Here is a 120,453-nt window from a genome sequence, read left to right as displayed (position 1 = left end):
AAATAAAATAAAATAAAATCCAGGCAAATCCCAATATTGGGGTACCGTACAAAATACCTGACCAGACCTCATAGAAACTCTCAAGGGCATCAAAAGAGGGAAAGTCTGAGAAGCTGCTACAGGAGCATAAAGAGACCTGACAACTAATGTCACGTGGGAGCCTGGAACAGAAAAAAAGAACATTAGGTAAAGATTAAGAAAATCAAAATGAATTATGAACTTTTGATAATAAGGTATCGATATTAGTTACATTAGTATGTACCATACTAACGTAAGAGGTTAGTAATAGGGGAAGCTGGATGAGGTATATAGGAACTCTCTGTACTAACTTCCCAATTTTTCTGACAGTCTACAATGGTTCTAAAAGTAAAGTCTATGAAAGGGAAAATTTTAAATGAACAGACTACCTCTATGCATAAAACATAGATGAACCTCTCGAATATAAAGTTGAGCAAGAGAAGTCAGACACAAGTCTACAAACTCTGATTCCTCCATACAGAGTTCTTAAACTGGCAACTATGGCGTGAGAAGTTAGGAAAATGTTTTCTCTGGGGTAGTGGAGCAGATGATGGCCAGGTGATGTCACGTGAGGGCTTCTGGTGTGTAATTAATATTCAATATCTTAATCCAGTTTGTGGTCACATGGAATATATTCACTTTATGAAAATTGATCGAGCTGATGCTCATTATTTGTCTACTTTTCTGTACAACTCAATAAACCTCAGTGATGGAAAGAAAACAAGGATGCATGAAGAATGAATCAGAATATGTTTCCACCTGGGTAAACATAAAAAGCAATGTTGAATTTTAAAAGTAATTTGCCAAGCCTGGAGGGGTGGGATAGGGAGGGTGGGAGGGAGGGAGACGCAAGAGGGAAGAGATATGGGAACATATGTATATGTATAACTGATTCACTTTGTTATAAAGCAGAAACTAACACACCATTGTAAAGCAATTATACCCCAATAAAGATGTTAAAAAAAAAAGTAATTTGCCAAATAATGCCTAAAATATACCAATTTAAAAAACATACCATCAGTAAAACAAACTATATCTTACTTACAGACTTATAAAATTTAGTCTAAGTACAAAAACACACATGAGATTATAAATAGTAAACTCATGATAGCAGTTGCCTCTGCAGAGGGAAGAACGGAAATAGAATGAGGGAGTGGGGTGTGGAGGGTCTTTATAATGTTTTATAAATATGAAATATCTGGAATACATGTTACAAGATGTCAAGTTGTGATATAGTTGGGTTCAGCTACCTGGGTAATCATGATTTTAACCTCTGTTCTTTTTCCTAGTACACTTGCATATATTTGTACATATGTATACAGAGAGAGAGAGAGAGAGAAAGGGGTATAAGAACATGCAACCAATACCATATAGAACAATAATAACCTAGGAGAATTAATAAGGATTTTGTGATCAATACTTGGCCTCAGTGTTTCTGAGGATGAATGGATACGTAAATCTTTTGCAATATGGAAACTTCTGGCTTTTTTTTTATGAAGAGCCTAACTCAAAGATTAATTACCTTTACACTTCACCACCCCCTTGTTAATAACATATCTTTCATGAAATGTAATTCAAATTTTCCTGGAAGATAAATTACATCTGCTGACAAGGCTCTTTAGAACCACTGGGAACAGTCAGATATTGGAGGTTGATGAGAAAGCAACCCAGCTGCTTGTTCATTCACTCTGCAGCATGGACCATGTGAGATATGATGGGGTCTGAACTCGGCTGGTAGCAGAGGAGTGGGGGAGGGGAGAACAACAAACAAATAGAAACGTTTTGAGGCTGAGCTCTCAGAAGTCGCTGAATGGCTCTGAATAATGTGGCAGAGCCCAGGACTCCAACAGATGAGAAGAGGAATCTAGGACGTTGACAGCAAAGTTTGAGTGGCTGCATGGAGGTTGGTGTCATGAACTGAGATGGTGAAGATGAGGGAGAAATTTAGGAAGTTTGTCTTTTGAACATGGGAAATTTGGGTTGCCTTTCAAAGTCCAGGTCTAGAAGTGGGCGCTTGTATATTGAATTTGAAGCTCAGAGAGGAATCAGGGAGGAGATATACACTTGGTTTTCATCAGTATACTGATGGTACTTCATGCCAGGGGACTTGATGAGACCCCCGTGGAGAAAGGGTAGCTAGGGAAGAGAGGTCTGAGGTTCAAGTCTGGAAACGCTCCAGGGATTCGAGCTTCACAGAGGAATGTGGAACCAAATGAGAAAAAACAATGGCTATTCCAGAGCTTTCTGCAGCAAGGGAGTTGGCCACCATCACTTGCATTTTGGCAGAGACTCAAAGGCAGGCAGAAGAGCGGGAAAACCTCGTAGTGGAAGAAGGGGACGGCTTCAGTGTCCCTGATTCGAGGCTGTGGGCCTGGGGAAGCCGGAGGTGGGGTAATTAGAGCGGGGCATCCTATGTGAAGGCTTAGGGTGCATATCTGGCTTTCTCTGTTGGCCTTAAGTTGGAAGCGGGGACAAAAACTGGGAAGCTGTCAGTTATTAAGTCCTGGCCATTTGGGGTCAGTTGTTGCAGAAGTTATTGATGAACTTCCTGTATTGTTACTGGAGATGGCAGTCTAGCTGCCTACACGTCGGACTGACAGCAGGCTGGCTTTCTGGGCTGGTTACTGTAGTCAAGGGGTTGCTTTCCTGGACAGGTTGCTGCAGATTGTCGGTCAGAGTTCTCTTTTTATATATGATCTGACTATTGTCCATTTGTATATTCAGTCTCTCCGGAGAGGAAAGCAGAAGAGGAGACTATGAGGGAACAGCACGAGGTAGGAGGAAGAGCAAAGAAAAACCTCATCCTGGGAGTCAGGAAAATAAAGCGCCTCCAGAAGGAGGGAGTAGTTAACTGGCAAGCGTCGCCGAAATGTCTGATAAGAGGAAGATGCAAAAGTAGATCGAGGTTTTCCAGATGAAAAAGAGATGCAACCATCATTCTTGCTGAATTCTCACACAGGAGAAACATTTTCCTGTGGCAATGGTTGGAAACAGGAACAAACAGGATGAATTAGGAAGAGAAGATACCAGTCAGTCCCTGCAGGTGGCACCTTACATCATTGTGGAGGACTGAGCTGCAAACACTGCCCCCTACTGGGAAGAAATACTGGCTGATTAGATCACACCTGAGATTCCCGTGAACCTCAGCCGGCTCCCAGGACTTAAGCTCCACACTAAAGGCTCTATTATTCCATTTTAGGGAATTCTACTGCCAAGTAGATTGGGAACCTGGTCATTCTCCTTCACAGACTGTTAGAAACAAGGCAAAGAAAACTGAAGACAGCAGTCCCGGGTTTAATCTCCAGCATTCCATCCCAGGAACTTCAAATCTGCCACAAGAATGTTAACCACGAGAAGAAATTGTTTAATGATGCTTTTCACTATCATGAATTTGGTTTTCCTATACCTACGTAATGTAACCATGTTACAAAAACACGTACAATTGAGAACAGATAAAATTATCCAGAATCTCTCTCCCTTATCATTGCTCTGTTAGAATTACCTTACACTTGAATTTGATGGGTGACATAAGCAGATGTTTCTGCCCCTTCATGAGAGGACATTTGCCTCACTTCTAGATGTGAACGCTAACTCCTGTTCTTCTGGAAACTGACTTAGAGGCTGCGGAAACCTAAGAGCAGAGAGGCAGGGAAAGGACGACCTTGAGGGTCTTCTTCTTTGTCCTGCTGCCTCCACTCCAGCCCAGGCTCTCACCTGGATCACCCAGCAGTCTCCTACCTGGTTCCCTGGGCTTGTTCCTCTCCTGTGCACCCTTCACATGGCTGCCAGAGCATCTTTCAAAATCCCCAATCTATCAGTACTATCCTTCTCCTTACAAAAATTCAAAGGTCTTCCCTTTCTCAAAAGGCTCCAGTCTGGACTCCCTAATAATACACAGAAGATCCCTCCACGTTCTGACCCTGCCAGCAGTTTTCAACCTTGGCTACACTTTAGAATCCTTTAAAGATTTGGGAGCTTTAAAACCTGCCCAGTTGGGACTTCCCTCCTGGTCCAGTGGTTAAGACTCTGCACTCCCAATGCAGGGGGCCTGGGTTCGATCCCTGGTCAGGGAACTAGATCCCACATCCCTCAACTAAGACCTGGCACAGCCAAATAAATAAATATTTTTTAAAAACCAAGAAAAAAATCTGCCCAGTGGTTCTGGTTTAATCAGTCTGGGGAGGGTCCCAGGTATCCAGAGTTTTAGTTCACTTCCCCAAGACCTGGTGACACCTTCTTGAACTATTTGCAGATTCCAGCGGCTCAAAGAGAAGAAAACTTGTTGTGTTTCCAAGGTCACTCCATGCAGCATATGGTAGGTTTCAGACAGAGAAATGGAGATGGGGATGCGGAAGGGAAATGTGGGAACCCGGACCTGGGAGGGTGCTTGTGAGACCTTGATAGACAGCAGCCCCAGGACTGACCAGTGGCCTGAGAAGTGAAGCAGCCAGCGAACAGGAAAAGGAAGGCCAGTCCTCCTGGACTACAGGGGCACTTCCACTGGGGGGGCCATCCTCCCAGGCAGCTCGGCCCCTCAGCAGATCTTCACCTGCTCCTTTTTCCCTAGGCAGTGTAAGGGTAACTACAAATGGAAAGAAAAGATTTTCCCTGGTGCCAGAAGGGAAAGAGAACTCCCTCCCTCCCTTTCTTAGGGTGTTTCCTTTACAATCCTTTCTCTGTCTCTTTGAGATATGTGTAAGCCTTTCAATAAAACCTAATAACCCTTTACCAGTTTGACTCCCCAGAGACGTCTTTCTTGGGGACCTTGGAGCCGTCTCTTTGAAATGTGAACATCAAGGAGGATGGTACCCTGACTCCCTGTCTCTCTGGCTCCAAGTTGTAACTTCATGCTTTGACAAAGGCATGAGAATTTTAATTTTTCTTAACATTAGGTGTTGCCTGCCAAATTCTTCTTGGGAGTGGATGAGGGAGGTGGGACTTTTGGGGGCATCACTCCAGACTCAGGCACCCTCGACCCAAAGCTACAGGACTGGTTCTGGTTTGCCACTGCTGTCTCCTGCTCTAGCGAAGTGGAATAAGCATGTGTAAATGCCAGGTAGGAGCTGCACTGCCATGGAAGTTGGATTGCCCAATAAGCACACATGAGCTGACCAGTGGAGGCCATCCCAAATCTCATGGAAGGGGGATCAGGAACTCATATACATATCACAGCAGAGAGTAAGACCAGGCAAGTCAGGGTTACCCACTATAGTAAGTTACTGCCCAAAGAAAAAGCGATGGAAAAAGGTCCCCCACATTCTTAAACACAAAAGTCGTCTGCTCCAGAAGAAGATGAGAGCAACTTCCCAGGTAGAACTTGAGGATTGCTGCTCACAGCTCTACTGGGAATGGGAAAGGGGTTTCTTATCATGGAAGTGTGGACAGGCACCCACTGGTCTGGGAGGAAATGCCCATCTCCTGGACTCCACTCTTGCTATTGTCCTAGAGGTTGATACTTAACTGTCTGAGAAAGAAGATGAGATCATGAGATCTTGCAGGTTTCAGGGCCTGAAAAATAGGTTTCAGGACCCCGAGGGTCGGGTGGAGGTGGATGAGAAGGGTTACAGTCTTTGGGTCCAAGAGGTGTGGTTGGTGAGAACAGGGGAGTCTTAAAGAGCCATTAGAGCCTGGGACCATACAGGTGGGCACACAGAAGAAAGCTCTAGGTCCATGGGCTCCATGCTAGTGCGCCAGGATCAAGCCCAGACAGAGAACCCACCCCTGAACTATAACCTCATTCCCACAGGCCCCCACTCTGCAGTTGGAGTGTCCATGACTTCTGCAAGCTAATGATGGGCAGCATCTGTTACTCTCCAGTCAAGGTACACCTCAGCTACACTCTGGACTCCAGGAGGAGTGAGTTCAATAATAATCTGGAACCTCTGTAAGCCTTGGGTAGCACTAGATCCCAAGATGGGCTTTGAGCTTGGTGTTATCACCAACCAGTGGGTGTGGACCTGAAGTCCCATACCTTGGTGAGAGTGGGAATGTTGATGCCCTGGGAACTGGGGACAGACGAGATAAGCACTCCATTTCTATGAGTTTGCTTTTGTGCCAACCATCTAAAACACCTTTCCTTTTCTGATCCATGTGGCAGAGTCCTTCCTGTCTGCCAAGAGTCAACATTAGCATCACGTTGCTGAAGGAACCTTTCTTGGGTCCCCTTAGGTCGAATGGCCCAATCCTTCCTCTTGCATTCAGTCCTTGTTGATGAACCCAAGTTTGTGTGTCTGATGCACAGTGAGGCCAAACAAACCCAAACATTAGAGTTTGGAGCTGAGAAAAGTTTACTGGAAGTCCAAGCAAGGAGCACAGGCAGCTCATGTTAAAGAAGCCTAAAGTCCCCAACGATCTGGGGGGAAGAGCTTTCTTTTGTTTTGTTTTGTTTTTGCAGTATGCGGGCCTCTCACTGTTGTGGCCTCTCCTGTTGTGGAGCACAGGCTCCGGATGCACAGGCTCAGCGGTCATGGCTCACGGGCCTAGCCACTCCGCAACATGCGGGATTGTCCTGGACCGGGGCACGAACCAATGTCCCCTGCATCGGCAGGCGGACTCTCAACAACTGCATCACCAGGGAACCCCGGGGGGGAAGAGTTTTTAATGGCAAAATTTGGGGGTGGGCTGCAGCGTATGTGACCTTCCTCTGATTGGCTGGTGGTGAGGTAACAGGCTGGTGTTCAGCCTTCTGTTTCCAACCAGTCTGGGGTCCTCATGGGCGGGGGCCTTGGTTCCAATAGAAGAACCCAGAGGCATATTGCCATGTATATCCCCCAGGAGGAAGCAGGATCCTGCCCCATCCCTGCACTATTGTTTCTTGACTGCCTTTCCTTTGTTTCTGCATTGCCTCATTCCTCTAATTAGTGACTGTTTGAATCTGCCCTTTGGAACTCAGGGAAGGTCTAAGAGGCTGAAACCATTTTCCCCCACACAAGAAATGGGGGACACAGAAAGGCTTTTGTACTCGGGAGGGTCCCACAGGGTCCTGCTTGGTTTCATTCTGTCTGGATTATAAGGACTTTGACTCATCTCTAGCTCCATCATTTTGCCCTGTATTGGGCACCTAGCAGGTACTCAATAACTGTTCAGAGATGAATGAATGAATGAATTCAGGTGCAGAAACTAGTCTGAGGGTGGTTTGCCCATTTGACAAAGTCATCCAGCTTGTTAGTTTCTCATCTCTTTGAACCAACCAGGAATAAAGACCAAAACTCAGATTGGCTTTTTCATTTCAGGGCATGTCCTGTCCTTCATACAGGTGTAGACTTACCATGGAGTTTTTGTTGTTGGTCACACCTAATAATCCCTAGTGGCTACCTGGGTGGAGCTCACATTGTGCGACAATGAGGAAAACCCATGCCCCACCCAACCCCATCCCCTGTACTCACTCACCTGACCCCACCCGAAGACTTGGTCCCTCCATCAATCAACAAGAGTACATTGAGGACATACTGTCAATTATTCTTGACCGAGACAAGTGAAGTGCAAAGAGTTGTTAAGGGCACTGGCCTGAGACTGGAACTCAGCCAGGGCTGGTCAGATGACCACATGATCAGAGGTCACAATACTCCTTATTAAGCCAGGCAGTTTGCCTTAAGAAAGGTGGCTCTAGAATTTCTGAGTTTTCCATACAATCTCACCATGGCTACTGTCAGGCATGGGTGAGGTTCTCATCTTCCAAAATCTCCTCCTTTAGAAAACCACCTGCTTTACTTTAAGGGAAGTACATCCTTACAAAAAGTGAGCTCTTTGGGCATCCAGAATTTCAACATATGCCGCCAAACTCTTTCCTTCGCTCTGAAATTTTGGAGTAGCTCTTCCACTTGTGAATTTGTAACACTCCAAAGCAGGAAACGCCCACATTCAAACACATGTAAATACCAAGAGTTATTTCCTAGTAAGCCCCTCCCATATTCCAGTTACACAGATGCAACAAGATAGAGAAATTTTCATCTAAGCAGCTGGTGTCAGAAGCCCAGCCTTTATCAGGTGAGCCCACGTGTGGCAGACCCTGAGCCCTGGACCTTGTGTTGACTGGTGCAGGGCCTTCAGAGGAAGAGGAAGCCACTCCATGTAGTTTGGACCTAGGTGAGCGTTTGTGGGTGGGTGGGATTCAGGAGGATACAGGGTGAGGAAGAGGGGGAGGGAGATGGAGATGGTAGAATGTTCTGCAAGGTGAGACCCGCTTCTCTCAAATCAAAATGAATGGTCAATTAAGTACAGGAAAAGATGCTCAACATCATTAGCCATCAGGGAAATGCAAACACACACCACGATGAGTTGCCACTTCTGCCGCTAGGACAACCAGCATGAAAAAATCAGATAACAATAAACAATAAGTTTTGGCAAGGATGTGGAGAAATCAGAACCTTCATACACTCCCGGTGGGTGTATAAAAGGGTTCAACTGCTTTGGAAAACAGAAAGGCAGTTTCTCAAATGCTTAAACATAGAGTTACCATATGACCCAGCCATTCTACTCTTGGTATCTACCCAAGGGAAACAAAACTTCAATTGTCCACAAAGAAACTGCACATAAACGTTTGTAGCAGCATTATTCATAAAAGCCAAAACATGGAAACAGCCCAAATGTCCGTCAGCTGATGAATGCACACACAGAATGCTATATATCTATACAATGAAATATTATTCAACCATAAAAAGGAATGGAGTACTGATACATGTTACAATGTGGATGAACCTAACAAATGCTATGCTAAGTGAAAGAAGCCAGTCAGAAAAGATCACATATTATAGGATTCTGCCTGTATGAAGTTCCTGAATAGGGAAATCTACAGGAAGTAGATTGCTGGTTGCTTAGGGCTGGGCTGGAGGCGGGGGCAGGGGAAGGACCAGGAGATAAGGGAGGTGATAATAAAGGGTTTAGGGCTTCTTTCTGAGGTGATGAAAGTGTTCTAAAATTGACTGTGGTGATGGTTGCCCATATCTGTGAATATGTCAAAAACCATTGAATCGTACACATTAAAGGGGTGAATTGTATGTCTGTGAATTATATCTCAATAAAGACGTTTAAAACAAACAAATGAAATCAAAGACCTTCTTTCTGTCCTTTTGATTTCTTGTGGCAGCTGGTGACTGAGGCACACTTTGTGACCTGGGAGGTGTGGGTCCCAATAGAGGCAGAGGCAGGTGGGGAGGGAGTGAGGTGGGGAGCAGCAGGCACCACACAAGGCTCAGGGCTTCCTAAGCTGTGGACTTGGGGTTTGAACTCACCCAGGTCTTAGAGACCCGAGCAGTACCGGTTGACATCAGGGTGCAAACATGTCCTCTAATCCACACTGCAATCCCTAGGAGCTGGGAATGTGCTGGTTTCTCTGTACTCACTTTGTCAATGTGTCCTGAGTACCACTGAGTATCATCTTGCAGATTTCTCCTTCTCCCCTCTTGTCTGAGAAAAAGTGAAATAAAGTGCATGCAAAGACTCCACTGGTTACTCCAGCTCAAAAGAGGCGAGACTACACCCCTGAAAACACCTTGGCTTGGGGTGTCTCCTAGTTACTCCCACCCCCAAGACACCTAGCTTCCACCTCGAAGTTGGTAAAAATTCCCGTGTGTTGAGCTTAGTGAGACAAGACAGAAGTTTCTGGGGAAAAAAACAAAAACAAAAACTTTTTAATAGCAGTTTTCTTTTTTTTTTTAAGGAACATTGTTTAAAAGTAATTTCAACATATACTCTTTGTCAGTAGAGTTGTATAGCACTTGTATGTTAAATGCCTCACATTCAGAGATTATTTTGTTTTCAGACCCAACAGGGAATTCCTCAGGAACGGATCACTATTGTGCATTCAGAATTATGTGGCTGCATTGTTTTTATCTTTACAAATACACATCTTCACAACCTGTTTATTCCATTCTATTTAGAAGGCGACAATAACAAGATTCTTAATGCATATCCCCCGCAACCTGTACTCTTTCCCTATGCTACCGTTCTGACACTTACAAAAGAACACCTCAATTCAGCAACCAAGTTTTACAACTATTATTCCTACCCATCAAATGGTGATGCAGAAGGTCGTACTTCTCATGAGTTTTTAATATATTAAGAGTACATTATTTACCTAGGACCGAAGGACTGTGCCTTACTTTATAAGAAGCAAAGATAGCCACATCAGTTGAATTCCATATATGTGATGCTACATATTCAATGTATTAAAAATTGAAATAAACATCATAATCAAACTAAGACTCCAAACTCATGCTCTTCACGTGGAAGACAGTGCAAGAGCAGACACAATAGAGACTGCCTTGCAACAAGAAAAATGGGAAGGTGTTTGGGTCCCCTGTTGACTTTTGAACCACTGTGTCAGATCTGATCTGCCAATCTTTGGGCTTCTGCATATATGTGAACAAATAAACCCTTATCTATTTAAAATAAATACATAAATAGTTGCTTCCTAAAAAAAAAAAAAAGAATTCTGTGGCTGCAGTGGTTCCATGTTGCAGGTCCAGGTCAAAAGCTCAGGAATGTCCCTTCTGTCCCAGCTCCTTAAGGCGGGCCCTGCAGATCCCAAGGGGACAACCTTTCAGAAAACTGCTAGGTGTCTAGACTGATCATATCTTTGAAATGTTTTCTCATCACTGTTTTCTCATGCGTGCGTGTCATGCTTCCATGTGAGAAATCAAATGTTTTCTCATCAGTGATTTCTTGCTGTAGCTTAACTCCGCCGGTTGGATAGATCGGGCAGATCACAGTGTGAACACAGCTGGGGGCGTGGAGGTAAGAACCAGCCTCTCTTGGACGCATCTGGGGAAAGCCAGGCCCGCGTTTCCATGTTGGTGCACAGAGTCTGCACCCAGAAAACACCCCGGTGAAATGTTCGTGTGCATCACCTGCCTTAGGTTCTAGCCTCCCACACAGACACGGCCCGCTCAATAGTGCTTGAGGGAACTACATCCATACAGAGTTAAAGAAAAAGGGATCGAGCTGGGTTGTAAGCAATTCATTCAACAAGTAGCTATTGAGTGATGATTTCATTCCAAGCCTCTGCTAGGTGCTGAGAAACCAGAGACAAATAAATCAGCTGGTGAACTGGCTGGGGGCTGGAAGGGAGGCCAACCACTGGGGTCTAGATCAGTGGGGTGAGGGCTGTGCTGGGAACTCAATGGGTTTGCAGGAGCCGGGGCAGGGACACGTAGTACCCCGACCAGGGATCAAACCCACGCCCCCTGCAGTGGGAGCTCGGAGTCTTAACCACTGGACCGCCAGGTAAGTCCCAGGGACACACAGCTCCGTTTGATGGGACAGGCAAGTGGCAGGCAAGTCATCCCAAAGGACGTGATGCCTGAGAAGTTCCCTGAGAACAACTAGAAGCTGGAAAGTCAGAGAAAGACATCGCAGGTGAAGACAGAGGTGGAAGTGTGGCACGTACGTCCAGAGAAGCGCAGATGCCCACTGTGCTTGCTGTCTCTGCGGGAGGGGAGAAAGAATTCCCAGTGTAAGTGGGTGCACCTTAGGAGACCGAGTTTGGACTTTAGGATGAAGATGAAGGAGGCATGAAGATCAGACCTACGTGTTAGAAAGCTCACTCGAGCTGTTGTGTGGAGAGTGGATGGGCGAGGCTTTGCCTATAATACAGTGAGAAAGGGTGAGGGTCTGATGGGGTGGGAACACAGGGGGCACATCCTAAAGATAGAACAGAGAGGGACCGGGACTTGCAAAAGTGACTGAAGTCGGGGATAAGGAGGCCACCTTCCATGGCCCTAGCTTGAGTCACTGGGTGGACAGGGCTGAGATCTGGAGATGTGGATGGGAAATCAATGAGCCCTGCCGGATAGGCAATTCTGGAGTTCCTGAGAGAGGGCTGGGTGGAAAAGTGTGCAGGGAACAAGGGCCTGACCCACACAAGCATGTCAAGACTTCTTTCTGAAAGAAGGAAAGCACACCTCCGATGGTGTGAGACATAAACACACATCAGCGGGTCAGCCCTGAATATCTTTCTTGGGGGGATTAAATGGTGGGGCAGGGGTAGCGTATCCCAGGCTCTCCCTTGCCCATGAGAGGACCTGAGTCGGTGATGAGATGAAACTGAGCAGGTCCTATTCAGTTTAATACAATGCTCGGCCTTAAAACTCCACTGCATCGCAAACCGTGTAAGAGGTGAGAGGACCACTGATGACCAGCGGATTTAGCATCTGAAAAAATTTAGAGACACTTACTCTGGCTTTTAGAATGTTTTTAGACCAGGGACTGCACAATGACAGCACCATCTAGAACCACAGACCATCGTTCTTCGGAGGCATACAAAGAGCCTAACTCATCGCCTCAGGTCCAGGTTAGCTAATTGGTTTAACTCACGATTTGGTGTTTTCTGGAAGGACATCTATGAGGTAACTCTCTCTAGAAAGTCTTCAGAATAATCAAACATTAGGACAGAATGTATTTTTTAAAACATGGGAAATATGCAAAGAGTGAGCAAGCAGTCACTGGACACCTTTATAAAAATATCCATAGAAGTGAATATATATGATAAAAAATGCAATACAGCCAGAGGTCCTTCTTCACCCTTTTTTTGTTTTGTTTTGTTTTGTTTTTTGTTTTTGCGGTACGTGGGCCTCTCACTGCTGTGGCCTCTCCCGTTGCGGAGCACAGGCTTCGGACGCACAGGCTCAGCGGCCATGGTTCACAGGCCCAGCCGCTCCGCGGCATGTGGGACCTTCCCGGACCGGGGCACGAACCTGTGTCCCCTGCATCGGCAGGCGGACTCTCAACCACTGCACTGCCAGGGAAGCCCTCTTCACCCTTTTTTATTGATATATGAGTATATTCACCCAAGTGTTCTTCTCACACAGAGAGAATCAGGTCATATTCCTTACTACAGCACTGGTCTGAAGTATTTATGCTTCACTAATGGTACTGATATAAAGTTAGCTAAGAGAAGATATAAACTGGGATTTTAATTATGTAGAAGTAAAAAATCACCCCAAAACTTAGTGACTTAAAACAGCCACCACTGTATTCTCTCACACTGGGCTGTGGATTGGCTGGTGTGAGCTGGCAGCTCTTCTGCTCCATGAGGTTGGCTAGCAGTACAGTCTCCGAGGGCTCTATTTTGCTAGAACATTCCAAGATGACGTCTCGGCCATCTTGGTGCTCCTCCCTGTGGCCTTTGTCTCCACGGAGGGGTCTTACCCTCTAAGGTCTCTCTGTGTGGCCTCTCTCCACAAGAGGTAGTTGGACTTCTTACACAGCAGCTGGCTGCCAGGAGGGCAGAAGCAGAGGCTGTCAAGCCCTCTTAGGATCAGAACAGGCACAGTGTCACTTCCAGCATGTTCTGTTGGTTTACTCAAGTCTTAGAGGCAATGCAGACTCAGTGTGGGAGCAGACGTCCCCAGGGCACTGATGCTGGCAGGTGTGGCTCCTTAGGGGCCATCTTTGCACACTGGCTGCCACGGTTCACAGTGCAAGAGGGATGAGCAGTGAAGTGGTTAGAACCACAGATCTGGCATCAGACTAATACAGGTTGAAATTTTGACTCAACCACTTCCTGACAATAGATGTGACCACGTGGTGTAAGACCTAAAATGAGACTCAAGATTATGTGGTCTTGACATCTGGTGAAATTGGAGGCCCTCTTATGGCCCAACAGCAAGTTTCCCTCCCCACTCTGTTCCTGTGAATAAGGTCCCCCAGCTAAACACCCAGCCCCCCCCACCCCTTATCAAACAGATCAGGCCCAGTTCCTGCTTACCCCTGAGTAGTGGGTTTCCGTTCCCTCCCGGCTGGTAGAATTACTCAGACAAGCCGGTCACATTCTCCCGTGGGAACCAGGGGCCATCCCACCCTCTTGTTACTACAGAGCCTGCCTTCCACCGCCCTGCTTGTTCACTCTGTTCTGAGTGTAACCCCCATGTGCCCCTGCATGGTATGCAGTATCCCCCTCTCCCGGGCTGTGAGTGTGTGTGACTAATAAGCTGCTTTTTATCTCATCTGTCCTGTGTTGGGTGTTGCGTGTTTATCCATCCCCATAACCCTGCGGTAGGAATCCCTCCTTCATGAAGAGGGTGAAGGGGAGGTGATTAAAACAGATGACAGGGCTGCCCTGGTGGCGCAGTGGTTGGGAGTCCGCCTGCCGATGCAGGGGGTGCGGGTTTGTGCCCTGGTCTGGGGGGATCCCGCAGGCTGCGGAGCGGCTGGGCCCGTGGGCTATGGCCGCTGGGCCTGCGCATCCGGAGCCTGTGCTCCGCGGTGGTGAGGGGCCCGCATACCGCAAAAAAAAAAAAAAAAAAAAAAAACAAAAAACAGATGACAGAAGCAAAGGCCTGGTGTGCAAGGAAGGGGTCATGAGCCAGGGAACACAGGTGGCTTCTGAAAGCTAAAAGAGGCGAGGATTCTCCCCTAGAGCCTCCGGAATGAATGCAGTCCTGAGGACACCTTGATTTTAGAAATCTGATTTCTAGAACTGTAAGATAATAAATTTATGTGGTTTCAAGGCCCTGCATTGTGGTAATTTGCTACCAGCAGCCATAGGAAATGAACACATCTTCTTTATCTTCTTCATGGCGTCTCTCACTATCTGAAGTTATTTATTTATTTGCATGTTGATTGTCTAGTTCCTCTTACTAAGCTCTGTGAGAGTGGGCTCTGTGTTGGTCTCCATCACCTCATCTCCAGCTGTGCCAACAGTGCCTGGCACATCTGGTTGCTGAATAAATACTTACTGAGTGAGCCTTGAGTGAAACATGACAATAGTGCAGTGGCCTATGTGTGGCACTATCTGGGCTTCTACTCTTCCACTGGTTCTGATAATCATGGGAAGCCTGATTTTTAAAATCATAGTAACCTTACTTTGCACATTTTATTATTTATTTATTTATTTTGCGGTATGCGGGCCTCTCACTGTTGTGGCGTCTCCCGTTGCGGAGCACAGGCTCCGGACGCGCAGCCTCAACGGCCATGGCTCACGGGCTCAGCCGCTCCGCGGCATGTGGGATCTTCCCGGACCGGGGCACGAACCCGTGTCCCCTGCATTGGCAGGCGGACTCTCAGCCACTGCGCCACCAGGGAAGCCCTGCACATTTTATAACAATGCTTTGTACTAAGAGTATTGTATCCTTGAATAAAACCCCAAAAACCCACCCAAATTCAAAGCTGTATTTTGTTGCAAAATTGCTTAGGAAAGAGCTTAATGTAACTATTAAAATATGTTTATAAACGCCGCATTAAAGGGGAGAGGAGAGATCAGCGTTTGAGTCCACATGGCCTGCAGCGTGCAACAAAGGGATGGCCTGCAGCGTGCAACAAAGGGATGGCCTGAGGAGATATCAGGTTCATTGGGGGCTGACAGTTCACGGGGCCACACAGGCTGCCCCAGAGGAGCTGGCCTTGGACAGGTCACGCGGCACTGTGAGTCTGGCCCGATGAAGATGCCACACCTCCCTTCTGAGTTTACACCTTACACCTCTGTATTAGTTTTCTATCGCTGCTCAATGAATTACCACCAACTTGGAAGTTTCAGAGAACACATTTATCATCTCACAGTTTCGGTGGGTCAGGATCCAGGTCTGTGACGGCTGCGTCCTCTGCTCAGGGTCTCTCCCCAGGTGAGACCCCCTTGGAGTCAAGGTGTTAGCCAGGGCTGCGATCTCACCTGAGGCTCGGAGTCCTCTTTCAAACTCACGCAGTTGTTAGCAGAAGTCATTTCCTTGCAGCTGTAGAACTGACATCCCCTTTTCTAGCTGGCTGTTGGCCAGGGACTGCTCTCGGCTTCTAGAAGCTGCCCCAGGTGCCTGGCACACGGCCCTCCTCTCACAGCTTGCCTCTTCCCGGCCAGCAGGAAAACCCTGCTACGGCTCTGCTCTCCTTTGAGGACTCCCCTGATTAGGTCAGGCCCACCCGGGAGCATCTTCCTTTGGATTAACTCAAAGTCAACTGAGTCGGGTACTGCGTTCTAACTGTGAAATCCCTTTTCCCATATAAGGTGATATCATCATGGGGGTGATAGCCCGTCACAGTCACAGGGCCTGCCCACACTCAAGGGAGGGGCTTGTTCCCCAGGGATGGCGGTGGGAATCTTGGGGGTCAACCTCGTCAGTCCACCAACCACAACCCCTCGACCCCAAGTCACAACTGCATTCTCACCAATCCCATCCTTTCTAACCCCAGGGAGTGCGGCCTCAGCCGGACTTCTGCTAAGCTCTGGGAACTCTCTTACGACTGGGGACAACGGGACTGTCTCATCAGACCAGGGATGGCCTCCTGCTGAGCCCCCTTGCCTGCCCATGTCACCTGTCTGCCTCACCTCCCGTCCTCCAGAATGTCAGCCTCCACCCCAGAACTTCCGCTCCCTGCTCGCTGCTGCACGTCTCTCCTCCGTACTCCCTGAGTGTGTACAGCTCAATACGGACAGCAGGGGCCGCTGCCGGCCTTGGCTGGCGGGCGGTCCCAGAAGGCGGGAGCTCAGCCGCATCCCAAGGCCGTGCGCCTCTTCCTGGATTCCCGGCTCTCTCCCAGGAGAAGGCGGGCCGCGCCTAGGTCTGAGGTCTCCTCCCTCTCAGTCTGCGTCTCTGCAGGGGAGTTAGCCCTGCCGCAGGGGAGTGGCAGTGCAAGGGTAGGGGGCTTCCATGGCCAGGTCCCTGCTGGCGGATGAGCACGCCTCCGCCTCTGCCCGTGGTCTGGCGGTGGCGGCGAGGATGGAGAGTGAAGCGAATGGTCCCTGATTGAAGAGGGGCTTGCGCTGCCTCCTTCTCCCGTCCCTTTTGTGTGTCTGGAGGCCCCCTCCCAGCCACACTGCAGTGTTCGCATCATCAGCGGTAGGTTCTTCTCATTGGGGCCGTCTCAGGCACTCTTTCTAGTCCCTTCTTCCTGAGCACAGCTCCACTGGGTGAGCTCCAGGTCACAATTTTCTGGGTCCTTCACGACAGGCCGAGCGGCTTGTCTTTTTGGTGGTAGAAGAGGATCCCCGGCCCCTGGCCGCCAGCTTCCACAGGCCTGCAGGTAAGGCCCTGAGATCTGCGGGCCAGCAATGCGCCGCTGCACGCAGGCCTTGCCTGGCGCCATGACCGTCCTGTATTCTACCTCACCTTGCCCTTCCCTTTCCCTCCTCCAGGTCTCCATCAGCTTCTGCAGTTGGAAGAGGCTGTGAGTGGGGCTCAGGCTCACTTGGGCGAACAAAGCACGTCCCTCAGGGTGCCCTTGCCACGTGGCCTGAGTCTAGGACCCTCGGGATCGGGGGGCGGGGGGCAGCCCATCACCATATATGGCCTTGTACAGCTCCTGTTCTTGGCCGCCCAAACCCTTACTTTGGAGACCTTGAGATCTTTGCTGCAGTCACCCAAGACTGGGCATTAGGACCGGGAATGTCCCCATTAACGTCCCCTTTAGCCTGAGTCCTTAAGGACATCTGTCGGTCAGCACCTTCCTGCGACCACCATCCGTGGAGCGTGCCAATAGCGTATCCCAGTCAAGATCCAAACACCTTGCTTCCTGGGGAGGAAACTTCATTTCCAGAAAGTACTCTGAACTTTTGGTAATTCGTGATTTCCATTGCTGGCTCGGGGGCCCACCTGCTGCCTAGCCCATGTGGCACAACCAGGCGGGGGCCAGTATGGGTCATCTCCTGCCCTGGGTGTCCGGCAACATTGGTCTAGGGTGTAACTTTCTTCCGGACAGGAAATCCAGTAGTTGCTGGTATTTGGGGCCCAAGGCAAAGGCCTGAGAATCGCCATCCACACTCCTTTCAGTCCTGTCCTGGGAACTTCATGGTAATTAGTATCTTTGGCAAACTTGAATACAGGGGAGTGTGTTTAGCATGTTGGTGTAACTAGCCAGTGCTGAGCCAGGGAGAGAGTGTAGACAGGGAGGTCGGAGAGAAAGGACAAAGGCCTGGAGGAAGAGGGCCTCAAAGCCCGGTAAGGATTTTAAATTCTAAGTTGGGGAGCGGGGGTAGGTATTAGCTTCCGACTCCTGCTATAACCAATTACCACACACACTGTAGCTTAATATAGCATTTACTCTCCTTAAGTTCTGCGGGCTGAGATCAAAAGTCAGTTTCAGGGCTTCCCTGGTGGCGCAGCGGTTGAGAGTCCACCGGCTGATGCAGGGGACGCAGGTTCGTGCCCCGGTCCGGGAAGATCCCACATGCCGCGGAGCGGCTGGGCCTGTGAGCCATGGCTGCTGAGCCTGCGCGTCCAGAGCCTGTGCTCCGCAACGGGAGAGGCCGCAACAGTGAGAGGCCCGTGTACCGCAAAAAAACAAAAACAAAACAAAACAAACAAAAACAAACAAACAAACAAAATCAGTTTCACTGGGCTGAAGTCAAGGTGTGGGCAGAGCCACGTGCACCCGGAGGCTCTGGGGGAGAATCCTTTTTCTTGCCTATTCCAGCTTCAAGAGCTGTATTTCTTGCATCCCTTGGTTCATGATCTCTTCCTCCATCTTCAAAGCCAACAGTGTAGCATCTTCAAATCTCTTCTCTGTCATCACATCTGTCTCTGCTTCTCTCTTATCAGGACTCTTGTGATTACACGTGGGGCCCACCAGGATAATCTCCCCGTCTCTAAATCTTTATCTTAATCACACCTGCAAAGTTCCCGTTGCCCTGTAAGGTCACATCCACAGGTCCCAGGGATTAGAACCTGGATATCTTTGGGGTCCACCATCCAGCCCATCACACAGAAAGTCCTGGTGCGGGGGGCGGGGGTGGCAGTGAGCAAGGGTGTGGCGGGATCTGATGTACCGTAACAAGGGTTCCTCTGGTTCTGTGGACAAGTGACTGGAAGAGGCGGGGGCAGAGCAGGTGACCACACAGGAAGCGCTGCAGTGCCCCAGGGCAGAGACCTCGGAGGGCCAGGTGACCTGAAGGAGGGGGATTCTGGATGTATTTTGAAGACAGAGGGGAGAACATTTGCTAATGGGTTGGAGAGGAGAGTGAGACAAAGGGTTTCTTGGCTAAGCTGGGTGAATTGTGTTGCCACTGATGGGAACATGGGAGGACGGACAGGCCTAAGGGTCCTGCGTGGAAATTAAGATAAAAAAGAAATTTTGGACTTGGGCACATTTTGTCTAAATGAAAAACAAAATAAAAACAAACAAAAAACCAAACATCCCAAGCACAGGGTAAAATGAAATTTGCTCAGAAGCTCGCCTCCTGAGATTGGCCGGCAGTTCAGTGGAGGTCAATGTAGGGGGCTCTTTCTATGAACACAGGGAGCCCGGGGCTGTGCCTCCTGAGCCCCCCACCATGGAGGGCCTGGTCCTTGATTGACGGGGGCCGCCTCTGGTCCTTGCTCAGGCCTGCAAGACCCAGGCCAAGAAGAGGATCCTTAGTGGGAGATGCCAGTGACTCGAGCCATGCCAAGTTTGGCTTCACACTTTGTCCTGAAACCCTCACAAGGATGAGTCAACCTCTTCCAAGGTCAGCTCTCTCCTTTTATAGCCCCGCCTTCTGTTTCTCCCACCCCAACCCGAACCTCCCAGCTCTGAGCACAGATTCTTCACTCTGTCTCTTTTCTTAGACATTGGAAGCTGGACTACCCACCAGGAAGACCTTGACCTTTCAGAGAGGGGAGCCCCAGACACCAGGATCCAAGGAGATCTTGCTGACCTCATCTGGAGGCTAATGAAGCCCAGTCTTAGAAGTACAGTATCCTGGTTCAACACTTTGGAAGGGGAAACTCTTCCCATTGTTTTCCTGATGAGCCTACAGGGGTAGAAAGAGGAAAAAAGAAAAGAAAAACATCGGTGCAGAGGATAACCTCTCAATAGGTTATGACAGTAGACTCGGTCAGAGATACTGAGTAACTTCAGGGAGAAGAGTGACACCTGTTTTGGTGAAGCCCCAAGCACTGTGAGGGTTAAATCCATGAAGAATCTGGAACAGAGCAGCTCTCAACAAAACAGGAAGACAAATCATTTATGAAATTCAGCAGAGAAAACTTGAAGTAACTGATTTGAAGTGGAAGCAGCTCGGGGGCTTAACACTGCACAGTTAGGTTTAGGGAAACAGTAGACTGGCAGCCAGATACCAAATGAAAACAGGTCACATCTTCTTGTGCCTCTCCCGTTGCGGAGCACAGGCTCCGGACGCGCAGGCTCAGCGGCCATGGCTCACGGGCCCAGCCACTCCGCGGCATGTGGGATCTTCCCGGACCAGGGATTGAACCTGTGTCCCCTGCATTGGCAGGCGGATTCTTAACCACTGCGCCCCCAGCAAAGTCCCATGGATGAATATATTCTTGAAGTAGTAATTGGTTGGTTCTGAACATATGAAAAATTAGTCATATATTAAACTTTAGGGAAAGAACTATGACCCAGGTTACTTTTTAAAGTTAACAGATTGTCATGGACATATCAAGGTCTTCTAGAAGAGATTAATCAGAATGCTCACACTCTAATCTGGGAAGCTGCTTTGCCTCGCTGTATAATACTGTGTTCTAAGAATGTTATGAAAGCATTATACACTTGAAAAATGTTTTTACAAGGATAGAGTGAGAATTAAGACCTTCCCCCAACTTTTGTCCATTTTCTAAGATTTAAATATTTTCCTTTATCCTGATTTTAAAAATAAATCAACTTTATTGAGGCATACTTTACATAAAACAAAATGCACACATTTTAAGTATGCAGATTGATCCATTTTGGACAAATGTATAAACTTGTTTTACTACTACTGTGTTGTTGTTACTGCTGTTATTACTGTGTTCCTCCATCAAGATATAGAACATTTCCATCATTCTGAAAAATTCCATGATGCTCCTTTCTAGTCACTCATCCTCTAGCCAATCAATCTGTTCTGAAAAGAAAATTTAAAAGCAAAGTTTCTTCTTTTCTCATCTATTGCTTTACTCCAACACAATTATGTCTCCTTTTCTTTCTCTTTCATTCTTTTTTCTTTTTTCTTATTTTTTTTGCAGTACGCGGGCCTCTCACTGTTGTGGCCTCTCCCGTTGCGGAGCACAGGCTCCGGACGTGCAGGCTCAGCGGCCATGGCTCACGGGCCCAGCCGCTCCGTGGCATATGGGATCCTCCTGGACCGGGGCATGAAGCCATGTCCCCTGCATCGGCAGGCGGACTCTCAACCACTGCGCCACCAGGGAAGCCCTTCTTTCATTCTTGTTGCTCTAGCAGCCTGGCATTTTGTTGAATTAAAGCACTGAGCTGATTATTGGCTCTACTGACTAAGGAGAGAGAAACATGCCTTATTATTTTTCTTTCTTAGTGACCTTTTCACTCTTCATCCTCTGAAATCTGCATCCATCCATCCATCCCCCCCACCCACCTATCCATCCATCCATCCATCTATCCATCCATCCATCCATTCATCACCCACCTATTCATCCATCCTTCCATCCATCCATCCATTCGTCCATTCCATTCATCTACCAATTCACCCACCCACCTGTCCATCCATCCAACTTTTTTTGAATGTCTGCTCTGAGCCAAAGGCCACCGGGAATCCCATCTCCACTTGATTTATGTTCTAACAGCGAAGACAGACAATTTAACAATTATGCTAAAAAGGCAATACATACTACAACAGGGAAGTATGGGACACAATGGGTGACATAGCAGGAGTAGCTGGGAGGGATTCTCAGGGGAAGTGACATTAATGGTGGAGACGTAGGACAAATATCAATGAGTCGGCTAATTATTTCAGGAACATTTATTGAGCATTGCCGGCTGGGCACAGTGGTAGCTGCTAGTGATTCAGACAGAGGTGAGTAGGGCAGACACGGGACGTTTCTCATGGTATATACATCATCGTGGAGTTAGCCCAGGCGGGGCTGGGGCAGTGGGATGTTTTAGGGAACATCTCAGTGGAGCACAGGGAAGACAGAACAGAGTGAGTTAGAAACACTGCAAATTCCACATGACCAGAATAGGAATGTCAGCCAGGAGGGGCGTTCTCGATAGCCTTGCAAGATACAGCTGTGAACAGGGGCTACAGTAAGCTGTGAGCGGCTTGGCTGTCAGTCGCTGTATAGAATGGTCATCGGATCCCTAATCAGAATCTTGAAAGGAGGAGAAACGGTGCACGTAGGGACCGCATCTCAGTCACTTCCAAATAATCTTCTCTGGCTTTCATAAACGTAGTCATGATTAAACTGACCTTTCACGAACAGCGAGAGGGAGTGCTTGCTGAAGAAAGTGAGATATGTGAGAATAAAATCCATCTACCTGATTGCCGTGTAACTTTTGGTGAGTCACGAGAGTGAGAATTTCAGATGTGAATTAAAGATTGCCAAGCGTGGCGGCATACTTGAAAAAAAAGTTCCCTACATGTCCTACTTTAGAATCAGAAGACACGAGAATTGGAGAAGAAAAAAATGTATTTCTTATTATATCCTAACTTCTTCTCAGATAATTTTGAGGTAAATTCTTTATGTAATTTCCATCTGAATTGTTGACCTTTAGATGAACTTTACTTGATAGGCACTTAATGCAAATATTCCACAGGATTCTTTAAATGCTGTAAAATATGACGTACCCCAACTGCCGATGCACTTTTGGTCATAACATGCCTGTATAGTATATTTAATCCTTTGCAATGAACATTTGAGAAAATCTATTTAGTTGGTAGTGAGTTCTGTACAATTTCACCTAAAATTAAAGCTCTCCAAAAACCCACATCTCCTGCGGGCACTAATTCTCACAAGATTCTGGACATGAAAAAAATCCTAAATGCTTGCTGACTGCATGCAAGTCAATGTTTATAGCCCGAGTATTAATAGCCGCACGAAATGTATACTTCTCTCATCATTTACCTCCCTTTGCTTGGACGTAGCATACATTGAGGGGCTGATTTTTTTTCCTTGGATGGATGGCTCCAAGCTACTTATCATCAGATGAGAAATATAGTCTATGAAAATCTCCTTAAGGAACACAACCAATCAATGGCAAAGGATGCGTCCCGTGTGATTCTGCCTGTCTGTGTCTGTCGTTTTGCATTTTACTGAGCCCTCTCGCTAGCAGGGCTAGTGAGATGCTTGAGTCCCGGGCACTCAAGCATGCGTGATTTGGGGCCCTTCATAATCATCGGCCAGGTAACCAGACTGTGAGCATGATTGGCTTTGGAATTTCAGGTGAGGCTGTACCTGCCACAGAACCACTCATCAGACATCGTCCATCAGGAGTGAGGCTGTTTGTTGACTTGTGATTTCTACTCTAGGGTCTGACGGCTTCCCGGGCAGTGGGACCAGCCACCTGTATTTCCCCAGTGGTGTAAGGGGAACTGTTGGAAATCTGCATTAACTGACAACACAATTCGACTTTATTCCAGGGTTATTAATAGTATGTTTTGTTTTGCCACATCGCGTGGCTTGTGGGATCTCAGTTGCCCCACCAGGGATTGAACCTGGGCCCCGGCAGTGAAAGCCCGGAATCCTAACCACTAGGCCGCCAGGGAACTCCCTCCAGGGTTATTTATGAAACAGGATCCTGGACCAGCACACTTCCCAATTCAGTTCTGCTCTGCAGGGGCTCCTAGTTATTCAACATGTTGACAAATAACAGCCCTTCCCCCCACCCCCGTGGTTAATTAGTGAATCTCCTCGACAATCAGATTGTTGGAAATGTGGTGGAAATGTGGATTTTCCAACATGTTTAAACCTCAAACGTATATGAATTTAAAATATGCAAATGCTGTTGGGGAATGACAGAATGAGGCTGCTTGTACAAGGAAAACAGAGGAGCAAGTGAATTTTCATGGAAAAATGCCTGATGCCTATCTCGATGAAGATTAACACCATTTGCTCTAGTTCGGCAAATAAACATGGGGTTGTTTAGGCCTTTGGGGGCTGGCCAGGAGTTCACCACCATTTGTCATAAGAGTTCCAGGTGAGATTCAAAGAGGAGGCTTACAGACAGATTTTTCTGAACATAACTGGCCTTTGTAACTTAGAATCTTCCATGGGCATCTTTTCTAACAGGAAAGAAAACCCCTTAAATGAACAATCAGAGAGATTGTCGTTGAGTGGGTCTGCTGGCGAAAAGGGTTTTCATCAGAGTATCCTCTCCCTGGACAAAGGAAAGACTCAGACTTCTGATTTCAGTTTTCTCCATTTTCCCCTTTCCTAGGTGATGCAGCATTAGTGTGGTTGACCCTCTGTGAATCACAGCAAGGATCTGGGAGTTTCCAAACTCAAACTGATGAAGGGATGCGTCCTTCTGAGACTGCAGAATTCAAAGGGTGCACAGGTTGACAATTAGAAATAAAATGACAAACCAGGTAACTTTTCCGTAAAGAGCATATTGTGTTGATTTATTATAGAATGCAGTTAAAAAAAATATCTTGAGGTTAGCCTCTCCAGTTTAAAAGCACTTAACTAGGGACACTTGAACAGCTATGCAATGGTCTCTCCCTCATCTGCCCCGACCCCCCACCAAGTACTGTAAACAGGGTTTTGAGAACATTCAGTCAATGTCTTGATAGGAACAGCCACATACCTTTGCTTCTTAAAGAAAACCATCTTCCACATTTCCAAAGCATGCATTGTTACTTGGCATTAGGTATTTCAAAAGGACAAACCTTGTTATGGTATTGTAAGGCCAAAATAGAATACCTATTGACCAGACACACACATGACAACTAGAAAAAAATTACAAACATTTAACCTAGTGTGACAATTCCGTCAGGAATGAATGGGGAAAGGCACTGCATCCTTCTCATACCACCACGCATCTACTGTCCACTTCACATGCTTTGAATTCAGGTCCTGTCAAATAGCTGAAAGGCATTTTCTATAACATACGATTCACAGGGAGGTTAATACATCTTACACTAGTCTTCCACGGCCGTATTTCTCACCCAAGGGCACAACAGGTATGAATATATGCTATCAGCTTTATTTACAAGTTTATCTTGATGTTTCAGTGGGGTTAAAAAAAAAATCAATGATCTCAACTGAAAGTTCCCCCCAAAAAAGGGTTTTGGCTGTGATTCATATATATAAACCACCATGTAAAAGAAAGAAATGAAACCCATTTATTGTCTGACCTAAAAACATCTACACTAAAGTTTCTCACCCACTAAAAGTTGGCAGTGAAACTGCTCTTTTCTGAGTTTTATAAGCGAAACGCTACGTAGGAATTTCAGATCGACTTCTTTTGCAAAAGCACAAGCTCTAGGTCGCATCAAATAGGATGCTGAGTGGGTGTATTACCGGCAGAATCCCCCAGTGTGTGCTGTTGCAAAGACAGTCATTGAATCTGGAAAGGTGACAGATTTTGCAAACGCTTTCCTATCTTCCCCAAAGATGTAAAACAACAATGGCATAACTCTATATACGACCAAAGGTTAGTTCTGAAAATCAGTAATACACATGCACAAACATTAGAACGTGAGGGGGAAAAATGAGACACTACAATTTCCACATTGCGTTGCTGTCTTCACGACCTTTCTGCACCAGACACCTTATGGCTTCACGTGGTGCCTTTTCCTACCGGGAGAGAGAGTCTACCTTGTAGGCTGGTTAGAAACAGAGGGCTCTCCCTGGACCCACTGATCAATCTACCCCTGGCAAAAACAGAACCTACCAGAAAAGAACAAGTACAAAACACTATCGTTATTGGTTTTCTCGAGACGTTCCCAGAAGTCCTTGTGCGATCACCCCAAACGCAGTGATTGGCTCAGGACATTCCCAGGAGCCATGAACATTGACTGATGCGCAGCGTTAGAACCAGAAGACAAAGCCTCGATTCTCTTCTGAGCAACATGGAATTTCTGCCACAGCGATCACAGGCTGCCGTCTCCAAAGGTGTGACTGGGCCGCTTCCACAGTAAAAGATTCCTTCTCGTGAGTATGATTCAGAACACTTCGTCCGGGTGCCAGTTCAGCTTAAGTGGACGGGCGAGTACTCCGGCCTCCTGGTCTGGATAATTTTGGGTTTGGGTCTCTTCATTCTTTCCACCTCGTCTTCTTCCTCGTTCTCCTGGTCGCTCTCACACACGTGGACCACCACACTGGGAGTGGTGTCGGTTGCTGCGTGCAATTCATACTTTTCCCCTAGGGAAAGAAAATAATTGCAGGGTAACTCAGGCAAGGACCCGAGGGTCAAAGAGCAAAAGAGCAAACGGATGCGCACGTAGGGGTCAGCTCGGCCAGGCTTCCGTGGGCATCCGATGGGGACTGAGGGCCACAGGCAGCCACACTCTGGATTGGTGTTTCTTTACTGGTTCATTCTATATCTCACCACCTTAAATGACTCAGCTTTCAATCAAACACTCTGAGTCCAGGCATATGGAAGGTATGGAAGGGGTGTATTTTTAAATTATACTTAGCATGTTCACCAGGCCCTCTGAGCTACCCAGAGGACTTCCCCGGTGTGGCGCAAGGAGCACCCGTTCAGGAAAAGACGGTGCATGAATAAAGGCATTAGGAAAGGACCTCTTGAGCCCACGATGGGGCCAGGAAGCGCGGGGAGGCCCCGCACAGCCCTGCACAGGTGTGCTGGTTGAAACAGGTGCTCTGGAAACATTTTTGACCACACCATATCCTTTTTCACACAACTATCAACCCCTTGAACCAGGAGTGTCCTGCTGTTCTCTGTCAGCCTGAATTTTATCAGGTTCAGTCAAGACGCTTTTACTCATAAAAAAGGCGTTGCCTCTTCCCTACCCCACGCGTGAGACTGGGATGCTATTGTAACTGCGGCTGAAAGAGCCTCAGCGTTCTCGGGGTGGGGGGGAGCTAAGGTGGAGGGCCAGGGAGATCGCTCAACATGTGGGTCACGATCCGCTTTACAAATCCCTGTCTACCCGCTGAGGAGTCGCAATCCAGAAAGCACGGGGACAGGATCATATTTGCAAAACCTTTGCAATCTTCCAACTGTTGAAAGAAAGACTATTCAAGGTCATAAGCCCTAAGTAAACGAAGGGCAAATTGATCTTATGGCTATTTTCCAGAAGGGTTTCTCAAACAAGCCGTCTGTAAAGAAGTGGTAGGTTCTAGAGTGTGAAGAATGCTCGCTAGCATCACTTCCTGCCTCTGGAGCAGTTTGACGCCTCTCCCCAGGTGGACGTCCCCTTCCTCCCTTCTCTAACATCCCAGGAGGTTTCAGCCCTCTGCTACCTAATACACCTTGACCTGGAGCTGCCAGGAGGAGCGCTGGCCACTTCCGTCTTGACCTTCATGCCACGATGAGCAGTAAGTAATGTGATTCTTGCTTTCTACCACAGGGGGATTTTCCGTCAGAGCGATGTTTACGGAGATGTCACCTTTTCCATGTGAAACGGCTAAGGTCCAAGAAAATAAAACCGTCCCCTCAGAGGAACACCAGATTGCTGGTCAAGGGGAACGCCGATGGCCTCAGCATTTACTGCATTTGCTCCACGAATAAGGCAGAAGGGGGGCTCAAACCTCTTTACCCCCAAGAACGCCGATTGCACCTGCCAGCTCACCCAAACCCTATCAGGTAGGACAGGGACCTCCAACATTGTACTGTTTCCAGAAAACATGTTTTGAGCGCTGCCCATAAGCTAGGCACTATATGAAGTGCTTTTCACACGATGATCTCGTTTACTACTCCACCCAGTAATACCCATTTTCTGGATGAGAAGCCTGAGGCCAGAGTACCTTTCTTCCTAAATGCTCACACCTTTGTTCCTTCTGAGGACCGGAACCTCTTCTTTCCCTGGCAAGCTCACTCGGGGAGCACCCCTCCCTATTGGGCTTCGTGACTGGGGCTCTTTCTCCACTATGATCTATGGGTCCCTGTTCCCTCACACATTCAAAAGGTCAGGGAAGAAGCAGATCAATAGACGAAATTACCTTGCCTAAAAATGAAATGTCTAAAAGTGGGGAAAGCCTGTTTTCCCTTTCCAAAATCCAATCACTCATCCCCACCTGGAGCAACAGGACATGAGGCCGGGTCTTGAGTCCCTCACACCGGATGTGCTCAGTGGGTGAGCGGATGGATTCACGTGATGCGGCCCAGAGGGGTCATGGTACTTGGTCCCCTGGACCAGCGTGCATGCTTTCCTAATGGATGAAGTAAGAGGCAGGCGTGCACGCTCCCACCCCGGGGCATGGGTTACTTCGATTCAGAAGAAAGCAAATAGAGACAGTTCACAACACACACTGGCACTGATCACGTGAGAAGTGTAAAGAGCAATGGGGTCATGGCCACTCCTGCTGCAGGCGTGTCTCTGCCTTGACCACAATCTCTCCACGTCTCCTTGCCCCCTCTCCACCCGAGGACACTGCTTACCTGGCCCCAGCTTGGAGATAGCATATAAAAGGTCATAATTTATGACGGGAGTAGCGTCTTCCACTTGTTTCCAACCGACCGGCGGCGAGGCAGGAGGAGAGATCAGAAACTGCTTGTCTGGGTTTGGTGGAGCCAGGTGTGAACTTCCTATGTGTAAAGTCTGAGGAGAGAGATAAATGCAGGTGGGTGTTCCTCGGGGTAAGAACTGAAGCAGCAATCGCACTTAATAGCAGCCTACGGAAGACAGGTGTGAAGGACAAACCCATGTCCAGGCAGCTGAACGGGTGCAGCCCAAGGGTGAATCGCAATACGGTTTCTAAGGGCGGGGAAGGGAACTTGGATTATGGTGCAAACATGATTAGAGGCCCCTCTCAGGACAGGGACTCACAGGCACTGGGACTGCAAGTAATTATGCTTGAATTAGACCGATAGAAAATATACAGAGATAATTTTAGTAAACATGGGAAAAGTAAAGCACTGTCCCTGAGGTCAAGAGGGATCTCAGCATCAATTGCTTCCAGCTCCTCCTATTACGGTGGCATCACATCATATCACAGAAGCTCCAAAGGCTAAGCGACATCTCTAAGATGACCCAGGACTCCTGCCCACCACGCTCTCAGGCTTCCCTCCCTCTGGGGCTCTGAATCAGATGCCAAAAGTGAGGAAGGAAAAATACATCTACCTTCCAGGATACATATTTAAAACAATAATGATAAGGAACAATGACCAAGATCCTAGTTTGGGCTTAAAAATTATACCAGTGCTTAGAGGGCTGTTTGGAGACATCTTACAGCAAAATGTTACCAGTTGGGATTTTCTTTGTTCTTTAGTATCCTCCCCCCTCCCAGAAAAATCACAATGAACATGCATTTACTTTAATAAACCAGAAAAAGTCGTGGAGAGACCAAGTAATTACTTATATAGAAGGGAATTTGCCCCTAAGGATCCAAGGTTGAAGCCTGCGCCTCGCACCTACCACCAGGGGGCAGGGCATCCCGGCTCTCATTTACCCTGGAAGGGCAAGTTCACCTTCGCGCAAGGTCAGGAAGCCCCTCTACAGGATCTGCTCCCGTACTGGCAAGGGGAACTCAGGGCCCCAATGGGGGTCTCTTTTACCAGGGAGAAGCGTCCGAAGAGCCCCTGCCCCGCCCCCTGCCAAGCTGTTAGACTCCGGTAACATCATCAAATGGAACTTTGTGAGCTACCTAGAAGGCAGTTGCTGGGGGAGGCAGGAAGGGTGATGCAGGAGAAACAGCAAACCTGCCGCACAGCTCCCGGGAATGCCCTGGGGCCGGGACCCCCGCTTACCAGAAGTATTTCTTAGCATTTGCTACCTGCCTGGTGAACCCATTTTTTTCCTTGCAGGCCGGGTCTGGCAGCCCCGTGCTGATGCGCAGGGCCGGCTTGCAGATACCAGCTCTCCAGGAGTGAGCGGGCTGCGGGGACCCAGCGCAGAGCCGAACCGCTCTGGCCCGGGGGCGGGGGGGTCAAGGGTAGCCACGCCCACGACCCTGCGGTCCTCCACCTTCCTGAGTCAGGAAAGGCTCTCTTTCTCCCCTCATCACTCAACCCAAGAAGGTCATCTCTGAGGGCACTTTCAAATACACCCGGTGTCTTCTTAAAATAGGTGACATGAAAAATTTCGAGTATGAATCTTGTCCTTCTCAAGATGATTTCTTGGAGTTTTAAATCAACCTATACGTAATGGATGTCTAAGCTACTTTTAAGGGTGGGAGGGTGGAGGGAGAAGGATGGGTATCAAGGAACTCGATTCACCTGAGCAAAATATAATTTCATTTCCTTTCCAAGAAATTCCGTCTTATGTAGCTGGAGTCTGGCATCTGCTGCAGATAATGGGTTGCTGAAGTTTATTCTGACGCGTTTGAAGCTCTTAAAATACTGAAAGGTGATATCTTTGTCATATGTCCTAAAGAGGGATTCAAATTTGGCCTGAAAAGTAAAAATAAAAGGAGTTGAAAATTACCTGCATATGACCTTTGACTGGATGACTTCATTACATTTCTTATGGAGGAACCAAATTATTAATCATGTCAAGAACTTCCAACTTTTTTCTTAGAGAAGAAAGAGAACCCGCCTTTCCCCTCTGGGGAGATTCTGCCCTTTTAATTTAATATACGTGATTTTATACAAAAGTAAGAATGTACGATTTACTGAATTCATTTAATCAGCTGAACAATTACCAATACTTCAACACTTCTTACAGTCACGGAAACATTCTTTTTAAAAGTAGAAGGAACATTTTCATTTGGTCATTTGTCACCCTTCTGGCCTGCCAGACCCTATTGTCCTGTGACCTCCCCCAATCTAGTGAGCTCCAATCCCACCACACAGCTCAGGGCATTGCTTTGTCCATCAGATATTGCTTTTGGACTTAAAAGCACTGGAGATAATTTCAAAAAAAAAAAAACACATTATTATTGAATTGGTAACTAATGAAGTTAATGAAAAGGCTTGCATTTCTTAATGTAAAGGAAGCAGTTTTTAAAAAATTCCCATTATTATTTTCCCATTCAATCTGTTACGTTTTAACTCTCTAAAATAGTAGTGGTTTCAAAAATTAACATTCTGCCAATGAACCCATTTCTGCACTCTGGCTTTAATATATGTACAGATCTAGCTCTAGTGTTGAAAGAGCTAGTGAACACTATGAAACAGCATGAGCTCTTAGAATTGAAATGCCCAAGTTCAAGGACTAAAAGCCTAGATTCACGAGAGCGTTCATCAGCTCCTGGGAATAGCTCTAGGGAGCGACCCCCGGCGGGGTCCTGGGTGCGGGTGCCCTTGGGGGAACCTGGGAGGCCACTGAAACCTTTCTGACCAGAGAGGGAGGTGATGGACAGTCTTGAAACTTCCAGGAAGATTATGCAGGGACTTTTAGTCACCGAACTTTCTGAATCTTTTTTCAGACTAAACTGTGAGGATGGTGAGAGGCAGACGGTGAGAGCCCAGATGGGGCAGCATGCCCTCCACCCAGGTGACTGGTGAGAAGGGGAGGCCCTGGAGCCCACAAGTACCCTGGAGACCTATGCAGAGCACGGTGCTTCTGCAGAGGGGAGAGAGGATTCCCAACAAGAAGGGAGAACATCTTCGAGGATATTCATGGCTAGAAAGCGGGGGAGGGGAGGGGCCCTCCTGTCGGTCAGTGCCTGGTCCCCAGGGCAGGGCTGTAGGCAGGTCCTGCATTCCCTGCTGGCTGGTGTCTCCACCAGGCAGGTGGCTCAGGGGGAGTGGGAACAGCTCACAACCGTTCTCTCTTCGAATTTGCCGGCTTCTCTTTAGTTGATGGAAATGTCTGTGACTTTCCCACGAGGGGTGTTGCAGAGGCAAAGAATGAGAAAGAATGCACAGCAGATGTTTCAGCTGCGATTTCATCTGGCTGCACGTGGCTTGTTCTCCACCCCTCCCGAGCACGGGGCAAGTCTGGGGCGTAAGGGTGTCTGCGCAGATCTGGAATTTCACACGACCTCATCCATAGGCACTGTGACCAACTGCTTAGTTTTAAAGTTATCATTCATAATTTAAGAGAGATGACTTTGCTGAATATTTTTAGAATACAAGTCAGGGCTTAGGACCAGAACCCAAGAGAACCCACACTATCTTGTTAATTTCATATTGCTATTATGTTATTAGTATTCTCTTATAAAATAATCTTATTTGTTCCAATAACCAATACCTAGTAATTATAGTTATTGGATGGCATCTCTACTTAATTAAGTAAATCAGTGATTTCACTCATATAAGGCTAACATTAAATACATAGACTTTGTAGTACTTTTACACGTAGAACATGCTCTAATATCTAGTCCAAAAACTAGTCCCGGCTTGCAAGCATTGTACACAGTTATGGAGTTAAATTTGATTAGAAAAAAAAAAAGAAACCTTCTGATGTCTCAGTAGGGCTTTGGGTATAAAGGTATAACGTGATCACCGCCCCCCAAACAGAACATACAGAAGTCATTCATATATAATATTGTTAGAGATCAATTAGATAGCTTCGTAGCTACTGATGAAAATCTTACATTTTAATCAAATGAAGAAGAAAAGCATAGTAATTAAAATTACTAATTATATTAATAACCATCAATGAGAGCTGCTTCCCAGGAGGTATACTCATCCCACACTTAAGTTATGTATCCAGTTTTATTATTTATTTGCTATGGCTGCATTTTCTCCAGCTAGAGAAATCTGGAAACTTGAAGACAGGCCCTTGTAATTCCTGCAAACATTCAAATATCTTTCCAGTATTGATTTCCTGAGATAAAAATCAATGTATCCTGAACTCTACATGTCAAAGTGAAACATTCTGTTCACTGTCAGAAAAGTCCTCCCTCCAAAAGTTTACTTATTGATACAACCCACACAGAATGAAAAAACACCACGCCAAACCCTCCCTTACTAACTGGTCAAGGGACACAGATGCTTTTAAATATTGAGAGCTTTAAAAATTCCTTCACAGTTAATTCCTCAGGCAACACCTTTTGAGTTTTAAGGCTCAAAGCATTCTGGATGTATTTCAAAACCCCCAAACCCACAAGACAGCCACATACCCCACCAAGTATTTCAGCTAATAGTCCCAATTAACATAATAGTTTGAAAACTCTCAAAAATCACATTATATCAGAAGCCTTACCCTGGTTTCACTTTCGCTGAAGATCTCACTGTTTGCCACACAGGCAATCAGGGAGCTAAAACTGTAGTTAAAGTTTCTAAAGTGCATCTTGCTTCCTTACAGAGAAAGCTGCAATTCCCGCGGTCAAGCCCCAAGTAAGGTTCCTTTACCAGAGGCTGTAGGTTCTTTCTCGAGCCCTCACTTATAAAGCGCCGAGGTCCAGCCCCCACCGGGAAAAAAAGCACCGCTTCCAGAGCATCCTGTTTGGACACCAAATTCCTGAGTCAAGTCCTACTTGCTCGCAGGCAGGCAGAGACAGAGTGTAAGTTTCTACTGGAAAGAGGTGACGTCAACACCTTAGTCATTTTCCCTATGCTAATTAACTTTGCTTGGGGAGGATGGAAAAAACTGCCGAGGTTTGCTGTGCAGCTGCTTTATCTACCCCTCTTGCAGCATAGTTTCCACTGGTAGTAATTCCATTCAGCCACTCGGTCACCAGGCTCCTCGGCTGAATGGGACGACCCTTCTTAAGATGGAAAATGTGACAGAGGAACAGGAGGAAGGTCTACAGCAGTAAACAGTAATTAGCCTCCAGGGAACTCTCAAGGCTTGGAGAAACCTGGAAACCGAAGTCTTGGCAAGTTGTTTGATCCCTGTAATTTCCTGAACACTGAAATCAAAGTTTCAGATGCTGGGGTATTAGAGAAAACATTTTGAAATCAGTCTTGGTCAATGAACCCTACTTTTAAAGAAAAAGTGGACTTCATTTTGAAATGAAGTCTTTTTTTTTTTTTCTAATTAAACTTTATTGGAGGAATGTCCTAATTCCCACTTGTATTTCACAGTGAGAATGGGAGAAGAGATCCTAGGATTTTCATTGGAAAACTTTATTATTGTAATTTGAGAACCAGGAATATGCAGCACGTTGATCATTTTCTAATAGCTGCTAAATTCGGGAAAAGATACAAAAATATTTTAGAGGATCTAGCCTCTGAAGCTGAGAAAAGAAACATTCAGAGGTCGTCTGCTTAGAGACTCATAGACGGAAGGTTTTTGTTTTTGCTTTAATTAGGAAAGGAAGAAGAAATAGAAAGAATGTACACTACAATTGAAAAGTTAGTTCAGTTGGCCTTTTTTCAGGTAAGGTGTCTGGTCTTGGAGAAGCACACTGGGTGTCAGGATGCCAGTTCTTTGAAAAGGCTGCAACTCTTTTTTTGCAACTTTTTACTTTATTACTTTTTAAATTGAAGTATAGTTGATTTACAATGTTGTGTTAGTTTCAGGTGTACAGCAAAGTGATTTAGTTATACATATCTATATCTATTCTTTTTCAGATTCCTTTCCCTTATTGGTTATTACAAGATATTGAGTGTAGTTCCCTGTGCTAAACAGTAGGTCCTTGTTGGTTCTCTCTTATATATAGTCGTATGTATTTGTTAATCCCATTAAAAGGCTGCAAGTCTTTGAACTTCCAAGTACTTTGCTAGTTTAGGTCCCTATGGCAGTGTGAGTCCTAGGTCCTTCCTACTCAGTATCACCTAAATGCAGTCTCATTATTTATAAAAACTTTCTCTAGTCTAGAGGCGGACACCTCTTAAGCTTCCAAAAATTAAGTGGAATCCTGCTATTCACATTTAAAAATTAACTACAAAGAAGCATTAAAGTCAGCCAATAATAAAAAGAATATATGCAATGGGAAAGAACAAACCAGAGCATTTATCCCTCCATAAAAGGAAATGCGAAGTCTTCTTGCATGAGCGAGCAATGCTTAATCTCCATGGATGGTGCCCTGCTGCCAGCTGTAGGGTTATGCAAGAGACCAGTTATGGTGTTTGCTTTGCCAAATTACCCGTAACTGCCAACCCAAGAGATCTAAGTGCATGTGTTCTAGAAGAGTTTCGAACGCTGTGAGATAGTATGGCATGCATCAAACGCCAAGAGGAAGTGGTCCATTGGGTGGTGCTTGGTTCCGGGAACTGTGCCCTGGGATTGGCTGCATTTCGGTGCACAGCCTGCAGCGTACCCTGGAGGCACATGCAGGCTTTGGTGGTGGCCTGGGGGTGGCAGTGGGGGTATGGGAGGCCAAGGGGAAAGGCACGGGAGGTAGAAGGCACAGAAGTGCATTCCACTCCTCCGGAGCAGCTGTCCCTCCTTTTCTCTTTCTCCTGGAGTCCACCTTGGCGAATAAGGGTTAAAAGGAGATCAGAGGAGGAAGAGGAGGTTAATTTCACCATCTCCTCATCCTATTAAAACTCATGACATGAAGCTCCAACTCAGTCGTGTGGGCAAATCTGGAACATTTCTGTTCATCTGAGACAACAGCACTGAACTCACCCAAATTTACAGTTGTGGTTTCATTAATACGGATGGGATAAAAAAAAAAAAGGAATAGTGAGGTATTTGAAGATGGTTCAACTGTCTTTGCTCCTAGAAATAAATGATAAATGACAGATCTTTCATTAGGCTGTCCAGAAAGCCTCCCAAAACATGCAATTCTGTACGTGCCTTTGAATTGATGGTAAACTCTATCTGAATCATATTTAGGGAACTTGAGTGCTTCCATTTCTAGATCAGAGAAAGGGGCTCAAAGTTGTGGCCGACTGTAGGGAGGCTGGATTGGAGGCTGGCAAAAACCACCGGGTCACAAAGTGTACCTGAGAGAGATGGCACCTAGGGTCCAATAACACAGGCTACCCGCAGCGTGAGAGGTACGGAGCATGGACCCTTCGTGGTGCTCCAAAGCCCCGGCTGGCCAAGGGGACAGACACCTGTCCCTGAACCCAGAGGGCCTTCCTTTTATCGGCTCACCTGACAGTTCTTGCTAGGAATGTCCACTCTTCGACTGCACGTCTATTAGACATGAACTTGCACTTCTAAACGTCCTATGGTATTTGTCTATCCCTTGTGGTTTGAAAGGCAAGTACTTTTTTGATTCTTGTTTGCAAGTTGGTTGTGAGTGATTTGAAGAAAGCAGGGCCCACAGCAACGTCTCATTAGAACTCTTGAAAAACATACTAAAAATTGCACTTAAAATAGTAAAACAGGGGCTTCCCTGGTGGCGCGGTGGTTGGGAGTCCGCCTGCCGATGCAGGGGACGCGGGTTCGTGCCCCGGTCCCGGAGGATCCCACATGCCGCGGAGCGGCTGGGCCCGTGAGCCATGGCCGCTGAGCCTGCGCGTCCGGAGCCTGTGCTCCGCAACGGGAGAGGCCACAACAGTGAGAGGCTTCGCGCCACTAAAAATCTTAAATGAATCTCTTCAACCTGCATTTACTTCCTGTGGTTGCAAGCAGTGAGAGCATATTTTCATTAAGAAGTTTCTATTCTCAGTGAGGAACAATTGAGGTTTACGTCGAAATCCATCATTCCCATCACAGCACTCTTAAAGCATAGTGAGGATGACCTCAGCACGCCCATTATAAACCCCAAGGAGTTTACAGCTACGCCAAGAACGTGCCACCAGTGAAGCCTTCTACAGAATGACCACAGAGAGAAACCGAGTTCTGACTTTGCTGTGCAAATCAAAGCTGAGCGAAGAAGAAATCTGCAGATCTCCTGGGAGGGAAAATGGCACACCCGACTGAGATCAAAGGTATCAGAGAGTTTATCTTGAATGCCAATTAAGCTTGTGTTTTGACGGAGCTTTTAGCTTCTGAGATAATGGGATAGCTTTACTGTTATTTAATATTCGTAACCCTTCCCTTTATAAGGTGGAGCACTGTTCCCCCAACCTAAGTTACTGTACACAGGGGCCTCTGAGTCATCTTTATCACTTCCCAGTCTAAAAGGTGTTATTAACTGAGGGGACACTTCTTGTTCTCACTTGGAAACCAGGTTAATATCAACTTCCCAGTTGCAGTGAAGATTGAACAATCTGACATAGGCAGAGTGCCCAGTATAGTGCTTGAAACACAATCAGTGGTTGATGCATGTTAGTTGTGTTTCTAGTTCCCATTTCGTCGGTAAGGATACTGAGGTTCAGAGGGCCTCGCTGTGTTGAGGAGTCAGGACTCACCCCGATCCTTTGACTGCAGATTCCATGGAACTATGCTTGCCTCGCAGCAGTGCCCTTTGGTACTTCCCCATCTCCATTCTCTCAGTCCCTCTGGCATCCTGGATGGCTTCCTCTCCTACGTGCCCCACTGGTCAATAGAGGGGTCTCTAGGTTCTCTGTAGCATCCTCCACCTGGCACTCCTGCACACCATTTCAGGCAGCTGTGGCCAATTTCTTACTGCTCCAAAATAGTGCGTAATTCCCACAACATAAAACTTCCCGAAGCTGAGCTTGATCACGTTCCTCTCCTACTGTAAAGATTTCAGTGACTTCCCATCGCTCTGTAGGTTAAAGGGGAAGATTTTCACTTGGTATTCATCCATGTGTCGATCCATGCATCTATCTACCCATTTGTTCTTTCACCCAAGCACAGTTCCAGGTGTTGGGGGTTCAGAGATGAAGACAGACAAAACCTCTGCCCTCATGGAGCTTACATTCTAGATGGGAAAAAGGAAAAAGAAATGAGATAAGTGGGTAAAACATATAGTGTGTTTAGATAGTGGTAAGTGCTGGGAATAAGGCAGAGATGAGGGATAGGAAAAGCTGGGAAAAGGAGAAAGAGAGAAAGAAAGACAGAGAGAGAGAGAGAGAAGAAAAAGGAAGGAAGGAAGGAAGACTAGCCAGGGAAGGCGTCCCTGAGAAGATGACAGGTGGGTACATCAAGACCCGAAGGAAGTGGCGGAGTGAACCGTGAGATGCTCGGAACAGCATCTCAGGCCAGGGATCAGAAGGCACAAAGGCCCCTGGCATGTCCAGGCCCAGCAGGAGGCTCAGAATGGCTGTAGAGGAAGGACGTGGAGAAAGTGGTTGGGAGCAGGGCCACGCGAGACCTTGAGCCATTGGAAGGTCTCTGGCTTGCATGCTGGTATCAGAGGGTTTTGAGCAGAGGAGAGGCATGAACTAACTTCCATGCAACAGAACCACTCCAGTGTCTGGGTTCAGAAAAGAGGGAAGGGACAGGCTGGGGGCAAGGCACCCCTAAGGCATGAGACCTTCTCTGACTACGGAGCCCATGACTCCTCCAGGCAGCCCTCAGCTCTGCCTGCTTTCCTCAGTTGTCAGCCAGCTCCTCCCTAGTCTCTACCCGCCAAACTTCTATTCATCCTTCAAAGCCCATCACCAAACATTCGTTCTCCAGGAGGCACCCCTCCGGACTTTATGTTCTCTCCCTCCTTTAACCCCTGTGACCTCCCCCCACCCCCCCACCCCCCAGCTCTCAGTGCAGTCTGCCTGGCATCCTAGTTATATTCTTGCCTGGCAATCTCCCTACTACAGTGAGAGCTGCTTGAGGGCACCACTGCCACTCCCTGGAGATGCGGATAAATGCTTGTGCAGTTCAGGGACTACACCAGGGAGGGTCCATCTGAGACGGGCCAAGAGCCAGCATCCACCAGCCATCAAAGGGTCAAGGCCATCTGTGTTCCTAACTGGCGGGTTTCCAGTGCCTCTGGTTTGAACAAAGACCTCCTTTTCATTGCAGGGGGCGGTAAAGGTACAAGTTTGCTCAGCGGGTGCTGGTCCCATTCCAGGGTGTACTTCCTCTGTCCTTGCTGCATGGTGGCTCGCAGGATGTCCAGGCATGGACTGCACCACCAGCTCCAGACTCTGAGGCCTCACCCCCCCAGACACTCCCAGAGGCCTTGTGACTCTCCTTAGGGGTCTACGGCCGGGGTCTCGACAGCCCTTTGTCGTTTGGGCAGAACGTGTTTAATTTAATATATGTTCACTTGTCTTTTTTAAATGCCTATTTTTTAGGGTGTGTTTTATAAGGTGCACAGTAGGGAGTAGAATTTGTATAGAAGTTACAAATAAAATGCTTTTATTGGCAGATGTACCAAAAATCTTTCATCCATGAGGTTCATGATCAAAAATGTTTGAAGGCCTATTGTCTCCGCAGTAGGGTGATTAAATTCCCAATTTTCTGCTTTTTTGTGACGATCATGTGTAAGAAAGAGAACAGGAAGATATTCTTCTTTCTGATTTCTAAAGGCGTTTCCATTTTTGTTCTCTCTGAAGGGTAATCAGGGAATGGGCTGGGGAGTGGGGCAGAGCCAGATGTGGGCTCGGGAATTTACTGCTCATAGAATTGCTTTATTACTGGTAAGATCTGCTCGGCCACAGGGAGGGGCCTTGTAGGAAAGAAAATGTAAAACAAAGCTGATAACCTTTTTCTGTGGGACGTGGAAGGTTCTAACCAGAACTCCTTAGACAAGAGAGTGCCCTTGTCTCCCACGACAGAAGGTGATGCCTATGAATTCTAAATCTGAGCTGAGAAAACCATCTTTAATGAAAATCACCTTTATGTTTAATAACCATTAATCTTCTGAATCTGTAGGATAACACAAAAGAAGTGATATTAATACTAAACTTCAGCCTGGGTCATTTTTGATACTTTGGGGAAAAAAAATGGAAAAGCCTGAAATATCATTTGATACTTTACACAGAATAGTACAAGATAGTATACAAATAATTTCTATTTCTGAGATAATGTGGAACTTCCTATTACTTAATTTTTTTTTTTAAGTGGCTTATTGGGCTTCCCTGGTGGCGCAGTGGTTGAGAGTCCGCCTGCCGATGCCGGGGACACAGGTTCGTGCCCCGGTCCGGGGAGATCCCACATGCTGCGTAGCGGCTGGGCCCGTGAGCCATGGCCGCTGAGCCTGCGCGTCCGGAGCCTGCGCTCCGCAACGGGAGAGGCCACAACAGTGAGAGGCCCGCGTACCGCTAAAAAAAAAAAAAAAAAGTGGCTTATTGACACCAGTGCCACAAATGATGGAAGCAGTGGTGAAAATGCTAAACGCGTTTTAGTAGAATGGCAATCATGCTCTGTTAAAGCTTGTGGTGGAAATGAAGGAAAACTGCAATCACCCTCAAAAAAAAAAAAAAAGAAAGAAAGAAATGACATAAAGTAAAATAAAACAACCAACTGATTGGGGAAAAGTAGGGAGGAAAGCATGTTCAAATCGATACCTTAGAAGAGAGGTCACAGTTCATCCAAGATTTCATCTTGTTTGTTAAATTCCGTGTGCACTTGAAATCCCATTAACTCTTTTTTTTAAATTTATTTTTATTTATTTATTTTTTAACTTTTTTATTTATTTATTTTTTTTACATCTTTATTGGAGTATAATTGCTTTACAATGGTGTGTTAGTTTCTGCTTTATAACAAAGTGAATCTGTTCTACAAATACATATGTTCCCATATCTCTTCCCTCTTGTGTCTCCCTCCCTCGCACCCTCCCCATCCCAGCCCTTTCCTTATTATCTCAATCTTTCCCTAGTACATGAAGGTTAACCGCCCCCTCTGTCACTTCTTGGAAATGCACTATTTGCAATGCTTAAGATGGAGAAATAGCCATAGGCAAATCAAAACTATACTTCATGACTTGAAGACCAGCAGCCCCGGATTAAGGGAGGTAACATTTATTTAAAGCCAGCTGGGGCCAAAGCCCCCCTAATAATCCACCCTCAATTGTTCTCTTTATTCCTTTCCAGACCCACTTGGCTTTAATGATTGATTTTCACTTCTGCTTTGAAGCTGTTCTGAAGCCAGGGCCCAATCCTGCAGTGACAAAAACGTGGACAAGAACACTGGTGCAGGGGCTTGGCTTCCCTGGTGGCGCAATGGTTAAGAATCCGCCTGCCAATGCAGGGGACACGGGTTTGAGCCCTGATCCGGGAAGATCCCACATGCCGCGGAGCAACCGAGCCCGCGTGCCACAACTACTGAGCCTGCGAGCCACAACTACTGAAGCCCGTGTGCCACAGCTGCTGAAGCCCACACGCCTAGAGCTTGTGCTCCGCAACAAGAGAAGCCCCTGCAATGAGAGGCCCGCTCACACCAACAAAGAGTAGCCCCCGGTCGCCACAACTAGAGAAAGCCCGCATGCGGCAACGAAGACCCAACGCAATCAAAAATAAATAAGTAAAATAAATAAATTTATTAAAAAAAGAAAAAGAAAATAAAACACAGTAATGCTAAAGAAACAGAATGTTGGGGGAGACTATGGTCTAATAAAACTCAACTTTAAATAAAAAAAAAGAACACTCGCGCAGGGGTGGGCTGGTGACAGGCTGCTCTTGTGTTCCTCAATCACCAGGACCTGGTTATCTTCCATTCCAGCTACAAACAGCTTTCACAACCCCAGACCGATTCATTCCCACCCAGTAAATCCCTTTACATTCAAAGGATGAGTTCGACACTGTTGTGTGAACGCTGACAGAAAAGTCCTGTTCCTCTCATTCTATGTTCCATACTCATCTCAGAAGAACGGACACAACTAAAACCCTGGGGGGCATATGTGCTGCCTTGAGGCAGGCCCAGATCCCGTTCCGGTTCTGGTAGGTTCTCCCAGGGAACCTGGCACAGCGCTGGGGGCACGCAGACACCCCCTCAATACCAGGTGAGTGACTGGCCAGACCAGAGTCGAAGGTCAAAAAAGAGGAAGGGGAAAAGAATGGGGTCAAACCGAACTCTGTAAATCTTTAGCACCAGGTGTGAAACCCAGTTTTCAATAACTTGGCTACGAAGAGTTTGTATCCACACCCAGTTTTCAATCTCATGATCTCAGCTCAGAAATCGTTGTTTTGCCAAGTTTGGGAGAAGAGAAAAGTATTACGTGTTCTTACCTACTCTTTCCATTACCACCCCCAGGCCCCATTTCCGTGTCTGTTGTTGGGAAGTTACCGACAGCACCACTGCATATGCTGTCTTTCCACACTGACATTGCCTTCATTGAGGATTATTTAAAAGTCTGATAAGTCGCCTGAGGAACTATCTCCTGTCACCTCCATGCGGGTAACACAGTGATTTAAAACATACTTAACAAACAATAAACTCTAAACACAGGACAAACAAGGTATCACCACAACTTGGATATCATGCTTTTCACCATGAAAAGCAAGAACAATCATGCCAACTTTGTTCATTAGGAAAATTGGGGTGTTTATGGCAAGTGACTTAAAATTTGCACACCCATCTTTGCACCAGAGCATCTGAGAAGTGAGAGCTGCCTCTTTCCCATCAAGTCTAGAATGGCCAGGTTAGTTTACTGGTTGTGAACTGGCAGCCCCCCTCCCCCCAAATAAAAATATTAGTTTTCAACATTTAAACATTGGGAGGTTTCACATAGAAATAGAATTTCTGGTTTCTTTGGGATTAAAAAAAAAAAAAGGAAGATGTGGCAATAATGGGCCCAGAGGTCTGTTGGGCAACGGCTGAACCCTTGGCTAAGCCCCTGCTTTTCGAATACCAGTGGCCCTGTCGCTCCCGACCCCAAAAGCATCTGAGTTTTTGGCCACTAGCTTAATTTAGTAAGTCATCAAAAATAGATTAGTCACCTGCTTTGAGCCAAATACTGAGAGGTAGGGGTACGCACAAAGCAGCTTACCCATCCATATCCCCGGGGCTCAAAATGTTCTGTGTCACATAATCTACTCCAAATAATACATTGAGAGAGTGTGTCCCTCGCTCCTCACACAGCAATTCTTTATTTTTTTTCTGGCTCAACACATTTCTACGGGTGACTACCCGGGCATTTGCAGGACGTTCTCTCTACTCCTGAAATTATACTCATGCAAGTGAATGGTGGGGACGTTATTATAGGGCTGACCTAGATTCCACTCAAACCACAGTTGGTTTCTTTAGCAATCATTAGGGCGACATGACTGGGCCACACCAGGGAGGCACACAGCACGACTGAGAATCAGAACTTAACGTATTTCTATAAAACTGGCTTACGATGAATGAAGACAGAAGGGTTTTGTTACGACCAATATTCAATGACACGGTTGGAAAGATGATCTAAAAGTAGACTGAGATACAGGTATTCTCAAGGTGTGCCTTTTAAGATAGTTTTTCAAAAGATCATTTTGAGAAGACAGCATTTTAAACTGCTCTTGTAAGAGTCTAGGATACAGTTTGATCAATATTCTTATGTTGAACTAACTGTCGGAAGACGGAGGCTGACTTCACCCTTGAGTCTGAGCTGCCCTGGCGCTTCCATCCCGAGGGAGGTCGTGGTGGCACTATTGGCCCTGTGGAGGAGAAATTACGTGGCACATACAGTGATCAACTGTCAGGGTCTGCTGAGCCCCACTTCTGCTCTTACAACCCCCCCAACCAACCAAAAACCCAACAGTTATCCTCTGAGACAGAGCTTCTTGTGCAGGAAGTTTATTAGGGGTTCTTCTGGGATCAACACACAGGGAAGGAGAGGAAAGCGGAGGGGAGGGAGGGGAGGGGAGAAAAAGAGGCTGGGTAGAGGGAGAGTAGGGCTACCATGTGGTCCCACTGGCAGCCTCGCTGGTTGGTCCTGTGGGGTGTTCTGAAGACAGGATGACCCTCATTGGAGCAGAAGGGCTGGGCCTTGATACCCCACATTGGTCAGCTCTGGGATGGGGGCGGTACCTTGAGAAGGAGGGGACTTAGCGGGGTGGCTCTCAGCTGAAGTCATCCCTAAAGGGGGCAAGTGACAGGGCAGCTGGGGGACAAATCCAGTATTCTTGAAGGGACCTGGGTGTATCACTGTGTCCCTCAACCAACCAACCAATGAACCAATGAAACAGACCCAAAGTCAACGAACCAAAAAGACCCAAATTCAAAGATCTGCACCCTAAGTTAATCATCTGAAATTTCTGACAAATACGACAGACTTTAAACTGGACACCATGAAAATACGACTGATTCCACTCCAAATCATTAGCCCATCTCCCCAGGTAAGGAACTTCTAAAGGAATATGGTAGTGAACTGTAGTACACTCGATAGTTTAAACTTTCAGTGTAAACCAGGTCAACTAAAACCTTGAATAATGACTCAACCATTTCCCTCCTAGGAGTTTATTCTAAGGAAATCCTCAGGGCTGTGGGCAAAGATTTAGATGCAAATACATTCCCTGTTATTTGCATATTCTTTATGCAAATAACACATTAGAACAAGCTAACCATCCTATCAGTGACCAGCTAGTAAGTATGCTGAATCAATGACTATAAAGCCACTCACACCTCACGGGAAGGAAGTGAAAACTACTTAACGACATAAAACGATGTTCACAACTTGCTGTTAAGAAAAGAAATGCAGGTTTCAAAGCAGTGTTTACTGTTGTGACTCCAATTTGGTGAAAAGAAAAAGCACGCACGTTAGTATTAAAGAAGATTGCAGCGTTTTCCTTCTTCGCGTCTTTGGACTTACTAGAATTTCTACAACGCACATTTATTACCTTTGCAATAACCAAACGGCTTTTCTCTTTCCCCTCCCCCCACTATATGTTCTATATCAATGGTCAAGGAAACCATGGTTAACAGATACACTAAGTAAGGTGGAACGTTAGTCAGAGAGGAAATCTTCTCCTTTCTTTGCATAGCAGTCTGGTGTCATGAATTTTAATTCCTTAAGAAACCATTCCCAAACCTGGTATTTTTAACTCATTAATATTTCGGAGTGCCAACTGTTGGAAAAATCCCATGTCTTCCTTAAATACCTGTAAAGACAGGGATTTCACCAGGAAATATTTATTTTGCTTTTCTTTTGATAAGCTCTCCTGCCAGCCATCTTTATCTGGTGAAACGCCCAACTCATCAGCTGTATGTGCTGAAGCAGTCTCCACGGAGTCGAGGTCAAGCACCGGCCAGCACAGGGTCCTGCGATTCCGTCCGGCTCCACAGTGTGGGTCGCTAGGCTGAGCACTGCCTTAGTGTGAGCAGACCTCACACGGCACATTCTGCAGGCTCCAGAGTGTGCTCATCAGAGAATATCTGATCTTGGCGGGAAAATCTCCCATCTGGGTCTTTCAAATGTTCCCAAGGGTGATGCCTTCTCAGAGCAAAACTATCAAGTTCTTTCCTGTCACTGCCATGTCACCACATCTACTGCTTCCTCATCTGTGTTTTTTTCCTCTGTTCTTCTGTCCCAGAATCACATCCAGGTCTTTTTTTTTTCCTCTCCCTGGGACAGTCCTGCCCTCTGCATCTCCCTCCTAACGAGACTGGAACGTACCTAATGAACTTTTCACCGTGACTGCGTTAATGATGACAGCTATTTAATGTATAAGACCTCCCAGAGAATTTGTATTTAATCAGCAACTTCTGGAGATCAAAGTCTCAGCCCCAATGGAAGGCATCACTAAGGGGAAAGTTCCACGCAGCAAGTCAGTTATAGGGAAGAATTCCTTGGACAGGTGGGCTCTTCTGGGGCCGGGTGTTGCCTACCTGGAAAGGAGACACACATTTTTTGAGCATCTACATTGAGCAGATTCTTGTCTGGGCTGTTTGGAGTTAAGAACAGACTTCCATGCCTAAAGAAAATCACTCATTTGTTTCTTGTTCAATCACCATTTAACAAGGATCTACTCCGTACCTTCTCGAATTCCACCGCTCCGTCAAATTACACCTATTACATATTCTCATAACACTGGGGACTTCTAGTTCTTAGTATTTATCATATTTTAACTGGTTTCCTCCACTAAACTAAGGGCAGACCAAGTCATGGACCCTGGAACACTTAGGATCCTCCACAAATATTTGTTGAACCAAGCATGCAGCTAAGTACCTGACTCTTCACTGCAGACACAGAGAAGAGAAGGGCATGACTCTTCCTTCAAGAACTCACAGTCAAATCAATCGTGAAATTCTTACTAAGCCATTACCAGGTGTCCCGTACTCTACGAGGGGGTTCAAAAGCCTAAGCTACAGCGCCTGACCTTACAGGGGCTTAAGATGGAAGCTTGGGAGATAAGACTGCCACTCTAGTAACGTGGTAACATGCATGACCCCATCTGTGTTGCAGGCAGTAAGAGCTCAGGATACTGGAGGTGGAGGGCGGTGATCAGTGATGATCCCATCTCAATACCCCATTAGTCCAGTTACAGAAAGTCCTGTGGATTAAGGCCTTGAGAATAGGGTTAGATTTTAAATAGGGGGGGGAAAGGATACATTCCTGTATTTTCTCATTACTACTTGAATAAAAGGTGTTAGGAAAGTTAACATTTTCTTCCTCCACTACCGTGCAGAATCAAATAAGGAGCTGCTTTTATGAAAAGACATATACACATATACACACTAACAAACGTAGTAAGGTAGATAGCTAGTGGGAAGCAGCCGCATAGCACAGGGAGATCAGCTCGGTGCTTTGTGACAGCCTGGAGGGGTGGGATAGGGAGGGTGGGAGGGAGGGAGACGCAAGAGGGAAGACATATGGGAACATATGTTTATGTATGACTGATTCACTTTGTTATAAAGCAGAAACTAACACACCATTGTAAAGCAATTATACCCCAATAAAGATGTTAAAAAAAAAAAAGACGTATACAGTTTGTTCATTTTGAACAAATTTCTTTGAGTGCCTGCATTTGGTGCGGCACTGGTTCAGTGTTGGTGTTTGTTAATCTCATGGCCTGGATTTCTTGGGAAATCCTACTTTTGTTACTTTGATTTATTCCTAAAATACAAAAGGTTCGTGCAATACATGTGGCTATGTTTTTAACATTTTGGTAAAAATATCAAAATAAATGAACATATTAGACAAAAATCTTCTGTTAGTTCACAGAGCCAAACTGGGGCTTGGGGAGTAATGTATCCATCAGTGTGAGGGCAGAGGAGGACGCAGGGGGCTACTCTAAAGGCAATTCTGGCAGATGGCATTTTCTGAAGACAGCTGCCACAAACCTCCTATCCCACATGCTCTTGTAGAGCCTTGCCGTTCCCCCATCAAGGGGAGGGGTGTGTATCCTCCACCCTTGAATGTGGGAGGGCATGTGTGAGTGCCTCAACAGACACTGTATGGTGGAAATGACACCATATGACTTCCGAGGCTAGGTCATAAAAAGCCGTGCACTTCCGCCTTGTTCTCTCGGAACGTGGTCACCATGTTTGTGGGAAGCCCAGGCAGCCCGTGGAGGGGCCCACGTGGAGAGGAACTGAGGCCCCTGGCCCAAAGCCCTGGCTGAGCTCCCAACCGACCTGCCAGCCATGTGAGTGTGACATCTTGAGAGTAGGTTCCCTGGCGTCCAGTTAAGCAAACCCAGCAGACGCCACATGGAGGAGGGAAGACCCATCTCCACACGAACTGCAGATTTATGACCAAAATAAAGGACTGTTGCCGTTTTAAGCCTTTAAGTTCTGGGTGGTTTCTTTCCCAGCAATAGTAACTGGAACGACATTTCAGAGATGGCAGAAGTGACGAGGCCTCTGTAACTGATTAGACTTGGAAAGCAAGGAAGGAAAGACCAACGTGACTGACTGCTTTCCCACCCAGAGTAGGATCCTTAACAGGCAGAGTGGGAGTTAGAGGAAGGGTAGGTGAGGGGTTGAGGCTGGGACGGTGACTTTGGCTTCTTGCCATTTATATAAAGTGGCCTGCTTTTCACCTGTCCATCGACGAGAGGTACATAGAGTGTAGACTGTGGAGCCAGCCTGTCTGGGTTGGAGCCCTGGCATTGCCGTTTCTTAGCTGTGTGACCTTGGGCAAGGTTCTGAACTCCCACGTGCTTCAGTTTCTCTGTCTGTAAAAGGAGGATCACGATAACAGGACCTACCTCACAGGGTGGTTGTGACATTAATGACCTAATGTCTAAAAAGGGCTTGGCACAGAGGAAGTTCTAGGAAAATGTCTGCCGTTGTGATCCGCAGAAATGTGCGTTGAAGAACGGCCTTACATGGTGAGGTGGGGTGAAGAACAGCCTCTCAGACGTCCACGTCCTAACCCCTGGAACTTCGAACATGGGACCTCACATGGCAGAGGGCACTTTGCAGGCACAGGGTCCTTAAGGACCCTGAGATGGGAGACGATCCTGGATTGTCTGGGGGCAGGTCCTTATAAGAAGGAGGCAGGAGGGTCATCAGGGGTGGACCCAGACATGATGTTGGAAGCAGAGATCATGGTGATATGGGGCTGTGAAGCAACGCTGTAGCCTCTGGAACCTGGAGAAAGGCAAGGAAACAGGTTCTTGAGTTTAGCCCACTGAGACTGAGTTTGGAGTTCTGACCTCCAGCGCTGTAAGCTAATAAACCCGTGTGGTCTCAGGCACTAAATCTGTGGTGCTTTGCTACAGCGGCAACAGGAAACTAATCCCGATTTTAACCTTGAGGAAGGTGGCTTTATAGAACACGGAGCAGACAGAATGAAAGGAAGATGGGTTTTGGAATCAATAAAACATCTCTTTATTCCTCGTCTCCTGACTTAGCCTTGGTGGGACATTTTCTCTTTAATCTTAGCTTGCAGAGTAGCCGAAGCCCCGGCTCTGCTATGAGCACTGACTCCAGCCCTTGCGTGTTGGGAATCCATCAGTGGGTACCAGCCAGCAAGACCACAGAGGTTCTACACGGCCAGAATCTGGCCTGATTGGCTTGACATCCCTCCTGCTTGGTTGGTGCCCACAAGCTACCAGTTGCTGTGAATTTCAAATATTACTACCTCTAGGCTTAAAACTCTGAGTGTCTTCTTCTGTAAATTAGGCGCAATCGAAGTCAAAGGTGGTGGAATTAGTGTAGGTGAGTAGTTCTCACAATGTGATTTCCCAAGCAGCAGCATCTCATCACCTGGGAATGTGTTAGACGTGCAAAATGTTGCCTCACCTACTGTAGCTGGTAGAATTCTAAAATGGCCCATTCCCCCCCTTCCCTGGGGGACATGGCAGGCAGGACCATGGCCATGACGGATTTTACCCGTGATTAGGTTATGTTACACAGCACAGTGTTTTGTTTTAACTTTTTTTTGGGGGGGGGGAGGGGAGGTGCTGCATCGTGCGGGATCTTTGTTCCCCGACCAGGGATCGAACCCATGCCCCTGCATTGGGAGCAAGGAGTCTTAACCACTGGACCGCCAGGGAAGTCCCACAAAGTCCCTTTGTGAAAGGGAGATTAGCTAGGCTGAGCCCTTCAAAGCTACCAGGCTCCTTCTGAAGGCAGAGATTTGACGTGTGAGAGGAGAGATCCCTTGTCGCTGGCTTGAAGGAGGAGGGGGCCAAGTGGCAAGGATGTGAGTGGCCTCTCGGAGGCAGGGTAGTCCCGGAAGGAAACAGGGATCTGTTCCCAGAAGCAGATTCTTCCCCAGACCTCCGGAAAGGAAGGCAGCCCAGCCTATGGCTCAATTCTAGCCTTGTGTGACCCAGAGCAGAGAAGGCAACCACACCACACCCTGAGTCCCGACTACAGACCTGTCAGCTAATAGCTAATAAGCGGGTGTGGCGTTACGCCACTCAATTTGTGGTATTTCATTATGCAGCTAAGAATTTACTTACAGAATCAGAAGCTCTGTGTTTTAGCAAGCCCTGCAGGTGACGGCGAGGCACACTCAAGTTTGAGCACCTCTGGCGTCCATAAAGGGCCCACACAGCCGGGCCTGGCGCCGTTAAGTAGCGTGAGCAACAGCTGCGGTTGTCCTATCATATATTCTAAGGATCTTTCCGCTCCTTAGTTGCATTTGAAAACGTTTTATAAAGCACGAACGCACAAAATCTTCCAGATGTGCCCTTTTCAGGTGTAAGATCGGACTGATCCCTGGACATTCTGCAAACACCAGACAAGGGGTCCATGCAAACTTCCCTTCTCCCCTTCAACCTAAGAGTCCAGGGCAGCTGGAGCTAATAGCCATAAAGCAGCGGCAGAAGGAAAGTTCGAAGGCAAGTGGGCCAGGGAAGGCAGGACCACATCCCATCTTCTGAGAAGCTGCAAGCAGGGGCAGGTAGACCAGAGTCTCTGAAACTATAAAAGCAGGACCTACCTCCTTGGGTGGTTATGAAGCTGTAAAGCCATGCCCGGGACTCAGCACAGGGCCTGGCACAGGGATGGGGGGTCAGGGGAACTGGTCGTGCCTTTGTCCCCTTTATCATCTTCCTCCATTTCATCCTTCTGCATCCTTCTCACTTCTCCCAGCTTTTTTTTTACTCTTTTTTTTTTTTTTTGCGGTACGCGGGCCTCTCACTGCTGTGGCCTCTCCTGTTGCGGAGCACAGGCTCCGGACGCGCAGGCTCAGCGGCCATGGCTCACGGGCCCAGCCGCTCTGCGGCATGTGGGATCTTCCCAGACCAGGGCGCGAACCCGTGTCCCCTGCATCGGCAGGCGGACTCTCAACCACTGCGCCACCAGGGAAGCCTTTTGATTCTTTTTTTGGTTAGTGTTAGCATGGTTTATTTTTTCCACCCACTTATTTTTAATCTATATGTACCTTTACATTTGAAGTGGGTTTCTTATGGACAATATATGGTTGGCCTTGTTTTCTGATCCACTGTCACAATCTCTGTCTTTTAATTGGTGCATTTGACTGTTGACGTTCAAAGTGCTTACTGATTTAGCTGGATTCGTATCTGACATATTTGTTAGGATTTCTCTCTCCTTTTAAAATCCTTGCCAGTTTCTTACCCTGCATCATTCTTTCCATCTCTCTGGTTGGTTCCTGTGTCATCCCCCTCCCCCCACCCCCTCTACTCCTGGGAGGACTCCTTCACAGTGGGCTCTCCTGAGGGTCCTGGTGCAGGGTAACACGTGGGGATGGCCAAGGACGCTTTTGCATGAGCTCAGGGAAGCCTGTTTATCTGAAGGCATGGCTGGAAGCTCCACTCGATTCTCTGCAGGATGGTCCACAGACAGGACCTGGAGCACAGAGAGGAGGACGCATCTTGGGAAGGATGCTGGAAAGTGAGCCTCAGAAAATGCACTGCCACGTCCTCTCCTCTGAGACGTTCCCAACTTGGGTGTTAGAAATGGCCTGTCCTTCTCTCCGTCAGTCCTTCTATGGCCTCCATTTGCTTTCAGGAGAAAACCCGGCATCATGACCACAAGTGGCTCTTGCTGCCTCTTGGTGCAGGTCCCGCCCTCGACACAGTCCAGCTCCGGACACGGTCCTGGTTCATCGATGCTGCCCAGGCTGGTCTTCAGGTCTCAGAACCTTTATCCGGGCTGCCGTCTACCTGGAGCATCTCCCGGGCATCTGCTCTGGGCTGAGTCCTACTTGAATAACAATATAAACATCACTCCTCAGAGAAGCTGCCCCTGGCCCCACAGACACGGGGAAGCCCTCTATTAAGTACTCCTTTTCCTTCCTGGCACATATGACAACGGTAATTGGTCTGGGGTTTAGGGCTGGAAAATGACCTTCCTGCTGCTGGCCACACTGCCACATCTTGCCCAGGTCCCGGCTCAGCAAATCTCTGTTGACTGAGTGACCGAATGAATTAATGACCACACTCTCTGTCAACTCCAAAATACTGATCTAAAAAGAGGAATTTAGAAAAAAGAAAAGAAAAAGATATCTGGTAGTGCTTTAAAAAAAAAATTATTTATTTTTGGCTCGTTGGGTCTTCCCGCTGCGCGCGGGCTGTGCGCAGACTCCCTCCAATCACAGCGAGTGGGGACCCCTCTTGCGGCAGAGCACAGGTTACAGGAGCGCAGGCCCCGGTGGCTGCGGCACATGGGCTCAGCAGTTGTGGCTCGTGGACTCCAGAGCGCAGGCCCAGCAGTTGTGGCGCATGGGCCCCGCTGCTCCGCGGCACGTGGGATCCTCCCGGACCAGGGCTCGAACCCGTGTCCCCTGCACTGGCAGGCGGACTCCCAACCACTGCGCCACCAGGGAAGTCCCTGGTAGCTTTGAAGACTTGTAAATGAGTGAGTGACGGAAAATCTGATTTGGGGATTCCTTTCCTTAGTCATTCAACAAGCATCTTTCTGAGCACCTTCCCTGTCCAAGGAGCCGAGCTGGTGTCCAAGAGAGAGAGCAGGTGAAGCAACACCGCCTTGCTCTCGGGAAGCACCCACTTTAGGTCAGAGTAAAAGGTCGGTACTCGGAACTACCCTTTAAGTCTTAGCAAACAGCAGTATGAGTGATGCGTGCGGAAGAAAGGGAGCCCAGGGTACCACTGGGTGCAGGTCGGGAAGCCTTGTAAGGCTGTGCTACACGGACTCCAAGATCCACCCCTGAAGGCCAGTGGGCAGTCCGATAGATGGAGGCATTTGATATGTGGACGAAGCTGCTTTTCCAGCGCTGTCAGCCGTGTGAGAGCCACTGGGACCACCTTTCCGGTGCTCTGGGCCTGCAATTGGGGGTGGGCTTACTGGCCGTCTGGGTCAGCAACCCCGGCGACTTCTCAGTGGGATGTGAGCTAAACCAGGAGGCGAGAGCAAAGCAGACTCACAAGAGCAGCCCCCCTCTACCCCGGCCTTGTTTCCATGTCATGTCACTTCAAGTTTGCTTCTCGCTCTGGTCAGGAGACTACAGCATCACACAATGGGAAGTGTGGGCTGGTCCGCACGTGCCACTCACCCCTCCAAGACCCAGCCAGAGGACAATCTGAACCCCGACTTGACATTTTCCAACAGAAGTTTGTACCAGTGACGTACAGTGGATCCCCACCGAAAGCTGATCTGAGCCATGACTAAGAAGGTCATTTAGGAAATGAGGAAGTGTATTTTGGGCTCCCTGTGGTTTCTGATGAAAGTTGCTGCAATGTGGGACACGGGTGAAAGAAAACTGAGAAAAGAGATGAGTTCGTTCAGCCTGTCCCTGTGAAGAATGGGGGAGATGAATGAATGGGAAGATCCTTTATGTCCTAAGAGTCTGTGAGCCTATGGCTTGTCTCAGCGTTTCTCAACGCTCACACTCACGACGTTTTAGACAAAACAGATTTTCCTGTGGGGTCCTGTCCTTTGCATTCTAGACTGTTTCAGTGACTCCCTCCCAGATGCCAGCAGCTCTCTCCCAGTCGCTGCTGCAACCCCAGCGTCACCCACGGATCTGCAAACGTCCCTGGGAGGAGGATTTTAGAACTCTGGGATCTAAAATCAAGCAGGTTTGTTCTAACGTCCTAAGAACAGCCCCAGCGCGCCAAACACATTCACTTAACGTCTTGTTCAACAGGAACGAATGACCTCTTTCAATATAGAGCTCCTTTGAAACATGTCATTTCAACTGGATCCAAAGGAGATACTGTCCGAGTCTCAACTGCTCAGCTGAACACATGGAAAAATGTTGGGAGATTTCAGTGCATCTTGAATAAGAGGAAATCCCTCAGAGATATGGCATGCTCTTTGATCAGTAGAAGGATGGTAAAAGAAAGTGATTTACAGAAATAAAATGGATAACGAACATTTTGGTGACTCAGAAAATGCCTAGAAATCACATCAGGCCAGAGTTCACTTTTTCCATTAAAACAACCCCAAAACTCTGCCTAATAACAACGTCCCACTCCAAACATTTGCCAGCAGGCTGAGAACTTACTACATTTTGGCTCTAAGAGGAAATGACGTAAAAATAATGACTCGATTCCTTGTTCAGAGTTTCTTCCTTTCCGTTAGGTTTTGTTTTAAATGTAAAAAACATTTTCTTTGTTTCAAACTAAGCAGGTTTTAACTTAAAATCATTTACTGGGATAATTGAGCATTAAATTATTTGAAAAATCCCAATAATGCTGCTATTATATTGTCAACAGGTGTGTAACTACTATTTATTTTAGAAGCAGATACAAAGAAGGTGCTACACCTATGAACATGAAAGAAAAATCGCCGTAGCTTAAAACTGTCTTTGTAGTTTGAAGGTAAACACAGTGTTCTCAAATACTAAGTTATTGTAACTCTCCAGCTCAGAAAGTAGAAGTCAGAAGGCATTCACCGCACCAGGAACTGAAGAATAGGAGGAAGCGTGTTCAAAATAGCAATGGGTTTTTCCCTGAGATGTATATTTTACAAGAAATGTTCAATTCCATTTTAGATATGGAAACAGTGTGTTTTCCCCACTAAAAGGGGAAACAGGAAGGGTATAAGTAGCTTCTCCCATTACTGTATCCTATCTGGAAAATTTAAAAGGTGGAGAAATGATTAGTCATAAGTGCATGACTTGTTAAAAATGACTTTCTGGATAACAAGGACATACCTGCACGAATGAACATTTCCCACAACCTCTATATTGGGATCCTTACTTTGGAAAGGCTTACGTAGTAAGCAAGACAGTGGATTTTGGTGGCGGTGTTTTGTTTGGAACCCAAAGGGTCACGGAAAGATTTCCACCAGGCTGCAGCCATGCCACCCCCAGGACCAAGGGGCAGTGGTGTCAGGGAAGGACTAGGGTCCCCAGCACCCGGGCATCTCAGGACCTGAGCCCAGGCATGGGGACTCTCCCAGCACACCTGAGAGATCGGGGTATTTCCAGTGGAACCAAGAGAAGAGCTTTCATGGGTGATCTATTATCTCCACAGTTCTCTCCTCACCTGCTCCCTACCATGTAGGCAAATACCCTCTAGGAGATAGAAAATTTGGAAACAATGGTTCCAGCAGAAAAAGTAAAAATCTGTCATGAAGGGGCCAGGAGAATGAGAGAGACTAAGTACCTCTCCCACTGCTATGGACTGAATTGGGTCCCCCCAAGCTCATATGTTGAAGCCCAAACTCCCAATGTGATGGTACTAGGAAGTGGGGTCTTCAGGAGGTGATTAGGTTTAGATGAGGTCATGAGGGTAGAGACTGCATGATGGAAACTAGGATCCTCACCAGAAGAGGGAGAAAGACCAGAGTTCACTCTCTCTTTGCCACATGAGGACACAGCAAGAAGACAGCCGTCTTCAAACCTCACCAGCAAGGTGAAGAGAGTTCTCACCAGAACCTGTGTCGTGCGTGTACCTGATCCCAGACTTTCCGGAGTCCAGAACTGTGAGAAATACACGTCTATTGTTCAAGCCACCCAGACTATGGAGTTTCGTTACGGCAGCCCGAACTAAGAAGACTCACCATCACTTAGCTTTGGAACAGGACTGTGAACGAAAGTCTATGGATTCTAAGCTCATGTTCTTAAGAACTGCACTTTTATCACTTTGTGAGAAACACTGAATTAAGACATTCAATATGTTTTAATTACAGGGTGCTGTTTGCTTTCAAAGCTATATATGAAATTTGTTTTGCATGGTTAGATACGTGCTGGATGACTCAGATTTCTGAAACATACAACAGTCGAATCAGTTTTCTTAATAAAATGACATCTCTCTGATTTCTGCAAAAGCTCTTTAATGACCTCTTAAACTGGGAAAGGTGAGTTTTCAGATTTAAACTTGGGGAAGTGCAGATTTCAAAAGGGTAAAAGTGATCAAAAAGGTTAAGTCAGTACCTGCTCAGGATTTAAATTCCCTGCAATATTGAAATGTGTGAAATATATGAGCATAGAACTTTTTTTAAAAAAATTGAAGTGTAATTGCTATACAATATTATATAAGTTACAGGTGTATATATAGTGATTCACAATTTTAAAGGTTATACTTCATTTATAATTATTATAAAATATTGGTTGTATTCCCTGTGTTTTACAATATATCCTTATAGCTTATTTTATACTAATAGTTTGTACCTTTTAATCCCCTACCCCTATCTTGCCCCTCCCCCCTTCCCTCTCCCCACTGGTAACCACTCGTTTGTTCTCTATATCAGCGAGTTGAGCATAGTACTTCTGTACGTGGACCTCTTACTGTTGTGGCCTCTCCCATTGCGTAGCACAGGCTCCGGACGCGCAGGCTCAGCGGCCATGGCTCACGGGCCCAGCCGCTCCGCGGCACGTGGATCCTCCCAGACCGGGGCACGAACCCGTGTCCCCTGCATCGGCAGGCGGACTCTCAACCACTGCGCCACCAGGGAAGCCCGAGCATAGAACTTTTAAAATAGCTTTATGGAGATATAATTTAAATATCATTACGGTTTTTTTTTTTAAACTTATTTATTTGGTTTTTTTAAAATTTTTGGCTGTGTTGGGTCTTCGTTGCTGTGCGCGGGCTTTCTCTAGTTGCGGCAAGCGGGGACTACTCTTCATTGAGGTGCACAGGCTTCTCATCGTCGTAGCTTCTCTTGTTGCGGAGCACGGGCTCTAGGCAGGCACGTGGGCTCAGTAGCTGTGGCGCACGGGCTTAGTTGCTCTGCAGCACGTGCGATCTTCCCGGACCAGAGATCGAACCCGTTTTCCCCTGCATTGGCAGGCGGATCCTTAACCACTGCGTCACCAGGGAAGCCCACCATTACAGTATTTTTTATATCTTTGTCTTTATGTTGTGATAAAACTGATATTTTGCTTAACATCACGAGAAATAATGCTTTAACTGAAAAACATTATTCATGATCATTTAAAAGGCTCTTATGAATGTCTACATCTCTCAGTAAATCTACTCATGTCTAGTGCAAAAGGGGCTGGCAGAAGAATGTCAAATTCTGTTTTGGTGCCACCGAAAGAAAACTTTCTTCCCAGTTGATATTGTAAGACTATCACGGTACAAAGCAATTACAAAGAAAGGCATGCTTTTCCTCTCTGCGCTTATTCCGTATGCTGGCTTCTTATTTTGTGTAGGTTCCGTGATGCTGCTGACTCGCGCTGCCAACAAACCGTCTTGTGGTCAACAACCAGGAGAGGGACCGTGAGATTCCGTTTGCCGGATGCCGGGATACGACCAAATAGTCGTGTCTGAAGCTCGCCTTCACTTGCCTTCCGTTGCTTCTGCTCTTTCCTGTCTCCCTCCTACATGATGAAAGGCAGCCATGTGTCTTTGGCCAATGACTAAGGCGCCGTGCCCATGCCTGCTCTGTCTGGGTCCTGGCGTCTTCCGACTCAGGCTGTCGGTGGCTCTCAAAGGTACCGGGGGAAAGTCGAGAGTCAGATGGCCAGCAGCCATGGTTACAGCTGCCTGCGTTCAAAAAGGCCAAATCTGCCCGAAGGCACTTTCTAGGACAGCCTATAACTCTGTATAATTATTATTTTTATTTCTTCATAGCAGTGGTCATTTTTGCACCTGGTGGTTTAGGTGAGTTTGAAGATGCAGCTACTACATGATGTGCTGTGGTTGCTCGAAATCAGTATTAGTGGTGGGCGCCTAAGACCCCAAAAGAACCAATTATGGAGGTAAACTTGGAAAATTAACACTCTCTCCCGGCCAAGGTGGTGTTGGTGCCCCTCCAGTCCAGCTTAAACCCTCACTGCACAATACTGCCTTGTTTCCAAGATACCTAAAAGCAAAAAGATGAGGGTTAACTCTACTAGTGGGATCTATAGCAGCAGCCCCTAAAGGGGCTGCACAGGGTGGAGAAAACGACAGGGGATGGGAGGTCAGTAGCCTTGATGGCTGACATGCTTCTGAAATTCATCCATTCATTGAATATCTACCACAGGCCAGGCATGGCCTAGGCCAGGTGCTGGGGCCCAGATATGACTCTACTGTGGTTCCTTGAGGAGCCGGGAGGCCCACAGGGCAGACCTGGCCACCCAATCTGACCCCAGGAGCTACGGAACACAGAATCCAGGTGTATTTCTGAGGGCCTGCCCCCAGATGCCCTTCAGGTACAGGACTGCCCCTGAGTGGCGAGGTCGGCAAGTGAGAACAGGAGAAGCGCGGCCAAGACTCCCAAGTGGCAGGGGTCTGCACTGTTACCTTTAGAGTATCCTAGATGTCCTCCCAAATCCATCTTCTCCCACAGTGAAAGTCTCTCAGTGGCCGGAAATACCACTTAGAGGATGATGTTGCTATTGCGATTCTTACTTCCACAGTAAAATTCCAGATCTGCCATCTCTCTGCTAAGACGGTGACAGAACCATTCTTGAAAAGAAATGGAAGGACTGCAAAATAATCCAAGCCTAGGAAATAATTTTGCAATTTCAAAGTGGTTTCTATGACCTTAGTTATAGGCTGAACTGCATCCCCTCCCAAATTCCTATGTTGAAGCCCTAAACCCCCTAGCACCTCAGAATGTGACTCTATTTGGAGATGGGGCCTTCAAAGAGGTGATGAAGGTTAAATAAGGCTGTTAGGGTGGGCTCCCATCCTATAAGACTGTGTCCTTATAAGAAGAGGAAATGTGGACACACAGCGGGACACCAGGGTGCACAAGACAGAGGAGGGACCACGTGAGAACAAAGTGAGAAAGCAGCCACCAGTAAGCCAAGGAGAGAGGCCTCGGAAGAAATCAACCCTGCTGACACCTTGATCTTGGACTTCCAGCCTCCAGAGCTGTAAGAAAATGAATTTCTGTTGGACAAGCCACGTGGTTTGTGGTATTTTGTTACAGCAGCTATAGCCTAGCCAACTAATACGACCTCCAGCTTAAGAGTATATAACCACATAAACGATGCCCATGTTGAACTACCACTCTTACTAAAAATCCTCATATAAGGTCTCTGCAGAAGCACAAATTCCTATCTACGGTTTGCCTGAATGTTTTCAAGGAAAAGTGTCTGGAAGAAAACGATTAGACAGAGATGTCAGCACTGGAACGCGCACCCAGCTACCCCCAGACACAATTAGTGGCGCGTGCAGAGATTTGCCACGTATCTGATGGAATTCACATTCTGCCACCATCCAGTACCAAGCTGTAAGTCAGTCATTCATGTATGCAAAACCACAGAGCTCTCTGATGTTAATAAAGTAAGACAGGCAACTCTATGACAATGATTAAACTCGCCTTTGCAAACGCCACATTTTTGGCAATCATTTGGAATGGAGCTTTTTTTTTTTTTTTTAACTAAACAAAGACCCAAGGAAAATAGCAGAAAGGCGTTCAAAGGCACCCATTACACCAAGGAAGCCATCCACGAGGATGCATGCATGCCAAGAGTGCATCCTACATTCTGAACACTGTTTCTTTTCAAATGGGCTGTGTGAAAGGTTGCTGGCTGGCTTCTAACTGGAAAAGTCACAGAAATTTACCCTTGCAGAAAATATCTATAACTGTTTCTTCCTTGGAAAAAATAATGACAAGCCCTGAATCATATTTCCTAGGTTCTTAAAATAATGATGTTGATTTGCTGGTTTATTTGAAAATTCCATGGTAATAAAATAAAATAACCAATTAAAGATTTAACCTATTTCCATAGGAGCAGTCAAGGGAAAAGGAGGCGGCAGAAAGCAGCTGACACTTCGGCTTAACGACTTTTCGGCGAGTCCAAAACCCACGTTCCGACGATGGGTAGTTCTGAAATACAGCAATTGCTGGAAGTGCCTAGGCTGGGATCCTCCCTGAAGACCATTCTTTCCTCTTTCTTTCATTAAATCAGCCTTAAGGAATTCTTAAACCTCTCAAATCTTCACTTGTAGAACTTCTAGCATTTCTCCATTGGCCACTGAAGTTGAAATCCTTTCTTGTCCTTCTGAGCCCAGCACATTGGAGGCTGAGGACAAGTGGGCGGTGATAAAAATCTTAGAATTAAGATTAAGAGTAGGGCTTGTGGGTCCCATGAGAAGACTTAGATGACCAACAGTTCTAGAAATTTTCTTCATACTAAGAAACAGTCCAGTCAGTGGAGAAAAGGAAGGAATGATCAGATCTTTACAAGGCAGAGTCCGGGGCAGACAACTGTGCATGTGCTCAGAGCATGAAGTATATAGTAAGAGATGTTAGGTGAAGAGGCCAGCAGGGGAGTCCTGCCAGGTGCCTATGAGGGTCCCTCCACCCTGGGGTGTTTCCCAATCCTGCTGGGGAGAGGTATGAATGTCATGTATAGAGACTCGAGGTTGTGGACATACAGAGCTCTGCAGGTATTAGCATCAGGTGGTGACACCCTTTAGGGTTGGGATTTTTGCTAACTCTGCAGATATAGTTTGTTTATGCAGCTCTGGCCTGGATGGTCTAGATACTCACAGGGCAGCCCTGAGCCAGTAGTCCTGGCCTCACCTGTGAACTTGTAAGAAATGCAGAACATCGGGCCCCACCTGAGATCCACTGAAGCAGAGTCTGCATTTTCACACGATTCCCAGGTGATGCCCACACATGCTATCAGTCTGTTCGGGTGCTAAAAAAGACTAAGACTGGGCAGCTTATAAACAACAGGTGTTTATTTCTGTCGGTTCTGGGGGCTGGGAAGTCCAAGATCAAGGTGCCAGCAGGTTTGGTGTCTGGTGAGGGCCCAATTCTTGGTTCACAGAGGGCTAACTTCTCATGGTGTCTTCACATGGCAGAAGGGGCAGGGAGCTCTCTGGGGTCTCTTTTATAAGGGCACTAATCCCATTCGTGAGGGCTCTGCTGTCTGACCTAATCACCTCCCAAAGGCCCCATCTCCTAATATTATCACACTGGGGGTTAGGATTTTAATGTGTGAATTTCAGGGGAGACCAGCATTCATCTGTGGCATACAGTGAGGTCTAGGCTGGAAGGGGAGGAAGAACACGCCCATTGTGACCATCTGATTGCTCAGTGATACCATGTGACAAGGACATGAAACCATCCTGGGTTAACTTGGGGACAGATGATTCTCTACACCTTGCCAGATGGCCACACATGGCAAACAAGGCAAATCTGGTTGGCAGAATTCTTCCAGAGGGATGTTTACCAGGTTGCCAAGGGCATCAGAGTCAACTGGACTTTCACTGTTGTTCAATGGAAAGTTGGGAATTCACATGCAGGCTTCATTCTTCATTGAGTTGTTCCATTAGATATGCTGGTTAAAATATACATGCTATATTTCTATACATATCTCTCTCTCTCTCTCTATATCTATATGTATATATCTCTATATACATCTATCTCCCAAGCCGTAATTAGTGAATGCTATGTGTACCTATCAAGTCTAACAGACAGGGAAGAGGTGGCTTGATTATTTGATTATCTTTAACTGACTTCTATTGCCAATAAAACAACAAACTTATTTCCCTCCACGTTTAGTTTTAGTGGTTGATTATATTTTCAACATTTTCCCCTAGCAATGTAGCTTTATGAAACTTATATGATCCAAACTTTTAATCCATTCCATTTCCCCAAGGTTCTCTTTTCTCTTTAACAGGATGATAGAAGGCCAGATCACACTGCCTCCTTCTCAACTTCAGAGCACCCTTCTAAAACACATGGGCTTCTCTGGTGGCGCAGTGGTTGAGAGTCCGCCTGCCGATGCAGGGGACGCGGGTTCGTGCCCCGGTCCGGGAAGATCTCACATGCCACGGAGCGGCTGGGCCCATGAGCCATGGCTGCTGAGCCTGCGTGTCCGGAGCCTGTGCTCCGCAACGGGAGAGGCCACAACAGTGAGAGGCCCCCGCGTACCGCAAAAAATAAAATAAAAATAAATAAATAAATAAATAAAACACAGCACAACACAGGGAGAGGCAACTCTCTTGCAGACTGTAAATGACATTGCCTTATAAGCAGCAACACCAGGAGTATGAAAAAAGGTATTAGAAACAAAAGGACAGATGCCACCCCTTTGCAGCAGCACCTCTGTCAAGACCAGCTGCTTTTCCGACTTGACCTAGCAGCCTCAATGGGCTTTCGGGTGGATGTCCGTATCCCCCATGGAGTGGGAGTGGAGTGGAAATGCATTCGAGTTGACAGCAGGGATCCACAAGTACTGAAAGGGCTGTGCTTTCACTCCATGGTACTTTTCAATTTTACCTCAAAACTTATGATTGAAAAAAAAAAAAAAAGACTCCAGGTGTCTGGAGCGTTCTGCCACATGATTTGCAGTACATAAAATCATGGAAAGTCACACCACTTCCTGATAGCGCACAGCTCATGTTGGCCACTGAAACCCTTCTTCTGACTAATTCATTCCATGCTGTAGTTTTCCAAGGCTGACTCATAACCATATCCTACTTTTCTCATTTCCTGAAATGATTCTGATGAAGGTTATTCCACATAAAACGTGGAATGATATATAAAATCCAGAAACCTAGGTACAGTTTTAAAATCTTAACTCTAAGTCCCAAATAAACTTTTGTCATAAATTCATCAGATGGACCCAGGTTTCTGGGTTTCACGAGGACATCACACACTCCAGCAGATGAGGCTATAACACAGTACTGGGCTTGCGATCAAAATTACTGAACTCAATTCAGAAGCAGATCTACTTTTAATGAAACAAATAGGCTAGAAAGCAAAAATATTTTCAGGGCTTCCCTGGTGGCGCAGTGGTTGAGAGTCCGCCTGCCGATGCAGGGGACACGGGTTCATGCCCCGGTCCGGGAAGAACCCACATGCCGCGGAGCGGCTGGGCCCATGAGCCATGGCCGCTGAGCCTGCGCGTCCGGAGCCGGTGCTCCGCAACGGGAGAGGCCACAACAGTGAGAGGCCCGCATACCGCAAACCACCCCCCCCAAAAAAATATTTTCATACCACAAAGGGGTCTGAAGTCGGGATGAAGTACGATGAGGATGCAAAAGGGATTAGAAGCCATATAGACCCTTCTGTTTTATAAGATGGGATTATCATCATGCTTTATTTAAAGGAACATTTCACTATTTAATCCCCAAATTTTTTACATTATTACCAAAAGGAGCATGGAATACTTTATTTTAGTTTTTATTCTTTTAACATTGAGTACTCTAAATTGCCTTGATTTGCCCCTATTTTAAGGAAGATAAATGCTTTAAAATTACTTTTGTTCTCTAAAAAAACAAAATCCCTTAGAAGCAATGCACATTTTGACTCTTTAGTCAGAGTTTCTGGGAAAAGAGTAAACAAGCCAACTCTTTACTAATTATTTCTCATACTCATCTTCTATCTTTGACACTTAGAATTATTTTTATTTTTCTAGTTAACATCCTGAAAAGTATGTGTTTCAATATAATAAAAATGTGAAAGCATTTTGAATCATGCAATCATTATCTTAATCATTATCAGAATCACTCAGCATTTCTAATACCCACTAAGGAACATTTTTGGAAAATCTTTCAAAATGAGTTACTCATTGGGTGCTGAAACCCTAATGAAATGATGATTCCGGAGGCCAGGGTCAAGAATGGCAACGAAAACCATCAGGTGAAAAGCAGACGGGGAATTTTATCAGCTGGATCAGATTGACCACAGTTCAACTCGGAGATGGACTGATCTGACACACAAAAGGGGAGACAACCAGATATTATGCACCTCTCGATGGACGGCAGTAACAGGACATCTCACGTAAACAAAAACAAAACTAACAAAACACTGATTTGACCACTTTCCCAGACCTATGGGTTTACAATAAGTAGAGGGATAAAGGAATGTGCTAACAGGGTGCAATTGCCAGGAAATGTCTAAAAAGGGACTTTCTACCAGACAAATGACCCAGTCTTCAAATACAAATGACTATGGATGGGGAACCCAGACACTAACAGACAGAAGAGATATATCAACCAAGTGCAATCGGTGCATCTTATTTGAACTCTGACCCAAACGTGCTAAGGACAAAAATAGATTCATGAGTCAATTTGGGAAATTGGAACACGGAATCGGTATTTGATATTAAGAAAGTACTTTTATCTCTTTTCTTTAAAGAAAAGAGTCCTTATCTGTTAGAGATGCATACCTTTGAAATGATATGATGTCTGGGGGGTATGGTTAAAATTACCCCATGGTAAGGGGAAGGGGAAATTCCATGTGGTGATCAATGCTGAGACTGGGTGATGAGTTGAGTCCATGTTGAGTTCATTAGACTATTCACTCTACTTTTGTAAGTGTTTGAAAACCTCCATAAACAAAGTTATTTTTAAAAAGTAGTGAAGAATTGATAGGGGATTTAAGATAAGGTCAGCACTACCTGTACTAATGTTAAACAGACATGGTGTAAGATGGCTTTCCTAATAAAATGTATAATTCACAAAAGCTGAAAGTACGTAATTTTTAAGTTTTAGCAATTTTTCAAGAGAGCGAGGTCTCTGATGAAAACTGTCATACCCTGACACAAAGTATACAATAGAACTCTCTTGGACATGGCTTATTTTTTTGCAAGTATTGTCCTACAGACAACAGGGAAAATATTTAGAACAACTTTCAAGATGCTGGAAAATAGGTACAAAGAAACATCTCAGTCCACCTTTCAGATGAGGACCCAGTAGTATCGAAGTTTTTGTTTCTTACTGTGTAACAGACCCGGGTCAGGTCAGTCATATGACTAAGGTCTAAGGACCATGCTGAGAAGGGTGCTCTAACTACACGGTTGATGAAACACTGGATGCTTTATGGTACCTTAAAGCTGTGAGGACCACACTGGAGCCATGGGTAAGGGTAACGTCCACTCGACCGGATATGCCACGGGGACACCTCATGCCCGCATGGCTCACTCCAGCCACCCATTGCAGAGGCACTAACTCATAACTCCCACGACAATCCAGTGAGGTGTGGAGGTGGCAACTGTCTGTTTCTATTTCATCTATGAAAAGACTGATGCAGATCACATGATCGCCCAAGTCAGAGAAAGACTCAAGAGGAGGGCCAGAAATAAAACCCAATCCAACACTTGGAAAGCCCAGCATGTAGTGTTAACCATCACGATCTACTTTGTTCCAAGCCTGGGGAAGACGCTGAACTGAGTGACATATTCAGATGCATGTTAGCACATATCAGGTGGCGGGTTTTTAAATTTCCAGATAATTTTTTAAAAGAAGAAACATTACAACAACTTTCACATTGAACCCACTTAGAAGATGAGAAAGGTGGTGTCCATTTTTCACAGGAGAAGATGACGTTAATAGCCTCGGCAGCCAACAATGGTAACGATGAAGAGGAGGGGAAGCAGTAGCTCTCAAATTGGCACCTACCAGGTTCGGGGGCGGGTACGTGGCATCTGTTCTCTCTCTTCCTTCTTAAACTTCTCTGTGAGAAGGCGCTATTGCTTTTTCACAGCCGAGGAACTGTCTGCGAATGAGGCTAGCTGAATTAGGCTACAGGTCATGCCGAATTCTCTTGGGTGTTTGACTTGGAATCAGAATCTGAAGCAAGGTGACAATGAAACTGTACCCGGCTGAACACAAATTCTTAAAATGGTGAAGAATGATCCATCATACCTGGTGGCCAACTATGTTGACAAGATCAAGCCGTCAAGGAGATGCCTGTGGTCCCATGAACTACTAATGGAAAAAGCTTAATTCTCTTAATGCTGCTGACACTTCACGAGACATTTGGCCACTCCAGGGAAGATGCTACCCCACGTGGGCATCCTGCACTGACAGGTGGACAAAGGAACACGCTAGAGAAAGACAAAGATGAAAAGGTTTGTGAGGCCAGCGACCTTCTGTAAGAAAGCAGGCCTCAGGCTCAGGCCCTGTTCCTTACCTTACACACCACACCACCTCCACGTACAGCAAAACACAGTGACTGAGGCTCAGAGTGATGGATGAGGTGGAATCACCTAGGAAAGGCATTATCAAGGATTACCAAGAAAGGAAATTCTCAGGAAAAATCCTTTCAGCCCTATTTAAGATTAAGGCAGGGCTGGACTGTCCATTTTAGACACTGATCCCCAAAGAGTTAAACTTCTAATGATCAGAACATTATATCCTTTTTCTACAGAAAACCTGGCTATCTAAGGATTTTGAAGAGCAGAGGTTTTACGCTGGTTTCCCAAGAAGCTATGGCATCTTAGGATACTGGTCCGGGAGTCAGTTTTGGTCTTTAGCCCCAGCTTTGGCAAAAACAAGTTGTGCTGTGCTGGGCTGAACATTTCACCTCCCTGGATCTGTCTCATCTGTTGCAAAATCAATGGTAAAGGAGCCCCAAAAGGATGATAGCAGGGACAGGAAAGATCATAATCACCTATAACATAATTCAGCTTACATAATGGAACAAATTGTGGGAAAGCAAGGCAGAGATATTAACACTCATGTATTCATATCTACGCTAATGGAGTACTATAAACCCATTTCACCTGAATACTAAAAATAGGCTTCCGAGTAATCATAATAATTTTTTTTAAAAAATCATAAATTACTGTCATCCTAGCTGCATGAAATTTCTGTTAGAATCACTGGAAATTGTGAGAATGCAAAGATGGATAAATGTAGCCTACTTATTCCAGGAATCGTTGGAAAATTCATACGAGGTCAGGATAAGGGGGGGAAAAAAAAGAAAGAAAACTTGCCTGAAAAATTAAGTAGTGTCAGGAAGCTTAATATAATCTGTGTTTGATTCACAGCACAGGATGCTTTCTGTAAGAACTCTTATCTAACCCTGTTTGTTCTGGACAGTGGCTGGTCCGCTTGTGAATGATGAGTTCAGACAAGTTCAAGTTAATGAGCTCCATGAAGAATCCTATTATGTAGGCGTTTCTATAACTTTCATAGGCAAGGGAGAAGATAAAGAACTTGTTTGTAAGGTGGACAAACGTCCTGCTGGCAATGGTCTAATCAGCCTAATAATGCTTTAGACGCTGTGCTCTCAAAGATCCCCTTGTTCCATGGATTAAGTCAGTCAAAAATCCAGAACCGGGTCCCACAGAAGGTACTGACGATCTTCTGAGAACGTACCTCCCATTTTCCTGTTTATTACGCAGGCTCTGAATAATAATATTTTTAAGGTACATTCAACCTACACTGTGCAGTTTACAAGTCTTTTCACATGTACTAACTCATTTGAGTTTCCGGAAATTCTCTGGAGGATATAGGGAAGGCATTCTCATCCTTACCTTTGAGAAATGAGGCTCGGTGAGCTCAGATCACTTGCCCAAGGTCATGTAGCTCCTACTGGCAACATCTACATGCACGTTCATGCCTTCTGACTGTTTATTACCCAGAATGGCTGTACCCAAATACACCTTCTTGTAAATCCTTAAGACAGTACCAAAAAAGGCATAGTTGAGGTATACACACATGCCCTCAGATTTCTGTGGTGAGTCAGTAAACATGACTTTAAAGGGAACACTGATTTGTGAGCTCATTCACGTCTTAGGCTCTGAACTGAGATAGGGTTAACTGACCAGTACAAATCTTTTTCCCCCAATTAATCTTTTAATCCAAGAAGTAAGGTTCTAGGCATTCTTGAGCACTCTAGCACAAACCCCAAATCTGCCTAAACTATTAACAGAGGTGCGTGATTTATGATTCTGACAAGCATGCTTTAGTCTGAAGGTGTGGGCTGATCAAAGGCACATGCTGGCACAGATGCATGCAACCCATGAAGGGGCTTAGGAAGGAAGCACCCACACTGGAAGGGGCTGGAAGTTTCTGCGAGAAGCCTAGTTTTAGAACTCCTCTGTGGAGAAATGCAAATCAAAACTACAATGAGGTACAACCTCACACTGGTCAGAATGGCCATCATCAAAAAGTCTACAAATAATAAATGCTGGAGAGGGTGTGAAAAAAGAATCCTCCTACGCTGCTGTTGAGAATGTAAATTGGTGCAGCCACTATGAAGAACAGTATGGAGGTTCCTTAAAAGAACTAAAAATAGTGTTACCATATGATCCAGCAATCCCACTCCTGGGCATATATCTGGAGAAAACTCTAATTCGAAGAGATAAATGCACCCCAACGTTCATAGCAGCACTATTTACAATAGCCAGGATATGGAAACAACCTAAATGTCCATCAACAGAGGAGTGGATAAAGAAGATGTGGTACATATATACAATGGAATATTACTCGGCCATAAAAAAGAATGAAATAATGCTGTTTGCAGCAACAAAGATGGACCTAGAGATTATCATACTAAGTGAGGTAAGTCAGACAAAGACAAATATCATATGATATCACTTATACATGGAATCTTAAAAAATGATACAAATGAACTTATTTACAAAACAGAAATTGACTCACAGACATAGAATACAAACTTATGGTTACCAAAGGGGAAAGGGAGGGGTGGGATAAATTAGGAGTTTGTGATTAAAATATACACACTACTATATACAAAACAGATGACCAACAAGGACCTACTGTACAGCACAGGGAACTCTACTCAATACTCTGTAATAACCTAAATGGAAAAAGAATTTGAAAAAGAATGGATACATGTATATGTATAACTGAATCACTTTGCTGTACACCTGAAACTAACACAACATTGTTAATAAACTATACTCCAGTATAAAATAAAAATTAAAAGATAACCAACAAGGACCTACTGTATAGCACAGGAAACTATACTCAGTATCTTGTAGTAACCTATAATGGAAAAGAATCTAAAAAAGAATATATATATATATGTATATGTGTGTGTATATATATATGTGTGTGTGTGTATATATATATATATATATATATATATATATGAATCACTTTGCTGTATACCGGAAACTACACAATACTGTAAGTCAACTATATTTCTTTTAAAAACTCCTCTGTGAATAAAAATCTTTTAAAAACTCCTCTGTGAATTGCTCCATATAAGAATATCAACCTAGACTTCTGTAAGAACTTAACAAGCAGGATCTTCCTTTACTATTTTTCCATCTTTTACACTTAGAAGAGACAGGTAATAGCATAAGAATAAAAACTGATGAAAAAGAACAGCCGCAGACAATGAAGGTCCATATTGATATTCATCTCAATGTGGTTTTTTTTTGTGGGGCAGCCATTTACTGGAAAATATCTGTCCAAAAGGAGGGTTGTTATACAATTTTAAATAATGAAAATAGGGTTTTATAATGGAAACTATTTTGCAATTCTTTAATAATTTTAATACTTAATACGATAATTTGAAATGTACCAGAAGAAAATTTGGTTAAAGTGACAACAAAAACAGAGTGTCAAAAATTGTAAACATTGACATAATTTCACAAAGACATCAGGAGAATGATACATCTGTTTAAGGAGCACAATGAGAGCCTGGGGGAAGCTACATGGAGAATTAATGGCGAAATAAAGAAACAAAAAAAGAGTAATATCCAGCAAAGACTCTCTGAGAATACTTCAAAACTAATGCTGTGCTGAAATCGTGATCCGTGTAAACACAAGATAAAAGCTCCCAATCTACGCCACTTTCTATGCACCAAAAAACTTTTTGTTAAGTGGTTACTTTAAAACTTTTATTTTTAGTACAGAAAAACTCCCCTAAGTATACTCGTAAGCCGTGGTTGGACGATTTTTGATGTTGAAAATAGTCATCTAGGGAGTGCCCTGGCGGTCCAGTGGTTAAGACTCTGCGCTTCCCAGCAATCCCACTACTGGGCATATACCCTGAGAAAACCATAATTCGAAAAGAGTCATGTACCAAAATGTTCATTGCAGCTCTATTTACAATAGCCCGGAGATGGAAACAACCTAAGGGCCCATCATCGGATGAATGGATAAAGAAGATGTGGCACATATATACAATGGAATATTACTCAGCCATAAAAAGAAACGAAATTGAGCTATTTGTAATGAGTTGGATAGATCTAGAGTCTGTCATAGAGTCTGTCATACAGAGTGAAGTAAGTCAGAAAGAGAAAGACAAATACTGTATGCTAACACATATATATGGAATTTAAGAAAAAAAAATGTCATGAAGAACCTAGGGGTAAGACAGGAATAAAGACACAGACCTACTGGAGAACAGACTTGAGGATATGGGGAGGGGGAAGGGTGAGCTGTGACAAAGCGAGAGAGAGGCATGGACGTATATACACTACCAAACGTAAAATAGATAGCTAGTGGGAAGCAGCCGCATAGCACAGGGATATCAGCTTGGTGCTTTGTGACCGCCTGGAGGGGTGGGATAGGGAGGGTGGGAGGGAGGAAGATGCAAGAGGGAAGAGATATGGGAACATATGTATATGTATAACTGAGTCACTTTGTTATAAAGCAGAAACTAACACACCATTGTAAAGCAATTATACCCCAATAAAGATGTTAAAAAAAATAAAATAATATAAAATTGGAATTAAAAAAAAAAAAAAAGACTGCGCTTCCACTGCGGGGTGTGGGGGGGTGAGGGTTCGATCCCTGGTGGAGGAACTAAGATCCCACATGCCACCCGGCCAAAAAAAAAATCAACAACAACAACAAAAAACTAAAAAAAAATAAAGGAAAAGAAAATAGTGACCTGCCTGCATATCCTCTTTACTTTAAATACCATTCTGATGCTCTCTATGTAAACAAAAATACATCTGAATACTTTTCTTTTCCTCCAAGAGTTAAAAATGTTGTTGTTAGTTCTACTTGGCTTGTTTGAATAGTTGACAGCAGAACTGCAAGGACGAGCTCTCTCTGGAAAATGTTTCCCTCTTTCTGGATTAGATTACATAAAAGTTAGTTACCTGAGTCATCTGTTTATGAAAACAAGCCAAAAAGGAATTCGTACACGGTGTCAACAGCAATAAAACCTGAATTTTAACTCAGAACTGTTCTGTCAATATTGTCCCATGTCAGGGCACCACAATGGTCCTGCTGTTCAAATAGCTGATGCACCCTGGGCTGGCTCCTGGCCCACCGAATTTTCCACAGGCGCATAGGATTCAGGATCTGGCTCCTTCAAAGGCTCAAGATCCTATCTTTTCCAATTCAGGGAACTAACCAGAAAATTCCACGTCGTGCGTGACGCCAGTGCACTCGTGCTACACTCCATTACATTCTCTTAAATGTGACTGCATTAAAGCGGGCCACTCCCAAATCGGCCTCATATTTTCTGTGATTTCAGGCAGAACAAGCGCTTCAAGAAAATCTGACCGAGTGCTCTGTGAATTCCATTATGAGGGCACATAAAATAATCATCTTGCTCTATTTCCCTCAGGGGTAATCTCCGAAGGTCACGTTTTGGCTGTAAATCAATAAAGACTTCCTGGAGCCCTGATTTCATCTGCAGCAATCAGTTTGGGAACATATTCTCATGCTCCTGAAAAATTAGATTACTCTATATTCCATAATGATCCCCAAATATTCTGAATATTTGGTCACCACTGGTTGAATACCTACTACAAGCCAGGCGCTCCCAGGAAGGCGTATTTTCTGGGCGGGGGCGGGGGGCAGACACACAGGGGGCACAGGAAGAAAGGCACGTGGCAACGCCCTGGGGAGGCCCCGCAAAGGGCAGAGGGATTACACCAGTGGGAGAACAGGAGGGAGGGAAGGAGGGGCCGAGGAGCCGGCATCCTCCCACTGCCTTCTTATACCTGAAGTGTCTAGGACAGCAACGTCAATTTACTTAACACTGCTGAACTGTACTTAAAAAAAAAAACAAACAAAAAAACCCCAAAGATACGAGAACTGAATCTAATCACGAGGGAACATCCACAGAACCCAGACTGATGGCCATTCTATGAAGTGACAGGTCTGGTACCCTTCAAAAGTGTCCAGGTCCTGAGAGTTCAGGAAAGACGGAGGGGCTGTTCTAAACGGAAGGACACTCAAGGGATCAGACAGCCACTCGCCACTCGTGAGCCTCAAAGGGATCCTTTTACTCCAAAGGGTGCCACTGGGACAAATGGAGAGCTTTGAACGAAGTCTCAGGATTACACGGCCGTAATGTGTCAGTGCTTACGTCCTGATCCCGATAGCTGTATTGTGATCATTCGGCAGCGTGTCCTTGTTTTAGGGGATGTGCTACTGTATTCAGGGGTGGTGGGCGCGCCTGGCAACTACTTTCAAATGGCTCAGAAAAAAAGTTACTTGTATGGAACTTGTGACTTTTCTATACCAACCACCGCAAAAAGAGAACTATAAGTGAGGCACATGCAGAAGTTCAGCACGGTGCTGTCAGGACTCCGGGCCGCCCAGGATTGAACCCCAGCTTCACTCTGTGCACTGTGTACCCGCCACTTCGGGCAAGTTATCTCACCTCTGTGGGCTTTAGTTTCTCATCGGTAAAAAGGGATAAGAACACCCGGGTATTAGCTCATACAGTTGTGGAGGGGATTCAACAGGAAACATGTAAAGTGCTCACCGTGCTGGTCCTATTAAAACAAGCACATGTGTTAATTAGATATCCTAACCCCAAATAATCAAAGATGCTGCTGGTGGCGCATCCACGTCAACCTTCCGCCACCAGCATGCCTGGCTATCCTTGTCACTCTTTAGCTCCACCTTTGCTGGGCACATCAGGAGGGACATCTTCCTTCAACAAACCTTTTATCTTAACTTCTGCTCACCTCAGCGTCAGGCTGGGTGTCATCACCACCGTCACCGTCATGTATTGATTAGATGTCCACTGTTTTCAGGGAAAAAGAATGTTGGAAGACAGGCCCTTGCCTTTGCAGAACTAACATCCAAAGCAGAAAGCCAATTCGTTTGACATTAGCTGTTACAAACCTAAGAACTCACTGTACACTCTAGTGTGAAACTTATCTTGGAGCCAATATTGGCACCATATTTCTGAGTTGAAATCCATGATTTATTGCTGTTGACACTGGAAAGTGGCTCAGCCTTTCTGGAAAACAAGTCGGCAATGTGCAACCATGTTTATAAGGTTCATAATCTTGGACTCTATGATTCCATTTGGGAGAATTAATTCCTATATCAAAAAAAAAGACAAATAGTCTAAAGATGCTTAAGTCAGTGCTGTTTATGATAGAAAAATATCTGGGGAAATGCAGCAAAACGGGAAGCCTGTTATCTGCAAGAACTAACTGCTAGCATTCACTGAGCACTGGGTGCAGAGAGCTGGTTTATTAGGGCCACAGCCCAGGAAGTGTGAAAAGGCAGGGACCTTCCAGGACCGCAAGGAACTCAGCGTGGCTGAGCACACGTGGTGTGGTGGGAAGGATGGTGGTGTGGGAAATAAGAAATGAAGTCAGAGAGGCAAGCAGTGTCCAGGTCAGACCTTAGAAGGCTGTAGGCGCTGTACTATGAGAACTGTGAGCCCACTGGAAGGAACGAGATGGGGTTTGTGACTTGGGAAGACCGCTCTGGGCACCTTGTAGAGTTTGACTTGAACGCAGAACAGAGGGGAGAGGGGAGAACAGTGTGGAGGTTGGAGCAGTGACCAGGCGGGAGGTGAGGAGGGCTGGGACCCAGGCAGTGGCGCCGGAGATGCATACCCGAGAAAAGGGCCAGTGAACAAAAGCAGAATAGGGACCTCCCTGGTGGTCCAGTGGTTAAGACTCCGAACTCGCAATGCAGGGGGCCGGGGTTCGATCCCTGGTCAGGGAGCTAGGTCCCACACGCTGCAACTAAGACCCTGTGCAGCCTAAATAATTAAATAAATAAATATTTCAAAATAAAAAAGCAGAATAAACACCCAGTTAAGGATCACAACTATGTAACATGTGTGTTTGTTCACTGGAAAAGATTTAAACATAAATTTTAAAGTAATGCAAATTGAATATGATGTTCATTGATTTTCTTTTTTCTAGAAAGTCTATGAAAACCGTGCAATGATACACACACATATTTATAATTTTAAGTTAAGTCCAAGATTTGACCCCTACTGTCATTTAGGGTGATGCTACCTGAGTGTGGTCTGTGGACAGCGGCCAGTCTGCAATGAGGCCAGAACAGAAACTGGGAGTGTTTAGAAACTTTAGAAACTGGGAGTGTTTAGAAACAATTATCAGAAAAATTGCGTGTCTGTTGCATCTAATAATAAAACATTAAGGCTTGTGCTCTGTACGTCTTCCTGTTCCACTTCATTCTTCTAGTCATTTATTTTTATTATATTGTATTTATCAGTTGGCAAGAGACTGGAAATTGAAACAAAGCAGGTCATCCTGGCCGATAGTTTGAGAAATGCTGATTGAAACACACTGCACAGCTGGGGGCTCTCAGAGGCTGGCCCGGTCCACACAGGGCTGCCTGCTCCAACTGGCCACTAGCAGTGCCTCTTAGCCCCTGCCCCCAAATCTGGGCTGCTGCACCATTTACATGGTGGTTGGGATGGTGAGGACTCAGGTCTGGGGAAGGGGTCCATACACACCTTGGAAGTGGATTTGGGTCATTTGGGGAGGGAACTGCAGGGTCCTGTACCCTGAATGTGGCGTTCATGGAGGGGTGCAGGGTCTGAGTGACATGTCTCCTTAGGGCCATGGGGGTGTGGACACAGGAGGGCTAATGTGGGGAAGCACTGGGTCCTGGGCTGGTGCCCATTGACAGGGTCTACTGAGCTCTTGATTACAAGACAAACACCGCCAGGTTCCCTCCCCACCCCACCCCCAAAAGTACACAGTTCCTTTGTCCTCTAGCTTCTCGGTTACAAGGAACCAAACTCTCCTTGCCTCTTCTTCCCTGATCCTTTTCCTTTCTCCCTTCCCAATGCGCACACGGACACATCTGCACAAGGTGCACACGGACACCTGCACAAGGCACACGGACACGTGCACAAGGCGCACACGGACACATGCGCACGTGCACATCCCGGTTGCGCACGTGCATGAGCTCACACACGCAGGTCTGGACCAATCACTGCTCCCCGGGTGGAGCAGGATGGGGTCAGAGCGCCTCCGACCCGGAGGGGACACACAGGGCCAGCGAGCCTCATCCTCACCTGGAGAAGGGGCCAAGGAGAGGTCAGAATCACGCCAAGCACTCTCACTTCAGCGTTCTTTACCAGAAGGCTTTAAACTACAAATCTGATAGATGGTATCGCTTTGCCTTCCTCCCACCCCAGGCGGCCCCCAAACCCCATTACGATTCTGCGTGTTTCTACAGTTTGAGGTGGTGTAGCCACAAACCACATGCTTTCAAGTAAAAGGAAACCCTGAATACTTAAAAGATTGAGAACACAAGCTCTAAGAGTATCCCTCTGTTAGATAAAGGTAACCCGCCATTCAGACTAATCTCAAATCAACTCTGAAACTGAAAACCTCAGCCCAGTTACTGACAGGGAAAATGTTTAGGGAAATCTTTGTGAGGTTTAAACCTACAACAAAGACATCTCTAGCAAGTACAGCCTTCATTGGAATTTCCTACTCCTTGCTGTTGCTGGTGTAATGAAATAGTAACATAACAGGAAAAAGGGGGGAGGAAGCATGTCCCTCTCTTGCCATTTATATTCCAGAGTTCTGTCTGCTTCGTGGACAGAAGATAATCAGGGTGAAATAGATACTGTCCAATGTCTCTTGTGCTTTTGGGTGGTTCTGCCTAAAAGCGACTTAGCCCTGAGAACGGGGGAGGTGTTGACAGATCTGTGTGGCAATGCACTTAAAGCAGCGTCCACGGGGACGTGAGCCTTCCACTCAGGACCTGAGCTCCAGCGTTGAAAGCACATCATGGTCCTATTAACGGAAGTTTGATATGCACACTGCAAGCTGACTCCTACTTCAGCACTTCCGCTGGCTGCTGACGCTTAGCTAACGCCTCATTGCCCTCCACCCCCAAAGTCAGAATTCTGTCTTGAAAGGTAGACACTTTTCTGTCCTCCCATTAGGCAGGAGAAAGGGCGAATAAAGGCACGCTATATCTGATGCAATTCCTCCCTCACCAAATCCATCGAAAGACCGTTTTAACATAATCAGATTGGCTGTTAAGAGCTTGACCTTGAGTAGAGGATGTTTTAACTTTTCCATTAACTTTGAGAATTCTGTTTTCCATCTTCACAAGGATGTGAAGTTGCAACTGAGTCTAAAATGTGCATTTGCTGGTGGGGAATGGCAGCGATGCCAGGGATCGAAGGTGTGTTGGTGTCACCTTAGTTCCTTGACGTCTGCAGTACATGGGGCTCCTTAGATGGGTCTCCTTACCTCAGTGGGAGGAATCCCATGCTGACTGCTTAAGGGTGAGAGGCTCTAAGCAGAAGGGAGCTTTGCTTCTCTAAGTTGCTGTGCTCATGGACTGCTGAGGTGGAACCCACGGAATAGACATGTTTGGACCTGCGTTTCCAGGGGCACATGGGAAAATGCCTTCCAAGTCCCAAATGGCAGGTTCACAAGAGAATTTTTTGAAATAAAACTTATTTGAGGGGACTTCCATGGTGATCCAGTGTTAAAACTCTGTGCTCCCAGTGCAGGGGGCCCGGGTTCGATCCCTGGTCGGGGAACTAGATCCCGCACGCTGCAACTAAGACCCGGCACAGACAAATAAACAAATAAATAACTTCTTTTTTTTTTTGTGGTACGCGGGCCTCTCACTGTTGTGGTCTCTCCCGTTGCGGAGCACAGGCTCCGGACGTGCAGGCTCAGCGGCCATGGCTCACGGGCCCAGCCGCTCCGCGGCACTTGGGATCTTCCCGGACCGGGGCACGAACCCGTGTCCCCTGCATCGGCAGGCGGACTCTCAACCACTGCGCCACCAGGGAAGCCCAATAACTTCTTTTTTGAAGTTGGGAGAATTGCTGTATAGGAATTGCCATAAATCCTGAAAGACTGAAACTCAAAAAAGAGCCCATTTCCCTTCAGTCATTTTAAAATAATTTAATACAAATACTAAAAAACGAATGCTACCTTTATTTTGTAGTGATTCTTTGCACGTTAGCATATCTTAGACTAGAAACCCAACCTGACTATGATCTGGTGGGAAAGAACTTGCAGAGCTTCAGACAGAAGGCAGGTGCCTCTCGTTCCCTCCACCCTGAGAAGTGGAGCCTTTCCTGCTGTGTGCGCCCTCTAGGCACTGCTTGGGCTGGGGGTGATGTCCCAAGGCAGAGCTTCTAGGATGGAACAAGTGAGGGGGTGGAAGTGGAGGGATAGCTGGAGAGAAAAGGAGAGAAAAGGAAGGGAAAGCAACTAACAATTTAAGCACATCCTACGTGCCAGCAACTGCGTAGGTGCTCATATATATTATCTTTTAAAATTTCTCATCTTGATACGTGTTATTTCCATTTACAGAAAAGGAAGCAATCTCAAAGAGGTTAAGGCCTTGTCTGAGTTCATCAGTTAATTCCTTTCTGGAGCCAAAGATCACTGGGCTCAGGGCAAGTTATCTCAGGGAGGGGAGAGGCCTTGGAGGAGGCCGGAGGCAGCAGGGGGGAAGGCGGGGGCGTTCCCATTGTTTCCCATTGTTCCCATTGTTTCACTGTGCAACCACAGACTGAAGCTGAGGAACAGGGGACAGGGAAGGGGAGGGCCTGTGACTACAGCCGCCAGGCCCCGCATGAGAACCCCAGGCCCTCGTATGAACTGAGTCTTCAGTAAGTACGCTGCCTGTAGAGATTGTAAAGAAAACCCATCAATCTAGAAGATCCCAGACAATGAAAAATGCCTTTTCCTCTCTAAAACTGAAGAGTTTAAAAAAAAAAATTGGTATAGGTAAAATATGCTCTGGAGAAAATAAAAAAGAACAAATCAAGTAAATGGATAATAACCGAAAAAAGAAACAAGAAAGAGGAAAGAAGAAAGAAAAAAAGAAGAAAGGAGGAAAGAAAGGTGGGGGAGGGAGGGAAGGAAATCGAGCAAGCTTTTTGTTTGTTTGTTTTTGTTTTTGTTTTTGCGGTACGTGGGCCTCTCACCATTGTGGCCTCTCCTGTTGCGGAGCACAGGCTCCGGACGTGCAGGCTTAGCGGCCATGGCTCACGGGCCCAGCCGCTCGGCGGCATGTGGGATCTTCCCGGACCGGGGCACGAACCCGTGTCCCCTGCATCGGCAGGCAGACTCTCAACCACTGCGCCACCAGGGAAGCCCGAGCAAGCTTTTTTGCCTCGAGTTCTCCAGAAAATGAGCTGATTTGCTTCTGCATTTAACTCCCATGAATTTAAGTACCAGTGGTGTAAGAGGCCTCGTGAATATGGAAAAAAATCCCAAGAAGAGGATGTAAATGACAATTTCTTAGGCAAGAAGGTAACAGGGAAGAGCCAGATTGACTACAGGTTGCATCTGTTTCTTTTACTTTAACCTTTGCTTCCCATTGCTTTTGTTCACTAAAAGGACACTTGTCTATACACTAATAGGATACTGTCTATACACAATGGCCTGCCTCGGGAACCCTGCCCCTCTGCCTGAATGTTATACCAAAGTGCCTTTGTTCAGGGAAACATCCTGACCCTGTCCACGTGTGGATGGCTGCAAGAAAGAAGAAATTAACAAATCCCCAGGGGACATTTACAAATCTTATGGCCTTTTTACTTTACTTCCTCATCTCCTCCCTCTCTCTGTGCTATAAAAGAAACTGGCACCCAAACCCCAAGAAGATGTTTTTTGGAGGCGTTAGTCTGCCATCTTCTCAGTCTGCCGGCTGGCTTTCCGAATACACTCGTACTCCCTGCCTCAACACCTCTGTCTCCGATTTACCGGCCTGTCGTGAGGGGAGCAGAGTGAGCTTGGCCTTGGTAGCAATAAGAGTTTAGGCTATAGAGCAGCCTGGCTGGAGTCTTGAATTAGCACTCCACCACTGAAATATATAAAGCATGTAGTCCAAGTACTTCGTGCTTCATGGCTCAAAAGTCTTTTGGAAGTCACGTTCCATATTGCCTATATCATCTATAACACATTTTCTGTATTATCTATAGCACATCTTTCTGATGATACATCTCTGTCCTTTGATGATGGCGGATCTGGTTTCTTTTCTTTCTTTTTTATTATTTTTTTGAAAACTTGAAACTGAAATTTTGGTACATGAAGTACATTGTCAACCTAGTAACACTATTATAAGCCCAAAATAGCATGTGATCATAACCCCCATCTAATTTTCTCAGGTACTTAGTGAACTTGCTCCAAACACAATTTGAAAAGAAGACCTACAAATTACTTTCAGTACAGCACAAGAAAACGCTCGTTTTTAGAGATTTACATGATTTTGTATAAAAAAATATATATTTTCAGAAACCCTTTCCCCAATCACAGACTCAAGCACGTTGCAAACTTTAACAAAGACCCACAAAAACTAATCATGATTTTGAAGAGTTCTCAGAGGGAAGTTGTTTTCTAAATGACTGGAACATGTTTAAATATGCCAAAGCATAGTTTGATTTTCTGACAAAATTCTCCTCAAAAAATAAAAAAATCACCACTTAAAACTTAAGCTAACATCTACCTCTTAAAAATAAGCATTATGTCAAAACACAAATGCACTTTTAATTAATGAAATCACATTTCCCTAATAATGCCAATCAATTCATTTTAAATTAAAACTATACAGAGGATACAGATAAAATTTTAAAATGACTTTACAATTAATTATTAAGACACTTTATTTAATTTGGTAAATTACAACAAACTGCTTTTACTTGCATGCCTATCAAAGACCATTCCTAATTTAATGATCACTAACATACCAGGAAAAGGCAGAGAACGATCACCATATTGCAAGAAGAGCCCTATCTGTCATGAAGGAAACATGGTACCCAGCAGCGCCAAAGACAGTAGGCTGGAAAATCTTCATAATGAACTTGCAGTTTATCTGAAGGGCACATACGCATCTGTGGGACCAGAACACGAGCAGTTAACTCCCCTATGACCGAGGGATTTCATAAGAGGCTAAGGTAAAAAACCCTAGGATTAAAACTCTCCTGAGATATCCCCTTTCGTGCCGACGGAGGCTAGAATGTCAAAGGTCTGGATTTATCCACAGCTCTTTCGGGTCCAGAACCCGATGCTTCTCGGTGGCAGGGAGACAGCACAAGAGAACACAACACAGGGGGTCTGGGTGCAGTTCTGACCTCTCCTGCCCTCTTTTGGCCTCAGTTTCATCGATTATAAAGTAAGGGGAGGGGATTCCCTGGTGGCGCAGTGGTTAAGAATCTGCCGGCGAATGCAGGAGATGCAGGTTTGAGCTCTGGTCCGGGAAGATCCCACAGGCCGCGGAGTGGCTGGGCCCGTGAGCCATGGCCGCTGAGCTTGCGTGTCCGGAACCTGTCCTCCGCAACAGGAGAGGCCACAACAGTGAGGGGCCCGCGTACCGCAAAAAAAAAAAAAAAAGAAAAGTAAGGGGAAATCCTGTGGTTCTGTGGTGATGATGCAGGGCAGACCCCTGCTCCACAAGGGGGCAGCTGCACTTCACTCTATGGGTTGGGTTCCATGGAAGAGTTCATTTAAAAAAGGTATTTCAGGGCTTCCCTGGTGGCGCAGTGGTTGACAGTCCGCTTGCTGATGCAGGGGACACGGGTTCGTGCCCCGGTCTGGGAAGATCCCACGTGCCGCGGAGCAGCTGGGCCCACGAGCCATGGCCGCTGAGCCTGCGCTTCCAGAGCCTGTGCTCCGCAACGGGAGAGGCCACAACAGTGAGAGGCCCACGTACCGCAAAAAAAAAAAAAAAAAAAAAAAAAGGTATCTGATTAACAACACCACCCCCCCAAATGAGACCATTTCAAAAGCATTGAGCTGGACCTCTAAACAGCTTCCACATTCTAAAGGCCACGAAAGTGGGTGAATTTGGCCTATCTGGACCGCGCCCCTAGATCCAAGCTGGAAATTCTGTGAGCGAGCAGAAATGACTGGTTTTATGATGGGGACCCAAGGATCATGTTTGGACACGGACTTGATGTAAATGGAAAGATTGTAGCAGAGACCCTCAAATCTGGGGACCGAAAGCTCCCAGCTTCCTCTTGGTCTCAGTTCTTCCTGGGACACCCTTTGGCATGGTGACGGTGATCGAGGGAGAGGGGAAGGACACTGAGTCACCGACTTGGATAAAGTCAACATTACTGAGCTCATTTCTCGCATTAACATCACTGATGGAAATATTTTGCCTCGGTTGAGTCCTCTCATCCGTGTCCTGTTACCATGCTTGCCGTCAAATTTCAATCCCCCTCCTGCTCGCAGCCCCTAAATATTGGACGTTACAAAACCTGGCCAACCGGTCCCACTACAAATACATCTTGTGTATGTCAGATGGGTCTTCAGGGCTTCTGGGTCAAACTTCCATTCACCATCAGCAGATGTTTCATCCCTTTTCATACCCTCCAGTCTTCAGTCTAAGTAGAGGACCTCAACTTCTACTTTATAAGATTATCAAGGCCCCGAAACTTGAGTCAACATCTCCCCTCTGTACTATAACATTATTCTGTATCTTAACTTGACTCCTTGACTATCTTGTCAATAAGAAGCATCCCTCCTCCTTCCCAAAGATAAAGCCTTCATTTGCTCCCTCAATTCTGTTCCCTCCTGCCTCCCCCAAGGCCTGAATCCGTCTGGTAATTACTCCTACTTGTAATTTTTGTTGTTGCTGTTACAATATACATTATACAATATACAAGCTTCTCTAATTAGTAGAAAAATGCCAGAATTACCCGTGTCATAAAAACACAAAGACAGAAATTATGAGATATAGATGAACAATTTAGGAGACCCAACATTCAACTCCTAGGATTCCAGAAAGAAGAGAAATAAATGAAGGGGAAGAGATGAGGAATGCTTAAAAAAAAAAAAAAATTCCTCAGGTCTCAAGGAGATGAGTCTTCAGATGGAAAGAACTTACCAAATGAAGACTACCTCTTACAAAGACCTACACACGGAAACATGAGTAGAGCATCTCAGAATATCAAAGACGAAGAGAGATGTTTGAAAAGAAAAAAGAAAGCAGTTACCTACAAAGGTGTATAAGTCAGAGTGACGTCAGCCAAACTAGACCCTAGGAGACACTGAACTTTCCCTAAAAGTTCTGGAGAAAACAATGTTCACTAAAGAATTCTACACGCAGAGAAACTAGCACTCAGTTGCAATGTTTAAAAAAAATACACATATTTCAAGATATCAGACAACTTACTTTTTATTGTCTCTTTAGGGAAGGGGAGAAGTTAATGTGACTGAAGTCCAGCAAAATGAAGGCGTAAACCACACAAGAGAAAGCAGGGAAGGAGTGAGGAAAACTCCCCGGGGGTGGCAGGTAAACCTCACATCTTGAGAAGAGTCAGTCCAGAAGGCAAAACGAGAAAAACAGAATGTCTGTCATCATTGTGCAGATGTAGATGCAAGACTCTTGCAAACTCAAGACTGTGATGAAGCAGCGTGACACTTAAAAACGAACAAACAAACATAACGGGAACTCTAAGAAAAATAAAAGTCTATCAAGAAAGTCAGGTCCAAATATGAAGTAAAGCATAGCATGACATGATTTTAAATTGGCAGCTTTCTGAGTGTATAAAAGGAGTTTGCATTTGCCTTTGACGCTAAATACATTCTCTTCAAGTGCCTCCGGGTCATGAAGTTGGACCTGCTTAGAAGGAAATGTAACCCTAACCAACTGCTTGGCCCAGCACTGAAGAATATTTTTATAGCTATAATAGCGTAAACCCTACTTACTGATGTACAGGTTTTAGAATCCAGTTATGAGTAAAACACGGGCAAATGTTAACCACCTAAAAGTAAAAGTATGACTGCTAGAAGGTGGAAATAGACAGGCAGAGAGAATTGAGAAGGAGTGATGGGAAAAGGAAGGTGGGAACTCATGATTCCAGAATTTGAGGGAATCTGCTAAAACTGGCCAATTTCTATCCAAAGAGTTTTCCAACAGCAGCATGGATCATTTGTTACCAAAATCGGTGGTGGGGCTTTGCAGAGATGCGGTCAGTGTGAGCCACTCTCTGTAACATGGACCTGGCCCCTCGTTGCCACCATGCCTGGGTGCCTCCAAATGGCCTAGGCCCACCTCAGCATGGATGGCAATACTCCACAGGAAAGCAAACATGAGCTCTGCACCTCGTCCCCGCCTGGGACCACCCACTCAACTTGCTAGTGACATACCTCCCTTCTTCCCTCCTTTGCCCTCCTCTCCCTCCCTCCCCTTCTTCTCTCTGATCATGGAGCTTCTTTTTTCTGCCGAACATTGTGGCCGAGATGGTCTTGCTCTCAAGGTGGGTTCATCTTAAATAAGGTCACACCTAGAGCCTGAAGACTCTATGCCTGGAGGTGACAGAGAGGAAGATGTAAAGTAGAAGTATTTTCTAAAAGGCATTTAACATAGAAAGAGCAGTGTTAGGACTTCCTAAGCATAATTCCACTAACCAAGGACATGCATAAAAATTCACCAGCTGAAACCCAGAAGAGTAGATGAAACGGCAGCCACTTTGTGACCCTCAAACACACCAGCTCAGCTCAACACACCAGCTCAGCTCAGGTGGCACAGTGGTTAAGAATCCGCCTGCCAATGCAGGGGACATAGGTTCGAGCCCTGGTCCGGGAAGATCCCACATACCGTGGAGCAACTGAGCCCGTGCGCCACAACTGCTGAGCCCACGTGCCACAACTACTGAGCCCGCAAGCCACAGCTACTGAAGCCCACTCGCCTAGAGCCCATGCTCTGCAACAAGAGAAGCCACTGCAATGAGAAGCCCACGCACTGCAATGAAGACCCAATGCAGCCAAAACTAAGTAGATTAATAAATAAATTTTAACAAAAACAAAAACACACCAGCTCGTTAATCCCTGGGACAACTCTGAGGTGTATTTTACTGATGAGGAAACAAACTCAAAGGACTTGAGTAGGCCCCAACCAGGCCTGTATAGCACCAGAGCTGGGGTTCTCTCCACCACGCTGTCTGGGATGGTTAAGTCTCGCTTACTTACTCTGAGTGAGTGAGAGAGTGCATGAGTGAGCGGACCAGGGCCCTCCAGATGTTTCCAAAATGCTGCATCCCCTCGGGGATGACTAGAGGAGAAGAAAAGACAATGTGTGGGTAAGCTTGAGGGACATTTTGATTTGCATCCAACAACTCAGCAATGTAGGTGGTCTCTGGGAACCACTCAAAGACAAAACTCCATGATTCTATCAATGTACGTGGCCCCCAGGTTCCTCCTTCCGTTGCCCGGCCCAGGATTGCTCTGTACCGTCGTTGTCAGAGCAGGTCAGTGACCAAGTCCACGAGCTCCACAGCCTCACACCTGCACCCCCCAGCCTCAGCTGAGTCCTCTCCCTGACCTGTTCTTTCCAGCAATGAGAACTGCGGCCTCTCCAAGGGCAGGGCTCTGGCCGCCTTCCAGACAAGTCTGTGACAAGGAGACAAGAGCCCCTGGGCCACCATCCAACTCAGAACAGGCGAGCAGCGGGTGGGCAGCTGTGAGGGGTTCAGCCTTTTTACTTTAAATCACTCCCTGACTGTCTTGTGTGCTCTGAAACTCAGGCTTCCTTTTTAAGGAAGAAGGATGAATTTTATTAAAAACAAAACCCAAACCAGCCAGCAAGGATCGTCTTTAGAAGAAGCGAATTACAGCGGGTTGAGAATAACGCACACACACTGGAGAAATGTGCACGTTTTGGTAAATGCGTGTGGATGTTTCAAAGTTTAAACTGGGCAGATTTCCAGCAGGTCTAATTGCTGCTCGGCAGGAAATCTACTGCAGTCAGATGAATTTTATCATACACATGAGGGAGCAGGTGGGAGAAGACGCAAAGATGTTTAATGAATTATGCTTTCCCCTTTGGGTCAATTCTATGACTTGGTTTTTAAATGACTTGCTAACTCATTCATTCATTCACCAAACACTTGTTAATAATAAAGGACACGGCAAGCAACTGTGCTAGGCACTGGCAATACTAGACAGTTTCTTTGTTTCTTCATTTGAGAAGATTAGAAGTTAACTGGGAGGAGAAAGGCTACTTGGGAGGAACAGGCAGAGCACAGAGGTTTTTCAGGGCAGTGAAACTACTTTGTATGATACTATCATGGTGGATACATGTCTTCACCCATTTGTCCAAACTTATAGAACGTACAACACCAAGAGTGAACCCTTAAGTCAGCCAGAGAAAGACAAATATCCCATGATATCTCTTTTATGTGAAATGTAAAAAAAGGATACAAATGAACTTATTCACAAAATAGAAATGGACTTACAGACTTAGAAAACAAACTCATGGTTACCAAAGGGGAAAGGTGCGAGGGAGGGATAAATTAGGAGGCTGGGATTAACATACACACACGACTACATATAAAATAATCAACAAGGACCTATTGTACAGAACAGGGAACCCTACTCGACACTCTGTGATAACCTATATGGGAACTAGAATCTGAAAAGGAAAAGATATATGGATAACTGAAGCACTTTGCCATACACCTGAAACTAACACAGCACTGTAGATCAAGTATACTCCAGTATGAAATAAAAATTTAAAAAAAAAAGAGTGAACCCTAACGTGAACTGTGGACTCTGTGATTATGATGTGTCAATGTCGGTTCATCGAGTATAAGAAATGCACCATCCTGGTGCGGGATGCTGATAATGGAGGAGGCTTAGGCACGTGTGGAGATGGGGTACACGGGAAAGCCCTCTACCTTCCACTGAATTTTGCTGTGAACATGAAACTGTTCTAAAACAAAGTCTGTTTGTTTTTTAAATTAAAGGCTATCAGAAGGACTGGAAAGGGTCTGCTCAATGCAGAAGGGGAGTGAGGCATCCCAGGTGGAGTCGACGTCAGTTTCCAGCACACAGTGCGCTGTGTTCTGGGGACCCCTGGTGGTTCTGCACCCCTGCCTTGATGAGATGTGTTCGGGAACTGCAAGAACAGGGCAGAGGCACGAGCAGGGGCAGACAAAAGGCCATATTTGCAAAGTAAGGATTTTGAACGTTACCTTATAGACCAGGGGGATAAGTGTGGAAGAGTTGTTAAAAGCAGTGCAGTGATGAGGGAAAAGGTCTTAGAAAGATCCCTCAGGAGCAGGCTAGAGGTGGACTGGAGGTCACCGGACCAGAACAGGAGGGCCAGGTAGGAGGCTGATGCAGTAACTAAGGCAAGAGGTATTGTGAGAACTGAGGCACTTACAGAGAGGATGGGAAAGTGGAAACACATGGAAAGCATGTTCAGATGTGAAATCTATAAAACTTTTGGCTGATTAAATGAGGATGAGAGGGAAGGTGGTTGCATTTTCCGTTTCTGGCACAAACAACTGAGTGGATGGGAGGAAACAAAAGAGGGATGGCAAGTTCAGGGGTAAAGACAACGGCCAGGGTTCCGGCACACAGAGCTTGAAACGCCTGCCAGCGTCCGAGTGGAGGGTCCCCTAGGAAGGTGGCTAGCTGGTTCCACAGCCCTGCAGAGGGGTCCGGATGTGTCAGTCAGCAGAATACCGGGAGTGGTAACAGGAGGAGGAAGCCAAGGCAGCTACGGTTAGAGTCCTGAGGACAAACCAACATGGAGGTGATGATTCAAAAAGGCAGAAGGGTAAGACGCGTGTGGCGGAGATTTAACTCTCAGGAAATCTAACAGAAAAGGCTGGGTGTCTGACTTCTCTTGATGATATGGTGACTTGCATTCCTGCATGGCGACAGTAGACTGGAGCTGACAAGTTGCCCTCTGTAGACGGGGCATGTGCTCCTTAGTTCCCAAGATACGTGCTCATGGTTGGCTTCACCCATTTGCATGCAAGCCTGTCACCTGTAGACATTTGAATTTGCAACTTCTAAAAGACAGCTGTAAACACATTTCTCTGCTTTTGATTTCCTACTCTTATTACTTGAATGGGCAATGTTTTTACAATCGAATGGGAGTTAAAAGTGTGGCTTTTGGGTAGAAAAGCTTCATTAGAGAGATGCATCATTAGAGAGATGCAACTCTCAAATGTTAGAGTAGGAGGAAGCCTTAGCAGCTATTCAGTCAGCCGTTCATTCTGCGGATGGAGAATGTAAGATGCAGAGAGGCAGGGGCAGAGGCTAGCTCAGAGCTGGCAGTAAGTTCACACCATGGGTAAGGATGGAATTCAGGTCATATGGTTCCTAGACCTTGGAATCTTTAGTTATTAACATATACTGACATGTTTGCTCTTAACAGAAAAGTTTGTATTTATATCTGAATGGGAATAAAGAAATAGAGACACCACATACACAAAGACGTGTGCAGTGGAAATAGATGATTTTACATTGCCCTTGCCCCTGTATCTCTCTGATTACTTACCTCATGATCCCCCGACACACACCAATATGCATAATTTAGGTAAGCCAATGAGGACATCATACTGGAATCCATGTTAAATGAGTACCAAGGGTGGGTACAATATGGAAAATTTCTACCTATTTGATCTCGAAATAAGTTAGAATATTAGATTGAGAAACTCCAGGAAGGGGGAGGGATGGAAGAGAAACATCAGGATTAGCTTGCAGGAGGAAATTAACAAATGTATTACATCATAGGTTAGTAGTTCTCCTACTCCCGAGTAGCAATTAGCCAGACCCCCTGAAAATCTGAGACAGGCCAAACTGCACACTCTTATCACCTCTCCACTGAGCCAAATAAGTAATTAGATAGCTGGTGCCCCATCCGAAGCCTACTGGACAATCATTTTTACATGGGCCACTTCAAGTACTAGGGATGTAATGTACAACATGATTAACATAATTAACACTGCCGTATGTTATCTATGAAAGTTATCAAGAGAGTAAATCCTAGGGGTTCTCATCACAAGGAAAAAATTTTTTTCTTTGACTTTGTATCTATGTGAGATGATGATGGCCGCTAAACTTACCGTGCTGGTCATTTCACGAGGCATCTAAGTCAAATCATTATGCTGTACACCTGAAACTTAGACGGTGCTGTATGTCAATTATATCTCAACAAAACTGGGGGAAAAAGTGGTTTGGGTTTCTTTTCTTTTTTAGAATAAAAGTTTTTAATAAAATTAAATGGGCCATATAACTGAAGGCACTGACAGGTGAAGTTCACTGTCTACAACAACTGAACCGGTTGTGTAACAGCAGGATTCCCAGGCAGGGTGCTGTCGCAGGGCAGAAGGTAGATTGGACAGACCAGCTGTATTCCAGGGCCGAGCCCTGGCACCTGCTCCAGTCTTGGTGGGTCCAATCTGTGCCCTGGGGAGGTGGGCTTGCGCAGAGACGGAGACGGCTTTCTAGACACTCCCAGAAGCAATGCTTCCAAAGCGTCGGGGTAGAATCTCCTGAACTTAGTAGGTCCTCTGAGAGGTCCATCCTGGCCAGAGCGACTTTTGCAGGAGCCTGGGGCACACGTCACCAGGTGTGCAGATGGCGTCTTGCCCACCAGCCTCTGCTGGCCACGCTGTCAAGCTACGTTCACACTGATGCCCTGGGAAGAGCAGAACTGGGTTTCCAGTCCCAACTCTGACACTTGACTACTCGTATGACCCCTAGGCAAGGTCACTGAGCCTCTGGGCCCTGGGTTCCTCACCCCAAGAACAACAAAAACAATAAGCAGACAAACAAATTAAAAAAAAACAAGCAGATGAGAAACAGAAAGATTTGTATTTAGTGATTCTCAAATGTGGGTCCTTTAGAGACTTTTAGGCTGGCTATTTAGGAAGCACTTGGGGAGCTCGTCAGAAATGCAATGCTAAAGACAGAGGCCAGGTCATTGACCCGGGGCCTGAAGCAGTTCTGGGGCACCTGTATTTTAGATAAGCTCTCTAGGTGATTCTGATAAACAGCCCAGTTTGGGAGCCACTGGGTTAAATGATTACTGAGTTCCTCCCAGCTCTTACACCATATGATTTAATGCATGTATTTAATAAATGCTCACGACCAACTCAATAACCGTGACCCCAAACCTAACCCAGTGTGCTTGCATCACTCAGACATCACCTATGCTTGCTGATGAATAACTCTTTGCTTTACAGAAAACAGAATAAAACGAAATTAGTCAGGGGTCCTAAAATAGACCCGTGTCTCATTTCCCTTGAATAAATTTTCTAAAACTGAAACAGAATCAGCAACCAACGTCCCTGAGCTCAGAGGAGGGAGGGGCAGGGTTGGCAGGTCCAGGGCCGTGAACTCTGATTCCACTTGGGCCACTGGTTTTTCAGAGATATTCCCGAGCAGAATAATTTTTCTTTCTTTCTTTCTTTTTTTTTAAAATTGCCTTTCTACTCTGTAAACTAGAAATAACAACCTCCAATCTGTCTCCCAGGGCTCTTGGGAAGAATCCATACGGACTTTTCTATCAATCTCACTCTTTACAACTAACACCAGGGAACACAGGGGAGAATGTCATATTGCATTACTTTCAGACTCAAAGCATCTGCACTGCAATTATGTCGACAGCTCAAAATGAGAGAACCCGACCAAGAATTCCCGAGGAGAATTCGTTTTGCTTTCCCAGGCAAGGCGAGTCCAGCTTTAGAACAACGAGAGGCAGCTTATCTCTCCCCAAGTGTGCTGGAAAGGGAGGCCGGTCTGCGTGGCCCGGTCAGCAGTTGCAACTTCCTTTGGCCAAACGTGCTGGCATTCACCCCGATAGCAAGCAGGGTCAGCAGGGATGGAAAGAATGACAGCGTGTCCTTGCATCTTCTTGAGGCTCCAGCTGATATGGAAACCGGCTGGCGCAGGCAGCAGTGGAAAGTATGAATCCATTCTTGCCTGGGGTTGAATGACTGAAGCATAATCAGATCGGGGCTCGTGTTCAAATATCAGTGCAGCTCACTTGACAGGCTATATCATCCAGGCACGTCCTTTGGGGCTGCAGGAATTATGGGCTGGGACTCGAGGCAGCTGGAGGGACAGCACTTGCAAAAGCAGGAGGAGGGGGATGGGCTCCGGACAACCGAGGTGGGGAGGTGATGGGGTGGGGGGGTGGCCGCCTGCACTCCTCACCCTCCAAGTGCCCGGCAGGGCTCTGGAAGCTTCTCCAAGGCCGCTCGCGTGGGTGGGAGCCTCATCGTGATCCTAAGAGGTGTGCGGTATTCGCCCTGCTCTACGGATGATGGAATCGAACCCCACAGAGATTAAAGGACCTGACTGATGTTGCACAGAGCAGGGACCCCAAGCCCGGGCCCTTCGGGTCTGAAGCCTAAGACCTGGGAGCTTCCCACCGCTCTGCTTGTGTCCCATTCACATGGGTATGAAAGATCGTTGTGAGTCAAGGCAAAGCAGAGAAAGGCCAGCGACACAGGGGAGGCTTGGGAACAGGACAGGTAAGGAGGACAGGGCGGGGTTTTAGGCCAAAACTTCAAATATGGCCTTCATTTTTTAATTTTATTTTTTTTTAATTTTTATTGGAGTTGCTTTACAATGTTGTGTTAGTTTCTACTGTACAGCAAAGTGAATCAGCTATATGTATACATATATCCCCTCTTGTTTGGATTTCCTTCTCCTTTAGGTCACCACAGAGTATTGAGGAGAGTTCCCTGTGCTATACAGTAGGTCCTCATTAGTTATCTATTTTATACATAGTAGTGTATATATACTAATCCCAATCTCCCAATGCGTCCCACTCTCCCCAAATATGGCCTTTATACAAGCACAAGAAGAACCACAAAAAAACAAAAGCACTGAGCAGTGAGTTTGGAGTTCTAGGCCCTTCTAGAGCCAGGCTCAGAGTCGCCCCAGATTTGTCTTCCTCTCTGTGGGAAAGAGCAACCGGACAGGCATCCAAGCTGGAGAGTTTAGGTAACCAACGTGTTTGAGCCTCCCTCATCATTTCGTCAGAGTGTCTTAGAATTGAAAGATGCCGTTTCCAACATCCCAGTCAAATCAAGACGCTGTTTCTAGGGTCCTTGCACGCCTCTGCTCAGATACCTCGGAACTGGGCAGAGCAAGGAAGGAGAGTGTAAAGCCTTCTGAAATGCAGAGCAGCACAAACATGAACACCTCCAAGACTCACAAAATGAATCGGGGCTTCCCTGGTGGCGCAGTGGTTGAGAGTCCGCCTGCCGATGCAGGGGACACGGGTTCGTGCCCTGGTCCGGGAAGATCCCACATGCCGCGGAGCGGCTGGGCCCGTGAGCCAATGGGAGAGGCCACAACAGTGAGAGGCCCTCGTACCGCAAAAAAAAAAAAAAAAAGATCTTGTCAGTCTGAGAAAGTCTTATTCATACCCCCTCTTTCCTCTTACATGAAAAGTTCCCTTGAACAGAAGAAGAAAAATAAGAGGAAGAAGGGGGAGGAGGAAGAGGAAATTCAGGAAATTCCCTCCCCTGCAAGCCCCCAACTCTCCTGGTACCATTTGCTAAATTCTGATCTTGGAAGCCAAGAGCCCCAAAGGAAAAGAGTGGTTATTCCCAGATGGCAATCCCATCATCTGTGACAAAACTCACTGGAAATGAAAAGTCCCTATTGCTTATAGGACCTGAAAAATTTAAACCCAATCAGGATACCTTGCATGACAGTTCCAATAGGGTATTAATAATAAAAAAAAAAAAAGTTAGGAAGATGGGGAAGTGGCCGGCATGCCAGCTGAGCATGCATTCTGGGTGGCTCCTGGGGCAGGGGGCTTGCTTCATTCCTACAAAGCAGGTGCCTCTCCACTGAGCCTCAGAATTAGGGACCAGACTGTCTGTGACCTCCCAGCTCTGAATTTGTTATCAAAATGCCAACAGGCCTGCTCTCCTTCAAGCCAGAGGGGTCATTACTCTTGCAGGTAATTTCTCAACGAATTGGCCCAGGCCCAGTGGAGTCTGGGTGGAAGCTTTCTCCCTGTGACCACTTTGGACCAGAGGGGCGGTCTGCTCACGGGCAAAGGCACTCTGCCTTCTCGGCCTTTGACCAAAGTTTCCCGTGAGCCCCAGAATTTCAGTTGTGATTTCCCACCCATTCATTAGCAGGCGCTGTTCCGGGTGGTGGGATCTAGGGGTCAACAGGACGGAAGCCTCCGGGAGGTTTACAGTCCAGCACAGACAGGAAATACGCCATTATGTACCCAGATGTGGCGGTGGAGGGACGGGGAGCCACAAGGGCTCTGAAGACAGCTGTGAGTACATACGGGAGGGGCTGGGTGCGGGACAGTGCGCTAGTTTAGCCGGGGGCTCAAGGAAGATCTCAGAGGATGTTACACCTGGGCAGAGACCTAGAAGACAGGAAGTATGCCATGTGTGCAGATTGGGAAGAACATTCCAGGATTCCAGGCCTCTGGGGCAGGGACCACACTTGGGGCATTGGAGAAATAACGCGCCAGTGTGGTGGGTGCATGACCGAAGCAGAGACCAGGAGGAGAGGCAGACAGGGGCCAGTTCATGGACAACTTTATAGGCCCAGGAAAGCATTCTGGAGTTTGCACTAAATGTGCCGGGATGCAGCTGGGGAATTCTGGGCAAGGGCGTGACCGGATTTGATTTATGTTTTAAAAACACCACTGGCGGGGTTTCCCTGATGGCGCAGTGGTTGAGAGCCCGCCTGCCGATGCAGGGGATACGGCTTCGTGCCCCGGTCCGGGAAGATCCCACATGCCGCGGAGCGGCTAGGCCCGTGAGCCATGGCCGCTGAGCCTGCGCGTCCGGAGCCTGTGCTCCGCAACGGGAGAGGCCACAACAGTGAGAGGCCCGCGTACCGCCAAAAAAAAAAAACAAAAAAACACCACTGGCTGCTACGTGGAGAGCCAGAGTTCCAGCAGGGGCAAGGGTGGAGGACAGGATTAGGAGGCCATTGCAATAATCCAGGCAATCCATGGCGCTGGCTTAGATGGTGGAGAGGGAGGTGGAGCTGAAAAGTAGGTGAACTCAGAACATCTTCTGATGAGACACCCAAAGACCTTGCACCTGGGCTGGATGTGAGGTGTGGGGGAAGCAGCTGAGGATCAAAGACAGAACACCTATTGCTTGTTTTAGGAATAACAGTGCTAATAAATTCCTGCGGATACTTTTTTTTTCTCCAGCTTTATTGAGGTCTGATTGACAATAAAAATTGTATATATTTACGGTGTACAATGTGATGAACTGATATACACATACAGTGTGAAATGATTACTATGATTAAGCTAATTAACACATCCATCACTTCACATAGTTACCCCCTTTTTTCGTGTGCACGGTGAGATCTACTTTCTTAGCACATTTTCAAGTATACACTACAGGAGTATCAACTACAGCCACTGTGCTGTACACTAGGTCCCCAGAACTTCTACATCTTGTACTGCCATAAGTTATAAGACCAACTTATAACTTATAAGACGTTGACCAACATCTCCCCATTTCCCCCACATCCCCCAAGTCCTGATAACCCCCATTCTACACTCTGTTTCAGCTGGAGAGCTAAGATTACACTAATAGTGTTATGGGCTGAATTGTGACACCCCCCCCAAAATTCACATGTTGAAACCCTAACCCCCAGTACCTCAGAGTATGACTATATTTGGAGATAGGGCCTTTAAAGAGGTGATTACGGTAAAATGAGGCCTTTGGGGTGGGCCCTAATCCAATCTGACTGGTGTCCTTCAAGAAGAGGAAATTAGGACACAGACATGCACAGGGCAAAGGCACAGCAAGAAGCAGCCGTCTACAAGGCCAAGGAGAAAAGCCTCAGGAGAAACCACGCCTGCTGACACCTTGATCTTGGACTTACAGTCTCCAGAACTGTGAGAAAATAAATGTATGTTGTTTAAGCTGCCCAGTCTGTGGTACTTGGATATGGCCGCCCTGGCAAATTAATACCAAAAGCCTCTATGTTGTTTTGAATATCTGTAGGTTGATAAACTTAACCACACTTTATAGAGATCCCGTGACCAGATCAGCCACTGTAGAGACCTGAAGGCTGACCATTAAAAAACCAAACTACGTGGGGCTTCCCTGGTGGCGCAGTGGTTGAGAATCTGCCTGCTAATGCAGGGGACACGGGTTCGAGCCCTGGTCTGGGAGGATCCCACATGCCGCGGAGCAACTAGGCCCGTGAGCCACAACTACTGAGCCCGCGCGTCTGGAGCCTGTGCTACGCAACAAGAGAGGCCGCGATGGTGAGAGGCCCGCGCACCGCGATGAAGAGTGGCCCCCGCTTGCCACAACTAGACAAAGCCCCCACACAGAAATGAAGACCCAACACAGCAAAAATAAATAAATAAATTGATAAACTCCTACTCCCAACATCTTCTTGAAAAAAAAAAGAAAAAAAAAAAACTACACACACACACACACACACACACACGCGCGCACGCATGCACAGGCACGCGAAGTTAAACAGATTAAGAAGTCTAACCAAGAGCTACCTGTTTATTCCCAACTACCTAAGAACAACTTTTCTTTGAACTTCCTGCTGAAGGGCACAGTGGCTCCGGCTCCTGTACGGATTCCCAAGGACAGGGCTGGCCAGAGACAGCTTACAAGAGCCCTCTGGAATGCCCAGCCCGCTGCCTGCCATCAGGCAACAATTTGCTGAGCTTCACCTTTGCCCGAATTCTAGATGCAGAAAAGTCACACCTATTTCAAGAAATCTCTATTCATATCCCATCCCGGCTCTCAGAGGACATTAAGAACCCGAGGGAGATCAGAAACTCAGTTAGCCCGAAGTATCCAAAATGTCTCTCTCATTCATGATGAATGCAGCAAACAACGTCACAGCAAAATAATGATGAAAAACAAGCCTTCCAACATCAAAAGTATTTCTCTTTCCTAGTGTTTCTACCAAATCTAAGAAAACAGACATTACCATGGTGAAAAAAAAAAAAAAATTGGTCTCGGTAAAAATAAAACTGTGTAATTATAGTGTGTTCTTGTGAAAAACTCCTCAAATACATCCTTCTGGCAAAAGGTTTTCTTTCACCAATCTCCTCTTCTTTCATCGCTGACTGCAGTGGAAAAATTACATTCCCCTACGAAATATAATCCTGTTGATATTAACACCTACTAAGATTTTCATCAAATTGCTAGGTGAGCTGGCATAATTAGGGACAGCCGGAGGGAAAATTACAAAGGATGCAGAGGGCATCACTCCAAAGGAGGTAAATACTGAGAAGATCCTAAGTTGTTTTTAACTTTGGATCATGTGCTTACAAATTTTAAAAAATGCTCGCAGGCCAGACTTCTTCAAACCACCGCAGAAGCAAGTAACTGCTTGCCTCCTGGGGATAGTCTCTTTGAAAAGAAACCTCTATGTTTCCTAAGTCTGACTTTCACCAGAGGATTCATAAGAGCATCCTGAATGCAGATGACAAAAATTAAATGCACACTACGCACTACTCCCTCCAGCCTCACGTAAATGTGTGACATTAGGTACTAAAGACAAGAATTATCTGTTATCTGAGGGTCATGCTTTGATGTGCATTTAGTGGATACCAGTTCCGCAAGCTGAAGGGGCAATGGTTTAAAGTTTTATATAGTTGTTTGAAGACAGCTGTGAGGACAGATGGGAAGCGATAGGGGGACGGCACGGCGCTTTAGCTAGAGATTCAAGGAAGCTCTCTGAGGAACTGACATCTGAGTAAGGCTATCTATACCGATATCTATAAATATGCAAATCAGCTTCACTTCTATACGTACATAGGCACATAGATACATACAGATACAGGCAGACCTCGTTTTATTGCACTTCGAAGATGCTGCGTTTTTTTCACGAATCGAAGGTTTGTGGTAACATTTTCATTATGATTACATTTGTTACGGTATCTGTGATTGGTGATCTTTGATGTAACAGCTATGACTCACGGAAGGCTCAGATGATGATTAGCATTTTTTAGCAATATTTTTTAATTAAGGTATGTACGTTGTTTTTTTAGACACAATGCTAGTGCACACTTAATGGACTACAGTGTAGTGTGAACATTACTTTTATGTGCTCTGGGAAACCAAAAAGTTCGTGTGACTTGCAATCATTTGCTTTCTAGGGGGCTCTGGAACCGGATCCACACTGTGTCTGAGGTCTGCCTGTAGATACAGATCTCTCCTCTGAGCTCTGCTTCTCTGGAGAACGCTGACTAATACAGAAGGCCAGCAAACACTTTTCAATACTTACCCATTTTCCCTTTGTTCCCTACTTCCTGCTCACGCTGACTTCTTGGGTGAATGCCCTGCACTCTTTCTGCTGAGGCCTCCGCACCAGCCATCCCCCCGCCTGGACCTTACCTGCCTCTTTGCACCCCTCAGATCTCCTCAGAGAAACTTCCGGGCCCCCAAGAAATCCCTCCTGTTACTGCTCCTCGCAGCTCCCCATTGGCTTTACTTGCAGCAGTATTTAAAATTTTTAAAAATTATCTGTCTCTGCCATGAAAATGTACATTCCCTGATGGCAAAGGCATGGCTCGGTTTTCCCCTGGGTCTCAGGACATTGCCAGAAGAGTTCAGTAAATATTGGTTGGACGAACAAGTGAATGAATAAATGAATGTCTGATGAGCACGCCTCACAGGATATCAACCTCAGGACTCTGACCTAAAAGGGGATGAGAAAGGAAACCTAAGGAAAAACGTTCTGAATTCCCTTTCTAAATTGCATTCTTCAACAGAGTCTTTTCTCCACATTACCCTGACACACAGTTTTTCAGGTTAACGAACCTCCCCCCCTCAGCCGCTGAAGATCCCATATGCCGCGAAGCATAAGCCCGTGCGCCACAACTACTGAGCCTGTGCTTTAGAGCCCGCGAGCCACAACTACTGAGCCCGCGTGCTGCAACTACTGAAGCCCGCGCGCCTAGTGCCCATGGTCCGCAACAAGAGAAGCCATCGCAATGAGAAGTCCGCGCACCACAACGAAGAGTAGCCCCCGCTCACCGCAACTAGAGAAAGCCCGCGCGCAGCAGCGAAGACCCAACGCAGCCAGAAATAAATAAGTAAAATAAATTAAAAATAAGTAAGACAAGTGGCATGTCACGTGGGGATAAGTGGCACAAAGGAAAACAAAGCCGGGGTGGGGGCGGACAGAAGGTGCAGGGGAAGGGGGTACAGTTGAAATAGGATGGCCAGGTGACATTTGGTGAGATGGTGACATTTGAGCCAAGATCCAGAGGGGTGAGGAAGCCAGCTATGGCTTTCTGTAAGAAAACTACTCCAGGAGGAGGGAAGAGCAAGCACAAAGGCCTGGGGACACATGGAGGCAGTGGAGAGGGACCAGCCACTGCAGGGATGCCGCTGGACTCCGGGGACAAGGGAAACCCTGGAGGGTATGAATAAAGCGACGGAAGTTAAAGCTGAGCTTCAAACACAACTACTTTGAGACTAAACAGAGTTTAAGTCATTTAAATGCCACTGCATCCCAATTCGGTTAATTGATCTACCTAAAGGTTCGCGATCCCCACAAGCTGGATCTTATGATTGTCAGGCTAATACCCGAAGGGCCATCCGTTTCCAGGAGGTGGCCGGAAGAGCCGTCATCTAACCCGACCCATCCCCTCTCCCCACCTCCAGTACAACGCAGCTGGTTACACAGCAGCTGCAGCAAGCCCAGCCGGAAAGATGCCATCAAAAGTGGTGAAAAGCGGTGCTCTCCCACCCCCTTGCACCCTGCTAGGCTTTCAGAGCCCACCGTCTGTACCAAATCTTCCTCTCTACATAGATGAAAAAAAACGACGGGGAGCCAAAAAACCTGAGAAAACAAACCCGATTCACCCAAATATCTGAAGTTTCATTCTGGAGAGAAGGTCTGCTTGGGGCGGGGGGAAGCGGGAAACGCCCAGCCTCGCAGCGCACTTGGGGTCAAGAAGAGCCAGGACGCCCCCTGCCGGGCTGGGGCCTACTCCGCAAATAGCCCCGCCTTCCTTATTTCAGGGTGACAGCACCCAAGCACATGGCCACACCCAGCTGGCACTGTCCCTGACTGATTGGTTAAAAACAGATTTGATAAAACCCAAGGATCGGTATTTAGGCTGCTGCTCTGAATACAACATCCGTCAGGTGATTAAAGTTGGGGGGTGGGAGAGGGGGAGTCCCATTTTCCCAGCACCAGGATTAATTGGCAAGTCAACTCAGTGGGACAGTTTGTTCCCACACACACCCATCAAACCCCACACCTCCTTTTCTATCCGAGCCACCTTTCTGGGGCCGTCGAGGGGGCCTGTCATTGTCCTACACTGGGACCCACAGCCTACAGGAGCACAGCCATGTATCAAGGACCACGTTAATTTGTGTGGCCTACGAAAGCACACAGGACCCAGTCGTCTGTTCCTTGTGATTTCTGATTCCAAGAAGAAACATTGCTTGGCTCAGGCCGTCTTGTCCCTGACCAGATTTTCCTATGACTTCTACTCACTTAGTGATTTATAGGAGACGTCACACCACAATCACAGGAAAACCTCAATGGCCTGACTTAATTTGGAGAGCCGGGAGGACCTGGGAAGGGGACACGGTGCTGATCATTTTAAGCGCATCTGGGAGCGTGAAGACAGGATCGGGCCCTGGGCTCTAAGCAGTCACAGGGGCTTCGATACACCGAGGGCCCACGAGCCCAGTCACGCGCTAGCGCTGGACAGGATCCCAAACACATGTTGGTTGGCCTTCTCCCCAAGATGAGCTAAATCTTCCCTCACCTAGATTACAATAAAACTTAACCTGAGCGTATATAGACTGGGACTTCATATGATGACCTCAATCCTGCTCTAGTTGTGGAGAAGTTCACCGTGAGATGGTCTTACACGAGAAACCTGATCACAGAGGGAGGCATGAGAGTGAAGTACCAGTATTTGTAGGTCAAAAATACTCAGATCTTCGCAATTTCATGTGTTTCGGTATAATACTCATTAGCCCTCCCACCCGACAGCCAGGTGTTTACAGAGCGCCTATCACTGCTGGACAAGGCACAGCGTATTTTTACCACGTGCAAAGCTCAGCCTTGCTGGGCCGATCCCCAGATGTATCATCACAAATTGTAAAACAATTAAACTGTTAGGAATTCGATTTGGCTTGTGACATGGGCTGAGGTCCCAAGCTCACCCCACCCCGAATCACAAGCTTCCTTTTAGGGAAGTTACGAAGGGATGCTAAGTTAGCTAGTATTTCTGCTGTCTCGCCTCTTGGATTTACTAAGGATGTGAAGCATTCTCATGCAACCCACTCGGTTTCTCCCTTAGGCAGGGGAGGGGAGCGAGAGGTGGCCTGAATTGGAATAACTGTGTGGGTTTTATAGTCACGGACACAGAGCCTCCCAGAGATTGGGGAACTGGGCCTCAGTGAGTTCTATGATGGGCTAAGGGGCCCTCTGGCTGTGGAGCCAGCTGGTACATGGAGAAAAGGTATGCATGGTTTTCAGAACAGGAAATAGGTTCAGGAAATACACATATGGGGAAATGTCTGGAAAACTAAGAAGAAAACTGCTGTGGGCATGGGAAGTTCTGGGCCAGCTTGTTTTCCTGAGTCTTCCCATTGAATACATCTGAGCTGCCCACAGCCATTCCTTTTCACAGACACTTGTGGAAGTTTCCTGCACTTCAGGCCCCAGATTGGGGTGCAGGGTGAACTGGGCACAGCCCCGCCCTCAAGGAATGGGTGTACAGATCAGAGGACTGGCTTGTGCCCTGGACGACCACTGCCCCAGACAGATATATGCGTCTACAATATATGCAGGGAAAAGACTGCCAGTTTACACTTGGTTTATTTGATTTTTAATTAATTAACTAATTTATTTTATTTTTGCCTGCATTGGGTCTTTGTTGCTGCGTGCGGGCTTTCTCTAGTTGCGGCGAGCGGGGCTACTCTTCCTTGCGGTGTGTGGGCTTCTCATTGCAGTGACTTCTCTTGTTGCGGAGCACGGGCTCTAGGCACACGGGCTCAGTAGTTGTGGCTCGCGGGCTCTAGGGCACAGACTCAGTAGTTGTGGCGCAGGGGCTTAGTTGCTCCGCGGCCTGTGGGATCTTCCCGGACCAGGGCTCAAACCCATGTCCCCTGCATTGGCAGGTGGATTCTTAACCACCGAGCCACCAGGGAAGCCCCTACACTTGGTTTTTATTGTGAGGCTGGATGGAGAGCTGGGGGATGAACAAGGTCTACGTTCTCATTCCCTTATTCAGCATTAGGGGCACGTGATTATTTTCAGAGTCGTCGCAGGACAGAAAAGGGACAAAGATGTTATATATCGATTGATGAACTCAGAGGAATTTCTGTCCTGACCCTTCAGCGGGACAGTGGAGCTGCCTAAAATAAACAGTCCAGCAGCTGAAGAGGCAAAGGATATGAGCCGTCCAGAGGAAATAAGCTTGAGGAAACTGAACCAGTCAACACGCATGTGGGAAGGCCGAACAGCAGAAAAAACAAAGAATATGAGAATGTTCCATAGAGAAGCAGAGACGTGCCCCCTTTAGGGGACCCTGGAGCCCCCTGAAGTCAGTTGGTTGTACTTGACAGGCAATGGGAGGAGGCGGTGAGGCCAAGTCCAGGGGCTGGGATGGTAATGCCGGAGAGGCTGCCAGGCACCTGGGGAGGAGCAGGGTTTGGAGTCAGGGCCTCGGGTGTGGCGTCTGAACCCCAGGCAGGCCACAGGCCACGAACTCTCCAAGCCTCTGCGTCTTCATGCAACAAGTGTGTACCTCTCCGGGATGCTGGCTTCAAACAAAGTGAGGGACCAGAGTGGAGAGGCAGTGGGGTGGCGGCGGTTAGCGGTTAAGAACACGGACTCTGGGATAAGACAGGCTGGGTTCAAATCCTGCTGCCACAACTCAGCTGTGCAACAATGAGCAGGTCCCTTTGCCTCAGTTACTCCAGCCATCCAATGGGGACAATAGCAGCATCTCCCTCCCAGGGTTCGTGCGAGGACTGAATCCGTCCACGTTCCTAAGCACATACGACAGCGCCTGGCACAGAACAAATGCCATACACGCGTTTACTTCACTCATGCACATGAGCCCCCCGCCATGGGGACCGGCACACAGTAGGTGCTGAGGAGATGGTGGGGAAAGTCACCACAGCCATTTCCCTTCTCTGGGTGTGCTGAGAGACAGGGAAAGAGGATCACCAGAGAGGCAGGAAAAATTACCCAGTTTTTGTTTGTTTGTTTGTTTGCGGTACGCAGGCCTCTCACTGTTGTGGCCTCTCCCGTTGCGGAGCACAGGCTCCGGACGCGCAGGCTCAGTGGCCATGGCTCACGGTCCTAGCCTCTCCGCGGCATGTGGGATCTTCCCGGACCGGGGCACGAACTCCTGTCCCCTGCATCGGCAGGCGGACTCTCAACCACTGCGCCACCAGGGAAGCCCTACCCAGTTTTAAAGAAAGTTCTCCAAGACTTTTCCCTGAGCATGAAAAAAGAAAATGGAGCAACGTCCGCAAGAAGGAATAGAATCCTAGAAATGTTGTGTTCTGATCAAGCCGAGTTTGACCTCTTAGCAAATTACACAACCCACGGATTCATCACCAATTCCAGCATCCGGGGGCCAGGCTCTGCAGGCGGGTGCTGTCATTGGAGCCACCGTGGAAGCCCGGGCTGAGAAAGAGAAACACGGGGGCTGTGATCAGGCTCCCGGGAGGTCGGTCCTGTCCACCTGAGGAGCTGACGTCTTCACTGGCAAAAGGTTCAGACGCGCGTGCGCCTGCGCTGGCCGCTTCACTGGCATGGCTGCCAACACCAACATGCTACCTGATGAGCCTCGAGCCAGCATCCCGACAGCTCCAACGGGGTCACTGGGGCTGGACCAGCTGCCCCAAGGGGCCTGGGACCCTGCTGTCAGATACACCAGCTGCCACTCTGCCGAGCCGGGACATTCGTGTGATGCAGCCAGGAAAAGGGACTCTCTGGGGCCATGGGTATAGCCATCTGCACGCACCCAGGCAGGGCTCCCCAAACCCACCTGCATCGAGAGCTCCGACGGAGGGGCAGAGGGACACCGAGCCCGGAGGTCACCTGCCCTCGGGGCAGGGAGAGCCATCACCTCTCCCGTGGGAAGAATGACCCTCTGTGGAGCTGTGCCCTCTGAACACTCTCCACCTATGGACTCACGTACTCTTCACCGGAGCCCTGGGCGGGGGGGGGGGGGGGGGGGCGTGATTATGCCCCCCCAACTTCCAGGCAGGCAAGCTGAGGCACAGAGTGGGTGGTGAGTCGCCCAGCCACGTGGAAGGGGCAGCAGAGCTGGGCTGGACCCCAGGCGGTCCAGCACTCTTCACCGCTAAGTGCTGACCAATGACCTTCAGACGCGAAGGTCCTATTGGCCGGAAAACGTGAGGAGTTCCTTCCAGGGTGGGTCACTCCTGCTTCCCCTCCAGCCAACTAGTGGCTGGGAAGGACAGCTAAGGAGGACACCAGCAGTGAGCCTGAGTGACTGACCAGGGACCCCCGAGGAAAAGAGAAGGCTGGCGGAGGCAGGAAGATTCTAAATGCCTCGAGAGCAAGGCTGTGGGTGCTTCGTTACTGAGAGGCCCTCCTTCTCCGCTGCGGCCCCCGTCCGAGGGCCTTCTCAAAGGCTCTCCTTCCTTCTTCCTCCTCTCTGACTCCCTAACTCGCTGGACGTGAATTCTCTTAAGGTTTAGATTAGTCACAGGGGCGAGAAGCAACACCCCGCTGTCTTGCTGGAAGCGTGGATGCCTGCAATCTTTGAAGAAAAAGACGAGAAAATACATGTGAACTGAAAGGGCACAGAACTAATCTTCCTGAGGCTGCTGGAATATGGTGCCTAATGATGCTTTAATCCCACCAGCAGAGAGGCCAGACGCAGAACCTGGACCAACAGCCGTGCGGCTTGGCCTCCCAGGCCCGCTGCACCTGTCCTTCCCGCGAGCGAGCCTTTGCCCTGCAGTGCGAGAAGACGCAGCTGAAAACTCTACATCTGAACCAGCCCGGGGGTCAACCCAGACACGGTGGAGAAGTCAGCGGGGTGAGACACGTTTACTGAAGTTGTATAGGTCCGTACACACCTGGACTTTGGTTGTCATTTAAAGAAGGAACGTGGGAAGAGGCCGAGACAAGAACAAGGAGCCTGGCTTCTTACTTCAGTTTAATCATGGGCTTGCTGTGTGATCTGGGGCCAATCTCAACCTCTCTGGGCACAGAGAGCAGCCACTGTGCAGGTCCTTTCTATGCTCACGTCCTATCCTTTATTGATATGATTGAGGAACTGGTGCTGCCTGATTCTGGAGCTAAGAGTCACATGTGGCTGTTTCAATTAAATTAAACTTAAGTGCTCAATAGCTGGTCATGATTTAAATTAATTAAAATGAAATAAAATGTAAAATTCCGCTTCACAATGGAATACTACTCAGCCATAAAAAAGAATGAAATTTTGCCATTTGCAACAACATGGATGGATCTGGAGGGCATGATGCTAAGTGAAATAAGTCAGACGGAGAAATACTGTATGATATCACTTATATGTGGAACCTAAAAGTTACAACAAATGAGTGAATATAACAAAAAGGAAACATCGCAGATATAGAGAACAAACTAATGCTTACCAGTGGGGAGAGGGAAAAGGGGCAGGAGCAAGAAAGTGTAGGGGATTAAGAGGTACAAACTATTATGTGTAAAATAAATAAGCTACAAGGATATATTGTACAACACGGGGAATACAGCCAATATTTTATAATAACTAACTGGAGTATAACCTTTAAAAATTGTGAATCATGGGTTTCCCTGGTGGCGCAGTGGTTGAGAGTCCGCCTGCCGATGCAGGGGACACGGGTTCGTGCCCCGGTCCGGGAAGATCCCACATGCCGCGGAGCGGCTGGGCCCGTGAGCCATGGCCGCTGAGCCTGCGCGTCCAGAGCCTGTGCTCCGCAACGGGAGAGGCCACGACAGTGAGAGGCCCGTGTACCGCCAAAAAAAAAAAAAAAAAATTGTGAATCACTACGTTGTACACCTGTAACGTATAATACTGTACATCAACTATACTTCAATTAAAAAATTGTTTTCGTGTTCTTGAAGTCACTTCTTTTTGTTTTTTTATAGTCCAGAGGTCTTTTATTTTTTTTTACATGTATCACGCCATGAATTCACAGAGAATGGGTTCCAGCAGCTCAGGCTCCTTTCCATTGGTTTCTGTTATACGAAGCACGTTTCTCTGGGTGGAACAGGCTGGCGCTTCAGTTGAACCCAAGTCCCTTTCTCTTTGGCTTCCTTCTTCTGATCATTTTCCTTCGCGAGTTTCAGGAAGCTATCTTGGCTCTTAGAGTGCTTATTATGCTCAATGTGGACATTAATTGCCTTGGCAAGGATCATGCCCTTGTTTGTTTACGACAATGCCAACAGCATGCCAGGTCACACTGTAGACTCCTCCAGTCTTGCCATGGGAACACTGGGGGCACACGCCACTTTGAACGGTGCCCATTCCCTTGATGTCTACAATATCACCTTTCTTGCAGATTCACATGTATGTGGCCCAAGGAACAGCTCCATGCTTTCTAGGAGGCCTAGAGAACCTAGAGCAGGTGCCTCTCCTCTTTCCCTTTGTGTTGGTCATTTTGATGAATTACTGGAAGATGACGGCTCTGGCCGAAAGGCTGAAGCCGCTTCTCTAAAAGGAGGACTGAGTGCTAGGTAAGAGCCTACAAAAGAGCATTGAGAGAGCTGATGTGTCTGCTGTGTGTAACCAGGTCTAGGACAGGAAAGTATTTGTCAAAGATACCGGAAGGAAGGTGAGTTAAAATGCCACACTGCCACGCCAAGGTTAAGGTTAATGGTAGGACACTAGCACATTTCCCTTAAAAGCTGGGTATAAGACAAGGATGCCATATGCCAACGCCATGATCTACTGTCAAAGTGCCACGTGGATTAGAGAATAAAACAGGTATTGTAAAGAAGACGGCAAAAGCGTCACTATTTGCAGACGATATGATTCAATACCTGCAAAATGCAGAAGAATGAACTGTAACATTATTAGCAACAGTAAGAGGCTTTAGTATGGCAGATGGTTACAAAGTTACTATGCAGGAAACAATTTCCTTTATATACAAGTAAGTATAATGGAAAAGAGAGCTCATATTTTAATACATTTCTTAAGCTTACATAAAAATATTTATACTGAAATATCTAAAACAAACTAAAATATATAGGCGATCTATGTGAAGAATATATATGTATGTATATGGAAAGCGTCAATCCTGTACAGGTGGCATAAAAGATCGCTTAAATGAGTAGAACAACATTATAAGAACATAATATTTAAAGATGTCAGTTCCCCTGAAGTAACTGTAAACCCGGAGCAATCTCACTCAAAATACCAACAGGTTTGGTTGTTGCATTTTGTTTTCCTTCTCTGTGGGGGGTAGAGGAGACTTAGAAATGACAGAATGATTCTTAAGGTTTGCGAAGGAGATAAGGAAAGGAAACGGGCCTGGAAAATAAATTCTGAAAGAGAGAATGGGGGAGAATCAGCTCCACTGTAAATAATACGAAACTGGCTCAGAAATGGACAAAAAGATGAACAGAAGAGCCCTGATTCAAGAACACGTGACCATTTAGCTGGTATGTCAAATCTGTAGGATTGGGAACCTGCAAGTAACATGCAAAAAAGCAAATCAGAAACTGAATTTACTCCTTACACCAAAATATCCAGGGAATTAAAGGCAAACGTCACAAATAAAAAAGTAAAAGTACTGGAAGAAAACATACGCCTACACATCTTGGCCCAGAAAAGGACTCTAGGTATAAGAGCCCAGAACACAGGAAGGCAAAATTTCTACATCAGAACTACAAACAAAAAGGACAAAAATGTCTATGGGGTAAAAACACCACAGCCAAATGGCAAACTGGGGGAAATATTGGTAATATACGTGATTAAGTAACAATTTCCTTAATATACAACAAAACTCTGAAAAATTCACAAATACAGATGAAAACTTACCACAAAAATAGCAAAAGATATAAACAATCAATTTACAGGAAAACAACAATGACCAATATGAATAAAAGATGGTCAACCTTAAGCAAATGAAAACAGAGATACTATTTTTCACTTATCAAAGATTGTGGCAATGATCCCAAATGATTTATAATCCCTTGTATTGACAAGAATGTGGGGAAAGGGGAACTGTTATGCCGTGCAGGTGGTAATATAAATTGGCATAAACATTCAGGATAGCAAATTCACAGTATCTATCAAAATGCAAAACAGCCATACCCTTGACTCAGATATTTCACTTCTAGGAATGTATCTTGCAAGCATTTTTACACAAGTAAACAAAGATATATGCAGAGTGGGCCCTCTGGATCCTCGGGTTCCACACCTGCAGATTCAACTAACAATGGATCAAAAACATTTGGAAGAAAAAGATTCCAGAAAGTTCTGAAAAGTAAAACTTGAATTTGCTGTTCTCCAGCAACTATTTACATAGCATCTACAGCTATTTACAGAGCATTTACACTGCATAGGTTATATGCAAATATTATGTCATTTACTATAAGGGACTTGGGCATCTGCAGATTTTGGTATCCACAGGTCATGGAACTGGTCCCCCATGGATACCTGGGGAGGCGTGTATAAGGATGCTGCTTGCGAGGTTGTTTACAATAGGAAAAAAAAACCACCACAACCTAGAAACAAACTAAATGTCTATCAGTAGGAATTGCTGGTTAAATTATGTTACATTCTTATAATGAAATGCCAGGCAGTCATCAAAAGAACAGACTCCATTGAGTCTGTTGGAAGATGTCCACAATATTTTAAGAAGGCAAGTAGCAAAAGAGTATATGTAATATGATATTTATATATATATACACATGGCATATATAGAATATGCGTGAAAGAGTACACATAAAACTTAGAGGTTATTTCTAAGAAACAGGTTGAGAGAAAAGGATGAGGAATTTTTAGTTAACACTTTAACAATCAAATATAAATTTTACAATGAATTACTCTTCAAAGTACACAGCAATCTAGACAAATGTGATCACCTATAGTTGGTACTCAGCAAATACTACTCATAATGAGTTGTGATCTTCAGAAAGTTTTCCCCTTACCCCAGCACAGTGTAGACGTAATACAGTGGTGGGTGACGTCTTGCTAAAGTCAGCATGTCATGGCTGTACTCTCTGGCTAGAAGGCTGGATAAGGGCTGAGTTATCCTGGAACAAAAGCACAGAGAAATGGCTCCAAGAACGATGAGCCCAGATCATACCATGCTAAAGCCCCTTGATCCAATCTTCAGTCCCCACTGGTGCCACCCTATGATGTAACCATCTGGAATGTCTGACCTGGGGACAGACTGTGAGTGCCATGCTGCTTTGGGGATAAGACTCGAGTTTTTAAAGATTGGTTCATTTAATTAAAAGCACAGCAGGCCGCTGAGTACTAAGCAGACAGCATGCGTTTCATTCAGGAAGGTCACCTCTCCTGGTACAACGTAGTGGAAAACAGGGCAGCATTCAGAGATAAGAAGATCACAGGTTGATTTTGCCCTCTTAGGATGAGATTTGGCAAAGAATGACCAGCCTCCTTCTATCAAGGGTGCTAGAGGCTGGCTGGTAGATGGGATTTAGCAGATGACAATGAATTTCTGAAAAGATCTGTGTATTCCCTAAAAGTCATTCTAAGAACAACAAGAGAGAATGGAAAGAGGGAAAGCAAAGAGAGAGAGAGAATAGGGAGGCAGGGAGGGGAAAACCTCACCAGCAAACATGACATTTATTTCTCAATTATAGATTTTTTTTAAAAAATTGTGCTTGGGAAGCCTAGGATTTCTTACCACCATAAATAATGATTTTATGCTTCAGAGCAACTTTATGTAAAAACCATTATCTTATTGAGTTTTATTTTTTTTAATTTATTTATTTAATTTAGTTATTCTTGGCTGCGTTGGGTCTTCATTGCTGCGCACGGGCTTTCTCTAGTTGTGGCGAGTGGGGGCTACTCTCCGTTGCGGCACACGGGCTTCTCATTGCGGTGGCTTCTCTTGTTGCGGAGCACGGGCTCTAGGCACACGGGCTCAGTAGTTGTGGCTCGCGGGCTCTAGAGCGCGGGCTCAGTAGTTGTGGCACAGGGGCTTAGTTGCTCCGCGGCATGTGGGATCTTCCCGGACCAGGGCTCAAACCCGTGTCCCCTGCATTGGCAGGCGGTTCTTAACCACTGTGCCACAGGGAAGCCCGAGATTTATTTTTTAAAGGGTTTAGGTTTTTAATTTGTTTTCAACTTTGTAGCAACGCTCATTCATGTTAAGACATGATTTTCTAAGCATTACAGGCGATAACAAGCCATGCTAGTCTTCTGGTATAATACAGCTCTAAATGCATTCTAAATGCTCAGCAACATCTCAGCCTGTTAATTTTGTGCACACACATACACGCACACACATACACACACACACAATCACTGCCATGATTTTAAAGCTGCAGAGCCTTCTAGCCTGAGATAGTTTATGCAACTTCTGGAAGTGCCTAAAACTACTCCTGGGAAAATAAGGCTTAATATTTAATGAACTTAAAAGAGCAAGACTTTTATTTTTATGTTAGTGTTTTACTTCCACTGCTGCACAAATATTGAAGTGCCTACTATGTGGCAGGCACTGTCCTAGGCACAGGATTATAGCAGTAAGCAATACAGATACTGTAGGCTTTGCATTTTAATAATCATTTAAATAAAATTGCTAACAGTTACAAAATACTTACTACAAGCCTGGTATTATCCTTAGCCCTTTATTTATATGTTGTCTTTTCATCTTCACAACCCCACGAGGTAGGTACTTTTATTATCCCATTTTACAAAGAGACTGAAACACAGAGAAGTTAAGTTACTTGCCCAAGGTCACACAGCTAGTTGCTGGCAGAGCTGGGATTTGAATTCAGACTGACTTGGTTCAGGGGTCCACCCTCCTAACTACTGCATCTTACTGCCTTTTTAACATGCACAACTCCAAAGAAAGGTAGGTATTTGTCCACAAAGAAGGTGGGCACTCACAGGTAATATGTGCATATTCTCTTATACATTTTCACTCTCAGCTAAGCCATAAAAATGAGATAAGTAGCAAGCAAGAAGAAAACCTACAAGTAGGTTGATCTTGCCAATGTAGTCCCTGTGCGGAGAAAACAAAGGAGGAAAAGAAAGGAAATGAAATGAACAAAAATTAAATGGCTACTCAATATAAAATCTCTAGTCATATAGTCAATGACATTAAAACGAAGTCCTTGATAAAGACTAAATAAATCATTTCAGGGCATCTCCTGCCTTCAGCTTCTATCACAAACACTGTCCTGCTGTATTTAATTGTCACAGGCATCCTAGTAAGGTGAAGGACCGCCCAGCCCTTGTTTTATGATATAAAGAATGTGCTCAGAATCTCAGCCATGGCCCAGCTGCTACTGCTTCATTCCAGTCCACGAATTGAAGCACGCATCTCCATTCTGCCCTCTGCACAACTACCTCCCAACAAACGCAGGAAGTCATCCCCTCAGCATACAAGCTCTCTATCCCCATCCACCTAACCTGTGCCACCGTCTCAGGCAGGCTCGCGGTGCTGAGGACCAGGTCATTATCCTGAACATGTTGTAAATAACTGAAATACTCCGAATGTGGAGGTTACAAAGTCTCTGAAGATCCATTAATGGTATTTCCCAAATATATGTCAAGGAGATAACTGAATAACAGAGCACATTAGGGGCACTTATGAATCACTTCGAAGAAATACACAAATTCAGAACTGATTTTAAAAATGAAATCCACTCTGGAAATGCTGTGTCAGGGTCAAACAGGTGGTTGAGTTTGAAAGATATATCTTGGACTGGGCTGTTCCGGAAAGAGAGAGATAGATACAAACCAACCCTGATGTTGCCAAACGTTTGCAAGGGTCTCCAGGCCAGTTCATGAACTGTTTGTAACCCAGTGAGTTTTGCTGATGAGTGGTCTGTTTTTAGTAGTTTATACACTGCTGACCCAGACCTGAGGGTTCTCCATCACCATCCAAGATCTGCAGCTTAGGCGCAAAAGTGGTTATGAGAGCAGAGCTGAGATCTACCCGAATTCCCCCAAATCCTGACTCCAGCCCAGAAGAATACTGTCACTACATGGCTTGGGCGGCAGGTAATTCATCTGAGGACGGGTCCACCACGCGGGGCTGACAACCTCTGTAGCAGCACAAGCTTTGCCTTTTAAAAGTAATCACCATAGCAACCTAATAGCTGAAGACAGCTCAGAAAATTCCCCTTATCTCTGAAGTGAAGTGTTTGTTTCATCTGAGTGAGCTCTCTCTTTCTCTTTCTTCCTTTCTCTCTTTCTTTCCCACACCTCTTGGCTTGTGGGATCGTAGTTCCCTGACCAGGGATTGAACCCGCGCCCCCCGGCGGTGGAAGCACTGACTCCTAACCACTGGCCTGCCAGGGAATTCCCTCTTTACATTTCTTTATGCTGATCATTTGAGTCATAGTCCGAGTAAGTCACAAAAAATCAGAGCACGGGGCAGAGAATGTCACAAATGTGTACTAGGCACAGTGAAAGAGGGTCACTCTCTGAGGTGAGCACAGCGTCCCTGTTTCCTGTTCTAACCAAAGGGGGTCCCATTGCCCAGGAGCAGGGAGAGTCCCCTCCCTTGGCTTTCTGCTGGGAGAATGGAAGAGAGGGGGTGTGTCTCCGGTTTAAAGTTCCAGCTACACACTTATCATTATAATAGCTTCTTCTGCAGCACAAGGAGTGACTTCTCCCTCCGAAAACGCACGCTCTGTCTGTGATGCCTGAAATAAAGTCGAAGGCAACCACCAGACTCCATCGCAGAACTTATGTGAGGTGACCTCCCCCTGGTGGCAGGCGCTGGTGTTTGAACAGCTCTGGACTAGCTCTCGCACAGCCTCCTCTGCCCTTCCACCAGGAAGGACCATAGGTACCCTGCTCTCCAGCAGCCCCCTACCGGTGGCACAGGAGACAGTTCTGCCTGTTTCAGCTGCCGGGGCTCTAGCTGTCCTCCTCATTGCCTCATGCTCAGGATTCTTTGCACGGGGTGGGAGGTGTGGCAGGCGAGGACATCATTTCACAGGAAATTAGATGAGCAATGTAACCAGCAGGTCGGGAGAAAATTCTAGTTCTGCCAATATCTAGTGAGCTCCCCTGAGGAAATGTGGCCACTGCTCTGAGATTCCTCCTTGGAGAAGTTGAAGGCTTGAGCCTGAGGTCCTCTCTGCCACGGTTCTGTAGCTGCGCCCAGAGTCTGACGCCCAGCTGCCATGGGATTCTACGTGCTGATGAGTTTTGCAAAGGGAGCAGAAGCCTTCCACATCTATAAAATGGGCAAATATAGCATTTATCTTAGAAAGCTGTAAGAAGGATGAAATGAAATGATGTACATAAAATATTTGACAAACAGTATGTGCTAAGTAAACAGGGTGCTTCTCATGAATTGTTTTTCTTAAATTTATTAATTTTTGGCTGTGTTGGGTCTTTGTTGTTGCGCACGGGCTTTCTCTAGTTGTGGCGAGCGGCGGCTACTCTTCGTTGCGGTGCGTGGGCTTCTCATTGCGGTGGCTTCTCTTGCTGCAGAGCACGGGCTCTAGGCGCACGGGCTTCAGTAGTTGTGGCACACAGGCTCAGTAGTTGTGCCTCCCGGGCTCTAGAGCGCAGGCTCAGTAGTTGTGGTGTACGGGCTTAGTTGCCCGACGGCATGTGGGGATCTTCCCCGACCAGGGCTCGAACCCATGTCCCCTGCACTGGAAGGTGATTCTTAACCACTGCGCCACCAGGGAAGTCCCTGAATTGTTTAATTACTAACTACATATATAATTGATGACCCAAACCTAAGAGTGAAGGAGGGGACTACTAGTAACCTTCCCGGGACAACAGGCATGAAACAGATGGACAAACTGGGACATACTGTCACCGTATCAATAAGAAATAGCTGTCGGGCGATTGGGAAAAGTTCCCAATAATGGAAAAACTTAAAAAAAAAAAGTTTCACTCAACTGTTCTGGCTTTGTGAGGTCATATATTTGGCAAACCCTCAAATAGCAACTGGACAGAATCGGCGCTGGCCTCAGTTAGATGGTCTCTGACACAGGTTCCTCTCCCATGGGTGAAATTTCCAAGACCAATTGCAGACACAAGTGTAAGTGACTGAAATTTACCTCCTCTCTCCCACAAACCAGCAGACAGGCCTCCCACGGACCAGTGCAGGACAAGGCATGAGAGTGGGGATGGAGGAAACCAGAATGTCACCCCCCAAATATGCCTCTCTGACATAAAAGGTATTTGAAGCTGAATGCAATTCTGAAGCACATATGCAAGAAAGCTCTATCTTGTCCCTCTTTTCTGCTTACAGGTGGGATATAAATGCCCCTTTTAATGGAGATGACTCCAGACTCTTACAGAGGAATCTGCAAACGCACCCATCAGTTTCCTCCCACGTATTTACTTCCCCACAGTGTGCTGCCATGTGGAAGCCTGAAACTGCTTTCCTCCCTCCTGCCATTTATCTATCAATTTATTCTTTGCCGAAGAGGCTACATAAGCCAAGTTCTAAGCCTCCACGTCATGATGAGGGTTCCCCACCTGACCTGTACTGCACGCATTAATGACTTCTGTTTTTCCCTTGTGACCCACCTTTTCGTTAAAGAGCCACAGCTGAAAACCTAGAATGGACAGAGGTAAAGTTCTGTCTCCCCTGCAGGTAGGAGGCTGGGAAGCTGGATGGAAGAGAACTAGAGTCACACTAGGAAAGATTCTCTCCTTGAGTCAATTCCTACTAGAAAAGGTCTGTAAGGGAGCAAGCGCTCCACTGACAGAAGAGCTGGAAGTGACCTCGCTGAGATGATCCGGGCTCAACCCGGTCACTTCATAGATGAAGCAACTGAGGTCTGGGTGAATATCTTGCCCAAGGACGTGTGGCTTGTTATGGATCTGTTAAGCTCTTTGGTTATATTTACATAACACACACAATTTAAAAAGTGTGTGTCCTCCCTGCTGGCCTGTGAGCCTCACAAAGGGAGAGACGTGTCTGTCATTCACCAAGGGCGCCGCACCCCCTCACACTGACCTCACCGTGACTGTGGGGTAGGGCTTATTGTCCTCCTTCTGCAATGGGGGAGACCAAGCCTGGGGAGGTTGACTGACTCACCTGGGGTCCCACAGCTGGCCTTGCAACCAGCACGGTGCTCAGAACACAGGAGGCCCTCAGAAATACTTGTTGAATGAATGAATGAATGAGTGAAGTGATGGAGCTAGCGTTCAAATCCGGGTCTGCCTGACTCCAGCGCCCAGGCACTGCCTTCCGCTTGAATTCGAGAATATCATCAACAAAACGCACTCAAATAGATCTGTTAAATATAAATAAATGGCTTAGAGAATAACAGAGTTATAACTCATATGAACCTCAGTTTCCTGTGGATAAAAGCACTTTCTTCATAGAGATATCCTAGGGTTTAAATAAGCTGTGAAAGATATGAAAAATTCATGTGCATTACTGCATACGAGATGATTCCAGCACAGGTTTTGTAGTTGGCTAAAACCAGGTTTGAATCATAGGGCCAGCACTTACTGGCTATGTGATCTGGGACAGGTTACTTGGCCTCCTCTGGCCTCAGTTTCCATGTCCACAGAATGGGAATAATAGTACCTATTTCATAGAGTTCTTATAAAAAGATGAAATGATAACTGTTACACATAAAGCACTTCACATTAATGAATAGAAACTATTTTATTATCTGTAAAGTAAAGCAGAAAAGTTAACAAAAATTATAAAGGTAATAAAGTAAAACAAGCTATTGTTATGTCGCATGAAAAATATCCAAAATTAGCTTTCTGAATCAAATAACATTTTTGTCTTTTAATTCTGAATTCAGGCCAACCTCAAACACCTCTTCCTATGGTGTTAATTATGATTACACATGGGAACTTCACATTGCACCTGCTGAAATTAGTAATGAAAGGAAAAGTACTGAACCTTCTCAACATAAAAAAGCTTTAGTTTCCTGAGCTCTTGGTTCAGAAGTGTAGTGGCTGACAGCTTTTGCTATGAACCTAGCTATAAACCTATCAATGAGGTATTTTATGTTAAGCAGTAGAGTCTAAAACTGTATTCTTTATAGAGCTGAAGCTAAAAAAATCAGATGAGAAAATACCTTCATAAACATTTCTGAACATTAACTGCTCCAAGAAGTCACAAAAGTTTACAAGGAAGAAAATGTCCTAACAAATAGTAACGGTCGGTGGTCGGCAGCCTGTAAGATGGGCTCAGCGATCTCCACTTACCAGGACTCACGCCCTGGTGTAAGCCCCCCACCCCCCTGAGTGGGAGCTGCACTTACTGACTCACTTCTAATGAAGAGAATCCAGTAAAAGTGGTGGGATATCACTCTGAGATTATTAGGTCACAAGAAGACTGTGAACTGCATTCCATCTTGCATGCCCTTTCTCCCTTGCTCTGATGGAAGCCAGAGGTCTGTGTGGCTATGAATTGAGGGGGGCCTCTAGCCAACAGCCACTGAGGAACTGGGGCTCTCAGTCCAACAACCCACCAGAAATGCAATCCTGCCAAAGACCACGTGAGTCAATCTAGGAGCAGACGCTCCTTCAGTTGAGCCGTCAGATGAGACTGCAGCTGGTACTTTGCTGCAGATGTTGAGGCAGAGGCACCAGGATACGCCATCCCTGGATTCCTGACCCACAGAAACTGTGAGATAATAAATGTTTATTGTTTTGAACTACTAAGTCTTGAGTTAGTTTGTTACACAAAAGTAGATAATACACAACTTACATTATGTGTTTACTATGTCCTAGTCCCTGGGACAAGCATTTTATGTACATCATAAGGTGTTAGTACTACTGGCACCTCCATTTTACAGGTAGGGAAGTGAAGGCACGGTAGGGTAAATAGCTTCCCCAGGGTCACACTGGTGTTAGTGGTAAAGGTGTGCTTCAGATTCATACCCTTAACTATCGTGCTGCATTGCCTCCGCACGGACACACTTCAAAGGGGAATGTGAGCATTTTAAACCCAAGGAAATCTTTAGAGGTTAAAAATATAAATAAAAACACTCGACACCAACTAAATCAATAAAGGATTTCTACAGTGACTGAAATCTACATAACACGAAGCCAACCCTTTCTTCCACGTCAAAGTTTGAATTAAGGGAGTTAATATTTTCCTGATGTTCAAGTTTGAAAATGTTTCTGTTCTGCCCAAGAAGGGTAGAAGAGCTATTTTTACTTCCTACGGCCATGGTATAGCCCATCACTGCTCAGAGAATAGAGCAGAGTCACTTACTGTCTCATTAACTGTCAGCGTCCCCATGTTTGGACAGTGATTCATATTTACAAAGGAAAACATTCTGTCACAATTGAATTGTATTTCAAATGACCGGCACTCCCCCTCAGCCCTTGAAATGGGTCCTAACAATTGTGCACAGAAAACGCACACGGAGGAGTCCCCTCCCTGCTCCTACCCCCAACACACACACTGATACGTGCACAACTGCAATCACTGTAACAGGAGTGATGCATTCACAGAACAGGGCAAATAGGCCCCTCAGTGGCATGTATGCAAAAGAGGAGACTGTGCCATCTGATGACATTTTTAGAAAGGAAAGAAGGAAAGAATAGAGCCTGAAATATAAACACTGGAATCAAACAGCCTCTGCTTTAGCTATTCTATCACAAAGCCTATTTTTTTTTTCTTTTTCTTTTTTTGGCTCCCTTATGTAATTGTCTTGGGAGTTGCTGGCAATAACGTCGAAAGCTATTGCTACTGAAGAAGAAATGCTTTGAGCAATGGATGGTGCTGAAAAGGGGACGAAACCCTTGTTAGGGAGGGAAGTGGAGAGGAGAGATCAAAAGAACCTCACGGATGTTAAAAAAATATATATACATATGTAGATAGATAGATAGATTTAAGAGTCAGAAATTCTAAAATTAGGGAAATAGTGGATAACTTCTAAAGTAAACTTTGCACATATATAATATGCAGGTTTTTGTTTTTTTAAACTTACAACATTCTGAACTTTCCCAAATAAATGAAACCATACCATATTGGGTTTAACCTCCTCCACACTTGAGGAGGTTTCAGGGGACATTTTATGCTTAATTTAAGTCTCAGAAACCACATGCCTGTGACACTAGGATGAAAAGTGAAAATGGCCTAGGAAGGCGGGGATGTTACACTGTAATAGAACCCCCAACTGTTACCATCCTGCTGGAATGTCACATTTTACAACACACTGTGATGGGAACAAGCATACACGGCCAAGCATATACAACCACACAGGCGGAAACGATGCATCTCAGCTGTCCCACCTTGGAGCTTCAAACATTTCAATCATCAAATTGCTACTGAGTGATATCTTGTCTACCGAAATACACGCTTTGGGGGGACGAGCCCGGGATCTGACGTCTGGTGGAGAGCAAGCAGCAGCACGAGAGGATGTGTACAAAAGCCCCGAGGCGACCCCACGTTCAGGTATGTGTTCTTATCTCGTGTGTCACCCGCCCAAAGGCTGGGCTCTCAGGCTGACAGCCGGTCATTCTGCTTTCCAGCCACAAGGTCAAACGGCACTTAGGAGAAGGGAGGCTCCCGACTAGGGGCCTGACTCCCATTTTGGACTAGAGGAAATCAAGGCACAGATCTGGCTGAAAGCGGAACCAATGATCAATTATTCAATAATCCTTTCATGATACAACAATGACTCTGGTCAGGCTAGACCCCTTCTGGCTAGACAATGGTCCGCAACCTTGGCTCCCAATCAGACTCACCCTGGGGAGCGTTCCAGGTGGTTCCCAGCCCCTGAGACTGGAATTGGTCTGCAGAGGCCTGGGCATGAGAGTTTCTCAGGGGTCTTCACTGATACAAAGAATTTAAGGACACCCCTCAACCACCTTTCATGCCTTATCAGAATATTTCATGTTTTGAAAAGAAAGCAGAGCTGTCAATCAAATATACATTCAGGTCTCAGACAACAGAAAAATGGCATTCGTTTCCATTACTCTATGAAATTATATCTACTGCCTGGAAACTAACAATATTATTTGAGAACTCTAACTTTCTGGTTAGCTTGGGGACAACTGAAGGAGCCTTTATTCTAGGGAACCAACGAACCACTGCCAACAATCCAAAGCACATGTAATTACCGGTTCAAAGCACTGCTTTGCTTTCTCAGTAAAAAGAAAAAATGTTCACAAAAAGTACAGTAATGGAATATGCTAAGCAAATATCTGTACAACCAAAAATAACCTTATTTCAATAAAATTTTTCATTCATTTGTAATGGTGTGAATCTCTCTAATAATATTGCTTGAAATTAATGACGATACAGTTTCAGTTATTTTTTGGATAAACATTTAATGAACATGTTAATTATAAATTATTTATAATAATTTGATGATCCAGCTAACAAAAACAAATTTTACATATCAGATCCAACTGTTACAGTTAGAAAACGGGCTTCCAATATAAATTCCCAAATGAATTGGCAGTTCAGGTCAATTTCTTTCTTTACTTTACAATTAAGGTTAGAGACTGGTATGAACACACGTAAAGAACACTGACATAGCCTTTTTCCTTCACACCATCTGCCACCATCTGGATGTTTGTGTTTCCCCCAAATTCATACATTGATGTCCTCACCCCCAAAGGTGATGGTATTAGCTGTTGGGAGGTGATTAGGGATCATGAGGATGAAGCCCTCATGATGGGATTAGCGCACTTATAAAAGAGACCCCATCCCTTCCACCATGGGAGGACACAGCGAGAAGTCTGCAACCCAGAAGAGGGCCCTCACCCAGCCATGCTGGCCACCAGAACTGTGAGAAATAAATTTCTATTTTTATAAGCCACCCAATCTGTGGCATTTTGTTACAGTAGCCCTAACAGGTTAAGACACCATCACTCACCCAGATGATCCTCCAACAGACTGGTTAAAGAGAGGATGTGGCCACACCACCAGCACAGGGACTTTTGTTGGCAATGCAGTCAATGGTCTGCCGACTCAAGGGTCAGATACCACTGACCTGAAGTAGAATCATGTTTTCATTACACCACCCAAAGGTGACACTCCAGCTTTAATAAGAATGGCCTTCAAAATAATAAGGCCGTCAGACTGAAATCTCAGAAGCCACATCTTCCCACCTGGAGGAATGGTTTCACCTAAATGAGAAATTTATCTTTCTACTGGAAGGCTTACCAACGGTCTCTGCAGGACCCTGGAGATGGGCAACCAAGGCACGGAGCTCCCCCTGTCCACATTCTGAGGCTCCTGACCCCCAAATGGAAAGGATAGGCACTGTCTCCCACGTCTCCACCCTAGTCCAGACACCCTCACAGCTCCCCTGACAACCAAAGTCAAGAGCCTCCTAAGGGGCCTCTTTGCTTCCTCTCCTGCCCACCCAACCTCCTTCCCCCAAAGACATTCTCCACCTAGCTTTGCAACTAGAACAGGATCCGAACCCCTCCCAGGGCCTCCAGGCTCCCGTGGAACCGTTCCCCGGCTGCGTCAACCTCGGCCACCACCACTGCCCTCACTGGGCCCTCTGCACACACTCGTTCATCCCTGCACTGGAACTTCTGTATTCACTATTCCCTCTGCCTGGACACCGGCCACACAAAATCTACATGAGGAGCTTCTTCCTGCCAGGCAAGTCCAAGCTGTGCAGAGTGGCCTTCCGGGGCCACTCAGTCTAAAGCGGCCGCATGCTGACCCTCTCCGCACGTCCTCTTTACCTGCACTGATCCCAGAGCCATTCTCTGCTCTCTCCACTCTTCTCTGGGCCCTGGAAGGCTGACCCACCTACGGACTGCATTGGTTGGACTCCCTGGCCTCCTGGCTGCCAGCTGGGCTCTGCCAACGAGATCAGAAAGCTGGGGCAAGCTGGGGTATTTCTTACCTGCAACTCGCGGCTTCAGCATCTCAATTCCATCCCTCCACGTCTGTAGCTCCTGCCAAGAGGCTCCTTTCCTAGGGTTCCAGCAATACGACTTCCTCCCAACACTCCCTCTGACTCCCTCAGTCCTGCCCCAGTTAACCAGTTCTTGGTTACCATAGGGTCCCTGTTAGGCCCTTACTGATACCGTAGGGTCCCTGTTAGGCCCTGACTGATACCATAGGGTCCCTGTTAGGCCCTGACGATATCACTGGGTTCCTGTTAGGCCCTGACTGATACCACCCAGTCCCTCTCCTCTCCCTGGTCACTCCCGATCACATCATCCTGGGTATGTCCTGCACTGCACTGACCACCATCTGAAATCACCTTGTTCACTTACTTTTTTTGACTGTCTATCTCTTCCTCAACTGCTAGTACATAAGCAGGAAGCTCACTGTGTTCACCACTCTATCCACTGGGCCTAAAACAGTACCTGGAACATAGTAAGCATTCGATAAACAGCAAAAGAATAAATGAAAGAGTGAATGAGTGAATGAACGCTAGCCCATTGTCTCTGCTCAAAACAGCACCTTGTAAGCCTGTCCCTGATCATTTTATGTAAAACAGCAATCTTCCCCTTCCCCCCCATCTTCCAAGGCCAACTTTTTCCTATAGCACCAACACCTCTTAACAAATCTGCTATCTATTTGTTTACTGTCTGTTTCCCCCAACAAAAATGCCAGCCCTGAAAGCAGGAATGCTATTTTATTCACTGCTGTGCCCTCAGAGCCTAGAACAGTGCCCGGCTCACAGCAGAATCTCCACACATATTTGTTAACATGAAGAGCTACCAAAGGGGGCAACATTTCAGACAAAGCAATTTCAGGATGGTCCCCAACACTGGGAAGACCGTAAAACTATGAATTGCTAGGCAAACAAGCAGCATCTTACATGATCTGATCTTGTTTCTTTAGCATGAGAGCCTAGGACCCTTAAGAAAGAGACTTGATATGCTGTTAGACCTTAGCCTCAAGAAGAGAAAAGGCTGGAGAGTAAAATGAGTGAGACCCTGTATTTGTGCCAATAGTTCCTTTAGAAAGCACGCATGGAACCTCATCTAAGCACACAGCCCCTGTAAATCCTGAGAGTAGATGAGCCTATACATTATAAATAAATGGGTCTTAAGCACACCATTCTCTGTTCCACAGTGGTGTTCCTCTTGGCAGCCACCCTGACTACAGTTCATTGACAGTATGCAGACTCAGAGCCAAGCACTGAAAGCAGCACTTTCTTTGACAGCTGCTCTCCTAATGGGGCATCTCTCTCAAAGACAGGCTTTATTCTGCAACGCCTACGTTGTCCAAATTTTATTCTGCACACTAATTGCAGATTCCAAATAAATTCCTCCTTCCCACCGCCCTTGGTTAGTCATACCTGCCCCCTCTCTCTCCAACATGTCTAAACCCTGGGGATGTAGAGGAAAAAAAAAAAAATCCAACTCTCCCTGTACTGAGTGTCTCCTGTCACCCCTTCAGGGAGCAAGATTCCAGACTAAATATCCTAAAGGCCTAGAAAATGGGCCCCTTCCCCCCAACACCATTCCACCAAAACTGGCCAAGTGCAAGATAATGAGCAACCGCGGATCCTCACCCAAACATTGGCTTTGCTTCCAGGCGTGCAGATTGAGAATGCCGAGACGCCGTCCTGTTTGTAACACTGAATCACGTCGCCGCTCAACGTCTGTTTCCTCCTCCCCATAAATGAGGCGACCCCCTCCTCAAAGGAGTAAGTGCCCGGCACGGTCCAAGCCCCCAGGTGACGATACGAGCTCCCCGGCCGCTCGGGGAGCTAATTCATCCTCCGATTGTCTCCTACTACGTCGCCCCCCTCCCCACCCGAGTTAACACCCGGGGACTGGAGCGTCGCTAGGAGGGGGTTACTAGCCCAGGTGAAAGGCTAGCCCCTTGGCGCGCAGCGCGCGGCCCGGCAGGTGCTGGGGACCTGGGACCTCGGGGAGCGCGCCCCCACCCCAACCGGGACAGAGGGGACCGCGTCAGGGCGGCCGGGGACGTCGCCGCGTCCCCGGGGGTGGCCTCCCGCCCCGCCGGCGGCCCGGCTGGAGAGGCTGCCCCGGGCCGGCAGGACCTCGGCGCTGCCTCCTCCCGGCAACAAGTGTCCGCCCTCCGCCCGACGGCCGCCCCGCCCGGCCCTCACCCGGCACAGGCCGTCCACGAACACGCGCGGGTCCAGGTGGCAGGCGATGGTGGCGCTGGGCAGGTCCTGCAGGTCCACCTCCTCCATCTCGCAGTCGATGAAGCTCCAGTCGCCGCCGCCCTCGTCTGCCTCGGCAGCCCCCGAGAACGGCGCGAAGGGCCGCAGCGTCACCCCGGGCTGCGCTCGCGCCTCGGCCGCCGCCCCGAGCCGGGGCCCGGCCAAACCGTCCTCCATCCCCGCGGCCGTGCGCCCCCGCCGGCTGTGCCGGGCTCGCGCGGGATCCTCGCGCTCTGCCGTCCGCCGACTGGGCGGTTAACCTCCTCGGGCTTGCGTCGCACCGGGCTGCGGTCACCACGGCTCCCGGAGACGCGGCCTCGGAGTGCCGGCCCCGCCCGCCGCCGTTCCGCTCCGCGCCTGGCCCGCCCGGCAACGGGGGCGGAGCTCCGGCGGAATTAGACATGGGCCCTTTAAGGCCGGCCCACGTGGGTCATCTTCCCCCGCCGTCCGGAAGAGAAAGCGAATAGAGGATCGGGATTCTTCTCACATGATCCTCATTCTGCCGCCCTCAGCCTGAGGCCTCAGAGCGGCCATGTTGGTTAGGGGCAAAGGTCTCTTCAGCCAGTTCCGCTTTTCTGACATCCGATGCCAGTTGAAGGCGCCAGGCAGTGTCTTGGGCGCAGGGTTAATAGCTGGAGAATCAGCGCTTCTGTGGTTCCCATGGGTGACGTTTTTGAGGCACATAGGCCAACTTTGGGGGATTTAAACGAGATATAGTCCTGGC

General features: G+C 46.5%; 1 protein-coding gene and 1 pseudogene across 3 annotated transcripts; both read right to left on the bottom strand.

The window, feature by feature from the left end:
- Nucleotides 1-24,204: 24,204 nt before the first annotated feature.
- On the bottom strand, nt 24,205-120,029 carry RCAN1 (regulator of calcineurin 1). 3 transcript variants are annotated; one of them, XM_027100747.1, is made up of 4 exons: nt 119,673-120,029; nt 29,956-30,129; nt 28,180-28,339; nt 24,205-25,976 (listed from the first exon to the last, which is right to left on the bottom strand). In XM_027100747.1, exons 1-4 carry the CDS (start codon nt 119,904-119,906, stop codon nt 25,804-25,806), a joined length of 741 nt encoding a protein of 246 aa, XP_026956548.1. In that variant the 5' UTR covers nt 119,907-120,029; the 3' UTR covers nt 24,205-25,803. The 3 variants fall into 3 exon arrangements, with proteins under 3 accessions (XP_026956548.1, XP_026956555.1, XP_026956563.1); XM_027100754.1 differs by lacking the exon at nt 119,673-120,029 and adding an exon at nt 32,831-33,163; XM_027100762.1 differs by lacking the exon at nt 119,673-120,029 and adding an exon at nt 32,980-33,002.
- LOC113617399 (60S ribosomal protein L21-like) lies at nt 102,620-105,016 on the bottom strand (annotated as a pseudogene).
- Nucleotides 120,030-120,453: the final 424 nt, after the last annotated feature.

This window comes from Aethalodelphis obliquidens, unplaced genomic scaffold (genome assembly GCF_003676395.1).
Source record: "Aethalodelphis obliquidens isolate GAN/ISIS:26980383/991018 unplaced genomic scaffold, ASM367639v1 scaffold1, whole genome shotgun sequence".
Taxonomy (NCBI): domain Eukaryota; kingdom Metazoa; phylum Chordata; class Mammalia; order Artiodactyla; family Delphinidae; genus Aethalodelphis; species Aethalodelphis obliquidens.
The sequence above is the reverse complement of the archived record's forward strand: the minus strand, read 5'-3'. Positions and strand labels throughout refer to the sequence as shown.

What these genes read in the sequence shown, in the direction of transcription:
- RCAN1 (XM_027100747.1), bottom strand. Translation starts at nt 119,906, where the DNA reads ATGGAGGACGGTTTGGCCGGGCCCCGGCTCGGGGCGGCGGCCGAGGCG. An exon ending in TGAAATTATATTTTGCTCAG is followed by an intron (nt 28,340 to 29,955) that starts GTGAATCGAGTT and finishes CTCTCTCCTCAG; the next exon opens with ACTTTACACATAGGAAGTTC. An exon ending in TATCTCCAAGCTGGGGCCAG is followed by an intron (nt 25,977 to 28,179) that starts GTAAGCAGTGTC and finishes TTCTTTCCCTAG; the next exon opens with GGGAAAAGTATGAATTGCAC.